The sequence below is a fragment of the Drosophila santomea genome, chromosome X (genome assembly GCF_016746245.2).
Source record: "Drosophila santomea strain STO CAGO 1482 chromosome X, Prin_Dsan_1.1, whole genome shotgun sequence".
In the NCBI taxonomy this organism is placed as follows: domain Eukaryota; kingdom Metazoa; phylum Arthropoda; class Insecta; order Diptera; family Drosophilidae; genus Drosophila; species Drosophila santomea.
This window is the reverse complement of record NC_053021.2, coordinates 22,368,074-22,510,749: the sequence shown is the minus strand read 5'-3', so window position 1 is coordinate 22,510,749 and position 142,676 is coordinate 22,368,074. Positions and strand designations below refer to the sequence as shown.

Below are 142,676 nucleotides of genomic sequence, written 5' to 3'. Positions count from 1 at the left end.
GTAGACTAATCTCATATTCGTAATACTGTAAGCCGAAGTAGTCAGTGGTAGCAGTTGCGATGCCCATAGTGCAAACCGCTGTTCTCGCACGCATTTATCTGTACGGCGCTCATTCCTTGTTCTCTTTGTTATCTACCTACGTTAAGCTTGGGCGCTGCATTTCGGCTGTCTGTCCCGCCAATTGTCACTTCTTCGTTTTTCGGCAAAGACTCAACTTGTGCATTCGATTTAGCTCTTTTTCGGCCCTAGCTGCCGTAAACAATTCGCAAAATAAACAGTATCGGAAAATAAACAAACTTTCTTCGGCTATTTATTCTTCGCAACAGCTATTGAAAAAGCTCAATAGCTAAACATTATTCAAAAATTTATTAAAATCCACCGCTGGATTTGGCAAAAACAAAAATAAATTCAGAGCGCAGAAAAAAAAGCAATAATAACTTTCAAATATGACTTTATATTAATATAATTATCATTAGAGTATATAATGATTCTTCGGTGATTTTGTCCGAACTTCGTGCTTTAAGAAATCGATTTTACAATACACATTTTCCCTATTTTTATTTATTTTCTAAATATTAATTTCTTACAATGTATTATGAAAAATTTATTTATTAAATGTAATTAATTTTTTTAGAAATTCTTTGTTTTAAATTACAGTTGTTATAATAATTTTCTTTGTATATGTTTTAAATATTTACTATGTTTATTTAGTCAAATTACTAGTATAAAAACAAGAGAGAACGCTATAGTCGAATTTCAACAATGACAGGTTTTGGCGGTTTGTGGGCGTTAGAGTGGGCGTGACAAAAAGTTTTTAGCAAATCGATAGAATTTTATAAGACTAATCCAAAAATGAAAAAAATTTTTGAAAAGTGTGGGCGTGACAGTTTTGGGCGGTTTGTGGGCGTTAGAGTGGGCGTGGCAAAAAGTTATTTAATTTCCTTATATTATTGTCGAAATCATATAAATACATAAGTTTCGAACAATACGAGAGGTCGGCAACCACTGCCTACCTATAGTAGTATAGTATTGTATAGCAGTACTATAACCTTTCACGTGTATGGGTTTTCTATATCATACTAATAGAAAATAGAAATATTCCATCATTTTTTCCTTTATATATATGTAATTATATTAAATTTATTCATTTTTCCTTTATTATAATATGATAAATATTTATATATACCTATATGTTTTCCTGTATTCATATAATATATATTTATTTTCATATGTATATAAGGTCATTAATATCCTTTATACTTATACTTATATATTGTCTGTATTCATATGATAAATATTTATTTTCATATGTTTTATATTTAATATAGTATGGGGGTTTCTTTCTAATACTATAAGAATATACGAATATTTCATATATTTTTCCTTTAGTCATAATAAAGTTTTCATTTCTATTATAAGAGAAGGACGCAGTCGCGATCAGTGCAGACGTGCCTGCGGATCGACAGCAAGTTGCCTTATCGTGCTTTAAGTCCCGCAACTTAAAAAAACCGTTACGTAGTGTCGCGAGGTATCGCTACCAACATTAACGCACACTCGAGTGTGCGTATTATTAGCAGACACCGCTTTCTTGAACCGAAGCAGTAGCATTCGACGCAGCAGCAGCCACGTGCTGCGGTTGGTATACCGGCTAACGGTGCCCAGCTACCCCTACGATGATGATGACGACGATGATGATGACGACAACACTGATGACGACAATACTGATGACGAACCTAAACCTGCCGCCAATGAAACCAAAGCAACGGAGAAACCCAAACCAAGGAGTCGTACTCAGCCTTGCGTCTCCAGCTTGTCGCTCAAAACAAAAGACATCGCACGTTTCAGGCAAAAGGCGAGAGAGCTAATAGGGTAGTCGTAAAGGGACTCCATCACACGACAAACCGGGAAGACCTCCGCAGCCAGGGCCATACCGTGAGGGATCTGCATAATCCCCTTGGCAGAAGAAGCAAGGAACCTCTGGGTATCTTCTTTGTCAACCTCGAACCTTCCAGCAACAATACTGAGGTCAACAAAGTCAAGCGGATCTGCAGGTCGGTCGTCACCATTGAGCCACCTCAGAAGTTCAACGACGTGCCACAATGCTTCCGATGCCAAGGATTTGGTCATACTCAGCGATACTGCTTCCTTGAGTACCGCTGCGCACCGTTTGCACAGATGACACAGCTGGTAGCCACCATAATCAACAGCAAGTCATGCAAGTAAACTCCACATTGTAGTCTGGAATGCAAACGGCCTGCAGAGAAACAAGGCCGAGGTTGAACACCATATCAAAACAAGTCAAATTGATATACTCCTCGTCTCAGAAACCCACTTCTCCCCCAGTTCCCACTTCAGCATCAGCGGATACGACCTCATCTAGGCCAATCATCCTTCAGGCAGAGCGCGCGGAGGAGAAGCCATCCTCATAAGAAGCGACATTGAGTATTGTGAACTGCCCGCATCCAACAAGAATGGGCACAATGTCCCGTCATCAGGATCGCCTGCCCGCAGGGTGACGTCAACATTGGAGCGGTCTACTTTCCCCCTAGACACCGGATAACAGCCAGGCATCTCAGTGAGTTCTTCGAGCACCTTGGATCCCGCTTCATAGCAGCTGGAGACTTCAACGCCAAACACTCTTGGTGGGGATCTCGCGCCAACAAACACAAACACAGACACTTTTTGAGAACCTGCAGCGCAACAGCCTGGACTGCCACTCCATTGGAGAACGCACACATTGGCCAAGTGATCCCCTCAAGCCTACTGATCTGCTGGACATTGCCGTGTCGAAAGGAATAGGCCACGCAAAGATCAGCTGCACCACCAATCCTGACCTTCTGTTTGACCACAGCGCAATCAACCTTCTTGTCAGCACGCCTGTTCTGAGGAAAATTCCGCGCAGGAGGCTCACTGGGAAGCACACTGACGCCAACAAATTCGCTTTCTGGATGCTTCCCACCCTAAATCCTGATCCTCCCATCAACTCACCCAGGGACATAGACAAAGCCATCGAAAGCCTGACAAAGGAAATCCACAAGGCTGCAAAGTTTGCAAATCCACCGCCCTCTACGACTGCGAGAACTCCAGAAAGAGACCTTAACCTCTGGTCCCCTGAAATTGCGGCATTTGTGGCTGAAAAGAGACGCCTCAGGAGAACGTGGTTCTCGACACGCAATCCAAGGGACAAGACAGCTCTAAATCGCGCCACCAAAGAGCTAAAGGAGAAGCTTTGCAGCCTTCGCCAGGACTCCTTTCAAAGGTTCCTCGAAGAGCTTTCACCAGGAGACCCACAACATAATCTCTGGAATGTTACTCGTCACATCAGGAGACCAGCGAAAAGGGGAATACCAGTGCGCAAAGTGGATGGCTCATGGTGCAGATCCCCATTTGACTGCTGTACAACAGAAAAGCATGCTGAAACTCTCAGGTATATCGACACTCCAAGTGTCCCTGGCCCGCCAAAAAAAACCTGTTGTGCCTGAGGAGATCATGCAGAGATCGCTGCCCTGAAAAACCGCAAGTCTTCAGGACTGGATTGCATCGACGCAGCAGCGCTGAAAATGACACCTCTCAGTTGCTCTCATATGCAACAAGGGTACTTCCCGAAGGAGTGGAAACGCGCTGAAATAATCGTTCTAAAACCTGGAAAGCCTGAAGCCAATGTAGCCTCCTATCGTCCGATCAGCTTGCTGGCAATCCTCTTCCAAGCTCTCATTTTGCCCTTCTCGAATCCTACATAGAGGATAGAGTCTTCCAAGTAAGGTGTGGAAACACACTAAGCTCGCCTAGGCCGATCAGAGCCGGAGTACCACAAGGCAGCGTGCTGGGACCTATCCTTTACACCCTCTACACCGCAGACCTTCCCATAATTCCCGCCAGGAACCTGACAACCTGCACATATGCCGACGACACTGCATTTCTTGCCTCATCTTCTGATCCCCAAGAAGCCTCAAATACAATCCAAAGGCAACTCGACACGCTACATCCCTGGCTGAAAAGGTGGAATATCGTAGTGAACGCGGAAAAATCGACCCAAACCACATTCTCGCTACGCAGAGGAGAGTGTCCTCCCGTTCTGCTAAACGGAGGCATTATCCCCAACGCACCCACTCCAAAATACCTGGGGCTGACGCTCGATCGCAGGCTCACATGGCGCCCTTACCTCATAAATAAGCGCACTCAAGCAGATTTTCGTCTCAGGCAGCTACAATGGCTCACTGGGAGAAGGTCTAAGCTTCGACCAAACATCAAGCTGCTGGACCTACGGGATACAGCTGTGGGGCACGGCAAGCCACTCAAACCGGCTCAAAATACAGCGGTTCCAAAACAAATGCCTGAGAATCGTCTCCAACGCACACCCCTACCATGAAAACTCGGTCATCCACAAGGAGCAAGGTATTCCGTAAGTCGCTGAAGAAATCTCAAGGCTCAGCGAGAGATATCTGAAGAGGCTCGACGACCACCCCAACCATCTGGCTATCAACCTGCTGGATAACAGCCAAACACTCAGACGACTGAAGAGGAAACATCCACTGGACCTCCCCCAACAATAAAATCTCTTTCATCCCGACCCACTTACATCCTATTGTAATCCCTTAAGTTAATGTCTCCCCTTGAAAATTTAATTATTGTCTATCTGGACAGATTTTAAATGAATAAAATGAACGCAACAACCAAAAAAAAAAAAAAAGAGTGGCTGCATAATGCAATACCAATGTATGGCCGTTACGCATCTTGTTATTTTAATGTCCTTGCTTTTAAGGTGAATTTTCTTGAGTTAAGAAAAATGTTCTTAGTGTATGTTCTTTTTTTAGGATAAGTTGACTTTCATTTAGGTCACAGTTTTATGAAATGTATGTCCATTTCCTCTTGCATTTAGGCGTGATTCCCACTCATGTTAACATATAAAGCAACTTTTAATGTAATTTGAAAGCCCTGAATATTAAAAAATATATTTTATATTATTTCCATAAAAACGATGTATTTTTGTTTTTATATTTTTATTTGATGTATTATTTGTTTTCATATATTTTTATTTGATTAAATTTTATAAATAATTATATATATTACAAAACAATATTTAATCGGTACAGCTGAACGCAAAAATCGGACACTTGTAGAAATGGCTCGCTGCCTGATTTTACAGGCTGCACTTACTGCGAGCTACCGGGCGGAAGCAGTAAGTACCGCGAACTACAAAAGAAACAGATTCCTTCAAGAAGTCTATGCGGAGAAACGCCTTTCAAACTATGGCACAATCGCATTCCAATCGTAAGGCATATGCAGAAATTTGGCCAAATTGCATACTCGCTGAATAAACGATCAAAGAGTAAGTTCAGCCCGAAATCCAAGAAATGTGTTTTCGTTGGATACTGCAGCGATGCCAAAGCTTATAGGCTGTATGATGTGGAAACCAAAACTGTAATTAAAAGCCGAGACGTCGATTTCACAAATCTGTTTGGGCACGATTATAAGTATGAAGATTTCATGGAATTTTTAATCGATGTCGACCTTGAACCAGTATCAGGCGATCAAACGGAAAATGTCGACCCTGATGATAATGAAGGCAATCGACCAGATGATCCCGAGCCAGAGGACTCTGTACCAAATGATACGCACACAGAACCTGAAGTACAGATGAAACGTGGTCGCGGAAGTTCACAGAAGTTATTAACAGGTAAACCAGGAAGGCCCAAACTAACTTACAATCAAATAATTGCAGACCAAATCGACACGTCCAACCAGCAGCAGCTCGAATCCGATCCAGAAGATATATTTTATGAAGCCACCTCACTCGCAATGGAGTCAAAAGAGCCAACTGCAAGCAAAGTTCTTAATGGTACGAACGCCATCGAATGGAAAGAAGCTTTGATAAACGAGTACAAGTCATTGAAAAAGAACAATACTTGGGAGGTTGTCGATCAGAAAAACCATAGGGTTACCGAGACGAAGTGGGTGCTTCGAACAAAATATTTACCCGACGGAGAGATAAATTGCCGAAAAGGCTTTGATTACGACGAGACCTTCTTTCCAGTGTCCAGAATGAGCTCAATAAGAATTTTAATAGCTTTAGCTACGAAAATGGGACTGGATGTGCATCAATTCGATTTCAACAGTGCCTATTTAAATGGAGATATCGAAGAAGAGCTCTACATCAGCGTCCCACCTAAGTAATATTGAAAGCAAAAGAGAAGAAGATATATGGCCCCAAGAAAGTGTGCAAGTTAAGAAAGGCTCTGTATGGCCTAAATCAGAGTGGACGCCAGTGGAACAAAAAGCTTGAATTGAACCTTAAGCCACTTGCGGCCGACCAAGTGTACTTGAAACGTGAACGAAATGGAATCCTAATTGTATCGTTTTATGTAGACGATCTAATAATAGCGACTAATGACACCCAAATGCTATCACAGTGAAAACATAAATTGTCGAACAAGTTCCAGATGAAGGATTTAGGCAAGCTATCTTATTGTTTGGGCATAGAATTTAAACAAAGCGAAGACAAGACAGAGTTCACCATGGCCCAATCAAAGTATATAGAAGACATCATGAAACGTTTCAACATGGAAAACTGCAAGCCTGTAAATACGCCAATCAACACGAGCGAGAAATTGTCAACAGAAATGTGCCCAACCATCGAAAGCGAAACGGAAGAAATCTCCAGTGTGCCATATCAGAGTTTGATAGGAGCCTTAATGTGGTTGGCAGTATCAACGCGCCCCGATATTGCATTTGCAGTGAGCCAATATAATACCAATTTTGGGAAACAACACTGGATCGCTGCAAAAAGGGTATCACGATATTTAAAAGGCACTCAAAACCACTGCTTGCATTATAAACGAAGTGGTCAAGACCCAGTAGGCTACGCAGATGCTGACTGGGCCGCCAACATTGACGATCGCAGATGTTTCACAGGTTTTGCTTTCAAGTTTGCAAGTGCAGCAATATCCTGGGAGAGTCGAAAGCAACGGACGGTTGCATTGTCAAGCACAGAGGCGGAGTACATGGCTCTGTCTGACTCCGCAAAAGAAGCGGTTCATCTTAGAAGCTTCCTCAAAGAAATTTTCGGGCAACTGAAGACGACTGTTATCCAAAACGACAATCAAGGAGCAGGTCAACTTTCTCGCGACCCCGTTCCCCAAACGGACCAAGCATGTTGACATCCGCCACCCTTTCATCCGAGAGCTGGTTGAAGAGGGAACTATATCCGTAAACTACATCCCAACGACCAATATGCCAGCAGACATATTGACGAAAGGAGTTGGGGCCTCAAAGCACAACACCTGTAAGACATCCTTGGGTATACGTATTGGAAATACAATTGGCAGCACATTAATCGGCACGTCACGTATCCTATACTTTAATATATATCGCATAATTGTAATCCCTAAGTATGGTTCCTTATTTCATCTCTATCGCCAACAACGTGTAAAACATCTATGAATTACTTAATCCTTAAATAAAGCTATTTGTTCACACTATAAACTAATGCGTACACTTAATGAGTTCAATTCGGGTGCTTGAATCTAACTGACTCGCTACTGCGAGGGCATCGCCTTTTATTCATTCTTACATAGGTTCTTATCATCTAATTATATAATGCAGCGCTTGTAAGACGCTGGTCTGCGTTGGTCAATGCAGCTGAGATTTATTCTTAAATCTTTTTTTGATGCCTATGATCGCGCTAATCACCTTCTCGTGGTCAGATTCTTTGACACTTCGGCAATAGACCACTGCAATCGTACTTATCTGTAGTTGCCACTTATGCTGTCCCGTGACATGTTTATTGCTCGGCGAGAGATATCTGAAGAGGCTCGACGACCACCCCAACCATCTGGCTATCAACCTGCTGGATAACAGCCAAACACTCAGACGACTGAAGAGGAAACATCCACTGGACCTCCCCCAACAATAAAATCTCTTTCATCCCGACCCACTTACATCCTATTGTAATCCCTTAAGTTAATGTCTCCCCTTGAAAATTTAATTATTGTCTATCTGGACAGACTTTAAATGAATAAAATGAACGCAACAACCAAAAAAAAAGAAAAAGAGTGGCTGCATAATGCAATACCAATGTATGGCCGTTACGCATCTTGTTATTTTAATGTCCTTGCTTTTAAGGTGAATTTTCTTGAGTTAAGAAAAATGTTCTTAGTGTATGTTCTTTTTTTAGGATAAGTTGACTTTCATTTAGGTCACAGTTTTATGAAATGTATGTCCATTTCCTCTTGCATTTAGGCGTGATTCCCACTCATGTTAACATATAAAGCAACTTTTAATGTAATTTGAAAGCCCTGAATATTAAAAAATATATTTTATATTATTTCCATAAAAACGATGTATTTTTGTTTTTATATTTTTATTTGATGTATTATTTGTTTTCATATATTTTTATTTGATTAAATTTATAAATAATTATATATATTACAAAACAATATTTAATCGGTACAGCTGAACGCAAAAATCGGACACTTGTAGAAATGGCTCGCTGCCTGATTTTACAGGCTGCACTTACTGCGAGCTACCGGGCGGAAGCAGTAAGTACCGCGAACTACAAAAGAAACAGATTCCTTCAAGAAGTCTATGCGGAGAAACGCCTTTCAAACTATGGCACAATCGCATTCCAATCGTAAGGCATATGCAGAAATTTGGCCAAATTGCATACTCGCTGAATAAACGATCAAAGAGTAAGTTCAGCCCGAAATCCAAGAAATGTGTTTTCGTTGGATACTGCAGCGATGCCAAAGCTTATAGGCTGTATGATGTGGAAACCAAAACTGTAATTAAAAGCCGAGACGTCGATTTCACAAATCTGTTTGGGCACGATTATAAGTATGAAGATTTCATGGAATTTTTAATCGATGTCGACCTTGAACCAGTATCAGGCGATCAAACGGAAAATGTCGACCCTGATGATAATGAAGGCAATCGACCAGATGATCCCGAGCCAGAGGACTCTGTACCAAATGATACGCACACAGAACCTGAAGTACAGATGAAACGTGGTCGCGGAAGTTCACAGAAGTTATTAACAGGTAAACCAGGAAGGCCCAAACTAACTTACAATCAAATAATTGCAGACCAAATCGACACGTCCAACCAGCAGCAGCTCGAATCCGATCCAGAAGATATATTTTATGAAGCCACCTCACTCGCAATGGAGTCAAAAGAGCCAACTGCAAGCAAAGTTCTTAATGGTACGAACGCCATCGAATGGAAAGAAGCTTTGATAAACGAGTACAAGTCATTGAAAAAGAACAATACTTGGGAGGTTGTCGATCAGAAAAACCATAGGGTTACCGAGACGAAGTGGGTGCTTCGAACAAAATATTTACCCGACGGAGAGATAAATTGCCGAAAAGGCTTTGATTACGACGAGACCTTCTTTCCAGTGTCCAGAATGAGCTCAATAAGAATTTTAATAGCTTTAGCTACGAAAATGGGACTGGATGTGCATCAATTCGATTTCAAAATTGCCTATTTAAATGGAGATATCGAAGAAGAGCTCTACATCAGCGTCCCACCTAAGTAATATTGAAAGCAAAAGAGAAGAAGATATATGGCCCCAAGAAAGTGTGCAAGTTAAGAAAGGCTCTGTATGGCCTAAATCAGAGTGGACGCCAGTGGAACAAAAAGCTTGAATTGAACCTTAAGCCACTTGCGGCCGACCAAGTGTACTTGAAACGTGAACGAAATGGAATCCTAATTGTATCGTTTTATGTAGACGATCTAATAATAGCGACTAATGACACCCAAATGCTATCACAGTGAAAACATAAATTGTCGAACAAGTTCCAGATGAAGGATTTAGGCAAGCTATCTTATTGTTTGGGCATAGAATTTAAACAAAGCGAAGACAAGACAGAGTTCACCATGGCCCAATCAAAGTATATAGAAGACATCATGAAACGTTTCAACATGGAAAACTGCAAGCCTGTAAATACGCCAATCAACACGAGCGAGAAATTGTCAACAGAAATGTGCCCAACCATCGAAAGCGAAACGGAAGAAATCTCCAGTGTGCCATATCAGAGTTTGATAGGAGCCTTAATGTGGTTGGCAGTATCAACGCGCCCCGATATTGCATTTGCAGTGAGCCAATATAATACCAATTTTGGGAAACAACACTGGATCGCTGCAAAAAGGGTATCACGATATTTAAAAGGCACTCAAAACCACTGCTTGCATTATAAACGAAGTGGTCAAGACCCAGTAGGCTACGCAGATGCTGACTGGGCCGCCAACATTGACGATCGCAGATGTTTCACAGGTTTTGCTTTCAAGTTTGCAAGTGCAGCAATATCCTGGGAGAGTCGAAAGCAACGGACGGTTGCATTGTCAAGCACAGAGGCGGAGTACATGGCTCTGTCTGACTCCGCAAAAGAAGCGGTTCATCTTAGAAGCTTCCTCAAAGAAATTTTCGGGCAACTGAAGACGACTGTTATCCAAAACGACAATCAAGGAGCAGGTCAACTTTCTCGCGACCCCGTTCCCCAAACGGACCAAGCATGTTGACATCCGCCACCCTTTCATCCGAGAGCTGGTTGAAGAGGGAACTATATCCGTAAACTACATCCCAACGACCAATATGCCAGCAGACATATTGACGAAAGGAGTTGGGGCCTCAAAGCACAACACCTGTAAGACATCCTTGGGTATACGTATTGGAAATACAATTGGCAGCACATTAATCGGCACGTCACGTATCCTATACTTTAATATATATCGCATAATTGTAATCCCTAAGTATGGTTCCTTATTTCATCTCTATCGCCAACAACGTGTAAAACATCTATGAATTACTTAATCCTTAAATAAAGCTATTTGTTCACACTATAAACTAATGCGTACACTTAATGAGTTCAATTCGGGTGCTTGAATCTAACTGACTCGCTACTGCGAGGGCATCGCCTTTTATTCATTCTTACATAGGTTCTTATCATCTAATTATATAATGCAGCGCTTGTAAGACGCTGGTCTGCGTTGGTCAATGCAGCTGAGATTTATTCTTAAATCTTTTTTTGATGCCTATGATCGCGCTAATCACCTTCTCGTGGTCAGATCTTTTGACACTTCGGCAATAGACCACTGCAATCGTACTTATCTGTAGTTGCCACTTATGCTGTCCCGTGACATGTTTATTGCAGCCCATAAATAGAACATATTTCGAGTTTGTCTACTTATCATGTCTAAGCACATGCTTAGACAAAAGATTTAAATGTAGCTGGAGATAAAAAGTATAAGACCTATTGACAAAAGATATATCCTCCCTTGGCATCAATAACATGGTATAGTCGGTCCTTTACTGTATTCACAAAATTGGGAGGGGAAATCCAAAGAGAAGTGATTTCTAAAATCGTCTCCTCTCTAGTTTTATTTTAACGAAACTGTTCTTTTGCGGTTTTAAAAGAGACCAGATGGTTTCAACAATATTTAAATCTGGACTTTGAGGTGGCCAATTTAAGACGGTCACGCCAACATTCTTTAAAAATTTGGTTATCATTCGGGCTTTGTTTAAGGATTTTGTCCTCCAGCACCCCCAAAAACCTAGGGCTAACCCTGGACCGAGGGCTCATATGGGGCCCTCACCTCAATAAAAGGCGTATCAACACTGGATCATTGTGAAAAAATCCAAACTGCGAGAGAAACTAAAACTGTTCGCCTACAGAACTATTCTCAAGCCGATCTGAACTTACGGAATCCAGCTGTGGGCACTGTAAGCGCTTCGCACTGAATAAAGATCCAGCGCTTCCAAAACAGATGCTTATGAATAGTCTCCAACGCCCATACCTACCATGAGAACTCCATCATCCATGAAGAGCTTGGGATTTCATGGGTGGAAGACGAGATCTATTGTCACAGCGAGAGAACCTTAAGAAGACTAGACAATCACTCCAACCACCTGGCCATCAACCTTCTGGACAACAGCCAATTCCGTAGACGTCTGCTGAGAACGCACCCACTTGACCTCACCCAACATTAAGATATTAATTTAACCCCTACACAAGTACATCCTAGGTACTCCCCTTATGTTAATGTTCAGTTTGTAACCAATTTTTGGCGGTGCTTTTGTTTGGTTGCGCCGAAATTCTGATTTTTATTTATTATTTTTTTCCCCAATTTCTACCGATATTCCCGAAAAAGTTGAACTATCTCGTCCAAACTTCCACGACCTGGTAGTCGGGGAGTTCGTCTATATCATTCTCTCTTGGTTTAAAGGTTTGGAATGTTTAGATATTTATTATATATTAGTTACGTTATTTCTCATTATAAAATTTAAATAAAGCTTTAAAAACAAAATAATAATATTTTAAATTATTATTATGCATACAAATAAAATTAAATTGTGGCTTCGAAATTAGACATGTATGAATACCCCATTCCTATACAAAAATACCATTTTAGTGTTAACCACTTCAGGCATTATTGAATACCTAGCCTTTGGTCACATAGATTTTGTTACTTCTTTTCCTGTGCGAGCTGAGATGTGAGCCTGGTGTTGCTAAAATAAAACATATAACATAAAACTAAAACTACTCCTTATTACAAAAGCAAATAAAACAAGAGAGAACGCTATAGTCGAGTTCCCCGACTATCTGATACCCGTTACTCAGCTAGTGTAAGTGCGAAGGACAGTTTTTGGCGGTTTGTGGGCGTTAGAGTGGGCGTGGCCAAAAGTTTTTTGGCAAATAGATAGAAATTTACAAGACTAATACAAAAATGAAAAAATATCAAAACATTTTTCAAAAGTATGGGCGTGGCAGCTTTGGGCGGTTTGTGGGCGTTAGAGTGGGCGTGGCAAAAAGTTTTTTGACAATTCGATAGAAATGTATAACACCAATACAAAAGTGACAAAATATTAAAAAATTTTCAAAAGTATGGGCGTGGCAGTTTTGGGGGGTTTGTGGGCGTTAGAGTGGGCGTGGCAACATGAATCGACAAACTTGCGCTGCGTCTATGTCCCTGGAGTCTGTATGCCTAATCTCAACTTTCTAGCTTTTGTAGTTCCTGAGATCTCGACGTTCATACGGACAGACAGACGGACAGACGGACGGACATGGCCAAATCGACTCGGCTACTGATCCTGATCAAGAATATATATACTTAATATGGTCGGAAACGCTTCCTTCTGCCTGTTACATACTTTTCAACGAATCTACTCTACGAGTAACGGGTATAAAAATCAACGGTACCAAGCTGAACTTTTAGACGCCTTGCTACCCCGCGAATCGAGACCAGACCGAGCAGGCGTGGTACCGTCGCCACCAGTCGCATCTGCATTTAAGAAACTCGCCCTAAAAAAATACAGCCCTAAAACTAAGCACGGTTTTCTATTAAAAAAAAATTTGCCATAAATTTATGTCAACGCACCCTAAATACAAGGCTACGCGCCATTAACATTTTTTATTTTTTAAATAGAATTCGATTTTCTAAAAATACGGGCGATTTTTTTCGTTGGCGAAATTAAGGGTGAACTGCCATGTATTTGATCACAATACTTTTTTAAATCTACGTGTAATTTGCCTTAAAATTAAAGATATTCGCCCATTAATAAAAGCAAAAAAAAAATGGAAGAGAGAGAACTCTCTCTTGTTCTTGCTTGCGCTTCACTTTATTTTCAAAGAGAATAAACTTTTGGGAATATTTTTGGTGCATTAATTGTTGTGACGACAAGCACATTACAGCATTACAGCTTTTGAAGGAAATGGGAACAAATCCTTTCCTAACCAGTGTTGCCAATTTAGCTATTTTTCCGTCAGTTCTGGCGTTTTTCAATTGCGGGAAAAATTGCAATCTAGCGGCTAGCGGGAATTCTGGCTATTTTATGTCACCGTTGGAAATTGATAAAATGTTAACTCAATTTAATAATATTCATTATAAAATCTGGCCGTGTCCGACCGTCTGTCTGTCCGTCCGTATGAACGCTGAGATCTCAGGAACTACAAAAGCTAGAAAGTTGAGATTAAGCATACAGACTCCAGAGACATAGACGCAGCGCAAGTTTGCTGATTCATGTTGCCACGCCCACCCTAACGCCCACAAACCGCAAACAACTGCCACGCCCACACTTTTAAAAAATGTTTTGATATTTTTCCATTTTCTTATTAGTATTGTAAATTGTTATCGATCTGCAGAAAAACTTTTTGCCACGCCCACTCTAACTCCCACAAACTACCAAAAACTGTCAGTGTTGAAATTTCTTCTTCAGACTTCCACTAGCTGAGTAACGGGTATTAGATTGTCGGGGAACTCGACTATAGCGTTCTCTCTTGTTTATTTTAGTGTCAATACGTAATTCAATGAAATGGGTACAGCTACAATTCTGGAGTAACGTAAAAAGAATGTAAAAACTCGGTTTGTTTTTTTTTGTATTCACACAGTTTCCTTCAACAATAACACAAATAAAAAATATATTTACAGCCTAGGCATTGTATTTTTAAGTAAACCTTATGATTAAATATTGTTTTGTAATATATATAATTATTTATAAAATTTAATCAAATAAAAATATATGAAAACAAATAATACATCAAACAAAAATATAAAAACAAAAATACATCGTTTTTATGGAAATAATATAAAATATATTTTTTAATGCAAGAGGAAATGGACATACATTTCATAAAAATGTGACCTAGTTGAAAGTCAACTTATCCTAAAAAAAAAAAAAGAGTACACTAGAATTAAGAAAGAATCGCCCTATATTGTGGACAAATCATCATACACTAAGAACATTTTTCTTAACTTAAATAACAAGATGCGTAACGGCCATACATTGGTATTGCATTATGCAGCCACTCTTTTTTTTTTTTTTTTGTTGTTGCGTTCATTTTATTCATTTAAAGTCTGTCCAGATAGACAATAATTAAATTTTCAAGGGGAGACATTAACTTAAGGGATTACAATAGGATGTAAGTGGGTCGGGATGAAAGAGATTTTATTGTTGGGGGAGGTCCAGTGGATGTTTCCTCTTCAGTCGTCTGAGTGTTTGGCTGTTATCCAGCAGGTTGATAGCCAGATGGTTGGGGTGGTCGTCGAGCCTCTTCAGATATCTCTGGCTGAGCCTTGAGATTTTGAGCCGGTTTGAGTGGCTTGCCGTGCCCCACAGCTGTATCCCGTAGGTCCAGCAGCTTGATGTTTGGTCGAAGCTTAGACCTTCTCCGAGTGAGCCATTGTCGCTGCCTGAGACGATAATCTGCTTGAGTGCGCTTATTTATGAGGTAAGGGCGCCATGTGACCCTGCGATCGAGCGTCAGCCCCAGGTATTTTGGAGTGGGTGCGTTGGGGATAATGCCTCCTTTTAGCAGAACGGGAGGACACTCTCCTCTGCGTAGCGAGAATGTGGTTTGGGTCGATTTTTCCGCGTTCACTACGATATTCCACCTTTTCAGCCAGAGATGTAGCGTGTCGATTTGCTTTTGGATTGTATTTGAGGCTTCTTGGGGATCATAAGATGAGGCAAGAAATGCAGTGTCGTTGGCATATGTGCAGGTTGTCAGGTTCCTGGCGGGAGTTATGGGAAGGTCTGCGGTGTAGAGGGTGTAAAGGATAGGTCTCAGCACGCTGCCTTGTGGTACTCCGGCTCTGATAGGCCTAGGCGAGCTTAGTGTGTTTCCACACCTTACTTGGAAGACTCTATCCTCTATGTAGGATTCGAGAAGGGCAAAATGAGAGCTTGGAAGGTAGGATTTTATTTTGTAGAGGAGTCAAGGATGCCACACTCTGTCAAATGCCAGCTTTATGTTCAGCATAACCGCGCAGCAGTACTTTTTCTCTTCAAATGACTCCATTATGCGCTCAACTAGTCGGTGGCATTGCTCGGGTGTTCCATGGCAGCGTCTGAAGCCAAACTGGTGGTCAGGGATCAGTACGGCCTCGTCCATTACTGGCAATACTCTGCGCAAAAATACTCTTTCGAGTATTTTGGAGAGGATTGCCAGCAAGCTGATCGGACGATAGGAGGCTAGATTGTCTTCAGGCTTTCCAGGTTTAAGGATCGGCGCGTTTCCACTCCTTCGGGAAGTACCCTTGTTGCATATGAGAGCAACTGAGAGGTGTCATTTTCAGCGCTGCTGCGTCGATGCAATCCAGTCCTGAAGACTTGCTGTTTTTTAGGGCAGCGATCTCTGCATGATCTCCTCAGGCACAACAGGTTTTTTTTGGCGGGCCAGGGACACTTGGAGTGTCGATGTACCTGAGAGTTTCAGCATGCTTTTCTGTTGTACAGCAGTCAAATGGGCAGAAGGCGTTGTGGAGATGCTCAGCAAAGGCCTTTGCTTTCTCAGCATCTGATCTGCACCATGAGCCATCCACTTTGCGCACTGGTATTCCCCTTTTCGCTGGTCTCCTGATGTGACGAGTAACATTCCAGAGATTATGTTGTGGGTCTCCTGGTGAAAGCTCTTCAAGGAACCTTTGAAAGGAGTCCTGGCGAAGGCTGCAAAGCTTCTCCTTTAGCTCTTTGGTGGCGCGATTTAGAGCTGTCTTGTCCCCTGGATTGCGTGTCGAGAACCACGTTCTCCTGAGGCGTCTCTTTTCAGCCACAAATGCCGCAATTTCAGGGGACCAGAGGTTAAGGTCTCTTTCTGGAGTTCTCGCAGTCGTAGAGGGCGGTGGATTTGCAAACTTTGCAGCCTTGTGGATTTCCTTTGTCAGGCTTTCGATGACTTTGTCTATGTCCCTGGGTGAGTTGATGGGAGGATCAGGATTTAGGGTGGGGAGCATCCAGAAAGCGAATTTGTTGGCGTCAGTGTGCTTCCCAGTGAGCCTCCTGCGCGGAATTTTCCTCAGAACAGGCGTGCTGACAAGAAGGTTGATTGCGCTGTGGTCAGACAGAAGATCAGGATTGGTGGTGCAGCTGATCTTTGCGTGGCCTATTCCTTTCGACACGGTAATGTCCAGCAGGTCAGTAGGCTTGAGGGGATCACTTGGCCAATGTGTGCGTTCTCCAATGGAGTGGCAGTCCAGGCTGTTGCGCTGCAGGTTCTCAAAAAGTGTCTGTGTTTGTGTTTGTTGGCGCGAGATCCCCACCAAGAGTGTTTGGCGTTGAAGTCTCCAGCTGCTATGAAGCGGGATCCAAGGTGCTCGAAGAACTCACTGAGATGCCTGGCTGTTATCCGGTGTCTAGGGGGAAAGTAGACCGCTCCAATGTTGACGTCACCCTGCGGGCAGGCGATCCTGATGACGGGACATTGTGCCCATTCTTGTTGGATGCGGGCAGTTCACAATACTCAATGTCGCTTCTTATGAGGATGGCTTCTCCTCCGCGCGCTCTGCCTGAAGGATGATTGGCCTAGATGAGGTCGTATCCGCTGATGCTGAAGTGGGAACTGGGGGAGAAGTGGGTTTCTGAGACGAGGAGTATATCAATTTGACTTGTTTTGATATGGTGTTCAACCTCGGCCTTGTTTCTCTGCAGGCCGTTTGCATTCCAGACTACAATGTGGAGTTTACTTGCATGACTTGCTGTTGATTATGGTGGCTACCAGCTGTGTCATCTGTGCAAACGGTGCGCAGCGGTACTCAAGGAAGCAGTATCGCTGAGTATGACCAAATCCTTGGCATCGGAAGCATTGTGGCACGTCGTTGAACTTCTGAGGTGGCTCAATGGTGACGACCGACCTGCAGATCCGCTTGACTTTGTTGACCTCAGTATTGTTGCTGGAAGGTTCGAGGTTGACAAAGAAGATACCCAGAGGTTTCTTGCTTCTTCTGCCAAGGCGATTATGCAGATCCCTCACGGTATGGCCCTGGCTGCGGAGGTCTTCCCGGTTTGTCGTGTGATGGAGTCCCTTTACGACTACCCTATTAGCTCTCTCGCCTTTTGCCTGAAACGTGCGATGTCTTTTGTTTTGAGCGACAAGCTGGAGACGCAAGGCTGAGTACGACTCCTTTTCCGGCATCATGACGCGAACATCGTTATTCTTCACGGTTTTATATGTGAATTTGTTCCCAGGTCCCACAAGGGTCGTGATCATCTTGACGAGCGCAGAAATGTTTTTGACCTCTGGGATAAAGATCGGGGGAGGTTTGATGGTCTTCGGGGTTGGTTTGGGTTTCTCCGTTGCTTTGGTTTCATTGGCGGTAGGTTTAGGTTCGTCATCAGTATTGTCGTCATCAGTGTTGTCGTCATCATCATCGTCGTCATCATCATCGTCTTCTTCGCTCGAGAGGATGGCAAAAGTGTTGTTTGCCAGCTTCTTGCGACGCAGGGCTTCGCTGGTGCTGGGCGTGGTGTCAAGCTCCTCTCCTTGACTTTTGCTGGCGGTCTTACGCTTTACTTCTCCAGGCTCCGAGCGCTCAGTGCTTGAGTCGCTGCTAGTACTGCTTATACTGCTATTCCTTGATTTGAGTGCCTTCTTGCAGGGCGTTGGTTTGCCGAGCCTGGCGACTCGCGGCGGCTTGCCAATCCATTGTCTTGGAAGGGGACCGATGGAGCGGGGGGAGGGGTAGCTGGGCACCGTTAGCCGGTATACCAACCGCAGCATGTGGCTGCTGCTGCGTCGAATGCTACTGCTTCGGTTCAAGAAAGCGGTGTCTGCTAATAATACGCACACTCGAGTGTGCGTTAATGTTGGTAGCGATACCTCGCGACACTACGTAACGGTTTTTTTAAGTAGCGGGACTTAAAGCACGATAAGGCAACTTGCTGTCGATCCGCAGGCACGTCTGCACTGATCGCGACTGCGTCCTTCTCTTATAATAGAAATGAAAACTTTATTATGACTAAAGGAAAAATATATGAAATATTCGTATATTCTTATAGTATTAGAAAGAAACCACAATAGTATAGGTATATTAAATATAAAACATCTGAAAATAAATATTTACCATATGAATACAGACAATATATAAGTACAGAGTGCTGGGCCGGCGCTGCGGCAGCAACAAGAGTCACGTTGTGCCGGATCAGCAGTCTTCGGCCAAGACGAGGCTTCACGCTGTCCGCTGAGCGAGCAAGCGGGCAATTCTAATTCTGGAGCGGAACTATACAGTCGAGTCTTATAAACCTAAAATTAACTTACAAATAAAAGCCACCTTTATAACGTTCAACACCCACTGTTTTAATAATGTCCTTTAGGTAATGGTAACCCCTAAGATGGTTTACCTTAACTGGCGCCCGAACAGCTGGCAATGCCCGGCTAGGTGGCTATGGCCACATACGTAAAATTAAAACGCGAAATGTGTATAGTAATGGTGAAGTGAAGGAACTTGTGCTGCGTGTGATAGAATTAAAAAAAAATAATAATAATATAAAGCAATTACTCGCGACCGTGAGACGCTGCGTCTACCACGGGGCGTAAAAATGTTGCTTACAAGTAAACAAGTAAAACGAAACAAATGTGCGAAAGAATGTGCAAACGAATTAAACAAAAACAAGAGAGAACGCTATAGTCGAGTTCCCCGACTATCTGATACCCGTTACTCAGCTAGTGGAAAGGAGAAGGAGAGTCTTCAACACTGACAGTTTTTGGCAGTTTGTAGGCGTTAGAGTGGGCGTGGCAGAAAGTTTTTTGGCAAATCGATAGAAATTTACATGACTAATGCAAAAATGAAAAGATATTAAAACACTTTTCAAAAGTGTGGGCGTGGCAGTTTTGGGCGGTTTGTGGGCGTTAGAGTGGGCGTGGCAAAAAGTTTTTTTGCAAATCGATAGAAATTTACAAGACTAAACCAAAAATGAAAAAATATCAAAACATTTTTCAAAAGTGTGGGCGTGGCAGTTTTTGGCGGTTTGTGGGCGTTAGAGTGGGCGTGGCAACATGAATCGACAAACTTGCGCTGCGTCTATGTTTCTGGAGTCTGTATGCTTAATCTCAACTTTCTAGCTTTTGTAGTTCCTGAGATCACAGCGTTCATACGGACGGACAGACAGACGGACAGACGGACATGGTCATATCGACTCGGCTATTGGTCCTGATCAAGAATATATATACTTTATATGGTCGGAGACGCTTCCTTCTGCCTGTTACATACTTTTCAACGAATCTAGTATACCCTTTTACTCTACGAGTGACGGGTATAAAAACAATGAACACAATTAACCCACTGCGACGATGTTTCATATCTAGTGTATGCGCCATATCTAGTATGTGTTGTGTAAAATTAAATAAGTAAAATAAAAACCACTGCAGCAATTCATTTGCGGGTGAACCAAGTAATATGAGCGCCTAGAGCGATAAAGTGGTGTGAGGCAGCTTATTGGATACGTTAAGTGGTGTGGAATGCACCCGAGAAAACTGCCCAATGAGTTGTGTGGCGGCCGCACCTTAGTAAGCGAACAGCCAAAAGGGATTCTGCGGAACCACCGCAGAACCTTCATGCTGTAAGAGTATTCGATAAAACAACATCAACACTAAACAAATAACACAGGGGTGAGTGAAATATTCCATTTCCTTATTTACCACATTGGTTGTGCTGATATCGCATAACAAACAAATTAATATAATATACCAAGACAAAAAAAAACAAAAAAATTTTTATTTTTTTTTATTATTTTGAAAATTGACACTAGCCCCATATTTGCCTTATACTACAAAGCATTTTTTCTTTGCGACTATCTCTTGCTTTTTTTTTTGTGTTGAAGTTCGGTTTTTGCCATGGAAGAAATAAAAGACACTTTGGCGAAACTTAATGACTCACTCAATAGCCTGGTCAACGTAGTGTCCGGCGTTAAAGAGGAGATAAAAAAAGTTAGCGATAGGGTGACTCTGCTAGAAGGGGATACTGCAAACCGAAACCCAGCGAGCAACCAACCAGTGCCTTTGGCCCGCGCTCGCAATGAGTTCGATTTAAGAGACTCTGCAGTTCTCCCAGATTGCGTCAAGGATTTGCAAGTCTTTGAGGGACAGCAAGAATCCTACATTTCTTGGGTAAATAGAGCCCAAGCAACATTGGATGACTACGAATTGGTAAGGCATAAACCAATATATAGGTCCATTATAATGTACATCAGACAGAAGACAAGAGGACAAGCCGATATGGCCTTGGCGGCTTATGGCGTAAAGAACGTTCTGACTTTGCATTATGCAGACAAACGCGACATACGTACTTTGGAACACCAACTCAGCCAGATGACGCAGGGAAATAAATCGTTGGAAAAATGTTCAAAGAATTAGGCAATAATACGACCACCACCTTTTTTGTCCTTCCAAGTTTGCGTTCCTTCGATGGGATCATTGGCGATGATACTCTGAAGGCAGTTAAAGCCCACATTGATAGACGCCACAATTGCTTAATTATATCCCCGGGCGTAAAGATACCACTTTTGGCATGGGAATCTTCCAATGCTCACCCGCTACTGGATGCAGAACACCCGCAAGCGGTGAGCCAAACTCTAAACAACCTGGTCGAAGAATATTCGAGCCTCTTTGAGCCATTGTCCTACAGGGAAACCGTTAATACAAGTGTTAGGGCCGAAATTCGTACGAGAACCGAAGATTCGGTTTACACAAAAAGTTACCCCTACCCGGCCAATATGAGGGCTGAAGTGGAAAAACAGGCCAACGAGCTTCTAGCTGAAGGAATTATAAGACCTTCAAAAAGCCCTTACAATTCGCCAATCTGGGTGGTGCCGAAAAAGCCTAAGCCAAGCGGAGAAAAACAATACCGGATGGTCATTGATTTTAAACGTTTGAATGCTATAACAATTTCAGACACTTACCCAATCCCTGACATAAACTCGACATTGGCCAGCCTTGGTGGGGCCAAATATTTCACGACTCTTGATTTGACATCTGGCTTCCACCAGATACACATGAAAGAGTCTGACACCGCGAAAACAGCTTTCTCTACTTTAAACGGAAAGTACGAGTTCCTGGGGTTGCCTTTTGGTTTGAATGCCCCAGCCATATTTCAGCGTATGATTGACGACGTCCTTCGAGAATACATTGGCAAGATATGCTATGTGTACATCGATGACATAATAGTCTTTAGCAGGGATTACGAAAGCCATTGGTCAAATCTCCGTGCAGTTTTCAACAAGCTCAAAGAAGCTAACCTTCAGGTGAACCTAGAGAAAATACAATTCTTGTCAAAAAAAGTTGAGTTCTTGGGTTACATAATTAGTGAAGAAGGTATTAGGGCAGATGAAAACAAGGTTAAAGCTATTACTAAAATGAAACCTCCCTCTAACCTTAAAGACCTGAAAAGTTTTTTGGGCATGACATCCTATTATAGGAGGTTTATTAAGGATTACGCCAAGATTGTAAAACCATTGACGAACATGACAAGGGACGAGGGGGCAAAGGTCAAAGCAAATCAGTCAAATCGAGTCCCCGTCGAATTCGATGAAGCGACCTTGAGGGCCTTTGACGATTTAAAGAAAATTCTTTCCTCACCAGAAGTCTTAGCTTTCCCGGACTTACACAAACCTTTCCATTTGACAACCGACGCTTCCAATTTTGCAATTGGGGCCGTGCTTTCGCAATAAGACCAAGGGAGGGACCGCCCTATATCGTACATTTCCCGTTCACTGACGCGAACCGAAGAAAATTACGCTACGAATGAAAAAGAAATGCTCGCAATAATATGGGCATTGGACAACCTTCGGTCTTACCTTTACGGTGCGGCTACTATTAGAGTATATACTGACCACCAACCGCTCACGTTTGCACTAGGTAGTAGGAATTTCAACGCCAAGTTGAAGAGGTGGAAAGCAAGGATAGAAGAGTACAATTGTGAGTTAATCTACAAACCAGGGAAGTCAAACGTCGTTGCGGACGCCCTTTCTGGCATTGCACACGTTAATCACTATCTGAACGTTCTCTCTGATAAAACTTCGGTTGCCGGTAGCGACTCGGACTCTATTGCAACAGTGCATAGCGCTTTGGAAGATGTGTCCCACTATATACCGCACGTCGAGGCTCCTATTAATGCCTACAGGAATCAATTAATATTTGAACGAAACCGACTTGAGTATTCGTGCACGTACCCGCATAGCGGATACATACGCCATTTTATTCCTCTTGGAGAACCCGAGTTGCCAGGTTTGGCCACTTCTTTACAGAAGTACTTGAAACCTTCAATAGACAATGGGGTAAAGATTCCCGAATCATACCTTAAAGTCTTCCAACGTATGTGCTTTGAGGATTTTAAATTTTATAAAATCCGAATAACGCAGAGATTAGTGACCGACATATCAGACGCCGAGGAAATTTGCGAGTTAATTGAGAAAGAACATAGGAGAGCGCGTAGAGGGGCATGGGAAATACGCTTTCAAATATTGGAAAACTTTTATTTCCCTAAAATGACTAGTACAATACGCGCCCAGGTGGGTTCTTGTGAATGCTGCAAGACTTTTAAATACGAGCGCCACCCAAATAAACCAAAAATACAACCGACCCGAATACCGAATTACCCATGTGAGATACTCCATGTCGATGTATTCACATTGGAGAATGTTGGCGGAACTCATATTGTCGGTTATTGTTTATTGTTTGTTGTTTATTGTTTGTTGTTTATTGTTGGATTGTGAAGGAGAAAAAAATCTGAAGTCTAGTGTAAGTTAGTTTAGGGCGAAGGCGGGAGCATTATAAAGTTCTCTCTCGCTCTTTGCGAATTCGCCCCGTCTTCGCCAACCTCTGTTAAGCTAGGCCTAAGAACACATATGTTAAATAGAGATGGAGTCGAAAATTGAAGTCAATTGAATTCACACGCATTTTTTTTCGTTCTCGTCGTTGCGAAATTAAAACCTAATTATTCTTGCCACCAAAGTTAGAGCAATCTTTTTAATAAACTAATTAAATTCTTCATGGCGCCCCGGGTGGACAAGGTAATTAGTTAAACAAAAGGCAACATTTAATTAAAGTGACAGTGACACATATATAATATATAATAAAAGTGCAAGATAAAAAATTGTTCTTTGTTTTTTTTGTGAGTGCAAATAAATAAAAATATTGTTGCCCGCGACGCGCTAGTGTGTTTAAACAATAAATATTTCTTAAACATATTCCGTGTCGGTCGCGAAATACCCTGCTTCCGGAATTGCCGCCACCACCGAGGGAACTTTTAAGGAAAGTGGCCGCTAAAATTAGCATTCGGAAATCACAGGTATTTGTGCAAAAAATTGAAAGCTAGAGTTATAGACAAATTTAATGTTTATTGTTTTGTGCTGGAATATTGCACCTCGCTTTCAGTTCTTGGCACATATGTACGTATCAATATAGTAGATCTAGATTGCATGCAAATTATTCAATTTATTGGTTGATAAAATAAATACACATACATATTGAACTGCTTTGGACGCAACATTTATCTATTATTTCCCCTTTCGTTCGTTGAAACTCGCATTAATAGTTGGGAAGTTAATACAAGCTTGCGCACTAATACACAGACAGCCTTATATACTAGCAGCTGCAGCGGTGAACTTTTCGTTTTCGCTTCGCTTTTGCACCGCTACCTGCGTTGTTGTTGTTTGGCCCTTTTTCGTTGGCGCGCTTAGATTAGCGGACCGTCAAGTGACAGGGTAATTCTGCGGGTATACCCTTTTCGGCGTCATTTCGTACCCACTATTAATTGATACTGCGTGACTTGATTTTCAATTTAAATAATTTGTTTTCGTTGTTCTCATCAGAAAAATATTTAATATACATTTCGAACAATAAATTAATAATTTATGAAATTAAAAATAACCTATTTTTTTGGTTTAATAAATTTCTAATTATTGATTCGAAGGTTATTAAATTATATTGTCGGTCTGATTGGAGATAATTTGTTTCGGCCATTTATTTAGCTAATTCGGAAATACAATTTAATTAATTTAATTTAATTAATTTAAATATTTAATTTAAAATGAGCCTAGAAACCAAAAATAAATCTGTTCTGGAAGAGCTGAAAAGCAAGCTCCAAAGTCGGGTCAGAACAATTCGCCGATTAAATGAGCGACTAGAAACGGGATCGATTCCGCTATTAGAGGAAGAATTGAAATGTCGACTAGAAAACTTCTATGCTTCAATTAGTAAGGCAAATCAATTACAAGAACAGATAGAAGACATAGATTGTAGCGATGAATTTGGCTACGAGTTGGAAGAGCTTTGTAAAGTGACCAAGGCAAAAATAATGTCCCTATTGTCTGCCTTGAAGGTAGCAAGCGTCAGCGAAGCTCCGGGATCAGCTGCTGTAGCTCCAACTCGTGCGCGACTTCCGAATTTGGCATTGCCAAAATTCAGTAGAGATTATTCGGAGTTCAAAAATTTCATCAGCCTTTTCGAAACTTTGGTTCATAAATGAAATGGAGTGGGCGGAGTTGTTGTCCAAGATAATTTGGCTTCTGACGTCGTTGTTGTTGCTGTTGCGGCTGCTGCTGATAATTTCCTCCAGAAATGAAAATGTCACGGGATCGACTTCAATTTCGCACTTTATTACAACACTTGTAAATTAAGACTAACTTAAACCTAACATTGGGAATACCGCGGGACCGCGGAGTGGTGAATACCTTGCGGGAAGGAGGGAGAGCGAGAGGAGAGAAGGAGAGCGCGATCAGCGGTGCTTGCGAGCCGTGGAGGAGCTTTGAGTACAAGCATTGGCCGCTTACACTGCCGCTCAACTGTTTGCGCCCTTCTGGCGTGAACAATAAAGACGCCAGCATTCCAGTTATCGAAAAATTTAACCATTTAATTTCATGTCTCTCTGGTGAAGCTTTAGGAACAGTTAAAGCTTACCAAGTCACCGAGAGCAATTACGAAAAGGCACTAGCCAGTTTAAAAAAGGTTTACGATAACGAATGCCTCATCTTTATGAATAATATATCAACATTGTTTAGTTTGCCTAAAATATCGCATCAGTCCGCTTCCTCCTTGAGAAACCTTATCGATACTGTTTCTTCGATTTATGGTTCTCTGTTATCGATATTGAATAGAGTCGACCCAGGGACCAAACAAAAAGGGGAGGAACAGCTCGATTATGAGACTTTGCCGCTTTGGGCCGATTTTGAAAAAATGTTAAATCGCCGATATCAGCATTTATCAGCTGAAGAATCGACAAAGCCGAAGCAAGATAAAATTGTGTCGAGCAAGCCACATAATCGTAGCTCATTCTCGTGTTCCTTCTCCAACAGCAAGCGTCAGCAAACTTGTAGCTATTGCAATGCAGCAGATCATTTGCTACAGAATTGTAGCCCGTTTGGGCGTCTCTCTGTAATGCAAAGGTTCGAGTTTGTTAAGTCTGCCTCCTTATGTATCAATTGTCTGCGAAAATGCCATATTCTGCTTCATAGATATACAGTGCCTGAGATTTGTAGAGAGGAGTCGTGTATCAACTTACTAGGTATTGGCGAGTCCAATTCTCAAGTCAAAAAAAAGGTACACACAGTGGTGAAGTCGCGAATAAATGGTAGTGAGTTCTCGTTCGATTTCTGGATCTTAAAGTCGATCTCCGGTTACCATCCTGATCAGTCGGTGAACGTCAGTGATTGGAAGATCCCGAAGAACCTACCATTAGCAGACCCATATTTCTACAAGTCACAAAAAATTGATATGTTGATAGGAGCAGAATCATTTTTCGAATTGCTAGCTGTTGGTCAAATTAGACAAGGTCCTGACTATCCAACTCTACAAAAGACCCTTGGGTTGTTTCGGGCAGATACTACTCAGGTATTGCCATCAGGTCGGTTTGAAGTTAGGCTGCCGTTTAATTCTGATCCAAATGGATTAGGCAACTCCTTCGAGGTTGCAAAACGGCGGTTTTTGTCGCTTGAGCGAAGGTTGTCTCGAGATCCTAACTTGAAGACCATGTACTTGGAATTCATGGAAGAATATCTCGCCCTAGGTCATATGTCGCCTACAGACAACTAAATCCCTTCCACTCCACAATATGTCATTCCCCATCAATGCGTGTTAAGGCCCCAGAGTACGTCAACAAAGTTGCACGTCGTGTTCGATGCGTCCTGCAAAACATCTTCTCAGGTGGCCTTAAACGACATCCTGATGGTGGGGCCGACAATTCAAGAAGAGTTGTACTCCACTCTACTCCGCTTCCGATGTAAAAAAGATGTATCGCCAAGTAATGGTTAATGAAGCGGAAGAATATCTCGCCCTAGGTCATATGTCGCCTACAGATAACAAAATCCCTTCCACTCCACATTATGTCATTCCCCATCAATGCGTGTTAAGGCCCCATCCTATGTTAAGGCGTGTTTAAGGCTATTCGGTGTTTAAAGAGGTTGAGTGAATCTGCTAAATGTTCATTCCCTAGAGCTGCCGACGTAATTGGATCCGATTTTTACGTCGATGACATGTTAACTGGTGCTGCATGCGTAGAGGAGCTAAAGACAATTAAGTCTGAAGTGTCTCAGGTTCTTCAAACAACAAGTTTTGAATTGACAAAGTGGTTTTCAAACTCACCTGAGGTCACTGCATCTGAGAGCACAGTTAAGTCGATACCTATCTCGGATTCAGAGTCAACTAAGGCGTTAGGAATATCGCGGTTGCCTAGCGAAGATGCCTTCAAGTTCAAAATTGACACTTCTGTCATGGGTCTCCGAGCGACAAAACGGAACATACTATCGGTGACATCGAAGCTTTTTGACCCCCTCGGCTTGTTAAGTCCCATTGTGATTAAAGGAAAGATCCTATTGCAGGAACTCTGGCTTAATAAGTTAGATTGGGATGAGTCAATTCCGATACATTTGGAAACAGCTTGGGATATGCTAAAAAGCACTCTGTCTCAACTGGATGAGATATCGATTCCTCGGTTCGTGCATACCGACCCATTGTCACCGGTACAGCTACATGCCTTTGCCGACGCCTCCAAGAGAGCTTATGGAGCTTGCGTCCATATTCGTAGCAAAACTGCCGAAGGTTTTAAATTATCGTTGTTGACTTCAAAGTCAAAAGTAGCGCCGCTCAAGACCAAAACGCTCCCAAGGCTTGAGTTATGTGCCGCTCACCTTCTCGCAGATCTCTGCCATAGAATCAAACCCTTATTAAAAGTCCCTATCGAACGAATTGTATACTGGTCGGACTCTGAAGTTACTCTTCACTGGATTCGATCTCATCCATCTTCGTTGTCGACATTCGTTTCGAACAGGGTAGCGGAGATTCAAGAATGGTCAGGAGAAGCTACATGGCGGCATGTTCCCACAAAGCAGAACCCAGCAGATATCGTTTCGAGAGGTTGTGACGTCGACGAGATAGGGCAGTCGATCTGGTTCACTGGCCCACCATTTCTGAAGGACGAAGAAGAAAACTGGCCCAAAAATGGGCATTTCGAGCCGGATGAGGAGGTCTTGCGTCAGGAAGCTAGGAAGACTGTGGTCGGGCTGACCGCTGCTGTGCAAACTTCCGATTTGCTGGATGTCATCGAGGGGTTTTCGTCACACCTCAAACTGCTTAGAGTGTTTGCTTATATGTTCCGCTTTATAAGAAAATGCAAAGACAAGAGTATAGTTTTCGAAGAAACTCTGTCACCGACTGAATATAATGAAGCGTTTCATAAGATTATCGAAATAGTACAAAAGCACGAGTATCAAGTAGAAATTGAAAAGGTTCGTAAAGGCTCCAAGGTCGGCCCAAGTCTTCAGCGATTGAACCCATTCATCCATGAGGATACAGGCACTTGGTGCAACTTTTCGTTGTTGCGAGTTGGGGGGCGACTAGCTAACGCTCCTATATCATATTATGCCAAGTTTCCCTTGCTGTTGACGAAACGCTCGCAGTTTGTGCAGAGCTACGTCCGGCATTTGCACCATTCCAATTTTCATGTCGGCCCTCGAGCACTTGTGAGCATCCTACGACAGCGTATTTGGACCGTAAACGCTCAGGAACTCTGCAGTCAGACAGTTCGATCATGTGTGCGCTGCTTCAAATGCAAGCCTCGACTGATGACACAAATTATGGGAAATCTACCCGCAGATAGACTCCGTGCTCTCCGCCCATTTGCGATATGTGGCGTTCATTTTTGTGGCCCTGTCTATACGACATTAAAAATTCGAGGAAGGCCCCCGTATAAGTCCTACGTTGCCTTACTTGTTTGTTTTGCGTCCAAGGCGGTTCACTTAGAGATTGTCTCAGATCTAAGTACTGATTCTTTTCTATTGGCTTTTCAAAGATTCATTGGTCGACGAGGATGTCCGCAGACGGTGCATTGCGACAACGAGACGAACTTCGTCGGAGCGAGTCGCCACTTCCTGGCTCTTCGCGATCGGATCGAGGAGCAGGCGGACGCAATTCGCGAGTTCGCATCAAAAAGCGGATGCGAATTTCCGTTCACACCCCCTCGGGCTCCGCACATGGGCGGACTATGGGAGGCAGGTGTGAAAACTGCAAAGCACCTACTCCTACAAGCGGTGGGCAGCGCACTTCTCAACGCCGAAGAGCTGGCAACAGTCCTCGTCGGGATCGAGGCCACGATGAACTCGCGGCCCCTCGGAGCGCTCAGCCAGGACCCAAGCGACGGAGAGGCGCTAACTCCCGGGCACCTGCTGACAGGCGGGCCGCTCATCGCAGCACCAGCACTCCGGACCCCGGACCAGGCGGGTCTCAGTTGCTTGCGGCGATGGCGGCTTGTCTCGTCAGTCAGGCAAACGTTCTGGCGGCGATGGTCCCGGGAATATGTCCTGGGCCTTCAGGTTCGGGGCAAGTGGCACAAGGAGAAGGCCAACGTCGAGGAGGGCCAACTCGTCGTCGTGGCAGAGGACAACCTGCTGCCTCAACAGTGGCTCCTGGGAAGGATCGTCGCGACGCACGCAGGAGAGGACGGCAAGGTCAGGGTCGTCGACCTTAGGAGGAGTGATGGGGCCATCAAGCTGGCGCCGCTGCCGATTTGTTGAAGCCGTGGAGGCGTTCAACGGGGCCGGTGTTGGCGAAACTCATATTGTCGGTTATTGTTTATTGTTTGTTGTTTATTGTTGGATTGTGAAGGAGAAAAAAATCTGAAGTCTAGTGTAAGTTAGTTTAGGGCGAAGGCGGGAGCATTATAAAGTTCTCTCTCGCTCTTTGCGAATTCGCCCCGTCTTCGCCAACCTCTGTTAAGCTAGGCCTAAGAACACATATGTTAAATAGAGATGGAGTCGAAAATTGAATTCCATACGAGCACACGCATTTTTTTTTCGTTGTCGTCGTTGCGAAATTAAAACCTAATTATTCTTGCCACCAAAGTTAGAGCAATCTTTTTAATAAACTAATTAAATTATTCAGAGAAAAAGGTATACCTAAGCTGCATTGATAAATTCAGCAAATTTGCCAAGCTTTTCCTTTTAGAATCCAAATCCGCAATACATCTGCTGGAGAAATTGCTTGAAGCCCTTCACTACTTCACGGTCCCCAAAATTTTCGTTTCCGATAATGAAAGGGGTTTCCTCTGTCCAACGGTGCTTAATTACTTGCGGACACTACAGATCGAATTGTACTACACTCCTATTCAGAGGAGTGAAGTCAATGGAAAGATTGAGAGATTTCATTCTACTTTTCTGGAGATCTATAGGTGTCTCAAGCAAGAGTACCCCACTTTCAAAGGAATTGAAGTGGTTCCTATAGCCGTAGACAGATACAACAACTCTGTCCATTCGGTGACCAATAGGAAGCCAGTAGACATTTTTTTCGACCGCACTTCAAGAATAAATTACCAAGATTTAGCCGGGTTTAAGCAGCAAGTTATGGAGGATGTGAGGGGAATGATTGAGCACAAACAAATCATGACCAACAAAGCCCACAATCGGGCCGGGAAAATCCCGCTCGAATATAAGGAGGAGGGCAACATTTTTGTAGCAAATAAGCAGATTAAGACTAAGGAAAAGCCGAGGTTAAAATGCGAGGAAGTGCAAGAGAACAATAACGTAATAGTAAGAACCAGGTCGGGAAAAATTTTCCATAAGTCCGACCTGAGAAATTAATAAATAATAATAAAAAAAAACGAAAAAAATTAAATAAATAAATGAAAATAAAAACAAAAAAATATATTCCTTTACATTATTATCAGAATATGCACAACCGTGGTGACGGGAAGATGGGGTGTTTCACCCACAGAATCACACAAATCAAATAATAAATAATAAAAAACAACACACAAGATACACTTAGACTAAGAATTAATGAATTAAAATAATCATTACAAATTGTCTTTTCTGTAAGTTTAATTTCTGCATATGCAGTAAGCCCCGCACATGTTTATAAATACGAGGGGCCGGTGATTCCTTTGCAATACGGCGAAGTATGGAGAATCAACGGCGTCTTCAAACTAGCCCACCTCGTTGACCTCGCAAAGATGAACAGATTGGCCGAGGAAATTGCACGAGAAACGGTTGCTTTGGCGGATAGAAAAGCTGAAGCTCTGGTTGACTACTACCTCAATACAGCCAATGAGGGAATCAACAGGCTTTCCGGACGAACGGGACGCAAACCTCGCTCACTAGATTGGCTGGGGTCGGCTTGGAAGTGGATAGCCGGATCCCCTGACGCTGCTGACTGAAACGCCGTTTTGGCCGCGCAGGAGATGGCATCGAAGAACAACGACCAGCAATTAAGGATAAACACACGTCTGTTTGACGCGACACATGAGTCCATCGAACAACTGAACAACGTCATCGCAAGAGTGAATGCGGTGGACAGCGATTTGTACACCACTACGACAGTGCTACACAAATCCATTATCTTAGCTAATCAAGTTTCCGAAGTTGACAGAGCTTGCCAGTTGGCTATAACTGGCATCGTCAATTCAAATCTGCTGGACCATGGCGAGATTGAGGCCATACTGATGGAAGTGGACAATTTGCCGTATAGAAATGCGATCGAGGCCATCGAATTCTCTCGGCCAACCATCATAACCAATGGAACGAGGCTTCACGCTGTCCGCTGAGCGAGCAAGCGGGCAATTCTAATTCTGGAGCGGAACTATACAGTCGAGTCTTATAAACCTAAAATTAACTTACAAATAAAAGCCACCTTTATAACGTTCAACACCCACTGTTTTAATTATGTCCTTAAATAAATAAAAAAATGATGGAATATTTATATTTTCTATTAGTATGATATAGAAAACCCATACACGTGAAAGGTTATAGTACTGCTATACTATACTATACTACTATAGGTATGCAGTGGTTGCCGACCTCTCGTATTGTTCGAAACTTATGTATTTATATGATTTCGACAATAATATAAGGAAATTAAATAACTTTTTGCCACGCCCACTCTAACGCCCACAAACCGCCAAAACCTGTTATTGTTGAAATTTCTCTTTCGACAGATAGTCGGGGAACTCGACTATAGCGTTCTCTCTTGTTATACCCGTTACTCGTAGAGTAAAAGGGTATACTAGATTCGTTGAAAAGTATGTAACAGGCAGAAGGAAGCGTTTCCGACCATATAAAGTATATATATTCTTGATCAGGATCAATAGCCGAGTCGATTTGGCCATGTCCGTCCGTCCGTCCGTCTGTCCGTCTGTCTGTCCGTATGAACGTCGAGATCTCAGGAACTACAAAAGCTAGAAAGTTGAGATTGAGCATACAGACTCCAGGGACATAGACGCAGCGCAAGTTTGTCGAATCATGCTGCCACGCCCACTCTAACGCCCACAAACCGCCCAAGACTGCCACCCCCACACTTTTGAAAAATGTTTTGATATTTTTTCATTTTTGTATTGGTGTTGTAAATTTCTATCGATTTGTCAAAAAACTTTTTGCCACGCCCACTTTAAGGCCCACAAACAGACCAAGGCTGCCACGCCCACACTTTTGAAAAATGTTTTTATTTTTTTTTCATTTTTGTATTAGTCTTGTAAATTTCTATCGACTTGCCAAAAAGCTTTTTGCCACGCCAACTCTAACGCCCACAAACCGCCAAAAACTGTCAGTGTTGAAGACCTCCTTCGCACTTTCACTAGCTGAGTAACGGGTATCAGATAGTCGAGGAACTCGACTATAGCGTTCTCTCTTGTTTTTATACTAGTAATTTGACTAAATAAACATAGTAAATATTTAAAACATATACAAAGAAAATTATTATAACAACTGTAATTTAAAACAAAGAATTTTTAAAAAAGTAAATTACATTTAATAAATAAATTTTTCATAATACATTGTAAGAAATTAATATTTAGAAAATAAATAAAAATATGGAAAATGTGTATTGTAAAATCGATTGGTGGGCTTTATAGTGGGCGTGGCAACAAGTTTTTTGGCAAATCGATAGAAATTTACAAGACTAATACAAAAATGAAAAAATTTCAGAACATTTTTTTTGCGGTTTGTGGGCTTCATAGTGGGCGTGGCAACAAGTTTTTTGGCAAATCGATAGAAATTTACAAGACCAATACAAAAATAAAAAAATTTCAGAACATTTTTCAAAAGTGTGGGCGTGGCAGCTTTGGGCGGTTTGTGGGCGTTAGAGTGGGCGTGGCCAAAAGTTTTTTGGCAAATCGATAGAAATTAACAAGACTAATACAAAAATGAAAAAATATCAAAACATTTTTCAAAAGTGTGGGCGTGGCAGTTTTTGCCACACCCACTCTAACGCCCACAAACCGCCCAAAGCTGCTACGCTCACACTTTTGAAAATTTTTTTGATATTTTTTCATTTTTGTATTGGTCTTGTAAATTTCTATCGATTAGCCAAAAAACTTTCTGCCACGCCCACTATAACGCCTACAAACCGCCAAAAACTGTGTTTAAGACTCTCCTTCTCCCTTCCACTAGCTGAGTAACGGGTATCAGATAGTCGGGGAACTCGACTATAGCCTTCTCTCTTGTTTTGTATAAATTCAAACTATGTGGGATCTCTTCTAAGCAAAATGTTATCGATATTGTGTAAATTCGAATGAATATCGGCAATTTTTGGCAAAGAAGAAAAAATACAAAGTGTAATGTGCACACATATTGAATAAGCACTGTATCAAATCACAACATTGGGAACAATCACATTGTAGCACTTTTGCAACAATGTGCAATCTGACCACACAAGAATGCTATTCAGACCAGAAGTGCAGAGTCGGCATAATTAGCATGCGCGACTGCTCGATCTTTATGTGCACATGACTCTCTTAGACAGCGGCGCTCTCGCTGCCAAAGTTAAGTACATAAGAGCAAAGCAACGTCTCTGCCGACGGCCTCTCTGCCGGCGCAGACGGATTGCATTTGGCTAGCTTAGACTCTTCAAGACCAAGTAAAAGCAGTCGTCAAAGAGTCTTCAACATGTCTTAATTGAATCTTAATCAGTCTTAACAGAAGTTACAAATATATTGGATATCCAACTGAATCTATCTTTCAATAAAAGTTATATTAAAAACATATAAATGCATTACTATTATTACATGGCGACCGTGACATGGTCACTTAAGCCTGTAAAACAACAATAAAAAGAAATATATAAAAGTTAAAATGCGTGACCATTGAAAAAAAAAAATTGTGACATTAAATGCTATCAAAGTGTTAAATACACGGCAAATAGTGTTTGAAGTGTTGAAGTGTTTGAAAATAAAAATACAAACACAAACTTGTGCGATGACCATACCAGAAGAAATATAATACTCTGCTCCTATCGAGCAAAGGGACGCACCTACTCTACAAGAGGCACTAGAGGTGTGTCCAAACTATGGACCACGCCCACTCACAATAGCTGAGTATAGGGCAAGAAGACAGCCAAAACCGAAAATAAAGAAGAATAGAAGCGGCAAAAGGATCAAGCTTCATAAACAAAGGAGGTTAATAAAGGACCTTATAAAGACGGAAACTACAGAGGAAGAAAAAACCAACCAAACCAAAAATCTGGAAGCGATTGAAGCCAAATTGTGCAGTGGTGCTCAATAACGCAGTTGAGGCTGTATTTAATACCAATGCCCCAATCTGCCTTAATATTAAAAATAAATACCTCAAGCCGATGCGTGAAAACGCTGCTTGAAAAATACTAATCTCTGTTAGGCTTTTACTAAAAACATGTATACGGTATTGAATTATATAGAGCAAAACATTGTAAACCGTACACATGCCCTCTAACTAACTTTTTCTTGGACAGGAATACGTGTAGGAGAAATAATAGCAATATACAATTTTTAATCAAAATTTAATAAAAAAAAAAATAATCGTTCAATTAACAACTATGGGCTGGTTCGGATCTGACGATAGTCAGACCAAAGACAACACGGCTAATGTCGTGAACAACGTCAAAATAGTAGATCACACAGAAGATATTCAAGCACTGTGGGTTTTACTCCTCATTTTGACAATTACCAGTGTGGCCCAGTTCCTTCTGACGTTGCCAGTGTTGGGGAGTACCTAGATACTTGTACCTAGGTACATATCTAGGTACCATTTTGTGGTTTTTTTTACCTTACGCTACCTTTTACCTTACCTAGGTACAAATTTTGTATACATAGAGAAGTAGGTAAGCTAGGTAAAAAGGTACTGAAATATTTGTTTTTGCTTTATTTATTACTAAATAGACTTTTTGATAATTTTCCTTTGAACAAAATAATCAAACTCCACAATAATAAAAATAAGCTGATTCCACCATAGGAAATTATTTATGTTTTTATTCTAATTGCACCATTTTCCACGTAAATGCTGTTCGGTTATTATTAGCTTGAGTCAAACTCATATTTGATCCTACCTTATCAATTTGTGAAAGAACCCAGAACTGTCCATAAGAGACGAAAATGTCCGTAAAAGAAAGCTCAAATAAAAAAAAAACTACCTTTTGTTTTAAATGGCCAATTTTTTAAGCCAGATGTCAAATGTGTATAAAGCGATTAAATTCGACGAAAATTCGACTGGAAATTTACACAAACATCTTAAGGCAAGTATAATATAATATAATTATATTATATGTTCATATGTGTGTATTTCTGTGCAAGTTAAAAGTGAAGTAAAGTAAATGAAAATAAGTATAAGTTCTGTGCTTCGGGATATAAAAGTTCGTTTATACTTTTGAAATTAAAGAACATTTTGTTGACAAAATCAAATTTTGTAATGTGTTAAAAGGGTATTTTCTCGGAAAATATTTTATGGGCGAAATGTGTATTTATACATATGTACCTACATACGCACATGGAAAAAAATGATTTTGTAAATAAAAGCGCATTTAATTTAGAAAATATAAAAATTGTGCTTTGATGTGTCGACGTTTTCTTATACCAAATCAAATCGACACATTTTATTTGATACATACATACATATGTATCACGGAAAACTAAAAACAATCCTAGAGGCAGGAACATTTAAGACAATGGACGAAGCTATAAGTAAATACATCCATTGCAGCACTGAGATGACAGGAAGTGCAAGTTCCGTTTTGTTTTACAAGAGAGGACAAGGAAGTTACAACAGAGGTAACTACCGAGGACAAGGAAATGGTCGAGGTGGTAATAATAGAAATAATTATAACCACAACACCGGCCAATACAACAACTATAATAATTATAACAATAGCAATGGCAGAGGACGAGGAGGATATAGAGGAAATAACTACCAGAACAGAGGCGGTGGTAACTATAACAACCAAAACCGCAATTTCTCAAGTTATAGCCAAAATGGTAATGTCAGACAAGGCACGTCGGAAAACCAGCAGGCTCCCTTAGGACATAAAGAACAGTAACACAAAAGGTTCATACCATCAATCTTAATCTAAATATTTTCATTAAAGTACAAAATGAACACACAGATAAGATACATTTCTATTAGACACAGGCGCCGATATATCAGTCATTAAAGAAAATTCAGATGAACTTGATCATAATCTTGATCATAATAATATAACACAAATTACAGGAATTGGAAAGGGTTCAATAAAATCAATAGGTTTAACACTTCTCGAGATGAGAACCGGTAACTATATAGTACCGCACAATTCATGTTGTGGACGACAATTTTCCGATTTCTGGTGACGGAATAGTTGGAATCGACTTCATAAAAACATTCAATTGCCAATTAGATTTTACTACAGAAAGTGATTTTTTTAAACAAGCAATACAAATACCAATTTTTCATAATATCGATAACACTGAGATAACCATACCATCTCGTTGTGAGGCTATCAGGCAAATTACCGTAAGTTCGGTGGATAACCAAATTCTAATACCCAATCAGGAAATAGAAGATGGTGTATTTGTTGGAAATTCGATATCACATTCAAAAAACACGTACATCCGAATACTAAACACAACTAACAGCAATAAAATTTTAAACGTAAGCAAAATCAATTTTGAACCATTAACTAACTACAAAATAGCAGACCTAAACGACTCCATAAGAGCCGAATCAATGTTAAGCAGATTAAAGAAAAGCTTTCCATCTGCACATAAGAAAATGTTGACTGAACTGTGTTCACAATATACTGATATTTTTGGATTGGAGACAAAGCCAATCACTACAAATAATTTTTACAAACAAAAGATAAGATTGAGAGATGATAAACAAAGCTATATTAAGAACTATAGAACACCCCATTCACAACAAGCCGAAATATCGAGACAGGTAACTAAATTAATAGAAGACAAGATAGCTGTATCTGAATATATTATTGCTAGTCCCAAAGAAATCCTTACCGGATTCAAAAGAAAAAAAATTGCGTTTAGTGATAGACTATCGCCAAAGAATAGATGACATACTTGATCAATTAGGCCGAGCAAAATATTTCTCGTGCCTGGATCTTATGTCGGGATTCCGTCAAATAGAGTTAGAAGACGATTCTCGAAATATAACATCCTTTTCTACGAGCAGTGACTCTTATCGCTTCACGCGACTACCATACGGATTAAAAATAGCTCCAAATTCCTTTCAACGAATGATGACAATGGCATTTACAGGTCTGGTACCATCTCAAGCATTTCTGTACATGGATGACTTAATTGTCATTGGCTGTTCTAAAAAACACATGACCAAGAATCTTACAAATGTTTTTGAACTTTGCAGGAAAAACAACCTCAAACTGCATCCAAATAAGTGCTAATTTTTCATGAGTGATATATTGCCTGACGATACTAAATATGATGCTATACAGAGATATCCAGTTCCTACTGACGCAGACAGTGCCAGAAGATTCGTAGCATTTTGTAACTATTATAGACGTTTTATACAAAATTTGGCAGATTATTCCCGTCACATAACAAGATTATGAAAGAAAAATGTAAAGTTCGAATGGACAGCTGATTGTCAGCATGCCTTCGAACACCTTAGAAAAGAACTAATGAATCCAACTTTGCTGAAATACCCCGACTTCAGCAAAGAGTTCTGTATCATAACTGATGCTAGCAAAGAAGCATGCGGAGCGGTATTGACCCAGAACTATAATGGTATTCATTTGCCAGTAGCTATATACTACATATAGCTGCCAGTAGCTATATATATGGTAGACACTTCACCGTCAAAACAGATCACAGACCGTTAACATACTTGTTCTCGATGATTAATCCAAGTTCAAAACTGACCAGAATGAGGCTTGATTTAGAAGAATATGAATTTACTGTGGAATATCTTAAGGGAAAAGACAATTATGTAGCAGATGCGTTATCCAGAATAACCATCGACCAACTAAAAAATATATCCAAACAAGTACTTAAAGTCACTACAAGAAATCAAAGTAGACAGGAATTCTGGGCAGGAAAAGGAAATAAAAACAAGACTATCTGATCCCCGTTACTCAGCTAGTGGAAGTGCGGGAAAGAGTTTTCAACGCTTACAGTTTTTGGCGGTTTGTGGGCGTTAGATTGGGCGTGGCAAAAAGTTTTTTTGCAAATCGATAGAAATTTACAAGACTAATACAAAAATGGAAAAATATTAAAACATTTTTCAAAAGTGTGGGCGTGGCAGCTTTGGGCGGTTTTGTGGGCGTTACAGTGGGCGTGGCAAAAAGTTTTTTGGCAATCGATAGAAATTTACAAGACCAATACAAAAATGAAAAAATATTAAAACATTTTTCAAAAGTGTGGGCGTGGCAGTTTTGGGCGGTTTGTGGGCTGCTTCTATGTCTTGGGAGTCTGTATGCTTAATCTCAACTTTCCAGCTTTTGTAATTCCTGAGATCTCGACGTTCATACGGACAGACAGACGGACGGACAGACGGACATGGCCAGATCGACTCCTGATCAAGAATATATATACTTTATATAGTCGGAAACGCTTCCTTCTGCCTGTTACATACTTTTCCACGAATCTAGTATACCCTTTTACTCTACGAGTAACGGGTATAATGATAAAGTAGAATTGCCTAAGCAAACTACTCAAGAAGCTTCTAAGCCCAAAGTATACGTAGTCATTAATAATGACGAAGTACGCAAAGTAGTGACATTGCATGTAAATAAAATGATATGTTTTTTTAAACATGGAAAAAAAATTACTGCAAGATACAATGTTGAAGATTTGTATATTAATGGAACTCTCGACTTAGGTCAATTTTTCCACAGGCTTGAAAAGCAGGCCGGTATGCAAGTTAATTACTTTGCGGTTAGCAAGGTAAAAAAATAATAAAATAAATTGGAGTTCAGTTAAGAACGACTTTATTTGTATAAATCCAATTTGCAACTAAATTACCCTAAGCTGTCCCTAGCAAGCTGTGAGTCTTTGACTGTGAGAATAGAATAGCAATTCTAGCAATAGCAATTCTATTCAAAAAAGCAGTTCAGTAAGTATCGAGACGGCTATTAGTTTGCACAACCAGAGATACTGAAGTTAGTTTATTTATTCTTCCTTCTAACTGTTTGTTAATAATGACCTGTTGGTTATTATTGTCAATAAGTTTATCTAAGTTCTGCTCTATCATAACCAGGTCATCATGATCTGGGCTACCCGCTATGTACTTCCATCCTGACCCTAGCCAATTTAAGGACCTAGTTTTTCGAGTTTTGGGAAAGGCTGTGATTGTTCGGAATATGTGAGTAGTTGTGTTTATCTCATGGTGAAGGGTAGCGTATAATGGACTGCGTTTAAGGCTATTTTCCGTATGTTCATGTAAAATATCTAAAGCGGTTTGGATTTGGTCGAGGTTAATGAGGTGTATTAGTTTAGTTGTTGAGGTTTGTAGTTTTCCGATCCCCTTGTTCATTGTCAGTATCATCTGTGCGTTCGTATAGTTTGTAAGGTTCATCGTTCCACTGACATCGTTCGTAATCCATAGTAATATTCTGAAAAATTTTAGATTTTGATATGGCTTTTATGTACCGTTTTTCCCGATTCTGTTGTTACTGTAGTGTGCTTGTTTTCCTTAACTATTTCTTTCCTATATCTTGGGGAAAGCTTTGAACCTAATCTAGTGTTTATTTTTACGAATATTTCTTCTCCTGGCTGATAGTTTAGTATTTCGTTTTTTTTCTTATTGTGGTTTGTTCGGTCAATTTCCTGTTTATTTTTAAGTCTTTCAATATTGTCTTGTCTGGCTGTCTCGTATTGGTCCGGGTCTGTTGTTACTCTCCTACCGAAGAATACTTCTAATGGTCGTTTCTTTGTAACCGAATGAAAACTGTAATTGTACTCGTAAATTGCCCTTTCTAAAAGTTCTTTAAAATTTCTCTCAGTGCCCTCTTTCTTGAGGCATCTCATTATCTCTGAGAGTGTTGAATGGAATCGTTCTCTCTGACCGTTAACGGTACTTTTGTATGGTGGGGCAGTATAGACTTCTATCTGTAGCTGCTCCAACATGAATTTAATTGATTGGGAATTGAAAGCTTTTTCGTTGTCCATAACGATATGTTTTGGGACTCCGAAATAAAATATAATGTCACGCAAAGGCGTTCTAATATCTTCTATTGCTTTTGAATTTATAATTCGTGCTTGCGCTAATTTAGAAAACTTATCTATTGCAGTGAGTACTAAGTGTCGTTCTGTAGAATAAATGTCAATGTGCAATATGTGACCGGGATATTCTGGAATACGAGTTTCTTGAATTTCCGGATTTGGGGGGTGTCTGTCATATTTAGCTTCTTTGCAAAGTTTACATTGCTTAACTAAATGTATAATTTTTTGTTTCATTCTTGGAAAATAATAGGTTTCTGCTAGTTGCTTTTGATTTTCTAGAGCGTTTCGATGTGCTCTCCTATGTATTTGAAGAATTCTTTCTTCCTGTTCAGTTTCGTCTGTCAAGTCTTCTACCCTGAATTGGGTGAATCGAGTTTTGATTCCTTTAAAGTGACTTCTGTAGGTTGTTTGTATTTTTCCCATAATGTCTTCAGTCGTGTAAATGCCGTTTATTACGGAAGGGTTGAGGTGTTTTTTTAGGTCTGTTATTATATCGTCCGTGGTGTATTCGAGTCTGTATATTTCATGTCTATGGAAAGTAGGAAATGGGATGGTGAACTTGTAGTCATATTTATTTGATTTATAAAAGAATATTTGATTTTTGAAAACATTTATTGGGGCTTCGACGCTAGGGATTAGGTCATGGCTAGAACTTTCGGCGCTATGTTGTGTAGAGGCAACAGAGTTAATCTGCTCTAAAGGTATTCTTGAGAGCGCGTCTGCAACAACATTTTCTTTTCCTGGTTTATAAAATATTTCATAATCATATTCCTCCAAATAAGCTTTCCATCTCTTGATTCTGGCGTTTCCATTCCAGCTACTCAGAGAATGTGTTAAAGGTTGATGATCTGTAAAGATCTTAACCTTTGCTTTACCGTATAGGTAATTTTTGAGGGCCTTGAGTGCCCAAATTATGGCTAACATTTCTTTTTCGTTCGCCGCGTAGTTCTCTTCGGCTTTGGAAAGTGTTCTAGAAAGAAATGATATAGGGTGGTTATCTTGCGATAGAACTGCGCCGATCGCGAAATTTGAAGCATCAGTAGTTAAATCGAACTCCTTATTGAAATCTGGGTAACGGAGAATTATTTCTTTTGACACTAAGTTACTTTTAAGCTTCTTGAAAGATTCTAGAGCTTCTTTGTCTAATGAAATTATTTTTTTGGATGACATTCTTTTGGACACGTGTCCATCTTCCCCTCTTAAAAGTGAAGTTAGGGGTTTTGCTAATTTGGCATAATTTTGTATAAATCTTCTATAATAGCCGGAAAGGCCTAGGAAGGATCTTAGATCCCTCAAAGTTTTAGGGCAGTGATAATTTGCTATCGCTGCCACTTTACTCGGGTTTGTTTCTATTCCCCTATCGGAGACAACAAATCCAAGGAATTCGACTTTGTTTTTCATGAACTCACATTTGTCTAGCTGACATTTCATGTTGGCGTTCTGTAAAGTTTGAAAAATTTTAGCCAAGTTCTCAATATGCGTATCATCATCTTTGCTAAATATGATGATATCGTCTATGTAAATAAAACATATTTTTCCAATATGTTCACGAAGTATGTCATCTAATGCACGTTGGAAAATTGAGGGCGCATTCTTAAGACCAAAGGAGTCGTGTAAACTCATATTTTCCGTTGTTTACGGAGAAGGCGGTCTTTTCTATGTCACTATTTTTTAACGAGATTTGATGGAAACCACTTTTCAGATCTAAAACGGAGAATAATTTATCTCAGGAATAGGGTATTTATCTGCTATGGTTATTTTATTGAGTTTGCGATAATCAATAACCATGCGATATTTTTTTCGCCTGAAGCGTCTGCCTTTTTGGGTACAATCCACACTGGTGAATTGTACGGAGACCTAGAAGGTCGAATTATACCATCTTCTAAAAGTTCTTTTATCTGTTTGTTTACTTCATCTTTCAGTGTCATTGGATACTGATAGAATTTTGAGTAAATAGGATTATCGGACGAGGTTCGGATCGTTGCCTTTACGTTAGTTGTGTAGGTCAGTTTTTGGTTTGGGTCTGCGAACAAGTCTGGAAACGACTTGAGTAGTTCGCTTAGCTTGGTTTTTTGTTTGTCGGACAAGTGGGATGTTCTCGGAATAATTGTGTTGACTGCTTCGAATGTTTTTTTTTTATGGGGATCGAGAGACCGTTCTTTAATATCATAATATTTTTGCTGATTTTTATTACTGCCCCTAATTCTTTTAAACTATCATTGCCCAAAATGGCATCGAAAGATTTTAATGTGGGCAACAGAAAAAATTTTACTTCAACATCCTGAATACTAAAAAGGTTTGCTACCTTATGATGCGTAATTACTGTGCTGCCGCCTACGAGACAGCATTGAAAGGTGATTTATTCTGTATAGGGTTATTGACGAATTTAGTTTGGATATAATTTCGGTTTGAACCGGTGTCTATAAGTATTCTAATAAATTTGCCATTCCTCATCTTGCATAAAAAGTATGGAAAAGAGGAATTTTTTATTCTAAAAAATTTAACCCAGCGTTGTCGTAGTAGTCGTAAGTGTTATTGTCAGCATCCGCTTCATCTATCTGATCTATTTAGTCGTCCAAGTTGTCGTCAAGGTAGTTGTGGTCCTCGTACTCTGCCATAGCTTGTTCGTAGTCGGTCGTGGTTAATGGAGTCTCCGTGGAACGCGTTTCGTTTTCTTCTGTTGTAGTCTGTATGTTAAAGTTCCTTTGACGCTTCATCCCATCTGGTATTGGGCCAGGTGGTCTTTTACCTAGTTCAAAGCGAGGTCTGTTCATGTAGTTCACCATTCTTGTCTGTACACTGGGATCCACATCCATAGGTTCTGGACGAGGCAGTGGTTTTGAGGCCTGTGGCCTAGGTGGCGCTGACTGCTGTGGCGGGAATTGCCTATTCTGAAAAGGTCGAGGTGCAGCTACTGGCTGTGCAAGCTGGTAAGTGAAGTTTTGTCGTGGTAAAGCGGTCGGTAGTTGCTGTCCGAATTGATAATATCGAGTTCGGGGGGGGTGGAATTGGTGGTTGTCTATTGATAAATAAATTACTGCGAGGAGCAGGTGAAGGCTTTGAAGACTGATTCCTAAACTGTCTTGTCTGTCCTATGTTTGCTGCATGTTTTGCCCTGAAGTTCTGATTTTCTAACTTGAGGCAAAGGTGTAATGCCGAGGGTAAGTCTACTGTTTCTTTAATTCCCAATAGACGAGGCAAATCGCCTTGTAATCCTCGTACGAAGGTGTCTAGAGCCTTATCTCTGTACATTTTCGTCATTAACAGTTCTGCTTCTCTCCCTAATCCCATACAACCGATCTTGTTTAGGATTAGGGATAGGTGTTTATAAACCATTTGATGGAACTCTTCCACAGATTGGTTGGCACCCTGTATAAGCATAGTCATTTGGTATTCTAATGTGTTAATGTCGCGCTTGTCGAAATCGCTAACCAGTTCAGAGGAGTATTGTAAGATTCTAATGCCGTATCGGCGGGTCCTACAATTTTATTACGTATGGTATGTAAAATACCATAGTATTTCGGGGTACCCTGGAAAGCACTGTATGTGTTGGAAAGTATGTATGTGTGCAAAAGTCACATAGCTTACATATACTCCTGCATAGCAGAGAGTAGGATAGAGAGAAGATGAATTGCTTATTGTAGCTTATCTTCATTCTGTCTTTTGTAGCTTTGTGGTATGTGGCTTTGTGTGTGTACTCATGATCTACGCGTCGTCAGTCGATTTATGAAAGCGAGCGTGTGCAGTTCTTACAATAAAGTGACACAGAAAATAAAACATCAAAGTGCCTGTTTATTTCATGCTGGTCTGACAATATTTAAATATATAATTGAATTCCACAATAATATTAGCCAATTACCATAGGTTATGGGCCCAGACACAAAATAGCATTGAAATAATTAAGTCTTTGATTGTTAATAACAAGCTACAATAAAAAGTGAAGAATAATACATGTGTATATATATGTACATACATATATGCATTGAATTGCTAATATATGCATATACATATTTAATATAATTACATACATATAGTTGTATGGCAGTTTAATATGTGCGCGTCTTAAACGTTTATAATAATTTCACAATTTCGTCGCATACACATAAGCGTTTTTTTTTTTCGCGCGAAAAACCGCGACGCTGTAGCTGGTGTCGGTACCAAATTTTTTTTTCTCTTCTTTCTCTCTTCTTATTCTTGCAGTCACCGCATTTCTAAGAAGACAAACGAATACAAGTTGTGTGTATTGAGTAAAAAGGAAGAATGGATAAAGGAAAGAGAAATATTAAACCTTTTGATGGGGAAAAATATTCAATTTGGAAGTATAGAGTGAGAGTGCTTTTAGAAGAAAATGATTTATTGAGTGTAATAGATGACGAACAAAATATAGTGAATGATGATATTAAAAAGGCACAAAGACAAGCAAAAAGCATAATTGTTGAATATCTGAGTGACTCGTTTTTGTTTCATGCAAATAATGCATGTACACCTAAGGAGATTTTTGCTAAATTAGACGAAATCTATGAAAGAAAAAGTTTAGCTTCACAACTCTCATTAAGAAAACAACTATTGGGGTTAAAGTTAAAGGGTGATACTTCGCTACAAAATCATTTCTATTTGTTTGATAATTTAATAACTGAGCTCATTGCGTCAGGTGCAAAAATAGATGAAATGGACAAAATTTCACACTTACTTCTAACTCTTCCAACATGCTACGATGGGGTCGTAACTGCAATAGAGACACTATCTGAAGCAAATCTGACTTTAGCATTTGTTAAAAATCGACTACTTGACCAAGAGACAAAACTAAAAAATACAAGCAAGGACACAAGCGCAAAAGTTCTTCAAGCGATAGGCAATAACCAAGTTAAAGAAAATAAATATAAAAACAAAGGAATGCACAAAAAACAATTGAAGAATAAATTTAAATCGAAGCCGAAATGTTTTCATTGTGGAAAACCAGGACATTTAAAGAGAGATTGTTTCTTATTGAAACGGCAGGCAGGAAATCTAAATGTTGGTAGTAATATTAGTGGACAAGAGAAGCAAGCTCAAATTGCAACAACCAATTCTCAACGAGGCTTTGCATTCATGATTAGAAAGGAAAACATAAATAAAAATATGGGGCTGATTGAATTCATCCTGGACTCCGGTGCATCAGATCATCTCATCAATGATATGTCGTTGTTTTCTGAACATGAAAACTTGCAAAATCATATTGCCATCGAAATTGCAAAGCGTGGAGAGTACATACATGCAACTGCAAAAGGAGTGGTTAACCTTACCAGTAGTGGAAGGAAAATAACGCTGAAGAATGTGCTGTACTGTAAAGAAATTCCACATAATCTATTATCAGTGAAGAAGATGCAAGATGCTGGAATGACGGTTGAGTTTAACCCGGATGGCATCAGAGTAACTAAAGATGGTAATCTAGCGTTTGATGGAACATGTGAGTACAATGTACCAATAATAAGATTTAACATGAATAGTAGAGTATACACATCAAAAGTTAGAAATAGTGCTGAGTATCGCTTGTGGCATGAAAGATTGGGTCATATAAGTGCAGGCAAATTCTTAGAGATAAAACAAAATGAACTATTTGAAGATATAAATATATTAAAAGACATAGAGCTAAATCAAGATCTATGTGAGGCTTGTATAAACGGCAAGCAATCTAGATTAAAATTTAATAAATTTAAAAACAAAGAAAATATCCAGAGACCTTTGTTTGTAGTCCATTCCGATGTCTGTGGGCCAATCACACCCTCTACTATTGATAATAAAAACTATTACGTTGTTTTTATTGATGAATACACACATTACTGTGTGACATATATAATTAAATATAAATCAGATGTTTTCTCTGTATATAAAGATTTTATCGCCAAGAGTGAGGCTCATTTCAATTTAAAATTAGTAAACCTTTATATAGATAACGGTAGGGAGTATCTTTCAAATGAAATGCGTGATTTCTGTGTTGAAAAAGGCATAAGCTATCATTTAACGATTCCTCATACTCCACAATTGAATGGTGTGTCAGAGCGGATGATTAGAACAATCACAGAAAAGGCTCGATCAATGATTAATAGCTCTAAGCTTAATAAATGTTTTTGGGGTGAAGCTGTTTTAACAGCAACATACTTAATTAACAGGTCCCCAAGTAGAGCGTTGAAAGAAAAGAAGACACCATATGAAATGTGGCATAATAAAAAGCCAATCTTAAAATATCTTAGGATATTTGGTTCAACAGTATATGCACTTAATAAAATGCATAAAAGAAAATTTGATGACAAGTCAATTAAAACAATACTTGTCGGTTATGAACCAAATGGGTACAAATTGTGGAATGAGAAATCGAGACAATTTATGACAGCTAGGGATGTTGTGGTGGATGAAATAAACATGTTAAAGTCTAAGTTGGTACATGAAGAAGACTCGGAGGTTCAACTTGAAAGTGTTGATGATTCTTTAAATGAAGAAAATGAAGAGTCAGATTTTCCAATGGTGGAAAATGATGAATCTGTTGATTCAAGGATGAATGTACAACATAGTGAAAATTCCACATGTCTAAAGAATGCCGATCCAGTTATAGAAACTGGTGATGAAATAAAAGATAACAAATGTGAGCAAGAAATCAGACGCAGTGAAAGAAATAAAGGTAAACCTAAACTATCGTATAGATTTTTAGAAAAATGTCTAATGAATACTCAAGTCTGTTTAAATGATATTCCCAGTACAATTGACGAAATTGAATTTCGTGATGACAGATCTTTTTGGGAAAAAGCCATACAAGATGAACTTGATTCACATTCAGAAAATAAAACATGGAGTTTGGTGCAGAAGCCTAATAATAAAAACATAGTAGATTGTAAATGGGTTTTTAGTATTAAACAAGATGAGTTTGGAAACTTAGTAAAGTATAAAGCAAGGCTAGTAGCACGAGGCTTTACACAAGAATATATGACTGATTATGATGAGACATTTGCACCAGTTGCACGAATTACCAGTTTTCGATTTTTGTTGGCCCTTTCAAACCAATACAATTTACAAGTCCATCATATGGATGTGAAAACAGCATTCTTAAATGGAACACTAAAAGATGAAATCTACATGAAGGTTCCAAAAGGGTTGCCATACTGCGATGAGAATGCAGTATGCAAGCTTAATAAAGCTATTTATGGCCTTAAACAAGCCGCAAGATGCTGGTTTGAAGTTTTTGAAAATGTGCTTAAAGATGTTGGATTTGAAAATCTAAAAGTTGATCGCTGTATCTATATTTTAGATAAAGGAAATTTCTTAGATAATATCTATATTTTATTATATGTGGACGATGTAATAATTGCCACTAGTAAATCCGAAACAATGTCTAAATTCAAATCATACCTTCTAAATAAATTTAAAATGACTGACTTAAAAGAAGTTCGATATTTTATCGGAATTAAAATTGATAGAAATAAAAGTCAGATATGTCTCAGTCAATCTGCATATATAAAGAATGTGTTAAGAAAGTTTAATATGGAAGACTGCAATGCAGTTAGTACACCTCTCCCAAGCAAACTAAACTATGAGGCTCTACAATCTGAAGAATCATATGAGGCACCATGTAGAAACTTGATTGGTTGTTTGATGTACATCATGTTATGTACTCGCCCAGACTTAAGTACATCAATAAGTATTCTAAGTCGATATACGAACAACAATAATAAGGAATTATGGCTATGTCTTAAAAGAGTTTTAAGGTATTTAAAAGGAACTGTTGATTTGAGATTGAAGTTTGAGAAAAATGTACAGTTTAGTAATATTCTTATTGGATATGTTGATTCTGATTGGGCAGGAAATGAGACAGACAGAAGAAGTACTACTGGTTATTTATTTAAAATGTTTGAAAGTTGTTTAATTTCATGGAGCACAATGAAACAAAAATCTGTTGCAGCTTCATCCACCGAAGCAGAGTACATGGCCTTATTTGAAGGTGTTAGAGAAGCCTTATGGCTGAAGTCTTTATTGGTTGAAATTAAGCTAGAATTAAATAGTCCAATAGATATCTATGAAGATAATCAAGGTTGTATTAGTATTGCAAATAACCCAACTTGCCACAAGAGAACTAAGCACATAGACATTAAATATCATTTTACAAGAGAACAAGTTGAAAGTAAACTTATTTGTATTAAGTATATTTCTACAGATTTACAACTTGCTGATATACTTACTAAGCCGTTACCATCTGCAAGATTCATTACATTGAGAAGTGGACTTGGACTCTCAGAATGAATTAAAACATAATATTCTTGGATTAAACTACAGAGGAACCAGACTGAACTGGGGCTCGTGAAATAAAGTAACATTTAATTTAATTTAATAAATAAAACTGTTTATTTTATAATTTTGAATTTCTTACAAAGACGAAATAATGTTAATTTTTAGTTAAAATTGTTTGCAAAACTGAATTAATGTAAATAATATGTTCGATTGATCTGATTGGGTTTTACTGGGTTTCCCCAACTCCTCGCAGCGAATGCTGGATCAAAATTATTCCCCAGAAGGACATGCACAGTCTTGTTAGTAATAAAAGTACAGCAATGTAACTTTTGAGGTGGCGTGTTGGAAAGTATGTATGTGTGCAAAAGTCACATAGCTTACATATACTCCTGCATAGCAGAGAGTAGGATAGAGAGAAGATGAATTGCTTATTGTAGCTTATCTTCATTCTGTCTTTTGTAGCTTTGTGGTATGTGGCTTTGTGTGTGTACTCATGATCTACGCGTCGTCAGTCGATTTATGAAAGCGAGCGTGTGCAGTTCTTACAATAAAGTGACACAGAAAATAAAACATCAAAGTGCCTGTTTATTTCATGCTGGTCTGACAATATTTAAATATATAATTGAATTCCACAATAATATTAGCCAATTACCATAGTATGCTTCTAAGATACGGTCTACTCCTTTCTTCCAAGAACTAAATTCGGACGGATCACCTGAAAAGTCCCGGATAGATTTAACTATATCCGGTACTCGGTCTAAATCGCCTAAGTTCCCTGCATGCTCTGGGGCAATTACCTGGTCTGTTACGTTTGCGTATTCTTCAGAAGAATTGAGGCGTCTCAAGAAACTTGGTAATTGTTGTGCTAGGATTTCGCTAATTGTGGCTGCTAATGCAGCTCTGTCTACATTTTCGACCATGATTCTATTGTGTTCTAATTCTTCCTGTTGTCTGACGCGTTGTCTAGTCGCTTCGGCACTAAGTATCGAGGGTCTTATCAGGTTGTTCGCGTTAGCCATAAAACAATAAGTAAAACCGAACTAAGAATGGGTCGAGTTTTAAAAAAGATCAAGGGAGCAAATGATGGAGCTTATCTCTAATTATGTTTGGATTGGGTTAGTAAGACCTTGTGTTTTTACTTGAAAATAATATGTTTTTGTGTCTTGAAAATAATATGTTTTTGTATTTTTTTTTTATTAAATTAATTAATTAATTATTAATTAATTATTAAATTAAAATTTTATAACCAGTGGCTGGTTTTTCCTTGTATAGGGTGTTTTTTTTTAGAGGTATAGAACTTTAAATTGCAATAAAACAACGATGGATTATTCGATTGACATGAATTTTATTGACATGAAAGATAATCTTGTGGCATTACATTTTAAATATGATTTCTGGCATATGACCGCCACGGCTGGCTCGGATGTAGTCCAATCTGGACGTCCAATTTGCAATGACTTTTTCCAACATTTGGCCGTATATCGGCAATAACACGGCGAATGTTGTCTTCCAAATGGTTTAGCGTTTGTGGCTTATCCGCATAGACCAATGACTTTACATAGCCCCACAAAAAGTAGTCTAGCGGTGTTAAATCACAAGATCTTGGAGGCTTATGAAAAATCGGGAACAACAGCAATCTCGTTTTGGGCCCATTCGACGAATCTACGCCTTGCTTGATGATCGTTTGGTTTCAATTCTTGCACGAGTTGGATTTTGTAAGCACGCATGACGAATTGCCAAACCAAACTGAGAATAAATCACTTGACAGCTGTTAAATCGGTCGCCATCTTGAACAGTAATGCCAACTTAAAGTTCTATACCTCTAAAAAAAACACCCGTTACTTTAGAGGGTCCCTTGGGAATCGTAAAGTTGGAATTTGTTATATCACTTTTGTGATCTTTTTGTTTGTTTTATCGTTTTACGGTTTTTCATTGATCACTTAAATTTATATGTTTCTTTGTTCAATTTGTTTGTTAGTTTTGAGTTTTTTTTTTAAATTTGGTTGGTTTCATCCTTTTTATCTAATGAAGACTACTTGGGATCCAGCGATGCGTACAGGGTTGAGGGGTGGTCTTTGGCCCTGCCTTCAGTCCTTGGAGTCCACCGATGGGCAAATGAACAAGTTAAGTTCGATATGCCAGAGTGAATTTGAACGAACGAAAGATGTTAATTTTCCGTGAGTTGCGCGTTCTTGTCACTCGCGATTAGGCCGGTTGCCGCAAATGTTATTGCGAGCCGCGAACTTACAAAACGTTTTGTTGTATCGTACGCGCACCGGTCCCTGTTCGGGAGCCAGTTAATTACTTTGCGGTTAGCAAGGTAAAAAAATAATAAAATAAATTGGAGTTCAGTTAAGAACGACTTTATTTGTATAAATCCAATTTGCAACTAAATTACCCTAAGCTGTCCCTAGCAAGCTGTGAGTCTTTGGCTGTGAGCTGCGCTGCCCTTGGTGGCAGAGGATTGGCGTCGGCTCCGTAGCTTTCCAATAGGCCACGACATCGGCTGATGTTTTGCTGGTCAAATCAGTGCAGTCTTCTTGGAATCACTTGCATTGGTGGGAGCGGAAGTTGTTACCAATCAGATTCTTCGAACTCTACTTGGCAGCTCGGCGTGTGCAGGAAATTATCGAATTCTGCTTGGCAGCTCGGCGTGTGCAGGAAATTATGCAGACGCTGAGCTTGCAGATTGAAGCTTGCTTATTGGGGTTCATTGTTCTGGATTTAAACATTTTTGTTGTTAACTTGCAAGAAAGTAAATGGTCGCTATCAAGTTGGACTGCTCTGGCGAGACTAAAATGTAATTCTCCCAGAAAGCTATTCAAACGCACTTAAACGACTCGAATGTCTTCGACAAAAAATTAACAAGAATCCAGAGCTATTCGATCAAATTCAAGGCCAAATTGACAACCTAGTCGACAAAAACTACGCATTCGAACTGGAAACCAAAGATATAGCAGAGGACATAAACCGTGTGTGGTACCTCCCTATATTCATCGCTCGAAACCCAAAACAAGCCAAATAAAATAAGATTGGTTTGGGATGCAGCTGCAAAGAGTCACGGCAAATCCCTTAATGACTTTATGCTGAACGGACCCGATTTCTTAAACCCGCTAACCGAGGTTCTTATGGCATTCAGAGTAGGTCGTATAGGCGTGTGCGCGGATATCGCTGAGATGTTTCATCAAATAACTATCCAGCAAAGCGACATGCATGTTCAACGATTTCTGTGGCTTAGCAAGGGCAACAAAACTCCCCGCACATTCGTCATGCGGGCAATGACATTTGGAATTTGCTGCGCGCCTTGTATTGCTCACTATGTGCGGGAGCTTTCGAGTCAATTACAAAGGCTCATTATGTGGACGACCTTATAGACAGCTACACCGACGACTCTGAGGCGATCGCAGTAACATCAAAAGTCCGAGACATTCATGCTGAGGGAGGATTCACTATAAGAAATTGGATCTCGAACTCTACCGCTATCCTCAAACATTTTGGAGATTGGCAAATAGCCGAACAACATCCCAAAGAACGGTGGCCCGGAGGAAGGTTCTTGGTATGTATTGGGAACCCTCAAACGACGTTTTTAAGTATACTTTTAGATTCGCGAGACTTAAAAGAGACGTCCTAAATGGAGAATCCATACCAACAAACCGAGAAGCCCTACAAGTATTAATGTCGATTTTTGATCCCTTGGGCCTGTTATCCTGCTACACGATCGGCCTTAAAATGCTTCTGCAAAAAGTATGGCGAGCAGGCATAGACTGGGACGAAGAACTGCCCGACGCCCTGCTCACGTCATGGCAACAATGGAAAACGGTCCTGCTTCAAGCTACCGAACTGGAATTTCCTCGCTTCTACTCCACTTTGCTGCCGAATGCCGACCAGATTGATCTACACACGTTTGTAGACGCGAGCGAGTACGCCTACGCAGCAGTCACATATCTTCGTATCAAGCGAGGAGCAGACGTCGACACAGTACTGGTAGCAGCCAAATGTAAGGTCGCCCCACTAAAACCAGTCTCAATACCACGCATGGAACTACTGGCCGCTGTAATTGGAGTGGGCCTCGCCAAAAAGGCCATGAATGTTAGAAGGCTCAACATCAATTCAAGTACATACTGGACAGACTCTAAGACCGTTCTACAGTGGCTTGATATGGACCCACGGAAATTTCAAGCCTTCGTTATGCATAGAGTTGGGGAGATAATCGATAACACAAGTCGAAACCAATGGCGATGGATTCCCACAAAGCAAAACGTTGCGGACTCAGCTACCAAATTCATCAAAACACCTGACGCTAATCGCTGGTTAAAAGGCCCTCACTTCCTAGTCAAGCCAGAAAGCGAATGGCCACTACAAGACATTGTTCTCGATAACAGCGAGCCGTGTGAACTACATAAGCATATCTTTGTTGTAAACAAACTAAAGTATTTTGATTTTGCAGTAGAGTACTTCTCTGATTGGAGACGCCTATACAGAGCTGTGGCAACATTCGTGCTATACATTGAAAGAATACGTGCCAAATGTCTAGGAAATCAACTACCGACAACGTTAGATCCGGAAATCATAAATAGAGCAAAATCGTGGCTATATAAACAGGCGCAATCCAGGGTGTATTCAGCTGAAATAACCGCTCTAAAAAATAATTCAGCCATTGACAAGTCAAGCTCGTTGATTGCCCTGAACGTTTACCTGGACGAAGACGGCGTACTACGCATTCAGGGAAGAAACGATAACATAAATCCTGACAACGCCATCGTTCTGTCAAAGAACTCCCAAATCGCATTTTTAATTACAAAATATTACCATGAAAAATCACATCACATGATGCACGAGTCAACGATAAATCGTATTCGAAACGACTTCTACGTACTGTAGTAGGCTGACCCTCTGGGCACACTCATATATCGATACTTACACTACACGATAACCTATGTTAAACCTATGTTAAGATAATGTTAAGCTGATGTAATGAACATGAAGAGTCAATCGGTTGCTGCGAGTCGAATAAAGAAGAAGGATAGAAAGAAATAAAACTGTCGCGTGTGTAATCTTTACCGCCTTCCACAAATTCAGAAGTGGTCGAACCTACGAAATGAATCAGGCCGATCTCAACAAACTTTCCGTCACCCAATTAAAAAGGTGGCTTTCGGCGTTGGGTTTACCAACCCAAGGTATTAAATCGGAGTTAATGGCTCGCCTAGGGCAAGTACCGCTTGTACAGCGAGGAAATATGCCAGAAGAAGATCAGCCCGGCACCTCCGGCACCGGACCGCAAAGCATCATCGATCCTGAAAATGAAACAAATTCGTCACAGGAAGGCGTTTCCGAGAATGTTCCAGAACAAAATGAACTTCTCGGAATTATCACACAGCTACGAACAGCGCTTATTACGCAGGAAAATGCGTTGCATCAAGCAGAGACGCGTAGCGCATTGCAACAACAACAGCTAGAGCTTCTTAGCGCCGCCATACATACACAACAGCAGAACGAGACACGCGCCGGCACACATACAAAACAGCAAGAGACGCGCGCCGCCACACACATACAACAGCAAGAGGAGACGCGTGCCGTCACACACACACAGTTACAACAAAAGCAGACAGTTTCCAACATGTACGATTTGCGCCCTACCAGCCTAATTGGAAATGGATTGGGTGGCAACCCTGATGGCAACCAGGGAGAGAGGCCATTTACCAGGGCTGGATCAACAGTTTCACTTTCTCATGCCAAAGAAGCTGCCATCGATTTCGAAGGGAACATTTGCGCACGCAACTGGGTGGAGCACCTCAAAAATATAGGACTGATCTACAATCTAACAGATGACTGCCTACGAATGCTGTTTGTTACCAAACTTAAAGGTAACGCACAGCGTTGGCTACACGCCAACCCAACTCGGATGCTAGAAACTTTCGAAAGGCTGTGTGAGCAGCTGATCGTAGCATTTGGAGAAGCAGCGTCGAAATCAGAGCTGCGCCGAAGATTTGAACAGCGAAAATGGCAAAGGAACGAGCGTTTCACCATGTACTTCGAGGAAAAGAAAATGATGTCCCAAACCGTCAACATGGACATGGAAGAACTGCTCGAGCATCTCATTGAGGGGATCCCATCGGCGAGCTTACGCGATCAAGCTCGCATCCAAAGATTCGCCAATCCGGAGCAAATGCTGCTAGCATTTACCAATGTACGCCTCCCGCAACAAGCTGGGAGCTACGTACCAAAGAAGTCAACATCGGAGGCGGTGGTCAACAACCTGCGTTGCAGGAACTGCAACTCCAAGGGCCATTTCGCCAAAGACTGCCGCAAACCAGCAAGGGCACCTGGATCTTGCTTCGCTTGTGGAGAAATGGGCCATTTTGTGGGAGAATGTCGTCTAAGAAAAAGCAACATCAACAGCAACACTAACAACTATGTAAGAAGGTTAAAAATTTTCTTTGTTTGTTTCACTAATTTACCCATTATTGCAGAGTGTCTCATAGATTCAGGGAGCGCGATATCATTCATTAAAGAATCCAAAATTCCAGTTGAAGTAGCTTTGAAAGCAGTTAACCAAGTGTATCATGGAATAAACAAGAGCCAGCTTAAAATATTTGGAAAAACTTTATGTTTCGTATTAAAAGAAAAAATAAAAATTCAATTCGAAATGGTTGTCGTCGCTAATGAATCAATGAGATACGATGTAGTCCTGGGAAGGGATTTTATGAATCAATATGGTTTGAACATCAATCTAGACACCCTTGGCGTTAATGAAGGTATCAATAATATGATTAAAATATTTGGGGAAAATGATCAACAACTGGCAACTGCCGTAGTAGCCAATTGCGATGTCAGCGAAACTGTTAGGGAAAATGAAACTCTTGAGGAAAAACTGTTAGGAAATAAAACTGTTACGGAAAATGAGATTGTTAAGGAAAAACTGTTAGGAAATAAAACTGTTACGGAAAATGAGATCGTTAAGGAAAAACTGTTAGGAAACGCAACGGAAAATGAAACTGTTAGAGAAAAACTGTTAGAAGTTGAAACTTTTGTGGAAAAATCTTTAGAAACAGAAATGGCTACGGAAATATTTTTAGAAAATGAAACTGTTACGCAAAATTTTTTAGAAAATGAAACTTTTAGGAAAAAATTTTTGAAAAATGCAACTGAAGAGGAAAAATCATTAGAAAATGGAAATTTTAAAGAAAAATCGTTAGAAAATGAAAATTTTAAGGAAAAATCGTTAGGAAATGCATCTTTTAAGGAAAAATTTTTAAAAAATGAAACGTTTACGGAAAAATGTGTAGAAAATGAAACTCCTAAGAGAAAATTGTTAGAGAATGAAACTTTTAGGAAAAAAATGTCAGAGGATACAACTGGTGAGATACAACGAAGTGAAAGAATAGAAATTTTAGGAGACAACTTTGAAACTGAAATGCTGAACATCAATGTTGTTGATGATCAATTTTTAGACTATAACTGCGGGTGTGATGTAAGTTATGAAACGAAATGCAAATTTGTTAAAATGTTCGAAGAATCTTACGTCAATGCGAAGAGACCAGATAGGCCATTTACCAGATGCGAAATGAAAATTAGTTTAGAAAAATCCAAACCATTCAGTTGCTCGCCTAGGCGACTTTCATTTAGTGAAAAGGAGCAGCTACAAAAATTATTAGACGAATATTTAGACAAAGGCATAATAAGAAACAGTGATTCAGAATATGCTTCCCCCATTGTGCTAGTGAAGAAAAAGACGGGAGACTTGCGTTTATGTATAGACTATAGAAAATTGAACAAAATTTTAATAAAAGACAATTATCCGTTACCTTTGATAGATGATCTTCTAGACAAGTTAGTGAATAAAAGTGTGTTTTCAAAGCTCGATTTAAAGAATGGATATTTTCACGTATTCGTTGACAATAATTCAATTAAATACACATCGTTCGTGACTCCGTTAGGACAATTTGAATTTTTAAGGATGCCTATGGGCATCAAGAACGCATCAGCAGTATTCCAACGCTTTGTAAACAAAATTTTTGCTGATTTGATACGCGAAAACAAAGTTATCGTATACATGGATGACATAATGATAGCCAGTGCAAACATGGAAGAACATTTAAGAACATTAAAGGATGTGTTCATAAGACTAGTCAATAACAAATTAGAACTTCGTATGGACAAATGCGAGTTTATGCAATCTAGTATAAAGTACCTAGGATTTCTTATCACTAAAGAAGGGATCAGAGCAGATGACAAGGGTATCGAGGCAATTACAAACTTTCCAATTCCTGGAAAAGTACACAACGTTCAAAGTTTTCTAGGATTATGTTCTTATTTTAGAAGGTTTATAAAAGATTTCTCTACGTTAGCAAAACCACTTTACGACATTTTAAGAAAAGACAAGGAATTTGTTTTTGAACAAAGAGAGCTAGACTGTTTCTTGAACCTTAAGAAAAAACTGATAGAAGCACCCGTTTTAGCTATTTATGATCATAAAGATGAGGTTGAATTGCATTGCGATGCCAGTGCTATGGGTTTTGGAGCGGTTTTAATGCAAAGGAAAGAAGACGGAAAACTCCATCCCGTATTCTATTTTTCAAAGCGAAGTTCAGAGACTGAAGCGAAGTATCACAGCTTTGAGCTGGAAACTTTGGCTATTATATACTCGTTGCGTAGATTTCGAATCTATTTACAAGGGAGACATTTCAAAATACTAACTGATTGCAATTCCTTAACGCTTACATTAAACAGAGTCGAGCTAAATCCTAGAATCGCCCGATGGGCACTCGAACTTCAAAATTATGATTACGAACTGATTCATAGATCCGGGACAAAAATGCAACACGTAGATGCTCTGAGCAGATGCAACATTTTAATTGTAGAAACCACTAGTTTTGAAGACAATTTATTAATCTGCCAATCAAAAGATTTAAAAATACAGAAAATAAAGGAAGATTTAGAAAAAAATCAGCATAAACTGTTTGAAATGAGAAATGGAGTAGTGTACAGAAAAACAAATGACGATCGTTTATTATTCTTTGTCCCAGAGGAAATGGAAAATCACGTTTTGCATAAATATCATAATGAACTTGGTCACATTGGTAGAGATAAAATGATAGATGCGATTTCGAGGACTTATTGGTTCACAAACATCAAGGAAAAATGTAAAGATCACATTGAGAATTGCCTAAAGTGTGTAGCATTTTCTCCAAACACTGGGAAGTCAGAAGGTTTCCTACACAGCATTCCTAAAGGAGATAAACCATTTGAATTATTGCACATAGACCATTACGGACCAGTAGCGGCAGGAAGAGCGAATAAGCACATATTTTTAGTAGTAGACGGTTTCACGAAGTTCGTTAGATTATATACAACAAAGACAACTAGTACCAAAGAAGTTCTAAAAGCTTTATCCGATTATTTTAGGGCATATAGCAAACCAAGATGTATAGTCTCAGATAGAGGTAGTTGTTTCACATCAAACGAATTCGCACAATTTTTAACAGAATCAAACATTAAACATCTAAAAATTGCAACAGGTTCTCCGCAAGCAAACGGACAAGTGGAACGCATAAACAGGACAATTGGGCCAATGATAGCAAAGTTAACTGAGCCTGGAAATGGTATTCATTGGGATAATGTAATCGAACAAGTAGAATATGCGATCAATAACACTGTACACAGAAGTATTAAACAGGTTCCTAGTAAAATGCTCTTTGGTGTAGAGCAGAAAGGTCAAATTATTGATGAATTTAGGGAGAGATTAGAAGAAATTAACGACACAGTTCAGGTGGAAAACTTAGAGGAAATCAGAAAAAGGGCTAGGGATAATCAAAATCGAACACAGGCATATAACGAAACATATTATGATAAAACAAAGAAAAAGCCAAAGGATTATAGGAAAGGCGACTACGTAATGGTGAAAAATTTTGACAGTACTGCGGGAGTTGCTAGGAAGTTGATCCCAAAGAACAAAGGCCCTTACGTAATTGATAAAATACTTCGTAACGACAGGTTCTTGCTAAAAGATGTTGAAGGTTTTCAAGTTTCTCGAAATCCTTACAAGGGTGTATGGAGTGCTCAAAACATAAGACCTTGGATAGGAAAACGAACAAATTCTTAAAGGAAATATACACTAAAATACCGTAATTCGTTAAATTTGCCATAAAAAATAAACAAATTGTTACAACATAAATGTTTAGTTCTAAGAAACCAGGATCAGGGGATCCTTATCGTCAGGATGGCCGAATTGTAGTAGGCTGACCCTCTGGGCACACTCATATATCGATACTTACACTACACGATAACCTATGTTAAACCTATGTTAAGATAATGTTAAGCTGATGTAATGAACATGAAGAGTCAATCGGTTGCTGCGAGTCGAATAAAGAAGAAGGATAGAAAGAAATAAAACTGTCGCGTGTGTAATCTTTACCGCCTTCCACAGTACCTCGTCTACGAGTGCTGTATAAAACAGTTCGAAAGGCTTGTCAACCGTGCAAAATTGCCACCGCCAGCCCCGAAGTACCTCAAATGGCTCCATTACCAGTCGCCCGACTAGCCTGCTTCGAGAGGCCCTTTACATACACGGGAGTCGACTACTTCGGTCCCATACTGGTCAACGTTGGCAGACACAAGGAAAAACGGTGGGGAGTCCTCTTTACCTGCCTGACGCTGAGAGCCGTACACATAGAAGTAGCCCACAAACTCGATGTAAGCTCATGCATTATGTGTCTGCGGAAATTTATGACACGTCGCGGGACTCCAAAAGAAATCTTTTCTGACAATGGCACAAACTTTAAAGCCACGGAGAAAATGGTGAAAGAAGAACTTCAAAAGATCGACTTTGATGAAATCACCATAAAATATGAAGCAATTAAGTGGCACTTCAACCCGCCTGCAGCACCTCATATGGGAGGCGCATGGGAACGACTAGTCCGATCGGTCAAAACTGTTTTGAAAACAATCTGCCCAACAAACAACTTCAACGACGAAACTCTTCAAACCGCCCTTATGGAAGCGGAAAGTATCATCAATTCCAGACCACTAACCTTTGTCTCTTTAGATTCAGCCGACGACGAAGCACTCACCCCGAATCATTTACTTCTGGGATCGACGAACGGCTATAAGCGTATGGCAGATGGCAATACCGATCTAAGGCTGCGTTGGCAACAAACTCAGTTATTCGCAGACAAATGTTACCGCCGTAATTTAAATTCAACCGCCAACTAGGCGAAAAAGACGTAACCCTGAAAACTTTGGTAGAAGTGTTACCCATGATCTGCGGTTATTGGATAGGGCAACACTTGTACGACACTTGAGGAAACACTGGCGAAGGAGAAGAAACAAAGTTTTTTAAAGCTGTTCGCTTGCATAAAATAAATTAAATAAAAATAGAGTGACTGCTACAAAAGGTTGTTTCTTATTGCTCTCCCTAGGCCCAAATCAATTAGTGCCTCAACATTTACAATTTAATAGTCTCAAGCTATTAGAGGAATCTGCAAAGCGCAAGAAAGCAGCTGGTGGTAGGCTGCCTAAGGGGAATGCCCCGCAACCTCCGGCAAGTGATCAACAGGACTCCACAGCTGATCAGTTGACGATCGCAGTAAATCCTTAAATGTTGCTTAGATCGGCAGCTAAAAAAGATTTGGAGCAATCCGATCAATCCGTTGTGGAGGGAGCCCAGCCTGGGATTGCTACAGATTCTGTTTTGGCCGCACTGGTTTCTTAACCGGTGATTCCACCTGTCCCGAATAGTTTACCAAAAGGAATATTGAGTCCAAACTACCGCCACAAGTTGGCACTTTAGAAATACAACCTTCAGTGCCAAATCCCCTCTCGGTATTTCCACTAAAGAAACAAATGTTCGCTGTATGCGTACAAGAGGAGAGCTGCTGGCTCTAGAGCTCTCCGCTCTCTGGCTTTTGAACAAAATTTCGAGAGAGCCTGGAGACAGCACAAAAAAATTGTGTCCAAAAAAATCGCATGGCGTTACGCATCTTGTTATTCTAATTTTAGTGGTTGGTTGTCGCTGGTTGAAGGCAAATGGTTCCTTCATATACATAAATCAAACCGAAAGAATCAGTGAGAGTCCTAATCAGTACTCTTGTATAAACAAATATGTTTGACTAGTTGCAGCTCTCTGGTAAGCGATCGCCTTGAGAGCCCAGCACCTGTTCACCCTAGTCTGGGAACGGTGACGATTCCCTTAGCCCACAGACCACCTTCTCGCCACCAATCACGTGTGTCCGCCGCAGCAGTACCTGGCGAGCGATTACTTTCACCACCGGAAATCGAATTAAAGTGTTAAAGCGTGTCAAACAAAGATCAAGGAAAGTATTGTTGCTGGTGATCACGTTTAATATAAATTTGGTGGGACGAATACACGAAATATAATTATTTCTATGGGTGCTTGAACCTTTTAAAATAACCATTCAGATTTTGCAATGAAATGTGCAATCATATATAGGCAAATTTATATATAAAATGTATGCTATTTAACTGCTTTAATAATATTAGTTTTTTTTAACTAACTTTAAATTTTTTAATTTCATATGTCAGTGCTCAATTACGCAATTAGATAATTATGTAGTATAGTGTGCATAGTGTGTATAGTGTGCATTTGCCTATTTAGAATTTACAAAATGTTTACACATAATATAAATTTATAATTTATAGTCACTACACTACATACACACATACATCAAAACTGCCACGCCCACACTTTTGAAAAATGTTTTGATATTTTTTCATTTTTGTATTGGTTTTGTACATTTCTATCGATTTGCAAAAAAAACTTTTTGCCACGCCCACTCTAACGCCCACAAACCGCCCAAAGCTGCCACGCCCACACTTTTGAAAAATGTTTTGATATTTTTTCATTTTTGTATTAGTCTTGTAAATTTCTATCAATTTGCCAAAAAACCGCCAAAACCGCCAAAAACTGTCAGAGTGGAAGACACTCCTTCGCACTTCCACTTGCTGAGTAACGGGTATCAGATAGTCGGGGAACTCGACTATAGCGTTCTCTCTTGTTTTTCCATTATTATTGTACCGCAGACAGAAATGTAAAATTTAAAATGAAATATTATCTAATATATGTATAAATTGAGAATATACATTTTATTAAATTTAATGTTGGGCAATATTTTGTGATCAAAATCATTTAAAATTTAATGATTTGATTTAATGAAAGATGATGAAACATTTTAGTGGTGATGTCCAATGAGTATGAGCTTAGTTATTATGAAATGTTAAAGTGAATAATGGCATTGTAGTTCAATATTAGCAGTGTTTAGCAGTTGATTAGTGTTGGATACCGTGAGCGTGAGTTTGATAATGTTTGCAGGCTGTCTTCTTCTACAGGGTGCGGCAGCATAATTTCCTTTTTTCAGAACTCAATGAAAACTATTGTAGGCGTCGGAAAATATGTATTTATTTTTATAATGTAGGTACATGTCTAAAGTTTTTATTTATATTTTTTTCGAAGATGAAATATGACGTTAGGTGACGTCCCCCATTCTGCATACATTGCGTAAACCGATTTCTGACGTTTGTCGTAACTCTTGAGGTGTTATGTTGGCAATTTCTTCTTGGATGTTTTCAAATCTTGGAGGGTTTTTGAACGGTTAACATAAACACAGTATTTCAAAAAACCCCATAGAAAAAAAATCACAAGGGGACAGATCGGGAGAGCGTGCCGGCCATTCCAAATCGCCTCTAATTGAGATTAGGCGCTCTGGAGAGGCGCCATCAATGCTCTTGAAGTGTGTGCTGTTGCACCGTCTTGCTGGAAGCAAGGTCGAAGGACTCCAGTTCTTCGTTTTGTCGCATTTGCAGTTTGCCTAAATGTATTGTGACCCATGTAACAATTGATTTGCGGTCTGGGACGGAAGCCTAGCCCCGTTGGGCGCGATTCTGAAATGCACGCTGTGTTGTAATTACCGAACTTCCGCTTGAAAAGTAGGCCTCAACGGCAAAGGCATGCTCCTTACTATTCCAACGCATGATAGCGACTGAACCGTGTCGGGACACTTGAACGGGACCACTAGCGCTCCGCTATGACATCAACTAACTGAATGGCTCGCATTTTAAAATAAGAAGTATTAAAATGTAAAATTGAAAATTTTTTAGAATTAAAAGTAAGATTGTTGATAATACACATATTTTTAAGTTTTTTATATTAAGTTCTAAAATATCCCTAGCTTTTTTAAACTGTTTGTCATAACACACTCAAAATCAATCACTCAATCAATACTGAAAGAGTAAACTGCTTTTGCACTGGTAGAACGAATATCTATAGTTCATATATAGGGTGTTTTTTTTAGAGGTATAGAACTTTAAATTGCAATAAAACAACGATGGATTATTCGATTGACATGAATTTTATTGACATGAAAGATAATCTTGTGGCATTACATTTTAAATATGATTTCTGGCATATGACCGCCACGGCTGGCTCGGATGTAGTCCAATCTGGACGTCCAATTTGCAATGACTTTTTCCAACATATTTGGCTATATCGGCAATAACACGGCGAATGTTGTCTTCCAAATGGTTTAGCGTTTGTGGCTTATCCGCATAGACCAATGACTTTACATAGCCCCACAAAAAGTAGTCTAGCGGTGTTAAATCACAAGATCTTGGAGGCTTATGAAAAATCGGGAACAACAGCAATCTCGTTTTGGGCCCATTCGACGAATCTACGCCTTGCTTGATGATCGTTTGGTTTCAATTCTTGCACGAGTTGGATTTTGTAAGCACGCATGACGAATTGCCAAACCAAACTGAGAATAAATCACTTGACAGCTGTTAAATCGGTCGCCATCTTGAACAGTAATGCCAACTTAAAGTTCTATACCTCTAAAAAAAACACCCGTTACAAGTTAGCACAGGCGGTTCTCACGGAGAGAAACTGCCGAATTGCACGCCACCATATCCGGTGGCTTGCACGCGCATTGGAAGAACTGCTGATCGCGCATTCCAAAGGCAATTGCCCGGAGACGGTCGAAGAACTCGCGGAGCAAATGACTGACACCGGATATCGGAATGCTGACCTGGCGCTTCGGAGACTGCGCTGCAGCGAGGCAGAGGCCTCAAGCTGGGAAACGGGTTGCTCTTTAAATTAGTCTAATTTTGTACTCCGGGGTTTAACAGTCTCGACAATCCGATTTAAACCTTCGCCCTATAGGGAGAGCGGATAATAAAGTTATTAAAATATTAAACTACCAACCAAGTGATTTGTTAACTTACATACTTACAAGAAAAGCACTTAAACAACCATTTCTATATTATTACTTAATTATGGGGGCGATATGTAGACAGTATGATGCGCGTCACAAGAAGTATTTTTGAAATCGATCAAAATTTACGTTACTAATAAAATAAGTGTAAAAATATCTAAACATTTTTTAAAAAATTTGGGCGTGGTAGTTGTGGGCGGTTTGGGGGCGTTAGAGCGGGCGTGGCCAGATGGGTCAACAAACTTGCGCTATGATTGAACCTGATTGCGCCTGAACCTTAGTAAAAGGGTATACTAGATTCGTTGAAAAGTATATAACAAGCAAAGAGAAGCGTTTCCGACCATATAAAGTATACATATATGTACATAGTTCCGCGGGGAGATACATACATATGTCGTTTTTAGTTTAACGGATCGTTTTGATCGTTTTGAAAGCGACATAACTCCGTCAATATGAAAAGGTACGAAGATATGTCGCCCATAGTTCGCCGAAGATATGTCTATTCAAAAACAAATATACAAATAATATACATACATAATATAATATACAATTTACAAATATACAAACAAATGTACAAATATATTTATGTGAATACGTACCCTTCAGTACCAAAATTCCTCGCCCGTATTTTTCCTCGCGAGAGTTCGAAAAAACAAAAACAAATCTCACAGGCCTCTTCTAGCTAAGTTTCAAACACCGAAGTCATGCCGAATTTTGTCGTGGCTTTGCTGCTGCCTATGTTCGAAGTTCATATTTGTTGTTTTTTTTTCGAAGTAGTTCAGAACAGTGACCGAAAATGAGAGTGAGAGATGGGAGGAGACAAAACCAGAGGAAAGAAAAAAACGCTATGTATAGAGTCTATACAATAGACTTCTGAATACCGTTCTAATAATTGGTGGGATATTTTTTTATATTTTTATGTGTATATTTAATATTTATTTGTTAATTTAATGATTTTAAATTTTGATAGAAATTAAACTGTCGCTATAGGCAACGCCAATGCGTCCGTGCTTAATTATTTGCCTGTGTAATTAAAATTACACGGGATCATTACGGTCGAATATACCCTGGCAAGCACCTGTCAGAATTTTCGGTTTCGTTTTCCGTCACCCTTTTTCTTTTGCATTGCATTCAATTGTGAAACGTGAAAAGTGGTGTTTGGAAAATTTTCAACGTGAAATACATATATAAAACCGGTAAGTAGTGTTTCGCATTGGTAAATTAGCAAAGCTATTTGCATTCCAAACTACATGATATTAGTATATATTATTTAAAAATTTTTCTTTATAGATAGCATAAGCACATTAGAAGGCCAGACCAGCAGCCACCGGAGAAGGCCTTGCCCCACTGGCCGCACTTGCATGTGTTAAAAAGAACGCAAACAAAAGTAGGAAAAAATTAACGGAATAAAAAATAAAAACAAAAATGGAATTTACCAATTAAATACATTTTTTTCGTTTTTTGGTAGATTTTTCTGGATTTACAGGAAAAGACCTTGCTTATTTTTGGTGTTTGAAACTTTGCTAGAAAAAGCATGTAAGATTTGTTTTTGTTTTTCGAACTCTGGCGAGGAAAAATACGGGCAAGGAATTTTGGTACTGAAGGGATCATTAAATAATTTTTTGGTGTCGTTGTTGCAGCTTCTCTGACACTTCTTTTGTATTTCACTCACAGCTTCGATTTTCTGCATTTCCTCGCCCTGCGGACCATGAAAATTCACCACCTTCTCTGCCTTTAATTATACTCGATCCATATCTGCTCTTAAATATACGCGAGCTTTGCAGTCTTTGACGCGGCACACAAATGCAGTTTTACCTAACTTTAACTGTTATAATATAAATTTGTTGGTCTATTGGTGTGAACAAAAATATAGAGCATCCCGCTCGGGTTCCCTCTTAAAATTTAAATCTAATGTTTTCGTAGTTAATATTTTTTTTTTCACTTTTAACAAACGACGACCACATTTTTTGCAAACCCGAAATCAAATGGTTGCAGTTGCAAAGTAAAAACGAAGATCAGTAGCGACGTACTCCAAAGTAAAATGGACGTTTACACGGAAAAAAAAGAAGAATGCAATTTTTTCTAATTTTTATTTCAGGTTACAAGAAAATCGACTACGAAAACATCAAATAACGCTTTAATGATGAGCTTAAGCAGGCTGCCCAAAATCACAATTATTGATAAATTATTATATATTAGTTATGTATGTAAACCAAATCAATTTTTTTAAGTGAACGAAACAGTTGAAAAAAGAGGTTCATAGAAAAACGCGCACCTATGGCGCGTGTCTATGTTTTTCTCATCATTATGTACATTGTAATAGCCCTTCAGTACCAAAATTCCTCGCCCGTATTTTTCCTCGCGAGAGTTCGAAAAAACAAAAACAAATCTCACAGGCCTTTTTTAGCAAAGTTTCAAACACCGAAGTCATGCCGAATTTTGTCATGGCTTTGCTGCTGCCTATGTTCGAAGTTCATATTTGTTTTTTTTTTTCGAAGTAGTTAGGAGCAGTGACCGAAAATGAGAGATGGACAGCTAGAAGAGCGCTTGGTAGGATTGGGTACGTCGCAGCAGTGAAATAAAACAAACCAGCTTTATCCGAGAAAAACGTTAGGGCTCGGCTAAAATTTACAAAGGAACACAAGAACTAGACAATAGAAGACCGGAAACGCGTTATTTGGTCGGAAGAAACTAAGTTTAATCGTTTTCAATCGGATGGAAAGCAATACTGTTGGCGGAGACCTGGTGACACGCTTCAACGGCATCATGTGAAGCAAACTGTGAAACATGGAGGCGACAATATAATGGCTGGGGGTGTTTCACGTATTCGCACTTTGGACCGTTGCACAAAATTGACAGGATTATGCGTTAGGAACACTATTTGAGCATTTTGCAAACCCATCTTCCCAATTTTCTTGACAAGTGTGCCTACCCAGAGCAGTAAATCACTTTTCAGCAAGATGGGGATCCCAAGCACACTGCGAAAATTGTTAGAGAATGGCTCGGAAACCAAAATTTTAAGATGATGGAGTGGCCAGTGCAAAGTCCCGACCTTATTCCGATTGAAAACCTATGGTCAATCGTAAAGAGGCGGCTCAGACAGTATCAGTCAGCCCCATCCAACTTGGACAATCTTTGGGGGCGTGTTGAACAAGAATGGAATAATATTCCAAAAAGAAATTTTCGAAAAATTAGTTGAAAGTATGCCAAAATGTATGAAAAATGTCATAGAATATAAGGGTCTTGGACAAAATATGAATAATGAATTTATTTTGTATTTTTTCTCAAATGGTGCAAAACTGAGAACATGCCGCTGGTTTTTGTTTTTGAAATTTTACTTTTTCATTTCTTCTTTTTATATTTAGCTATTTACGCCTAATTGTAAGAAATAAACAAGGTGTTCAATAAAAAAAAAATTTTTGTCATTTACATTATTCGTTTAATATTTATGTGAGCTAAAAATGAAAACGTTGCTCGTGGAATCACTTTTGCTCCCCACTGTACATATATATATGAATTGCAGTAACAAAACACTTAGAGTACACCCATATACAAAAGTAAATCGACTTTGAACAGTTTGTTAGGTATTCATTATATATTTTTGTTTTCGATTGGTGTTGCTCTTGATTCTGTGGTTTGTTGCTCTTGATTGATTGATACATATGTAGGCCATCAGTATCGCATCTCATGACATAAATATATGTACATATATATATAATGATTATATAAATAATATATAATGTACATATATGTATGTAACTGCCCCTATTTAAACGATTTCTACGTCCAAGCACATACATATATCTCAGAAATCTCTCCTTAGCAAATTTCAACGGAAATCTCGGTGAACCAGAAGCCATATTAACATAAAGAATAAAAAAAAAACGGCTTTAACACATTTTGAACCAATTTACTCTGAAACAAAACCGCCAACGGTCTGGATTTTTTGGTTGGATTTAAAACCGACCCGAAAATCTCAAAAGATTTTTGGGTCTCCTCTGTATATAAATGATTGCATGAACACTTAGAGCGTAAAGACAACGGGAGGTTAACATAACCTCGCTTAAACATTTACATTTCATTTACAAGACAATCTAAACCTACATTACATATAAGTATATAATTCATGTAAGTATAAGTATATAATTATGTATTCATGTCATATATATTTGTATTTTATATATAATTATATACAATATATATAAATATTACATTTGTAGAGTAGTAATATATATATATAACATATACGCCATTTCTATATTTCAATTGCCTGCCACAGGATTGACACAGTGCTAAATTTAATTTTAAAGTCAGAATTCTTTTAGGTTCATTACAAAAAAACCTTTTAAATACAAGCTTTAACCATTACCAAGCCCATAACTTTATTGAGACTTAGAAAAAGCAGAGCAATTATGCAAGATGAAAAAGTTAAAATTATGTGGCACAAACCTTGCCAATTCCACATATTTTTGCGGCTTCTAGAACAATGTACGTTTTGTGTGGCAAGCAAGCGAATTTCTTGAACTTAAGTCAACATTTTCGAACAGGCTTTCTTACAGTTCCTAACATTATAACGGGGAATTTTTAAGCTGGGGTTGTTTATTCAATAACTTAAAAGCGCTGTGGCAATATCTCGCTTTTGATGCCTCTCAGCGCGTGCTTTTTTTTCCGATGCGTGGAGAGGTTGCATGACTGCTTGAAGGAGGCACTGCAAAGTTCGCAATTGAACCGGCGCTCCTTGCTGTGAACTACCCGATGCAGCTCCATCCTAGACTTATATTTAAACTTCAAACCACAAGTCTCGTAGTCGCAAACGTACCAGCGTTCTCCGTCATCTGAAGAGACAGCACTCCCGGCGCTGGCCGTCGTGCTGTTAGAGTCCTTGGGCAGCTGTTCCTGACTGGCAGCCAGCATAGCGGCGGCCATAGCCGTCGAGGGAGCGATAGACATATTTAGTTGCTGTTGCTGCTGTAGCACATTGGGTGGCGTGGTGCTGACCGTATTGGAGGTGCTGGTACTGGCGCTGACGCTTACAAACCCGGACGAGGGCGGCGGAGGCGGTACAGGTGGCGGCACTAGCTGTGGCAGATGGTAAATGGTCCCGCCAGCTGCTGCAGCAGCCTGCATTTCTGGGGTTAGTGTCAGACTGCTGGGCTCTATTTTGATGTCGATGGCACTGTTGCTTCGGGAAGTTCCCTCGCCAGTGGATACCACAGTTGCGGCAGCTGCAGCGGCAGCCACTGCATTGGCATGGAGTTCCGCCAGCTCTTTGGCTACATCCCGCTGCTGTTGGAGCTGCTGGTGGGCCTGCTGTTGCTGTTGAACCTGGTGTTGCTGATGCGCGTGCTGCTGCTGAGACTGCTGTTGTTGTTGTTGCTGCGCTTGCTGTTGCTGTACTTGCTGATGCACCTGCTGTTGAACTTGAACCTGCTGCTCGTGCAGCTCCACCTCCCGCTGCTCCTCGTCAGAGTACTTGGTGGAGCAGGTGTAAAGGGCCAGTGGTACACTGACCGCCGTGGCGCCTTGCTGGGAGCTGCTTCCTGGCGTTGCTGCTGCCGCCGCAGCCTCCACATCCGTTAAGCAGTAGCTGGATGTACGACTGTGCTCCTGTGCAAAGAGACCGATGATTACAAGCCCTCCGACAAGAAAACCACATAACGCTTAAAGCTTACCTTGGCCACCCCGTGCAAGAAATTGTGCTCATCTTGTATGTGCTTCCAGAACTGATCCTGCGTCTGCAGCTCCTCTTGGCACGTGTGACAAACAATCCAGAAGCTATCCCCTGACAAACAGAACTCGCCCAGCTTGGTGTAGATCTTATTGTTTTTGCTGAGAATGCGCGGAAAACCCATTGTGTTTGACTAGCTCCTTGTGCTTGTGTTTGTTTATGTTTATGTTTTTATGTTTTTTTTTTGTTTTTTTTTTAGCTATCGGCCGGATAGGCACTATCGATAGTGTCGATTAATCATCGCAATTTTTCGTTGTCGAACTTGAATGCAGCTATCGCCTTGGTGGTGTATACCAGCTATATAGACTTTTGTAAAATTCTAGTATTGCGCGTTAAATTAAAGTGTATGTTGTAGCATTAGAAGAAACCATACCATAAGCAGCTAGAAAAAGTATTTGTTAAATATTTAGATTTTGTGAAGAAATAAAAGTTACAACAACTATTACTTAAATGCATGCATATAATATCAGCGTACTGCACTTCATTATATCGCTACGCTACCTCTTGCAATTGGTGTCCATTAAAAGAAAAATTAATTACAAATTATATTCAAAGAAGATGGAACATGTGTACATAAGAAACTTTTGTAAAAACTTTAAAAATATTGGTTTTCTCAATAGAACACTCAAAAACTACAATGATTAGTAGCAACAAAATTCTTTTCACACACAGATTTTACTAACGCGAGTTTTTTTTCGATATTCGTTAACTTTTGTATGGAAACTGTAAGCCGTCAAACATTTTAAATAAACCCAGTCGAGTACCCCAACTAATTTTTATACCAGTTACACGTAGAGTAAAAGGGTATACTTTTTACCGAAAGTATTTAACAGGTAGAAGAAAGTGTTTCCGACCCTATAATGTATATATATTCTTGAATAGCAAAACTAGAAGAGTCGTTCTGGCCTTGTCCGTATAAACTGCATATGTACATATAAAAGCTAGAAATATGACATCTAGCGCAAGCTTCTTTCAAAACTCCCACTTTTTGAGTAAGATGTACACAACATTTTTAAGGTCCTGGCGTTGATCATTGATTAAATGTGCTATGATTACGATATAATCGATATTTTTTGAATTTGCCGTTAAGTACATACATATATAAATAACTAAGACTGCGAATTAAAAACAATGGTATTGAATACTTGTTAATGACAAATCGGAGTAACTTACTTAAAACTTTTGAAAATAAAACCTCCTACACTGTGCACAACGCCTGCACGCATATGTACATGCATATTTGCATATCTATGTGCCTATGTACATACATACGTCCATGGAATCGAGACTATGATGGTTGTGGACTACCGAAGAACGGCTCGAAAGAGATGCCAGTGTATGTACATATGTATGTTGTGCGATATGTAACTGTTATTTACATATATGCGCCATGCTCAAGCCAGTTTGTTGCCCCTGCTCTTGCCATTGCTTCCCCTATGCGTCTTCGGCTTCGTTTTGCTCTCCGCCTTCCCCAGCCTCTTCTGTTGGCGTTTCCATTTTCACAACCTGAACCCGCGACGCCGATTCCGTTCCGACTCGAGTCGACTGAGTCCAATTCGCGCTGCACAGCCGCAGTCGCTGCTTCAGTCACTCGGGGATTACACCTTGCGCTGCGTTTGCGGATGTACGCTTTTTAATTTCGGGCGGCTTAAAAAGTGTAAGCACCCTTGACGGTGACTGCGCCAGGTTTTCACAGGTGAGCATCCGAGCAACGTGTTGTGGGGTTTATTTTTTGGCCTACCTACTCCGCGGACGGAATCACTTACTACTCAGTATCCAACTTGAAGCCGCTGCTTGCGTGGAAAATGAGTAGCTGCACGTCACGATATATGGGTGTATTTATTTATGTACGTAGGTGTGTACGGTATATTTACACCTTTTATTTTATCAATCAGTGCGCATACGTAAGAAGTATTATTGGATTAACTATCCATTGAAGAAAAAGTTAATGCAAATCGCTGTTTTCAAGTATTGTTTTGCTTTCAGATTCGTCCGATCCTCAAAGTAAAACCTCTTTCATTAAATCCTAATATATAAACATTGGAAAATATTTATATAACCATATAACCAGGCAGAAAGTATACAAACATATGTATGTGTACATACATATATACTTCATGGAATTCTTATTAGAATTTATTTAGACGTGGCAGGGAGAATAACCCGATTTTATTTAAAATGTTGGGTAAGCCACATTCCACAAAGTATTCACAATGTCGCTATTTTTACAAATGTAGCGCCTTTTCCTAACTTTTATTTTATTCAATCTAAAACATTTTGTTAATCATAAGTCATAACTTCTGACCGAAATAGTCGACTGTAACGTTCCTTAATTTATTTTAGTGTTTTTTTTTAGTTCGGCGTCTTTCTGGATATATGTATTTGCTTAGCCGAAGAACATTTTGGCCGAGTTTAAAAAAAAGTTAGCCATCCATTTCAAATCAAAGATCTTAGAATTACTGACGAAATTCAAATTTGCACAGAATCGTATTACTTTCCAAAATATGATTTTTCGGTCACATTATTGATTTGGAGGAAAATATAAATGTTACAATAAAAATAAAACTTTAACGGAGGTACAAATTTAATTTGTTTCAAATACCATTCCAAACTACATCGATCTGATTTTCTCCAAACTTAGACCGGCCTCAACCTAACTACTAATTAAAAGGTTACCCACCAATAACATTATCCTTTCCTCATCTGGTTATACCCGTTACTCGTGAAGTAAAGGGGTATACTAGATTCGTTGAAAAGTATATAACAGGCAGAAGGAAGAGTTTCCGACCATATGAAGTATATACATATATTCTTGATCAGGATGATCAGGACATGCCCGTCTGACCGTCCGTCTGTCTGTCCGTATGAACATCGAGATCTCAAGAACTATAAAAGCTAGAAAGTTGAGATTAAGCGTACAGACTCCAGAGACATAGACGTTGACCCATGTTGCCACGCCCACTCAAAAGCCCACAAACCGCCCAAAACTGCCCCGCCAACACTTTAAATTTTTTTTTTTTTTTTTACACATTTTTGTTAGTCTTGTAAATTTCACTCTAACGCCCATCAACCGCCAAAAACTGTCACTGTTGTAATTTCTCCTTTGCACTTCCACTACCTGAGTAACGGGTATCAGATAAGCGTTCTCTCTTGTTTTAGATTGCACTCACCACCAAATTGGAATTCATGAGATGCGACAGCAGTGTGGCAGCGTTTACACCTGGAATTGCGCCGGGGAGCTCTATGGCATTGAATGCTCTCTGTGCGAGGAGCGGCCATTATGCGCGTTCTCCGAATTCCCGGAGCACATGGACGTGTGGCACTCCGACTGGCAGGCTTCTGAAGTTGAGGACCATGACAATACTTCAACTGAAGCCATTCCTGAGGATGAGCTCATGCAGGAGGTGCTAGCTGAGCAGCGTTCTAATGGCGAGGATAATGAACTTAAGCAACAACTTGTGCAGCAATTAAATGCCGTTGAGGAGGCGGCGTATTTGCGTAATCCCAGAGAACTATTGGTAGTTACGGAAGGACCCGGAGAACCTGTCAAAAATGTTTTTAACAGACCAAAAAAATTTGAACCATTTATTCAAACACCCATAAAGGTTGCAGAGATCAGAAAAGAACTTAACGAGCGGCCATCAGTTCCAGATTCTACAATGCAGGTATAGGGGCTTCACAAAATATTATGGGAATGTAAAAACAGTGACGATGGAACCTTAATCACTTAAAAGTTCTGGTATCACCTTTGTGACTGATTGTGAATGATTTTACTTTAGCCTAAATCATCCAAAAAGTCGAAGAATCAATGTTTCTTTCATATATACATACATGCATATATCAGTTTGCTTAACGCCTTAAAAATTTAGGACACTAATCTGACGTATTGGGACATACAGACAAACAGAAAACGTTTTAATTTTAAAAGACCTTCACAATGTAGTTTGAGAATGTTTGTTTAAGAATTTAAATTAATAAGGTGTCATTTCATTTAATTATTAGTTTTCATTAACGCCTTGGCATGCAATCGCTTTAGTTTTGGCTACCTTTGATGTTTCTATTATTATCCTCAATCTTGAATATTTTTTGCTGTGCATGAAGTGGTCGCATTCACACACTCTTTCCTGTAGTGCTTCGTCACTACGTGGACTACTAGCGCAGTCATAAAATTAACTTTTATGAGAACTCGATAATTAAACTGATGATCACAACTTATCGCAACTCCTTCCCCAGGAGGTATCACACGTTGTAGAGGGCCAACGCCTCACTACCCACCATGTACACCGCCTGATCGATTTGTACCGCTCGGAGCCTCGTCTGTGGAACCAGACGCATGAGCAATTCCACAACATGGAGCTCTGCCGCGACTCCTGGCGTCGGATAACGAATGCCTGGAGTGCTTATTGCGGCCGAAGCTTCAGCGTGACGGACGTTCGGATCCGCGTCTCGACGCTGTGTCAAAGATTTCTAAAGCAAAGAGAGCGTTTGGAGGCGGACGGTGAATTAGAAGATGTCGCCAAGTTTGCGCATTTTGACCAATTGAGCTTTCTGTGCGAGCAACAATCTTTATTGAAACGGCAACGTCACTATGCCCGAGAGAATAGCCGTCTGCTGGAGTTCTACGAGCACTATCCGGTCCTATGGCACAATGCACACAAGCGGGTCCGATGTGCGAAGACCGTACGTCAGCGGCATGACGCTCTTCTGGGTCTCCAGATGGCATTGCGACTTTCGGGAATTTGCCTGTCGCCCGTGGTTATCCAGCGACGGTTGCAATCGCTGCGAAAGCGATATCGGCTGGAAAAGATAAGCTATCTGCAAAGTGTGGTGGAGGGAAAGCAGGATGAGTTTGTATCGGAATTCGAGCACTACGCAGAAATGGAGTTCCTGCACAAGCACATCGACCCTTATGTGTGTGCTGTGTGTGGAAAAATTTTTGAGAACCTGGTAGGTCACCAGACCCATGTCCAGAGCAGCTGTGAGGTGATAAAAATGGTTAAAGCTAAGGAACCCCTTATGGACACTCAGTTAATGGAAAATTCTTTTGGGAATAGGTTGTGTACCATAGGTGTTAAATATCGCCGTGTGCCAAGCCTGGCGGAGGCCTGTGCGGCTGCACATTTGGAAGATTCAAACGATCTAGATACCTCTATAAACATCATTGATAATGATCTAGCAGAGGAGAGACTTCCACTTCGTTTGACTATTCCAGAAGCTCAAGACCTAATTCGCCTGTATCGATCTCATGTGTGTCTCTGGGATCCGAATCACCTGGACTACCACTCCCGCAAACAGCGTAGACTGGCCTGGCAAACCATAACGGAGAAGCTGAAGTCTAAGGCCGGGCAGCGCCTCTCCTGGCAAACGTTACACCGCAAAATCACTGATTTCACCAAGTACTACCGCAAAGAGAGACAAAGGAAATTCAAGGAAAAGGACATTAATTCAAATTGGAATCTGTTTGATGAGTTTCACTTCCTGGATGATGTACTGCCCATCAGCAGCGAGATTCAGAAGAACGGGAAACAACGGGATAGCAACCTGAAGATCATCACCGTTTATCAGGGCTATGCGCAGCTCTGGTGCACAGATCACCCGGATTATACAAAGCGTCGGCAGCGTCAGAGGCACCTGGAATCCTTGTGCACTAGACTGCAGGAGGAGTGCAATCTGCAGATGACGTTGGAGCGTTTAAAGAGTCGGCTCATAGAATTTCGCTGCCAGTATCGCCACTGCAAGGAGGCCCGAATGGCAGCCGAGAACAAATCGGAACCGTGGACCCCTAACTATGAATTCTATGAACCGCTGCGTTTCCTGGAGCTGCATGTTGCGCCCTTTCAGTGTCCCAGGTGTCCAGATTCCTTCAAACGACGAACGGATTACCTACAGCACGAGCGGAAAGTCCATGGCGATTCTGAAAAGTCCTTGGACGGCGATTTTTACTACTTGCGGCGACGTAAAAACAGGAAACTAAACGAGGAGGATGATCTGCAGCAGGATCAGAACCTGGCCCATATATGCCATATTTGTGGACTAAAGTTTTCGCAAAGGAACAGCCTATTAGCGCATCTCCGTCGACATTTGGGCCAAAGAACCCACGTTTGTACTGACTGCCCTAAGAAGTTTTTTAGCTCGACGGCTTTGCGGGTCCATCAGAGGAGTCACACCAAGGAACTGCCCTACGTGTGTGAGCATTGCGCCCGAGGATTCGTGAATGCCAGCAAGTTAAATCAGCATGTCAAGCGACACAGAAACCAGCGGGACTTTTCATGCCATAGATGCGACAAGGCGTTTTATACCGCCCACGAGAGGGACCGTCACTTGCGTGCTCATCTAAATATTCGGGACAAGGTGTGTCCATACTGTTCACGGGCATTTGTTGTGGGCAGTGCCTACTACGCCCATCTAAACCTCCATCGCTCCGAGAAGCGCTACGCATGCGAAGCCTGCGGCAAGAGGTTCGCCCAATATTCTGGACTATACAAACACCGTAGGCGATGCCTACCAGCTGAAGTTATGGAGGAGTGACTCTTATGTCTACATTCTCCCTTAACATTTGCAAGAAGTTCATTAATTTATCTTTATCATGTATTTTACCATTTATGTATTTGTTATGTTTCTAGCATTAAGAATATGTTTAAGTATACAGATGTTTTATTGTTTATTGTACTTAAATTTTTCTGTACCCAAATTAATATGTATTATCCAAAAATGCACTTCGTCTTGTCCTAGTTATTTACAACAAATGTAAATTTGAAATCTCTAAATGGACCCAAAGGTTAGTGCAAATTCTAATGCTATCCGTTGGAACCCTAAATATCTAAAACCGGTGATGCCAAAGTATTTGTGGTTTATTTTAGTTGTATTTGTTATAAGTGCATTAATTGAAAGAAATAAGTGTAAGTCTGTCTGTTCAACGATCCTTAATTGGACTTGGCAAAACGCTTTAGCTGCCGCAAGCGATATATATCGTGGGTGGGCGGCACAGCGGTCTGCAACTCGTCGTCACTGTCATCGCCCCCAGGCAGCAGTCGTCGCCGCCGCGGAGGAATTGCCGTAACACTGTGCTGCACTCCCGTATACGTACTTGTGTCCACGATCCAGTGAACCGACTTGGCCAGATCGAAGATCTTAGGCGACAATTCGTTGTCTCCATTCGGTTGGGGTGCAGCTAAAATGCGGGATAATTGTTTAAAGTTAGTAAAATAGATTTTAAAAAAGGATCACATACAGTCCGGAAGATTGAGGCGCATGAAGATGTCAAAGAGTAGCTCTACGCTGACGAAGGGTCCGCGGAAGGAGTTCGGTGGAGGCAGGGTAGCGCACAAGGCGGCCAGAGCTGGCGGTTGCGGAAATACACCGCCTGCAAGTGGATGGGCACCAGGATGAGCGCACGGACGCGCCTTGAATGGAATCATCTGGGAAAAATCCGGACGTGGCAACGGCGGCGCAGCCTCGCTATCTGTGTCGACTTCTCCGGCGCTTTGGCTTTGAACTCCACCACCCACCTTGTTCAGTATAATTCCCACATTCTGCAAAAAGGAAAGTTTTCAAATTAAGAAAAGTAAGCTATGACAAACATTTTGTGAAGAATGTGCCAACAAAAAGGAAAGGAATACTGCACAAAGAGATTGATAGTTAAAAGCTATGAGTTCATATATAAAGAAAAAACTATAAAAAACATTGTACAAAATTCGATTTTATATTTATAGAAAAATAAAGTAATTAAGCGAACAAATCTTACTTAAAACGTTTTTAAAAGCAATTTGTGATAAATCAAGTGTTTTAAAAAAAATCAATGTATTGACTATCTCTTTCTTGTTCGCACTTATAGAATTAAATGATCTTGCTCCTTCTTTTTCGATGAGAAAATTTTTCTATATATAAATAAATCAATTTCACGGTTACGCACCTCAGCATACCCTATGGACTTCAGCTCGGTGCTGGTGCATGGGTATAGGTCCAGAAATTTGTAGCGATCAACCAGCTGGGCGGTCTCCTTACCCTCATACTCTTTAAGCTTTAAAAAAAATGATTATACGATTTTTCTTAAATAAAGTAGTAGAAGAACGCACGTTCTCGAATACGGCACTACGGCGACGTTCGACCTTAACGATGCTGGAAAGATCCCCAATATTAGACTCGAACTCGAGGAAGCGATTCCAAACCTCAACACTCTTGTGCGGCGACAAACCGCCAGAACTAAGTACCCGTTCGAACAGGACCCGCGTATTATTGTCCTCGTTCAGATGGGACAGGTAGTCAATGTAGCACATTACGTACTCTGGACTGCCACCAAAACGCTTAAGTCCCAGCTCGAAGATGCGGAACGCGATTTCCTTGTCCTTGGAGCAATAGTACTCCATTAGAGCAGCGGCCACAAAAATGTGATAACGCGACCGTACGTCCTCCCGAGCTTTCTTAAAAATGCTACGGGCCGACTTGATCCCCTCAGCACGACGGGCGAACTTCATGTACTGAACATAAACCTGGAGTATTTCATATCTCTGTTATCAAATATTTAATCAAACATATTTATTATTTTTGTTCCTACCAATGTGGGATCAATGTCTGGCAACTGTAACAGCTTGTTGTACATGGAGTGCACCTTCTCGTACTTTAGCCGTCCTTCTTCAAAGTCCGCATAGGCAAAATATAGCAACGCATTCCGGTTTAACACGCCGTTTATAGACCTCTCCAGTATATTAGCGCACTCGTCCGCAAAAATCTTAGCCGCCTGGACGTCCTGCAAAGTTTTTAATTATGAATTAAACATTTAAATACACAAAATTCGACTTAGTTATGAAAAGTAAAACGCATGCGGCCTGGCCAGGGGCAACGGAGCAAGCCAAGGAAAGGCATCTGTGTTGTGCCACTGCGTGCTCCTTTACTCGAGGGGCGACACTTCTCAGCAAACAAGAGACTATATTTGGTTCGTTTTTTGATTTTGACTTTTGCCCACCACCAAGCAAATGCCAAAACCCACTCTATTTGATTCACTATAGGAACGCAGAGAATAGGTGAAATGTTTTCAACTCTGGTACGCACGCCTTTCTCGGTGAGCACGCGAGCACTGGTGTCCAGAAATTGGGAGGCCTGGTGCCACACTGCCGGATGGTGGGTGAGCACCAGCAAACATTGTTCCGTGGCGAACATGACGCGACGGGTGACTAAGGCCGTGTCTTCAGTGCGCAACGGATTCGACTTCTCGTACGTGATAAAGCGCTTCCACAGCTCCACTTGCTTCACCTCCTCCTTTGTGAGCGTGGGTGGGACGGCTGGCAGGTTGCGATTAAGACCCTTTGTGTGGTATTCCAACTCTTTGGCAACACGGCGGGCGTTCATGTAATCCCTGGTTCAAAATCGGACTTTAGAAAGAACATCTGGCAAACACTGCTAATAACACTTACTTTGATCGCTCCAGACTCATTTTCTCCGATATTATAGGGTTTATGTTTTGCTCGAAGGCGATATAATCTTTCCACAACTGCTCGATGCCCACGATGGGTGTGACTACCGCCTTTTGATAGACGCGGCGTACGGCTGTGATCTTCTGGTTCTCAGCATAGTTGCCCACTGCTTCAACGCCACGCAGAAAGTATATGTAATCCTGCCAAATGCTGAACGAGTGTAGATCCATACCGATTTTCTCCAGTGCAAAATCATAAGCCTGGGCCATTTTTTCTCTAAAAACAGAGTTAAGTGCAATATGTTTTAAAAATAAAATGAGAAATACATTCAGGTATAAGCTTTTCATTGGGGGTGTTAGTTTCAACTGTAACACCAGATTGATAAGATCGCTAAAAGTAATGTAGTGGGGCTATATCTGCTTTAGATCCTTAAAAGTAATGGAGTACGGAAATATCTCATTCACTGCGTTGCAAACGTTTGGAGAAAATTATAATAGCCGCTAAGATTTTTAAATTATATGAATGATTTAAATGTGGTAGAACAGTTACTTGTGAGTGCTGAGACCCGACTTGGTTTCCTTTACGTAGGTAAGATAGAGCTTCCAGAGGTCTATGTTCAAAATCTTGACTAGGCAGCGCTGAAAAAGTTTCTCCACGCGTTCGTAGTACCGGCTGCGCATCTCCATCTCAATGTACAGTTTCCAGTAACGAGCGGTCGTCGGGAACACATTAACTAGCGACTCGTAAAGGCTGCGCACTTCGTGGATTGGCCGTGTTTGAGCCTCGCGGATCATGACGCTCCAGGACTCGATGTCAAAGGGCCGCAACTCCACCACTTGCTGAGCCCGCACCAGGCGCTCCATACCCCATTCCTTGTGGATTGATGAATAAAAATATGTTGTTACTATCCACAAAAAGTCCATGCTTTGCTTACTATGTCGATTTTGATAAGGTCCCTAGCCGACGACATTGCTTTAGCTTCCGGCCGTTGCTAATAGGCGTTGTATTTCCCAAACAATTTGCCTCCACTCTTTCGCCCTTTTTGCTTGTGTCCTGCTTGCGCTGCTCCTTGGCTCAGAAATGCCCCTTTTTTCCGGTGGATTTCTTGCTGGTGGATTCGCTACGCAATCGCCTAAAGACCCGCTTGGAGACCGCTTACTTATTTAGAAGTATTATTTATTTTAGAAGTTGCAATGCGGCTTCGATATCGACGATTAATTGAATGACACTGCGATATGTCATCGCCAAATCACTTTGCGGGCCTGACCAAAACAATCGCAAGACTTGCTGAGATTTGTATGTTGAACGCTTAGATCAGTGGTCACTAATTAAAGCAAAAATATCGAAAATGATTTTCAAATAACTAAAATTAACTAAATCAATAAATAATATATATAAACAGAAGAATATATATATAATAGCTTGTTCCCACCTAAACATTCTTCTGCACGTAAACACGTATACACTGATAAAATAAATGTTGTTAACAGAGAGAAATATATGTGATATTTTAAACAATTTAACAAGCTCTAGGCTGCTGTACAGTTCAAGCCCAATATAATATTTAATCAAAAAGCTCGGCTACGACACACTTTAAATAGGCAAGCTAAACGGTACTTATTTTTTGCCTAATAGGTAATATGGCATTACAAAAAAAAAGCTAAGCCTGATATGATATTTGAGTTTTGACCTAAGAAAAACGTAAAAGTACGTGTCAGCTGACTAATAACAGCTGAATAATAACCGTTGCACATATATACGTATATGAGCGAGTCGGGGAATGCCCAGAATATCAACCAGAAATCCTCTAGACACATCATCCCCATTACTAGACACTTAAGCCACACCTACATATGTAAATATATATCACAGAAAAAAACAACTCCATTGAACATTTTTCAGAGAATTACACAGACATTTTTGCAAATTTTCGATTGTTGAGGCGCACGATGTTTGGTACAAAATGAGTAAATTTACTTGTGGCAAAATGTATTACCGGAAGCGGGCTATAACATAGGCCATACATAAAATAACTAATGAAGTCCTTAATTTTTCGTTGGCAATCGGGAACTTTGATGACTGTGGCCTATCGCCGGTACATTTCCAACAGCAAGTATAGACTCGATATATACTGGTATTATTTAAAAACGACAATTGAGCATGATTTAGGGGACGTTGAGTGATCATGGCATCTATTTTGTGACAATAAAGAGGCGAGCGAGTGCACGCGCCATGACGCGGTGATGATTTCTAAGCCCTGATTTTGAAATTTTCGAAGTTCAAATGCATTTTTGGAATAATTAATTTTCGTCTTTCTCGATGATCAGCTGTTTTTGTTTTGGTTCAGTCTTTTTTTAAGTTTATTTGTCAGCACTACAACAATTTAACATATTAAGGAATACCCAGAATAGATTGGTATATAAATGGGTGTATTTAAAGTTTCAGTATACGGTCACATTGGCGGAGTGTCAAAAAAAGTTTTAAAACAAACGTTAAACAATCAAGCGTGGCAATCAAACGAAACTAAACGCATTTATTATCCGAGATATATTTCGAGGAAAATTCGGAATTAGTATTAGTATATATCATTTAAATCGATTGATTTAATTGCCCAGGTAGTAGAGATCTTAGAACCTGTGAAAAACGAAGTTGTCAACACACATACACATGTGCGTGTTTCTGGAGAGCGACACAATCACAGACGCAGGACCCACCAGCTGTTGTTGGGTGGTTTAGCGGTACATTTGGAGTAAGCATTCGTAATCAATACGTTCGTTTTTGCTAGATTTCTTTTTTGGCATTCTAGATAATACATTATTCACTGCAAATATTAAAAGTTACAGGTGCTTTAGCCGGTTAATGCTTAGTTTTTTGTCCTCCTTCTTGTTTGTCCCTGACGGCAAGCTAGTGAAAAATAATAGCGTACGTGCGCCACTCTCCCTTTCCCAATACCTTTGTGTGTGTGATAAGGCGCAATAAGTGTGTCACACTGCACTATGGGAAATTTGACCACTTTTTCTGGCCAAAACCCATTTTCTGAAAGTCGGAGTATTACAATAATATTTAGTGTACGCATTCATAATTGACCAATCTTTAGTGCTGCATACCAGAAATTTTAATAGATGGCGCCACAACAAAGAAATCAGCTGTTAAAAACAGCTGTTGCGCGTACACAAAACAACAATCTGCAACGTTAAGTTTTTCTGCCGTTACGAAAGTTCTAATATCTTTGGAACCAAAGCGTTAATTTCCATTCTGTAAAAAGTATTTTAATCAGTGGGTCTTCTATTAGGCGTTTGCAACATTCAATAAAAAAAAAACTAGTGTTGTCCCAGTAATTTAGTAAAAATATTAGTTGCTTTAGAAAAGTATTTTTTTCTATAATGTCTAACTTTAAATAGAGATTTAAAGTGATTGCAGCAGATTGCATCAATGAAATAAACCTCATGTTGTAGCTTATTTTATTCTTGTTCAGATTATTGTAATTTAAAAAACCACTTTTACCGATTTTGGAAGAAATTATAGATTTTAGGACTTAACCCTACTTTTCCAAATTCAGAGTAATCTCATGCTAAACGGGAGTTAAACAAGGCGGTTGCTGAATTGTTTTGTTATTTTAATTAGTACTATTGTTGTTAAATTCTGTAAAATAATTTAGTATATAAACACTATCACGAAATCAGTGGTTTTTTCTGAGATTAAGAAAGGCATACAAAATTAGAGAAAGCCTTTACGAAAATTAATAATATAAATATAAGGGACTGTGCCACGCCCCCAGTTTTTGGGGTAAGTTTAGATATGGTCTAGTGAAAATTAATGCAAAAAAAAGGTATTAAATATCTTTCTTCGTTCTGTAGTTATTAATTACAAAAAATAGAAAGGGCGGAGCCACGCCCACAATTTTTGGTATCATTAAAGATATGGACTAGTGTAAACCCATACCAAAAACACTAATTGAATATCTCTCCCCGTTCTGGAGTTATTAATTTAGGCCAGAAAAAGTGGTCAAATTTCCCATAGTGCACTGACGCCGTTTTGTGTTTCAAAGTAGAACAAACACTGTGTGTGTGTATCCCTTTCACATCCGCACATACACCTTACCAAGGCACTATCTGTGCATGGCTTAAGACTCATTTCAGTGGCATTCGTCTGTCTTCTCCGTTTTCAAATTCTTCTGTCCCCGCTACATTGCATACTTTTGAGCGACGCACACTGTCGCACTATGGAAGATTTGCTTACTTTTTCTGACCGTCATCGGACAAGAATGAGAAGAAGACTAAAACGCCACCACCCTCAAGACCTGATTAACCGGGACTTGACATAAACATGCTACATGTGAATCCGCTCAATTCTTTATTATTATTCTATATTACTATTCCATTTCCTATAAAAACTACCCAATGTAATCTTTGTAAATTAACTTAGAAATTAAAAAATTTGTTTAATGTAAATACTCAGATTAGATTAAGTTGTCCAATAAGGGTAATAGTACGCTAGTCCAAATAAACAATTTCGTTAAAAAAAAAAAACTTTTTCTGACCAAAACCCTTTTTCTGTCAGTCGGAAGATTAACAAATTTTTGCATAACAGAAATTCAAATAGATGCCGCCACAACAAAAAAAATCAGCTGGTACATAGAACATTATCTGCAACGTTTAGTTTTTTCTCCCTTACTAAAGTTGTAATATCATAAAAACTAAAGCGTTAATTCCATTTCTGTAAAAGACTTTTTAATCAGTGTGGTTTGTATTAAGTGTTTGTCACTATCATGAGCAAAAAAAAACTCGTTTTGTACCCGTAATTTACTTAAAATGTACCAAAAGCATTTTTTTTATGATGACTTATTTTATAAAAGTGATTTAAATGAGCCCAACAAAATTTTCTTTATATTGTAGCCTATTTTATTCATACTTGCTTAGATAATTGTTTAATTACAATTACACTTTTTTTCGATTTTAGGAGATCTTATAATTTTTAAGACGTAAAGTCCTAAAACCCAAAGTAATATTGTGCCTGAATTTTTAAAATTTTCATATTATTGTTTTTTTTTTGTAAAATAATTTAATATACATATGTATATGTTGTTATGATTTGGCTATATTTTTTTTTCACCGATTTTAGGATGTGGCAATAGTCGAGTGACGATAGTCGAGTAAGTCGACTATAATGTTCTCGTTTGCTTTTATAACATTTAATCTAATGGAAATATACAACAGAACAAAACAAAGATAATTTAACTAGAAATTTATCAATAATTATAGAAATAAATATGCTTTATTTAAAAATATCATTTTATTTGTTAAAACTTCTGTCCGTCTTCATTTTTGTATTAGTCTTGTAAATTTCTTGTAATTTTCCATGCCAAAAAACGCCCACTCTAACGCCTACAAACCACCAAAAACTGTCAGTGTGGAAGACTCTCCTTCGTACTTCCACTGAGTAACGGGTTTCAGATGGTCGGGGAACTCGACTATAGCGTGCTCTCTTGTTTTTTTTTTAATTTTGTTGGGCTTTGGTTTTAATTTGATCAAAATCGGACGGCTATATCATTTCGAACAGTCGGAAAATTATAAGCTAATTAATGGTTAAGAATTTTAGCATTGTCTGCACCAATAATTATTAATTATATATATAATCGATTATTACTCAAAAAGCCAATAGCTGAATGTATACACTACCTGAACATTAAGGAATACCTTTCGAACAATTTTTAAATAGGTAGGTGACAGTGACTTTAGACTACCAGATACCCATTGCCAGCTAATCCTCCTTTAAAAATCGTATCACGCAGTTCGAAAGAGTGTATAATTATTTCTGATCAGAAAATCATATCAGATGTTTAATTATTCGGCATAAAGATACAAAAAATCTGGGCCAGTAACGAAAAACTTCGAAGGCAGTGTGCTATACTATAATTAATAATAATCGTCTGCAAAAGGAAGCAGCTAGTATCTGCTGCTTACGTACTATACCTGTTGCCTACTCCGAACTCCACTTTGTATACCCGTTACTCGTAGAGTAAAAGGGTATACTCGATTCGTTGAAAAGTATGTAACAGGCAGAAGGAAGCGTTTCCGACCATATAAAGTATATATTCTTGATCAGGATCAATGGCCGAGTCGATTTGGCCATGTCCGTCTGTCCGTCCGTCTGTCCGTCTGTCTGTCCGTATGAACGTCGAGATCTCAGGAACTACAAAAGCAAGGAAGAGATTAGGAATACAGACTCCAGGGACATAGACGCAGCGCAAGTTTGTCGAATCATGCTGCCACGCCCACTCTAACGCCCACAAACCGCCCAAAGCTGCCACGCCCACACTTTTGAAAATTGTTGAAAAAATTTGTCATTTTTGTATTGGTCTTGTAAATTTCTATCGATTTGTCAAATAACTTTTTGCCACGCCCACTCTAACGCCCACAAACCGCCCAAAGCTGCCACGCCCACACTTTTGAAAAATGTTTTGATATTTTTTCATTTTTATATTGGTCTTTTAAATTTCTATCGATTTGCCAAAAAACTTTTTGCCACGCCCACTCTAACGCCCACAAACCGCCCAAGGCTGCCACGCCCACACTTTTGAAAAATGTTTTGATATTTTTTCATTTTTAGTATTAGTCTTGTAAATTTCTATCAATTTGCCAAAAAAAATTTTGCCACGCCCACTCTAACGCCCACAAACCGGCAAAAACTGTCAGTGTTGAAGACTCTCCTTCGCACTTTCACTATCTGTGTAACGGGTATCAAAGAGTCGGGGAACTCGACTATAGCGTTCTCTCTTGTTTTATTCTACGAGCGACGGGAATTATATGTGCTGCACATCAATTCAATATTTACGGGGAGTCACTATTGGAGCTGTCGATTAGTTGTGAGTTTTTGTTCGTAGATTGTGTAATCCTAGACCTATCCCACAATTCTACTAACGGTTTTTGACATTGTTCGTTATGTCGTATTTCATTGTTGTTATCGTGAGTCGAGATATGCAAATTGGCTTGGTAAAAGGGGGTTGGTGTATGCAAAAGATGTTCCAGTTACAATGGTTGACGACATGAACGCTACTAAGCGGGTTTGGATTGTTGGGTGTGAAAGTGAAAGGGGGCAACGAATGTGCAAGGGGGTATGGTTGGTTGTGTTTATCGGGATCCTTTCAATGAAATTTGTGCTACTCCGAATTGTCGTGTACAGATTAATACTGAATTGGCAGTCAGATAAAAAATATTTTCTTGATTATCGTTTTCTCAGTGGGGGAACTATACTTAACTATTAATTTGGATTACTGAAGAATTCGTTATTATTAATTACATTATAAAAATAAATTTTTTTTATTAAGAATCAAACACAAGATGTACAATTTATTGTGTTCCGAAATTGTTTTATTTTATATAAATATTTAAGTGGCTTTTTAATTTTGGAGGGTATAAGCAGTTTCCGCTCAGAAACCCAACAATTCAGCCTTCCGTTACTTTTTCAACTTCAATGCGATGTCAAACAAACGAAAACAAATCGAGACCTGACGTGATAACGAATAACCGCAAACGGCTGTTGCCAACTGAATTTGTATTGTTCGGCTGTTCAATAAATGTACATAATTTGAAGGACCCATTGGTGAGCAATTTAGATGCGCTATGCCTTGTTCATCATATCCCAAAACAATAAGCGACGAGTAGGAGTTATCAATGTCAACCCACGTAGTTCACATTGTTGGCTTCGACGAGCAAGTTGGCTTGAAGCGGGTTAAGCGGTCTATTATCCCGTCTGTCGTCTTGATGCCGTCAAATTTTACAAAGGCCTAAGGCATGTGCTCCTCTGTCAGCCTGGTTGTAGAGGGCGTTGCGCTGGGCAGTGGAAGCCAGTTTTTTCCCCGGATGACCATGAAAAGAGAGTACAATACAAAGTGCTTTTGGCCGGATCGCTTTTGTCACGAAGTAGCCAACCACTATAGGGATTACAAGTTAAAGCACCATTTGCAGCAGCAGCTTGGATCTGGATGTGTATCCCGAAATTTAGAACATCGGCGACGAAAGAGGATACACTCGGTGAAAAAATCTCGGGTACCCGCCTTATTAGCGTCAGGATATGCGCAGTTTCGCGATGTGTTGCCAACTCATGTGCACTACTTTCCCAGGTTTGCTGTTGTTTTAATTGTGCGTGGATAAAGCATACTGACAATTTACCCATATATAAGGCCTTCAAGGAGGGACCTGTTAACCAGGTGCTGCCATAAATATGTCACAAATACGACACATCTTTACAGCTCAAGTTAACGTGGCTATGGCCTCCTCATGTTTGATGACTGAAATGCAGCTGCTGCAGGTAGTTGGCTTTCGGTGTCAACACTCTTAAACATACATTTTTATACCCGTTACTCGTAGAGTAAAAGGGTATACTAGATTCGTTGAAAAGTATGTAACATGCAGAAGGAAGCGTTTCCGACCATATAAAGTATATATATTCTTGATCAGGATCAATAGCCGAGTCGATTTGGCCATGTCCGTCTGTCCGTCCGTCTGTCCGTCTGTCTGTCCGTATGAACGTCGAGATCTCAGGAACTACAAAAGCTAGAAAGTTGAGATTAGGCATACAGACTCCAGGGACATAGACGCAGCGCAAGTTTGTCTAATCATGCTGCCACGCCCACTCTAACGCCCACAAACCGCCTAAAGCTGCCACGCCCACACTTTTAAAAAATGTTTTGATATTTTTTCAGTTTTGTATTGGTCTTGTAAATTTCTATCGATTTGCAAAAAAACTTTTTGCCACGCCCACTCTAACACCCAAAAACCGACCAAAGCTGCCACGCCCACACTTTTAAAAAATGTTTTGATATTTTTTCATTTTTGTATTAGTCTTTTGTGTCAACCTTGTTTTAGCTGTCGAGAGATCTACTCCACTGGAGATACGCACTCCCTAAAAATTGTTTAGAACTTCAGCAATTTTAGAACAAATCTAAAAAGTTTCAGAAATATTCTTAAATAGAATATTAAGCAATATAAATAAGCACACATCGTAAAATACAAACAAAAATCCTGAATTTATATACTCTATAGAGTCGAAGACAATTCCTTCCACCAGTTACGTACCTTTTAAAGAATTTTGAAAACCTTTTTACTCTGCGAGTAAGGAGTTTAACAACTTTAATATGTAAAAGACCTGACATAAACTTTTGTGACGAAAAAGGATTTTTATTAAACTAAGAAAGTATTACATATAAAATCGTATTTATTAGGCAAGCTTTATCAAAATATTTATGTGCCCTCTTATGCGTGTATCTAATAGTGAAGAAAATCGCTCTTGATAACCTCGTCAGGATAGCCAGCAGCGTCGGACTCGAGATAAACTTAGCAAAAACAAAAGCTATGCGATTCAGCCACTCCAACCAAGGAAACATCACCATACATGGGAACCCAATCGAGTTCGTCAACAGGGTCCCATACCTTGGCACCATAATATTCAACAATGGAGGAGTGGATGATGATGTCTCGAGTCGTCTTGGCAAAACCCTAGAAGAATAAGTCCCCTAGAAGAATAAGAAGAAATTAAAAAAAAAACAAGAGAGAACGCTATAGTCGAGTTCCCCGACTATCTGATACCCGTTACACAGATAGTGAAAGTGCGAAAGAGAGTCTTCAACACTGACAGTTTTTGCCGGTTTGTGGGCGTTAGAGTGGGCGTGGCAAAAAGTGTTTTGGCAAATCGATAGAAATTTACAAGACTAATACAAAAATGAAAAAATATCAAAACATTTTTCAAAAGTGTGGGCGTGGCAGCTTTGGGCGGTTTGTGGGCGTTAGAGTGGGCGTGGCAAAAAGTTTTTTGACAATTCGATAGAAATGTATAACACCAATACAAAAGTGACAAAATATTAAAAAATTTTCAAAAGTATGGGCGTGGCAGTTTTGGGGGGTTTGTGGGCGTTAGAGTGGGCGTGGCAACATGAATCGACAAACTTGCGCTGCGTCTATGTCCCTGGAGTCTGTATGCCTAATCTCAACTTTCTAGCTTTTGTAGTTCCTGAGATCTCGACGTTCATACGGACAGACAGACGGACAGACGGACGGACAGACGGACATGGCCAAATCGACTCGGCTACTGATCCTGATCAAGAATATATATACTTAATATGGTCGGAAACGCTTCCTTCTGCCTGTTACATACTTTTCAACGAATCTAGTATACCCTTTTACTCTACGAGTAACGGGTATAAAAATTTTGTTTTTGTTTGATTGGAGATATGAAATGCAAATTCCTAAGACTTTGTTAACTATACATACGTATATACATACATAAAACCTCAGCTATAGGTAATAGTTATACCCGTTACTCGTAGAGTAAAAGGGTATACTAGATTCGTTGAAAAGTATGTAACAGGCAGAAGGAAGCGTTTCCGACCATATTAAGTATATATATTCTTGATCAGGATCAGTAGCCGAGTCGATTTGGCCATGTCCGTCTGTCCGTCCGTCTGTCCGTCTGTCTATCGATTTGCCAAAAAACGTTTTGCCACGCCCACTCTAACGCCCACAAACCGCCCGAAGCTGCCACGCCCACACTTTTGAAAAATGTTTAGATATTTTTTCATTTTTGTATTAGTCTTATAAATTTCTATTGATTTGCCAAAAACACTTTTTGCCACGCCCACTCTAAAGCCCACAAACCGCCCAAAGCTGCCACGCCCACACTTTTGAAAAATGTTTAGATATTTTTTCATTTTTGTATTAGTCTTCTAAATTTCTATCGATTTGCCAAAAAACTTTTTGCCACGCCCACTCTAACGCCCACAAACCGCCAAAAACTGTCAGTGTTGAAGACCTCCTTCGCACTTTCACTAGCTGAGTAACGGGTATCAGATAGTCGGGGAACTCGACTATAGCGTTCTCTCTTGTTTGGGTTTAAGTTACAACAAACCAGCCTGTCGTACGTGTTTGCCATGCCGTTGTAATTAATGTTTTGTATGTTTTGTATTTGTATTCTATTTCCCGCTCATGTATATGTACAAATATACCCCACTGACTAATTGGTGCTTCCACTAATTACAGATCCGACGATACTACGTATGCGTCGCGCAGCCGACGGTCAGTGTGCTCTGGTAAGTTTTCGGACGAAACCTACAACGACGCCGTGCGTCGGATAAGAAGTGCTCAAAGCTGCGAGCAGCTACGTCACCTGGTCCACCGGATTCCATGGGGAAGGAACAGCAAAATCGGCACCAGTGATGAGGTGCCGGTGGCCTCAGCGCACGGAAGCCAAACCAGCGACTGTGGCCGTCTCAATTATAAGATAAATATTAATAACCGTTGCGCGGAAAGCCCACAACAGAAACTACCAGTGAATTTCTACGGTTATTTGCAACTGGGCAGCAGCTATTACGAACGGGGGTTGCAGGCTAACATAAAGTACCTGCAATCGATTGGCCAGCGACAGCGTAATACAATAAGGCCGGCGACGGGTTTACTCTTCGACGAAGTGCAGCGTGACGAGAGTCCGGTTCAAAAGTTGGCCAGTCGACTGGTGACGTTGCTCAAGGCCAAGAAAAAAGCGGACGACCCCGGCATTTGGGTGAACATAAGAACAGTGAAGCGAAAGGATCTAGCAGAAGAGCAATGCTCGGATGACAATTTGGACTTCAACTCAGAGCTGGAATCGAACACAGCTGAGCAGCTTACTAGCATGTGTGATTATTATAAGTTCGATTGTACAACTTCAGAATTAGATAAACCAACTATAGAACACACATTAAAAACCACACAGACTGCAGCAAAAAGCGAAGCTGCTGTCCAAGTCGCACTTACATCCGCCGACCAACGACGTCTCTATGAGATCATCGACAATCTAAGCTACCTGAGTATTGGGGAGAACAATTGTCGCAGGAAGCAACTGATACTGACCCTGCCCCAGATTACGCTCACTGACTGCACCGCTCAACAGGTGGCTCTACAAGCCAGACCACCGAACCTTGATCTGAAAGCGACATAGAATCAATATATATAAATACAATCGACAATTAAATCGAATGAAATCGCATTAAATCGAATAGAACAAAAAACGATAGCGAAACCGACAACCGAACCGAACAGATTCCAAAGCGCGCGCACCTCAGCGGAAATCGTTTATATGGTTAGTAAAAAATAAAAAAAAAAAAAAAAAACAAATAGGAAAATAGCGAAGCTCGCACTCTCGAACAATGGTTGTTGTTGTTGTCGCTGCCGACGTCGTTGAAAGCAACAGTAGCATTAGCGGGGTCGACAACAGCACTGGTACCGCTGTGTCTCCATCATTTGTTGGTGCTACACAAGACACGGTGGTTAATAACAATTATACTGATAGGGACAACACAACAACAAGAGCTGGACAGACGGCGCTAGATGACAGTGTTTCTTGTCTGCCGCATTCAAGGGATACTCAAAAGAACCTAATTCATAAGACGTTAAAAATCAACCCAAGTGCGGGCGACATTAATAACATCACAAACAACAACATGACGGATGCGGCCAAAGGAACAACAACAACGGAATCGTCGGGGTCAATAGAGGCCATTCCCACCAAAAGTGCCGTCAGCCAGCGAAACGTGGATATCAAGATAGGAAGGACCACTAACATGGAGGCGGCCACCCAACAGTTAACCAAGAAGGTGCTCAAACTAGATCTTGGCGGCAAGAACCTCGACGAATACTCACTTAAATCGCCCAAGTCACCGATAGCTGGTTAGTATACCCAATTTAAGTATAACAGGAATTGGGTATAACAGTGTGATCATTCTTTGATATTTTATTTTCTTAAATTCTTAAAAATAAAAAATATTTGGGATTGTTTAATAAAACTTGTTCGTTTATTTGTTTTTTACAATTATTTGGTATATTGGTATACTAGATTTGTCATATTTAACATGTAGATCTACATGTATTGTTCTACCCAAATTGATCTGACCATGTCCGTCTGTCCATTCGTATGATCAGCTTCAAAAACAACAACAACTTGAATAAAAATAATGAACTCAAATCAAGAATTAAGTAAGACCTAAAAGTATATACAAAGCTTTTATAATATAAACTGAACAAAAATGAATATAAAAATAGTTACTTACCGTTAAAACAGATAATTTTACTGATCCGCTACTTAGGACCATGCGGACCATTAAAAATTGAATTTTTTCAAGGTCAATCACAATGTTTGTGTGCAATCTCGGAACTTTGTCACTATCTGCTTGGATATCTCCATCGGTCTCGCATTCCATAAGCTCAATAAAGGGTATCTCCTAGTTTAATCAAACAATTTTTTATGGTTTTTCCATTACTATTTCATTATTATTGTAATCCACCTAGTTACTAAGCGAACCAAGAGTGTGCAAATGGGACTATTTTATATATATTTTATATACAAACTTTTATTTATAATATATTTTACGTTTAATAGCAACAAAGACAGCCATTCAGGTTACTGAACCCTATTTGTGCAACAAAGTTAGTATCGGCGTATAAAAAGGTTTTTTAGGGTCATTATGCAAAATCAACTCATTCGGCACGCTTTAATATAAAATTTCCACGTGGGCTAAGCTAATATTTTGATGAAACGTGTGAGATCTATAAACTTAAGGTAGCAAATACAAATAATTGGTCATCACAATATTTGTATACAATTTTTTGTTTTTTAAAGTTGCGATCGTTACTGGTGTTTTACCTTGCTAGTAGTAGTAGTAGTAGTGGTATTTTTATCCGATTTATACCTTTAAAACAATTATTAAACTAAGTTGCCAAACAACCTATAAACATACATATATCCGATGGACATGACTAAATTGTTTATTTTTTTGATCAAGCTCATAAGTAATAAATAAAGAAAAATAAAATATAAATTTTGGTAAATATTTGAATATGTTTTTTTTTAAGATTACTGATAATAATTATGCTTGAAACAAAAAAGTTGAAATTATAAATGTCTTTGCTTGGTTTAAAAAAAAATTCGTTGAAACGTACGAATCTTAATGTTTCAATACGAAATTGTGTGTTCTTCAATCAATACTTTAATAATTTTACATCTGTTACATTATATTTTTATTAAATTACAAGTTAGTTATACATACAATTTCCTTGAAAATTCGCCTCTCTAAAAGGTACCTTATCAGAAAGGCTATTGCTTTTGCCCTCTTTTTTGTTTATTCAATCACCCATTTCCCTGTACATACGTCAAATGCTTGCGCCAGTAATCTTACTTCCAGAATATTTCTATATGTGGAAATCTTCTTATCGCATTTATTCATTATTTCTGTTTACGGTTTATGGCTCGCTCTTTTATTTATATATATATATATTTTTTTTTTGTGTGTTCCAGCACGGTTGCCGCATCAAACGTCGATAACGTCATCGGTGGATGTAGAAGACAGGAAGACATTACGAGAGGCCTTATACCAGGGTATATTTCATCGGCACCGCCGTACTATTTTTGCCGTGGGCAGTTTTCTGCGTATGCTGCGCAGCCGTAACTCACAATACAATACAATACGCAGCTCTTCGGAAGGCGAGGACATCGATGAGGTTAGATAAGACCTAAATATGAACCCTATGTATGATCCCACGCCCATTCCGAACATCTCCATCAGCAGCCGAAGCATCATCCGCAGGAGTTGGAACAGTCGCTAGAGAACCTCCAGCCGCCTGGCCAAGAAGTAACGACCATATACGCAACATCGTCATCTGGACAACAGGGACAATCGGATTCGCTTTAGATGTCCCAGTTGCTTGAGTTGAAGTTTCGATTTAATTATTAGCTCATTCGACATCCGCGTATGAATCACTGCTTATTAACAAATATTTTTAAACATCGTGCAACAATGAGACTAACCACCCGTTGTGCTAGCATGTAGTGAGCCATATTAGTTCCGTATTTAGTATTATTGTTGACGGACTGAGGCCAGACTTCATCATCTTCAGGACACAGAGATGAAAACAAACCTTTTTGAGACTTTGCAGCTTATCTCGTTCATTATTTTACCAGATTTTTATATTTCACGTTCTACTTTTAATTTACTTCAAACCAACTTAATTGTATTGAGTTTGCATTGCTTCAGAGCCCAGCACTACACTTCAGCTACAAACAATTATAAGTTACGAACATTCCATTCGTCTGCTTTAAAAGAAATTCTATAATTAATTTGAAATGTACACTTATAACATTAATTTTTTTATGATACACATGTAATTATCCATTTGTAATACTTTGTCTTTTACATTTTTAACTGATAAAGTGAAATAAGTACATTTCTTAGCATTTGGTAAATATTAATAGAAATTATTTTTGTTCATCTCAACTACACTCGTTACTCTTAGAATAAAAGGTTATAATAGATTCAGAGCTAGGGTGCTGGAACCTAACAAGAAAAATCTGGAAATCACGCTCACATCTACATGTCTACATGTTTCTTTAAATACAAATTTAAAATTATTTTATTTTTTAACACCAATCAATATGATAATCTTTTAAAAAATTACTGTTTGAAGAGCATAGCAAGAACTTAATTACTCGTAGATAACTACACATGTCGATAGGTCTCCCGGCACTATCTACATCTTTATATCTTCAGCCACACCTATCACACCCGTTACTCATATTGTAAATGGGAAATGGGGAATTATAATTATAAAACGTATGTAACAGCACTTTTACATACGCTTCGGCTTGCCGAAGCTAGATTTCCTTGACTTTATAAGATGTTGATTCAAATGAACCAAATCTTGGTTATTAATACTGTAAAATGGTGAGGCGCAAAGTGCCAATCAATATGATAATCTTTTAAAAAATTACTGTTTGAAGAGCATAGCAAGAACTTAATTACTCGTAGATAACTACACATGTCGATAGGTCTCCCGGCACTATCTACATCTTTATATCTTCAGCCACACCTATCACACCCGTTACTCATATTGTAAATGGGAAATGGGGAATTATAATTATAAATCGTATGTAACAGCACTTTTACATACGCTTCGGCTTGCCGAAGCTAGATTTCCTTGACTTTATAAGATGTTGATTCAATTGAACCAAATCTTGGTTATTAATACAGTAAAATGGTGAGGCGCAAAGTGCTGGGCAGCGAAAAAGTCATAAGATAGTCGACTATCCTAGCATGTAATTATGTATAATGTTTTTTTGTTTGTTTTGATTTTTCATCGCAATGGGAACAAAACTTATAAAGCCGCATTAGAAAAAATGTTTTTAAACAATGAGCATAATGCTGTACTGCGTAAAGACATAATATATATTTAGCTACTATATACGATTTACCCATACATATACTACATATGTATATTGATATATTTGAATGAACGTGTCCTACTTATAGAACATACATGATAGTTATTGTCTTCATTAACATATGAAATGCAATTTATTTTCAGTTGCTATTCCACACACACACACAAATCTATTAAATTATGTTAAACATATATTTTAGAGCTTTTTCATGATCACGGTACCTTACATATATAGCTAAATCTATTTATTAGGTAGTGGTTTAAGATGTTTTTTTGTACAGGACAAAGATTCATAATCAATTCGTGACACAAAAGGCAACAGATATTCGCTAAGCCATACCGCCGTTCTGTAGTTTCTCCCCGATTTTATGTCGATTGAATGAACAATAAAAGCTTAACAATTGCTAGTTACTGTTGAGTTTTGTTTAATTAATCACCTCCTTTTGATCTCTCGCTTTACAGTACATTAAGAGGCGCGGTTCGAAGCTTATGCGATTTCCGCACCTTTTCGACCATTAATGCGGACTAATACTACAACTGTTATCAATGCTGTTGCATGTTGTTAGCCGAATCCAGGCCAAAGTATGGTAAGATTAAAGGCTGGCGGAGTCCAGGAATAAGGCAAGGATAAAGGTGCTCCCCAATTTCCACCCAGTGTTGCCAGAAAATCCTGGTAAAACGTGGTAATAATAAAATTATACAATTAGTTAGTAAAAGAAATCTAGAAACATGGCGACTAACAAAGTGACAGTTATAAACACTTTGTACATTTTATACCAAGTCATTTCCATTCCGTTACTCCTAGAGTAAAATGTTATAATATATTCAAGAAAGCGTTTCCGATCCTTTAAGCCATATAACAACATTATCACAAACACTTGGACGTTGATCTTGCCATGATCGTTTGTTTGTTTGGTCGCCAGTTCGTTCGTATGATCGTCGAGATCTTGGAGACAATGGGAAGGTATAGTCCTAGTTTCCACACACTTTTTTTTAGTATAACAACTGGTATATCCTATTCGAGGCGTGTATAATTTGAGACTTTTTATTATTTGACATATAAGTATTCATTGAAATTTTAAAAGTTTGTAATTGTTCGGAGTATCAGACTTATTATTGACATACAAGACATACAAGAAATCCAAATAAATCGTCCTAAAGACCACTTCTGCGTTACTTCTAAATTAAGTTCTAAAGTAATTCACAGGAATTACTTTGATTACTCACCTGTGATGGAGCAGCGGCCACCACGTAAGAGTTCTCGTCGACGGCCTTTTGGATCATGGCCTTTAAGTCAGCCACTTCTCGAAGCTTCTGCGGGGTGACCACCACTTTGTCCTGTGATATGGGTGACAAAGGTGGAGCCATCAATTGCTTCGGCGTCACTATTTGACGGCGCCACTTTATAACAGGTGTTGCAAACGCCGAGACGTAGAGCCACATAATTGCCAACTGCCATCGCATCGTGTTACCGATCAAATGAAAGCTGAAACTTTTGAGATCTAGCTCGCCGGAAAATCATCGATGTCAGCACTTTCCGCCTGACCTTATCGAAACAAGACAGTTATATGTGAGAATTTATTATTGTGTTGGCAGTGAACACTCAGCCGTGTTCTGTAGAAGATTTTTTACATAACTTTCGCTGAAGGTTTGGGGTAAAAAACGCGATACATTAAGTTAGGTTTGCTGTAAACTTAATAAATGAACATGTTAAGCCATAATGACATATGTCTTCTAGGGATTCGCCACTCCCCCAGGCGCATCCTGCGGCTCATCCTTGATATGCACATCATCGTCCTCCTGGTCCTCTTTACTGTTTTCGTGGAGCAAAACATATTCGCGGGAACTGAATCCGAATTTAATGACGTCCTTCTCCATTAGCTCGTAGTACTTCCGGGCATCAATCTTCTTGTTGTTAAGAAACGTTCCGTTGGCTGAATCCAGATCGATAAGGTACAATCGCACGCGTTTCCCGTGACTACCATCTTCCCGTTCGAAGGGCACCAGACGATATTGAAGGGCGGCGTGTTGTTTAGAGCAACTAGGATGATCCACTGCTAGATCGACCACTTTTCGATCGCGTCCAACCAGAAAGCAACTCTGCCGATGAATGTGCAGCGTGGGCAATGCTGTTTCGCCCTTGAACGGATACAATCTCCAACGACGTTTAGGCTTGCGCGCCTCCGGAGGCTCCGAGTATTTAACAACCACACCGTTTAACTTATTGGTGTCCTCTGTTAGCGCACCACTTAATCCGAAGTTGGGCTTTTCCTTGTCCACCGGCACGTCATTTTCGGCCGGCACTTTTTCATCGACTTCCTTTCCCCAATCATAGTGATCATCCTCATTCTTGTTGCGATTGTCGTGACGCTGATTTCGCTGGCGTCTCTGGCCAATATCTCGCCCGCCGTGGTGGCCCCGAACTCGTGGACTTTGACTATGGCTGGAAAAGAGGGAATTTATTGTCATTCAGAGGTTGGACAAACATTATTGCTACACTGCCTTAAAATTAAACTAAAATTAAATTTGTTGTATTAAGAATTGCATTATATCGTACTAATTGCACTAAACTAGCAGTGATGAAAAACAAACTCATTGCCTTTTAGATTAAGTACAACGAAGCAGTTTCTATTGCAAGATATAAAATCATTTAAATGTTCATTAGTAGTTAAATTAAAGAAAAGGTTTGTATTTTTGACAGACTTAATGGGAATTAAGGTAAAATCCGTTTATGTAAAATGGTTAAACTTTGATACTGATGCAAAAATATAGTACAGTAAGATTTTCTAGCAAGATATGGAATGAATTTTAACTTATTAGGTCTTAGTACAGAATATTAAGAGAAACCTACCGAACTGGCCGCCTTTCTGGAGACCTCCGCTGGCGATCACGCTCCCGATTTTTGCGCTCGCTGCTTTTTGAACGATGCCGCTGAGCAGGCGATCGCTGCCAGCGCTCCTTGCTGGACTGCATGTTATATTCCCGCTCACGGTTTCGCTCAACCTCCCTATCCCGCTCCCGCTCGCTTCGGTCCCTTGAGCGACTCCAGCTTTTCCGGCGCTGCCTGATACTGTTGCGATGGGAGCTGCTGCGTTCCGGACTGTCCCACTTAGAGCGCTGTTCATGTACGTCCTCCGTCGGCTTTGCTAACTGTTTGGGACGTTTCTCCTGCGGATCAGGGGAGTCCCTCGGCCGCCTACCGGACCGCAGCTGCTTCTTATTAGGCGACAGGATGCTGTGACTCAATTTTTTGCTTTCTTTGGAGGAATCTGATGAACTGGAGGAGTCGCGGGCCGCCCTTTGCTTGGTTTTCTTCACTTTGAGTAAGTTGCGTTCGCCCATTTTACTGTCCGCCTCGTCACAGAGGCGTTCGCGCTCCTTGTTGCGTCGCTTGCTCATTTCAGATATCGATGGAAAAACAAATCAAAAATTAAAAAATGGCTCTTTTCTGATACAGTCAGCTGTTACAACGAGTATGACCAAAGGAAAAAATACCAAGACACTTTATGGAGTTTTCTACCGAGTTGGCAGTTACACACATACATATATCGATTACTCAGAAAAACGTTTACGCTTGAAAAACGTATTCTGATAAAAATAACGATTACCGGGTGTTTCTGTGTACATAAGGGCACCTTTTCCGTTTAAGCAAGTTTCTAGGGTTTTCGATATCTCTTTCTAGCCCACGTACTTGCACTTCTTAGCGAAGAAACCGCATAAACTGTTTAAAAGTTGTGTCTGTTAGCTAGTCGCAACTGGTCACACAGCCAAAAAGCTGTGCGAAAATCGAGAAATTCTTAAAACCCGGAGGACATGCAGTGGTAATTGCGGTGTAATCCTCCTGACCGCCATGCTGTTGTGCTGTGCGGATTGTAGCGGCGTTTGTCATTAGCAGCAGCTGTTGCAGTTGCTTTACGCACAAGAGCGCGAAAAGGATAGTCACCATGACACCCTTTGATGACTTTGTCTATCTGATCAATCATGTGCTGCTGGGCGAGGAGCCGGTAAGTGGGCTATACATGCGGCCAATCCCATTCAGTACTCACCAGACATGGACTTTCGGCCTTCTGTAGACCATCGAAGACTTCATACTGCTGGTGGGCACCCTGGTGGCGTTTATAGCCTTTATCCTTTGGTGCTGCTTCCCCATACAACCAAAGGTATGTTCATTAGGCAATACGAAAGTGACGTTTTCCAGATTTTTACTTCTCCAGCAGGAGCGTGGCCCCCATCGCCAATTCACCTGCAAGATTATTCAGAATCCCATTAAGGCCTTCGACGCCTCAACCAGCACTGACGACGCACCCATTCCGGGAGGTGGCTCCGGAATCGGCAGCTCCATGTCGAACATGCAGTACAATAGCAGCAGTGGCAGCGGAAGTTATAGCAAGAATGGCACTGTTGCCATGCACAATTACTACGTTAAGAACGGCCACCATTGCTGCACCTAATAATGGTCATCGGCATGCCTAGCTATTGTACATGTCCTGCGCTGGACAGGGTGTTATGTTTTATACACGCCGCCTTTAGTTACCATTTACTGAGCGCAGCCATCCGTATGCAGAGGCATATCGATTGAGCTTTGTGCCAAATGGTTGTCAGGTTGTTAGGAGGCAGCTAAAAGCTGCCAGTTCGCATTTGCAGCATATTTGAATTTCTGAATTGTAATTGCTCAGACTGATTTGTTTATGGAACGTAAAAGGAGGAGAATAAGAAAGAAATGGTGGTTCAGGTGGCAAGTCAAGGCCGCGCACGCAGCCTCCTGGAAAAGCCCCTGGAAGTTTCAAAAACTTCCTTGGTATCTATATATGTTGGTATAACAGATGTAGTATGCGTGTTGTGTAAAAAAAAGGGTGTATAAACCAATTAATTCTAAGTATTTATTGGTGTAAACCATTCGATTAGTCCCAGAGAAACTCCAAGACACTTGCCAACCTAATGCGTGCAAACAAAAACAAAGCCCTTTATTGAACTTATTTCTATTTAGTGATAATGGAGAAATAAAGCCTCTCCTCATATATATACATATGTATTTTTATATCTTTAAGATAAATAGTGTACACACCTAGATACACACCAATTAATTAGTATAGGTATCGTTCCATGAATTTTGCATATTTGATGTGTATTAAGGTATAATTGATCTCATTCAATGATATTATTTGTGATGTAACAACTTGAAGCTAATTCAAATTATTCTCCAATGCGAATGTTTTGTAAATCCCCTGGATGAAACTAAAACCTAACTCCAAACCGCCACCCAATTATCTCTGTTTTATTATACCCGTTACTCGTAGAGTAAAAGGGTATACTAGATTCGTTGAAAAGTATGTAACAGGCAGAAGGAAGCGTTTCCGATCATATAAAGTATATATATTCTGGATCAGGATCAATAGCCGAGTCGATTTGGCCATGTCCGTCTGTGCGTCCGTCTGACCAAAGACATTATAATAATAAGATGCGTAACGGCCATACATTGGTTTTGCACTATGCAGCCACTTTTTTGGTGACGACCAAAATTGCTCTCTTTTCGCTCGCCTAAAATCGTAAGCGTTAAAATCTAAAAATAGAATTGTCTTGCTTGTATGAGTAAAAACAATAAATGTCTTTGTCTAATGTCTTTGGTCTGACCGTCTGTCTGTCCGTATGAACGTCGAGATCTCAGGAACTACAAAAGCTAGAAAGTTGAGATTAAGCATACAGACTCCATTGACATAGACGCAGCGCAATTTTGTCGAATCATGCTGCCACGCCCACTCTAACGCCCACAAACCGCACAAAACTGCCACGCCCACACTTTTGAAAAATGTTTAAATATTTTTTCCTTTCTGTATTAGTCTTGTAAATTTCTATCGATTTGTTAAAAAACTTTTTGCCACGCCCACTCTAACGCCCACAAACCGCCCAAAGCTGCCACGCCCACACTTTTGAAAAATGTTTAGATATTTTTTCATTTTTGTATTGGTCTTGTAAATTTCTATCGACTTGCAAGAAAACTTTTTGCCACGCCCACTCTAACGCCCACAAACCGCCAAAAACTGTCAGTGTTGAAGACCTCCTTCGCACTTTCACTAGCTGAGTAACGGGTATCAGATAGTCGGGGAACTCGACTATAGCATTCTCTCTTGTTTTTATTCTGGCTTCAGAATTAAATCAAATGGCCCCTAGAAAGTCTCGGTAAAAGTTTGAACGATAATTAAATAAGAAAGGAAGATTCGGTAAAAATGTTCTTAGAGTATATTTATAAATTAATAACAGTGATATCAAGGATAATAGATAGAGTTAACAAGTACTTCCTACAGCGCGGAATATCAACAGAATGTTGTGTGTGGTGTAACGATTTTTTTTTCAGCGTGCTTGCGGCCCTGGGCATAAAGGGTGAATATCATGGGCTCTTCCAAATAAGCGCGTAATATGCTCTTAACTGCTAGTATCTCTTTTGTGCTTTGGTAACGGTTCAAACATTTGTAGGACGTACTACGGCTATGGGATGTATTCAGAGTCATATATACAACACGAAATAAATAGAAATAACTGATGGAAACATCGTCGTCTAAACTTAAGACAGTCTTACGCAATTAAATCGTAAAGTAGGCCAAGAAATACAGGGTGTAGTATACACTCTGATTCCTGGTTGAGTATTAAAATGATAATTACAAAGTACAGCCAAGTCTAAAAAATTCGCGTACTTATCATTTAAAATATTCAAACTTTTTCAGATAGAATAGTATTTCCTAAACGTAATTACACGCAAATTCAGGCCTGTAAATAGGTTTTTGTGATGCTGATAAGCTCTTGGTGCCAGCACCAAAAGAATTATGCAAGGGTGATTTTCTCCGCATCTCTGGTTTTCCACGTCTAATTTTGTCCATCACTAGCTGCTGCAATCTCTGGGAAAGAAGACATTCATCTCGATGAGAATCTGTAGAACAATAAATACTCCGTAGACCGTGAAGAGGGCTACGCCCACTCGCTTCGTAAGCCGATATCCACTGAAACTGAGGATTATGAACAGCGCCACAGTGGATATGATTAAGATTAGGATGTTATATTCGATGCCCTGGGTGCCAACCTGCTGCGGCTCCCCAGTTCCGTAGTGTATGCAGTTTTTGATGAACCAAGGCACTCCAAGGGACAGCAAGATGGCCAAGGAATTGGCACCCAACGAATTAGAAACTCCAATGCCATTTTCCCCTATAAATTGCAGAACGTATTACAATTAGTTATAAATAACAGTTTTAATAGCGTTTTTATGAATAGGAATATCAGGTAGAAGGAAGTGTTTCCCATAAGTCAATTTGGTCTTGATTTAAATTTTATAACACTATTTTACTTTTCTCTTTTAAAGTAAATTCTTATTTTATTCAAAATTACAGTTGTTTGGTTAATGTGTAGCGACTAGCCCTGCGCTAGCCCCACGCTACATATTACAAGGACCGGTAGAGCTAAATCTAGTTAAGCAGCAATAATTGTCCAAATATACTATATTCATACTTCATATTCATATTCATATACTTAATTTATATTACTTGAGTATAAATCAATTGAAACAGCACTTACCATTCCTAAGGGAAATAAGACTGGAGACGGCTTCCGGCATGGTAGAGCCAGCAGCCAGAAAGGTCAGACCCATCACAATGGTGGGCACATGGATGGCCACACCAAAGGCAGTCAGCATCCAGACAATTAGGTAGGCGTTTCCGCCAATGCAAAGGATACACATGATAAATGATAATGGGTACAACCGGCGGTACTTCATTGGGTGCGGGATCAGCAGGGATAGCGTGAACTTAATGGGAAAGACGAAGATCCACCAGAATTGCATCCAACCGGAGGCGTCACGCGGGTAAGCGTATATGCTCTCGGGCATACCGTCAGCGTCGTCGTCCTCGTCGCTCACTGGAATCGATAAATTGTTTATAGGGTCGGTAACGTTTTTATACCCGTTACTCGTAGAGTAAAAGCAAAGACATTATAATAATTATAAGACTCTCCTTCGTACTTCCAATAGCTGAGTAACGGGTATCAGATAGTCGGGGAACTCGACTATAGCTTTCTCTCTTGTTTCTTTCTGTAACATGATTTCAACAAATCTATTTTATGGGAATAATCGTAGCTTACGGTGCTTGGGGTGTGTGAGGTTGGCGGTGGAAGACATGGACGAGGTGTTTTCGGGAAGATTGACCACAAAGAGGCCATCGCCGGACAGAGGATCCTTTTTTAACGGCAACTGCGCCTTGGCACTGTTCTCTGGGGGCTCCGTTAGATCTTAAATACATAATTAAAAGAATTTATAGTTATTACTAAAAGAGTTGGCTACAAATATCCCTAGCCCAACATACCATATCGCGTGGAGAAGCAGCAGTTCATACGATCCTCGATAAACACCCGGATGGCGGGCATGAACTTGTTGTTGTTGAACGTGATAAGGTAGTAAAGCACGAGAAATCCCATCATGATACAGGACTCCGTAAAACTAATGCTTCCGCCCCAGGCCAGGACCAGCAGGATAATCGTGTTGAAGATATAAATAAAGCAGTCGCGAGCTATGGGCCACCAGTCTAGTTGCACCGGCTAAAATAAAATATAAAATTTGTCACGAGCGTCTTGGCATTATGAAATCAACATAGCCGCCCCTACTGTCAAAAATCAACTGCAAATATGCTAGGTGTAATTCACTTTAATCAACCTAATAATCCACCTCGCTGTGGATTAATGTATTACACAAATTTTATAATACAATACCAATAAAGCGCTTTTGGACATTGAAATTATACGAAAATGCGAGTAAACGTCTCTCACCCCTGACAAGTTCATTGGAAAACGTAAAATCTGGAATACCCGGTTACTCAACGAGCTGTGGGCATGAAACCGAATCATATAAGCACTCCACAAGAATTTGTAAACAGTCTCCAGGCCACATTTTAAGCGGGACAACATTACCTTGTTTAGATAGCTTACATTTGTGTTGGAAAGTAGTAAATAAGGTGCCCCTTACCTTATCAATGGCCAGCGCAGCTAGCCCGGCCACTCCCAGCGTGTTGAACATCAGCGAACCGATAATCGTTCCCAGACCCATATCTGACTCCAGAATCAACGTGCTAATCGTGTTCGTGAAGAACTCGGGCATGGAGGTAGCCGTGGCCATGAAGGTGGCCGCCGCCACGTCCTTCGAAAGGTGCAAGTCCTCGCAGATGCACTCCACCGTCGGCAGGAAGTAGTCGTTGCAGATGATGGCCAGCAAGAAAAAGAAGTAAACCGCAGCGAAGACGTGCAGCACCACCCATCCTTGGCGGAGTTGATCCACTATAGATTGAAGGAATAATATTGGAGTAATCATGTGTAATCGATCCCAGCCCTAGTAAAAGGTTTCACGTCGGGCAATTCGCTGCTTATTTACTTTATTTTCGCTTTCAAAGATACGGTTCAGCGAATTCTCAACGCTGTCCAAGCAATAAATTTCGTGCATATCCCCCTTAAAAATTGTAATAATCCTAAAATAATTCGAAATGAGCATTCGAGCCCACAATTTTAAACAAACAAATCGGTGCATTTTGTCACATTTTGTGTCAATGTGATGCACAAGTGATATCAGATGTATTATCATCGGCAATAGTATTTGTATTCGGAATTAATCAAGTATTTGACAAATATAGTAGTATGTATGTACATTTTATATTATGTCTTTCTAGTGAGAAAAGATACTTTAAATTGAAAGCATCGTTATAAGTACATATTTGCCAACGATTCCGCAACTGAGATAGCCCAAAAACCAGAATATTAAAAATGTAATGTTTTTACAAAATATACAAACAAAAATTGACACATATGTACGTACATAGGTAACGTCAAACATCGTATCTCTTAAAAATACGGTCAGGAATAGAAACCAAATCTGACTTTTAAAAAATAAAAGCCTTTAAAGAAATGTAAGAAAATTAAAATTAATGTACAAGAAACGTTTCGAAAGTTAAATCTAGGGGCTTTTCAAAAGGAAACGCTACAAATAGCTGATAAACCGAAATATTTAATTTTTGTCCACGCACAAGTGGCATCCGCACACTTCACAGATTTAATCAAATACACATGGCAACAGGTAGTGGATTAGATACGGATACTCAATCGATCTCCGTCATTTCTTAAATGTAGCCTATCAAACAGTTTTGTGTTCGGTGTGGGACATCGTAAAGCAGCGAAATCTTATCGTGGTTCACATTAAAATCTAGAACCGTTCGCTAGAGATATCGCCATCTGAATGTAAGTGCTTTAGATTACTATTGCTGACGATAAAAGAGCGTTCCCCAAGTGCTGTCCTGTGTCCGGCTGTCCGTAACTCCAGAGGGTACTATATATGATGACGCCTCCACAAACAGACTATGCCGCATACCTGATTTATTGGCTATTAAATCGGCCCTTATCGCCGCAGCTGATATCACTGAAGCAGGAAAGACATTGAAAAAAAGATACCGGACAGGGCGGGTAGCGGGCAACGGACATCGTCCACGGACAAGTTCAAGTTCAGTCCAAAATCTATTTATGGCGCATACATTTTTCGCGCATTTTGGTTACGGTTACGGTTATCTGTGCGTGTGACGGAACTAAACTCACCAGTAAACAGGTCGGCGAACTCGTCCATCGGAGATCCTTCATTCTCGCCAGGACATGTGGCTCGTGGCAGGATGTCCAGCAGAAGCTGCTCATCAAAATAGCGCAGGGAGACCTCAAAAAAACTGCTTGCGTTGCCAGTTGCTGCTGGAAAAAGCAAACCAAAAAACAGGCAATCAAACTAGTATTCATCAGGGACTTGAGATGCATATCTCTGTGGCCTGACTTTTTCCAGTTTGATGGGAAATTCGTCCGATGATAAGATTACGGAGAAATCAATTGAAAGCCACACTATTACATCAAAATCTATACAAAATCACTATACAATCAAAATCACATGTTGTGATATAATTCTAGAATAAGGCCTTTTACCAGGTTATCAAGATTAAGATTAAGATTTTTAACAATATGTTTAAAAAGTAAATAAATTGATATTTTAAGCGGTTGTTTATGATTGCCCAGTGCTTTCTTATTTCTCGTTATAGCCAAATATATATTTTTAAGGATTTTTCTTTGACGACTTTATCTATTCTTTTTCTTTTCATAACAACGAAACTGAAAGAAAATGGCGAAAAATAATTTTTATTAAAATGTCACTTACAATATTTATTAATGTCCATATCTCTATATATTTTTTAAAATGTTCCAGATCATCTGTACATAAATAGCACTTAGTACCACTTGATAAACCAAATTTTAGAAGTCTAAAAAACCATAAAAATATCAAAAATCCCACTAAAAACAAGATTTTAAAGTTTCTTTGCGTAGAAAGCGTGATTCTCCTTACCTGTAAGAAATCTTGTTTTCAAAAAGAGACCTAGTGATTTTGATTTCCACTTTGGCTTGTAGCCCATGAGCCCAACCAACCACTCGTTTCATTCATACAAATGTAAGGACTGGTTCACAATTCGAATGTGATTATACCCGTTACTCGTAGAGTAAAAGGGTATACTAGATTCGTTGAAAAGTATGTAACAGGCAGAAGGAAGCGTTTCCGACCATATAAAGTATATATATTCTTGATCAGGATCAATAGCCGAGTCGATTTGGCCATGTCCGTCTGTCCGTCCGTCTGTCCGTCTGTCCGTCTGTCCGTCTGTCCGTCTGTCCGTCCGTCTGTCCGTCTGTCTGTCCGTATGAACGTCGAGATCTCAGGAACTACAAAAGCTAGAAAGTTGAGATTAAGCATACAGACTCCAGGGACATAGACGCAGCGCAAGTTTGTCGAATCATGCTGCCACGCCCACTCTAACGCCCACAAACCGCCCAAAACTGCCACGCCCACACTTTTGAAAAATGTTTTGATATTTTTTCATTTTTGTATTGGTGTTGTAAATTTCTATCGATTTGTCAAAAAAAATTTTGCCACGCCCACTCTAACGCCCACAAACCGCCCAAAGCTGCCACGCCCACACTTTTGAAAAATGTTTTGATATTTTTTCATTTTTGTATTGGTGTTGTAAATTTCTATCGATTTGTCAAAAAAAATTTTGCCACGCCCACTATAACGCCTACAAATCGCCAAAAATTGTGTTTAAGACTCTCCTTCTCCCTTCCTTTAGCTGAGTAACGGGTATCAGATAGTCGGGGAACTCGACTATAGCGTTCTCTCTTGTTTTAATTTGTAGTGTTAGATTTTTTATATCTGAATGAATAATCATCATTATACCCGTTACTCGTAGAGTAAAAGGGTATACTATATTCGTTGAAAAGTATTTAACAGGCATAAGGAAGCGTTTCCGACCATATAAAGTATATATGTATATTCTTAATCAGGATCAATAGCCGAGTCGATCTGGCCATGTTCGTCTGTCCGTCCGTCCGTATGAACGTCGAGATCTCAGGAACTACAAAAGGTAGAACTACAAAATATTAAGCATACAGACTCCAGAGACATAGAAGCAGCGCAAGTTTGCCACGCCCACTCTAACGCCCACAAACCGCCCAAAACTGCCACGCCCACACTTTTGAAAAAGGTTTTGATATTTTTTCATTTTTGTATTGGTCTTGTAAATTTCTATCGATATGCTAAAAAACTTTTTTCCACGCCCACTCCAACGCCCACAAACCACCAAAAACTGTCAGTGTTGAAGACTCTCCTTCGCACTTCCACTAGCTGAGTAACGGGCATCAGATAGTCGGAAACTATTGTGAAACTATTATGCAGCTATTCTTAGAACGTTACTAATCTACTGCATACAGTTTGGATGGTTTATATTAGCTTTAAAATCAGTCATTGCGTTTTCCGACTATTATGATTCCATTATAATATCTGCAGTTCACACGAAACGCCCAAGAAAAATAAAAACGTTCCGTTCATACTCGTGGTCAGATAATCAATTATATAGACGTGGGGGCAAGTGGGGTGAATGCCGTCAATACTAATGAATGCGCCTCATGCTTGATTGATATTGTTTTTACAACACTGTTATTAGTTGCTTGACATTCGCAATTTTCTTTGACTTTCAAGAATTGCATTGAGGCCCAAAATAAGTACGACAGTCATGGTCATTCGCTGATGATTTGTTTATGTTTGTCTGGCTTTCAGTGATTGTTTTATGATTCCCGGACGGGGGTTTCATTATCTTGAGGAAGGGCGAGTTCTTCGTCTGGGTCTAGAGTCTTATCAGCTATACACCCCCCAGCCAGTATATGAATTACCAATGCCAGCCATTATTTTATGTTTCGTTTTCACTTGATTTTGTTTTTATTTTTATTTTTATTATTAATTATTATTATTTTTATATATATTATTATTTTATATTATTATTTTTATTATTATTCCCGAGCCGATTTGTTGACCCTATTTTTTAAATGAACTCGATGCTCCAGCCACGCTCTGTGGGTTTTCATCACCATGCCATTGTATGGGAGTTCTCGTTGTATTTTTTTTTGCGTGCCAAGAATCGAGGCACCTGCACCGCAGTAACATCGACGATTGCACGGCAGCAACATTGCGCGACAAGAGCAATAATTGTTAAATTGTTTTCCACCTGCAGTCCCCAGGTCGAAAATGAAAACGTCGAAGACAATCGCGGCGAGAAAACAAAGGAAAATATCTCGAAGCAAACATCAGGCGTCTTAACATACTCCCTGCATTCAAGCCAATTGGTCAAATTCACAACCACAACCAAGGGCACTCATGTCGCGTCCCGTAGAGAAGAAAAGTCTTGGCCGACTGAAAAGCTGACTGGTATTGCATCTGGAATGCACTAGTTACTGGTCACTAGTCACTATCCGTAGTCGCAGTCACAGAACGTGTCTACAGTATCACAGCCCAAAACCCGAACCCGAGAAAACCCGAACTCAGCAGACAAACAAGTTTATTGAACTTGTTCGCAGGTGCTGTCAGCTTGAAGCGCACTCGGAAAAATTGGGAAAACTACTGGAAGGGCAGAAAGAAAAAGAGTAGGCGCTACTCTCCACAGGGCTAAACTTATTTTTAATTAGTAATAATACACGTATCGCAGCACTTGTGGGGTAGACCACACAGTATAATAACTGTTTTATAATAATCTATTTTTTCCCATACAACATTTTAACATTTTCTTGTTAATTCCCCGAGCAGAACACTCAAGGTTTCCCTAAAAGCGTTCTAGTCGGGTAAGGGCATTGTGAAAGCATTGGAAAAAAGTTTTTTTAAGTGCTGCGCTAAGCTTATGAGATGTACAGGAAAACGCAAACTCTAGTCAAGTCGAAGGCCCACTTAAAGTCTAGTTTTATTCCTGAGTGTCAGGCCGACTTGCGGAAATCGGGGAAATTTGTGCACTGGGAGCCGAAAGCCCTCGTTAAGGGCTAAAGTGGCGGCACCTGTGGGAATCCCCAGAGTTCCAGGCCCGCCCAACTGCTCGCTAGTTGTGGAACACCACACTGCCAAGGCCTTCTGCCTGTTTTGTAATCAAAAATCGGCAGTGTTTCTTGGTTTTGAAACACCACCAGTGCATTCAAATGTAAATGCAATAATTGGAAACAAAGCCAATGCAAATGGAATCAATGCGAAAAGTGCTGGCTAATTGTTGGGTAAACACGATTTATTGGTTCGCTGCCAGTTGTCTGTCCGATGGTAATGGTATAGTGATTATTCGCCATCACTGGACAACAAAACTGAGTAATGATAAAAGTGTCGAATGAACTTTGAAAGCTTTTTAAATGTCTACTACTACTGCTACTTACCCGAAAATATCTTCTGTTTTATGTGGGACACATGAGTAGCAAGCGAATGGCCATGACATGAAAAGGGAACATGGTAACAGAATGCATGAATATGGCGGATCATGAAGAAATTACCCAAAATATCCAAAATGAAATATTTACTAATCATAAATTTATTATTCCCCAAGGCAACCGTTTTTAAAGGAAATTCATTACATCCGTGCAATAATCGTAAATGTACATATGTATGTGCATGGATTTTTGTGGAGTTTGAATCTCATTTCTTTCACATTTCTTTCATATGTGTAAGCACATTCTTGTCCTCCGGGATCTCAAAAGTGGAAACATTGAGGGGCTTGTTGTATGGTCAATGTTGTATGGTGTTGTCCCGCCTTGACGGACGAGTTGTTTATTTGTTTGCGGCAGCAAAACAATGCAAAACAATAACGAGCAGCACCCCAAATAAGTGAATAAAAATAAATTGATAGTAATGCTAAAAACGTAGGCTTAAGATTGGCAAACAAGGAAAAGGGGGGCTGTTGTAAACGACTATAATTGCTGGCAGTTCCCAAATTTGACCGGTGGTTTTATTCCAACCAACGCCAGGTCAGAACCACAAATTCCTTCTCATCGTTCCAGCGAAAATCGTTATTTGGAATTACCAAACACCTAGTGAGCATATTAATCGCCTCGCATATAGCATTGAATGTGGGCAGCTCTGGCCAGTGGGTTTTGGGATTTGATTTGCGTTTCCGTCGAATATGGGAATCACCTGAAACGGCCCTGCTATCGGTTACCGATTTGAAGAGCCGCCTCCCAGCACAGATCTTTATTATAGCCGATTACGGCGATGATGGTGCTCACATTAATATCAAGATCATGAATCGACACATTTGTCAGCGTGAAGTTAATGGTGTATATTATTATTCGAATGTTTTTCAACGGTCTGATTTATAGTACGCATTCAAACGATCCAAATAGTTAGACAATAGCTTATATTTAAAAAAAAAATGAATTTTACTTTTTAAAAGCTTAATCAACCCTTTGGTATTCAAGAGTTCTGAAAGGAAATTGAGTAACAATAATAATGGACTCGATACAAACTAAATAGCCAGGCCACGAACTGCTTTTAATAGCATCGTGTCGTATACGTAACTAATGCGAATCTCAGTCTTATTTAGCGTTGAGCTCATTAAGCTATCAACTGAATCGCATGCTTAGTTCCCGGGCGTAAATCACGGGTAACCACATTATGTTATTCCGGATCCTCCGATAAGGGAGTAAAGCACTAGAACAAACTACCACTCATGGATGGCGCATCTTCGAACAAAAAACACGAAACCACAAATGTATGTAAGTGGTTAGAATGGATCCATTTGCGGACATTGGATAAGTGCTACTTGATTGATCAATCGATCATCGATCCATATGTTCAGCAAATGGAACGAACGGAATCGCTTTGGGGCGACAGGAAGTCTAGATAAGCTAGTGGCTAATGATTAGACAAAGGTCTAAAGCATTTGAACTAGTGGAGAGCCGGAAAAGCCGGCAAATATTTGGTAAATATTTCCTTTTTAAAAGTAAACAATTTAGGGGCCATATTTACCCAGCGCCTAAGCTGCCAAAATAATCGGAATGTAACCGACTCACTAAAATCATGATTGCTAAAGTGAGTTAACTTTTTTTAAACAGTGTAAACTTTAATATTGCGCAATGTAAGATAAAAAGACTGTGTCGACAAACAAAGTTGAAATGTTATAATCTTACGTTTATTCCAAAAATAAATTATTTTAATTTACAGCAAATCATTGAAATCGGCTATTTCGTATGATATAATAGGTAATAGTAAAACGACAGGAGGGCCTTAAGTAATTTTGTACTACAAAAATACAAGATGCATAAGGCATGCTTATATTAAATTATTTACTTTTTTTATGAACATGCCCTTTAATTTTGTATCTCACCTTTGGCTTGAGTAACCGTCAAAAGGCTTCCCCATAATGGAACGAAAAGGCACAGCAACATGACAGCCGTTTTGACCATCTCGGATTATTTAACTTTTTTCTATTAAAAAAGAAAACAAATAACAGCTGAACGAAAAAAAAAACAAAAAACAAAATAATACACGTGCTGCTGGCACTTAAATCGACTTTGAAAATTAATTTAACCGCGCCGAAATGGGAAAACAGAACCACAATGTGTCTGCGCAGCGGAGCGCTCGGACTCGATTCTGTGGCGAAAATTCGAACTTTCGGTGTGTTTGGTTTTCGAATTTTCGGACTTCCGTTCCCGGTATTTTGCTTGAGTCGCTGCTACTCGCTGGCAAACTCCAGCAAACCGTTTGGCTAGAATAGTATCGCACAACTAATAAAAAGCGGTTCGTTCGCGCCCGTCTTAATAATAAACAGCGACGTCGACGTCGACGGCGGCGTTGGCAGAGGCAGCAGCAGCGTCAGCAGAGGCAGCAGCGTGCCTTCGAATCGACGGTTTTATGAAGATATCTATATCTCTATGGTACATACGCCTAGTCAAGTCAAGTAAGTCGAAAGTCGGTGCCCCTCGCCTGTTTTATGGCCAGTTTTCATTCCTTCTCCTCTGCGGCCCCTCCGCGTTTAACGCCCGTTGTACCATATTTAAACCCCTTTCTTTGGCATGATTCATATTCGTTATTCATTTGCCTATCAGTCGTGAAGTACCCCTGATAAGGGAGATCTCGAGTGTAGAGTAAGTGGGTAATCCCCCCAAGTTTGTTTCGGTCCGGAATGCCCTTTACTCTCACTCACTTATTGAAATCTATAATCTATCTATGTCTGTCTATCAAGTACATATATTGTTAGATGGTTTTTCTGATTATTACAAATTGAGTTTTAAAACTCGCCTCTAGTATTTAAATATGCGCCTTTGTAAAAAGATTAGATACCGGGTGCTCAACTAAGGTGAGAGACTTTTTTTTAGATTGCACACGAGCGCCACCTGGCAACTGTTTAGTTCAACAGTCATGATTTCTGAGGCCATTGATCATGATCATCATACTCCTAATATGCATTTATTCTCGAAGTTCATGCGGATATTGTATATAATTTATAGGTTTGGAAACGCTTTCTTTTACCCCTTATATACTTTCCAACGAATCTAGTATACCCTTTTACTCCTCTAGCAAGAGATTGAGTTCGAATTGGTATATATTGTATTGGTAGTATTGTGTTCCCAAATCAAAAGCCAAACACACCCAAACCCAAACTTGGTTGTACAGTGTTATGTTGAAGTAAATGCCAATACAGAAAGTTCTAAGTGAAGTGAGGCCCCCAAAACCGATGTATGTAGGTATATAGTCGTTAATAAACCAGTAACAGTTCTGATAAGACGGCAAAACAACAATTGGTTTGACATTTTATCAGTCGATTGCCAGTAGTCACTTAACGATCCCAAATACATGTACAAAATCTGGTTGAGTATCAGTTTTTAGAGAATTGTTCAAATCTTTTAATAACAGAATATTCAATTAAGGTTTTCTTCTCCCTTGTTTTCCTTAATAAATAATTAATATTGTTATACAAAAAACTAAAACAGGTCAACTAGACATAATTAATAAATATTTCAGATGAAAGCCTTAGCTAAACACTGTAAATACCTAATTATACCATTAGCTTTAATGAAATGTACATATATATATAAGGGATAAAGCACAAATAAATAAATAAATAAATAAATAACAGAATATCAGTCATCTGAAGAGCTTAAAATATAAGCTTTAAAAACGTACCAACATACCTATTATACATACGTATATAATCTAATATAATATAAACTAAGAGGAAAATCATTTTTAGTTGACAGTTAAAAATTTAAAATATTGTTTGTGATTAACAAAAATATAAATAAATTCTTTGAACACTTTAACAAAAAGTGTGAACCAATTAAGTATTACAAAGCCATTAACTAAAACAAATAAATCAAACTGAACCATTAATAAATTACCCAACTTCAACTGTTTAGGCATTTAAAAAACCGCAACTTGTAGTTTGCTTATTTTTAACAAAACTCATAGGTTTTTTTTTCCATGTAAGCCAATAATTCTTAATTTTCTTCCCATTTTTTCGAAACTTAATAAACGTACGAGTATGTGTATCATACTTAAAATGAAATCTTTCTCTCGCTTCTTTAATATTTATTATTGAAAAATTAGCTAAATATATGAATATTTGGATTTTGAAGTTCTAGTGAAATACCAGCGAAGATAGCGGCATAGCCCAGTTCCTCGATTATCTAACACCCCTTACTAAGCTAACAAAAAAAGTGATCAAAATGTTAAAATCCACTAAAATGTTTCAATGTTTTGATGATCACCACCGTTTGTTCTTAAGTTTTTTTACCGCAAATCAAAACCAAAGATTACGTGGCAAAGTTTTGTGAGGAATTGTGCATGGTAGAGCGTAACGTTTATAGTTTGACTAGATATACAGTTTAATTTTACACAACAAGGTAAGCAAAAAATATTTTAAATAAGTACGGCCGTGCCCAGGAATATACAATATACAGACTTCATAGGTCCGGAAACGCTTCCATGTGCAATGTGTTACATTTCAACGGATTTTCCGTTGTTTTCCGAGTAACTGGTTATTATCCTGCAGGATATTATAATTCAAGTCAACAGCTTGCAACGCAGTAAAGAACACGTTTGCTATTAGATAAAAATATGTAGTTCTGACCAGGTCAGGCACCTATACGAAAATTTGGGAAGTAATATAACTTTATGATCAAAGGCAACAAGGATAAATGTTGTTTTGATTTTGTTCCCGAGTGCGGCCTGATCCGTTTCGACTTATGTAGATATATATCCTACCGCCAATAGAAAGAAGACTTTTGGGAATGCTTACCTCAGATTCAGATAGCTTAAAAACTGAGGTATAATTTTCGTAGAAGCTGACAGGCTGACATTATTAATACATGTATATGGTCGTAAACAACTTTTTTTTACTATGTTGCAAACTTCAGACTAAAATCAATATACCCGCTGGAGGGGTACAAAGATCACAGCTTCATGGGATTTTTCACATTTTAACTTGTTCGCTAGGTGGCACCCAAACACTTACTGCTTTCATTTTTCTTGTTTTGCTTTGCCTACATTAAAATACCTTGAAATAAACACTTCCTTCTTAAATCGCTCTTCAATGTCATTCGATATGTGTTTTATATATGTATGACGTCATTTCAAAATGACAAATGTTTTGAAGTAGATTTATTTATTTATTCCCTGCATTTGTTTTCATAGATTATTTCATCCGAATAGATTGTAAATATAAAATTAAGAACTAATATTTATAGACATTTTTCTTTATCATCGACGATAACCAGCACGTTAAATCAATACGCTTTTGAATCTGATTTCAATTCAGATTTTGGCTCTCTTTCCGGGAATTTTTATTTCTGGGGGATTTCGTTGGTGTTCATGACGTTCAAAATGTATTTAAACGTCATGAATCTCAGCGAAACAATGGCGTAGGAACTGACAGAGGCTCTAAGAATATATGTTGTGTTGTCATTTATCAGTACATTGATAAATCAATCAAAAGGCGATAAGACAGCTCGGGCAGCTGCTCAACTCCAAAGCAGCAATATTCGAATATTTTAGACAATATAATGCTAACAGACATTTGACCATTTGTTTAGATAAGATTTGTTCATACAAAATATTGGTTTATACAATGCACATCGAGATACAATACCTTTTTGGCAAAACCGCAACAAATTTTAAGATACTTTTAATGTTAAACATTATGTTCTAATTTATAATTGTCCCTTCTCAACCAAAAATGTAATTGACATTATTATTATTATTTATTATTATTATTATTTACATTTTATACCTTTTTGGCAAAACCGCAACAAATTTTAAGATACTTTTAATGTTAAACATTATGTTCTAATTTATAATTATCCCTTCTCAATCAAAAATGTAATTGACATTATTATTATTATTATTATTTACATTTTATTCACTCCAAAGTCGAATGTTTTTGCAATGTGCTTATTGCAATAAGTTGTATTAAGTTGGCCAATAAAAATTCCTTAATGTGAGAAACACATAAAAAGCAAATATTTTTTTTTTAAGAAAATGCTTTGGTGGACATTAAAATTAAATACAAATACATATATGCGATAAGTAAAGAACAGTTCATTTATTCGCTAATGGCTCTTAAAAAAAGTACTAAGCTACATAAACATAACCTATGTAATTGAGATTTAACGTAATGTTAGCTTAGTCCCTATGTTTGTTTTTGTCTGTCGTTGGGTTCTTCGTATTAGAGTTCCTAATCCATCTTGTGTTCTTAAACAGTTAAAGCTGAACAGCTTTTGTGTGGGCGTATGAGTGGACGGGGCAACGTTCTGAAAATAACTTCCACAGCGTGAGCATCACGTGAATCTGCATTTTAAATGTAATTTTTCTAGCTTTCATAGTTCCCGAGATTACAACGTCCCTAATAAAAAATAAGAGAGAACGCTATAGTCGAGTTTCCCGACTATCTGATACCCGTTACTCAGCTAGTGGAAGGGAGAAGGAGAGTCTTAAACACAGTTTTTGGCGGTTTGCAGGCGTTATAGTGGGCGTGGCAGAAAGTTTTTTGGCAAATCGATAGAAATTTACAAGACCAATATAAAAATGAAAAAATATCAAAACATTTTTCAAAAGTGTGGGCGTAGCAGCTTTGGGCGGTTTGTGGGCGTTAGAGAGGGCGTGTCAACATGAATCGACAAACTTGCGCTGCGTCTATGTCTCTGGAGTCTGTACGCTTAATCTCAATATTCTAGCTTTTGTAGTTCCTGAGATCACAGCGTTCATACGGACGGACAGACAGACGGACGGACAGATGGACATGGCCAGATCGACTCAGCTATTGATCCTGATCAAGAATGTATATACTTTATATGGTCGGAAACGCTTCCTTCTGCCTGTTACATACTTTTCAACGAATCTAGTATACCCTTTTACTCTACGAGTAATGGGTATAACAAGGGAGAACGCTATAGTCGAGTTCCCCGACTATCTGATACCCGTTTCTCAGCTAGTGGAAATGCTAAGGAGAGTCTTCAACACTGACAGTTTTTGGCGGCTTGTGGGCGTTAGTGTGGGCGTGACAAAACATTTACAAGACTAATTCAAAAATGAAACAAGAACGCTATAGTCGAGTTTTCCGACTATCTGATACCCGTTACTCAGCTAGTGGAAATGCGAAGGAGAGTCTTCAACACGGACAGTTTTTGGCGGTTTGTGGGCGTAAAAGTGGGCGTGGCAAAAAATAATAAAAAATGAAAAAGTATCAAAACATTTTTCAAAAGTGTGGGCGTGGCAGTTTTTGGCGGTTTGTATCCGTTAGAGTGGGCGTGGGTACAAATGTGAAATGATCAAATGTGCACAACGAAATGTATTTTAAACACAAATACATGCACCTATTAATTTTTTTTAACGACTGGCCAGCCGGATCGGTTACACAATGCTCATAATCTAAACGTGTTTTTAAAACTCCAACTTCCCATTCTTAACCTGCAACATGAATTCAAAAGGTCATAGGGAAGTTTATTTATTTCAATATATGTATTAAGCAAAGGCGACGAAGAGCTGGGGAATAATAATTTTTCTATGCGCCATTATCTGCAGAATAAATAGCTTTTCAAGCAGTCTCAAGTGGGCAAAGAAATTAAAAAGCCTTTATCTGTAAAACAAATTATACTACAGCAAATTCTGAAAAAATTACCGATGAGAACGTGAAATTGAAGTTTCTCTAAACGTTTGATGTTATAACATGGCTAATTGACGTCATGTGCAGATTGACTAGCGATCGCCGGAAACAGATTTGACACCTGTCCTCTGATCAATTAGCTCAACGCAATTTGTTACTAACATTTGTAGGTATATGTAGCAAAGGACAATTAAGAGCAGCTAATAGGTAAAGGATAAAATACCTTTTAAATGTTTATAGGAGTTACTCCTACGGCATTGGTGCATACCATGTTCTTTAAAATGTTTGTGACGGGTAGACGCGTTTCCGACCCTATAAATATCTTCATGGGCAAGATTACTTGGCGAGGCGTATTTCCATTTCAACGCCAAGATTTTGGAAACGAATAAAGCTAGAAACTTAAGGTTTAAATTAGCGAATTGCGCTGCCTGAACATAAAACATCCTTCTACTGATCTCTCCAGCATCAAGAGGCACCAGTTATCTTACGTCTTCGGTTCGAGACTCTTATTGTATGGCGACTCTTATTATATTACACGTCTGCAAGTTACGAATGGTGGCAAATAATACGGATAGGGAAGCCAAAGTCAAACCCAAAAATCGTTGATTTTCGTTGCTCCTCCTAGGCCGCTTGGTATCGCCCATGCCGTCTTCAGTCTGTCATTCATACATACAAATGTAAATGTGGTCTCTAGTTTGTATTTTATCAACGTTAGCTACCAATCTGAATTGCTATACCCTGTGCTATCTGTTAGCTCACAGACCATCAATTTCTAGTCAGCCAACACAATCTGGGAAGGCAATGTTGTCCACCCCATAGCACTGAAGGAGTATTGATATCATGATTTGTTTTTGAGAGAACGAATGTGGTTGTCTTTCGGTTAAGCACACAGATTCCAGAGACTTCGACGCAGAGCAAGTTTTTTTCAGATGATTGGCACGTCCAATTAATAATTTCTTTCGAAAGTTCAAACGAATTTTAAAATTTCTCCATCACACTTCCAGCTGAATAACGATTATCTGATATTGATAACAGACAGAAGTTTTCATCGCAGTAAGGAAACATTTGCGACCATATAAAGTACATATTCTTTTTCAGTATTAACAGAAGAGTCGATCAATCCGTGTCCTTCTGTTTTTGGGTCTTTTTCTACGCAACTGGGCTCTTAGTTTTAAAGCTTTATGCATAAACGGAAAAAACGTTCTTCGTTCGAATTTGGTGTGCACTAGTTTTTCGACAATATAGAATTTCGGATTTAATTTGATAAACAGCGGAAGGCTATACAAGTATTACATATGTATGTACATAACTGTCATAGAAACAGTCGGGAAATGACTTAGCTAGTCATTAATAAAAAAGAAGAAATAAATTCGGTATACGCCAGTATCGGTATACGCCAGTCTTTTAACTAGATTAATTTTAAATTAATTAAAATAAGATGACTATATCATATAGCTAGATATAATTTAAATTTTAAAAGCTCTTGAAAGTTGTTCAGAAAAAATGGAACTTATTAAGCAGTAGAAACAAATTGAGATCAACCAACTCTATTTCAGCAATGAATTTTTTTCCAACCGAGCCATTTGAATAAAGCAAAACATCTTGATATAAAATTCGGCACTACGAGACCCACTCGTAGAGCACTCCTTACCACACCAACTATCAATTTATACCAATTTATACGTGAAGGCAAATATTATACGATTGCAAGAACAAGTTTAATTTACAAAAGCCAAAGTATACCACACGGGGACACACTCTTACGATACCCCACCTGGTCTCATAATGCAGTAGGTCATAAATAGGTTCCACTGTAGCATGCATGACATAATACAAATGTATGAGATCCACTGTAAAGCAGTGAACACAACATTGTCACCCCTTTCTGTCATGTACATTCAGCATACAAGATCGAGATTGTTATGGCCCGTTCGAAGAGAGGACTAAGAGTGCAAGAGTTTCGAGGCGTCATTCGGTAGCTTGTTCTGAAAGTGGACAGTTCAAATAAAGTTACATGAAAGCAAATGTTTGTTCTAGTCCTTTAAACTAATAAAGAAAAAAATTATGAAAAAGAAGAAAAATCAACAACAATATTCAATAATGTATTAAACTCAGCGCAATTAGCCACAGTAAAAAGCTAAGTAAAAATAAGCCATGGGATTTTAAACCCAAAGCAAAAGATACGCAACTAACCAAATACCGAAAACAACAACAAGAGAAATCTTTATAAAAGAATTTCAAGAAAATTACCCCTTTCTACACAGAAATAAAAAAATAATAGTTTAATAATTCAAAAGTTACGGCATATAACGACTAAACGTTCCAAATTAAAACCTTTAAACTGATCAACTTATGTAAGTTCCAGCTGGTTCCAAAACATAAAAACGGACGTCAAAGTTCTCAAAAATTACGCGAATCGAACCAACCAAATTCATAAGACTACGTATTGAGTAACCAAATTGACCCATGCCAACAGAAACCCAAGGTCCAACCAACGTCGAACCAATGCCAATACTGCAACAACACAGATAGATCAATTGAATCGTTCTTAAACAAATGCACTATGCACTAGATTTTATGACATGAAATAGCCGTTCTAGTGTTCCTTAACAAAGCCAATATAAACAAGAGAGAACGCTATAGTCGAGTTCCCCGACTATCTGATACCCGTTACTCAGCTGGTGGAAGTGCGAAGGAGAGTCTTAAACACTGACAGTTTTTGGCAATTTGTGGGCGTTAGAGTGGGCGTGGCAAAAAGTTTTTTGGCAAATCGATAGAAATTTAAAAGACCAATATAAAAATGAAAAAATATCAAAACATTTTTCAAAAGTGTGGGCGTGGCAGCTTTGGGCGGTTTGTGGGCGTTAGAGTGGGCGTGGCAACATGAATCGACAAACTGGCGCTGCTTCTATGTCTTGGGAGTCTGTATGCTTAATCTCAACTTTCTAGCTTTTGTAGTTCCTGAGATCTCGACGTTCATACGGACAAACAGACGGACAGACGGACGGACAGACGGACATGGCCAGATCGACTCGGCTATTGATCCTGATCAAGAATATATATACTTTATATGGTCGGAAACGCTTCCTTCTGCCTGTTACATACTTTTCAACGAATCTAGTATACCCTTTTACTCTACGAGTAACGGGTATAAATATGATCTTAATATAAATTATATTAATTTACGTAATATTGAATACATATTGAATTCCAGAAATACTTAGTAGCCCACATTTCTAGACAATTAAATAGTTAATAACTAGTCAATAAGCACGCTGTTAGAATAAGTATACAATTTACATCCATCCGAAAGCCACTGCAAATATTGCTGATACCCATCCTGCAGTTTAGTTTTATTTATTTATTTAAAGCTATCTTAAAGTATAAAACTATAAGGTAACTAAGAATTAGAAGCATTATCAGTTAAGGCCTTCCGCTCGTCTGGGGTGACAATACAGAGTGAGAGAGAAATATAATTGTATATTTTATGAATTAGGTTGGAGTTTAGCAAAAGGTTATAATTTTGTTGATGTTATCTTTCGTTGGGTTAGCAGGTGCGGTTATTGGCTTGATTGATTGGAAGGAAACTGTTCTATGAAGGATAAGGGAAGGACAGTTAACGTCTAATTGATGATGGTTGCAAAGAGGGCATATGTTGGGGAGGGATCTGTTCATATAATGGGCGTTGGTAAGGTTGGTGAGTCGAAGCCTGAGCGCCTGTTCATAAGGATTTGAGTTTTCCTGTTGTGTGATGTGTTGTTGTAGGAGGAGTTTGGTGTCGTAGCTTGAAGGTGAGCTAGTACCAGGGAGAAATATTGTTATGCAGTTCTGTTTGCTTGGAGCTTACGTATTTTTTGATGTGCCGAGAAATGTCGCCACAGTTGGAATTGGGTGTGTAGTCAAGGGGGTATTAGTGGGCTCTTTAGCTGCTTTGTCGGCCTATTCGTTGCCTAATATGTCGATGTGACTGGGGATTCATATAAGTTTAATTTTTGGGAAGTGGTTAGAGACAAGGTTTCTTATGGTTGATGGATAGTGTGAGTTGTTGTTGGTATTGTTGAGGGATTTTAGGGCGGACAGGGAATCGGAGCAGATGGCATGTTTGCCTGGATTTATATAGGGTGTTTTTTTTAGAGGTATAGAACTTTAAATTGCAATAAAACAACGATGGATTATTCGATTGACATGAATTTTATTGACATGAAAGATAATCTTGTGGCATTACATTTTAAATATGATTTCTGGCATATGACCGCCACGGCTGGCTCGGATGTAGTCCAATCTGGACGTCCAATTTGCAATGACTTTTTCCAACATTTGGCCGTATATCGGCAATAACACGGCGAATGTTGTCTTCCAAATGGTTTAGCGTTTGTGGCTTATCCGCATAGACCAATGACTTTACATAGCCCCACAAAAAGTAGTCTAGCGGTGTTAAATCACAAGATCTTGGAGGCTTATGAAAAATCGGGAACAACAGCAATCTCGTTTTGGGCCCATTCGACGAATCTACGCCTTGCTTGATGATCGTTTGGTTTCAATTCTTGCACGAGTTGGATTTTGTAAGCACGCATGACGAATTGCCAAACCAAACTGAGAATAAATCACTTGACAGCTGTTAAATCGGTCGCCATCTTGAACAGTAATGCCAACTTAAAGTTCTATACCTCTAAAAAAAACACCCTATAGTGCAATACTAAATGGTTCGTTTATGGCTATTATTTCGCTAGAAAGGACTGTGGAGTAAGGGGTTGGGAGGTCAGATTTGATTTTGTTGGTTTCGCTTGTTACGCTATAGCTTATTGTTGTTGTGGCGGGTGAGCTGGATTTATTGTATTTTGATAGAGATGTGTTGGTAGCTTTATGTATAAGTGCGGAGTTTCATTTTTTACTTGGGGTGGTTTTAATTGGTTTAAAGGCGACATTGAGCATATGACATGTGTGTATTATTCGATCAATAGTGCTGGGGTATATAAATTTTTTATTGGATGTTTTAACGAGATTTTTAAGGGGAGTGTCGTAGGAATGTAGGAATTTGCTGGAAAGTTGTTAGGAAAGTTCTTGCTGGAAAGGGTTAGTTGTGGGGGTTTTTGTTTTCTTGTGCTCAATTATCAAGTGGAAATCAAAAACGTTACTTTTGCAGAGTTGGCTTTTTGGGTTTAAAGTGTGAGATTTTCGCAGTTCCCAGTTTGCATTTTTAAGGTTGAAGACCTAGGGAACATTGAAATAAGGATTGGAAAGTGGTCGCTAACATTAAGGTCGTCGATCACTTCCCATTTACATAGTTTGGGGGGCTAGTTCGGCAGAGACAAGCGAAAGGTCTATATGTATGAACGTGTTGTGAGTTGAGTAGTGGATTTTTCGTTTAGGAAAATATAATCTGAAACGTCTATAAATTTGGCGATGGTGTTCCCTTTAGAGTGGCTCTGGGGGAACCCCAGTAAGGATACCAGCTGTTAAATTCGCCAGGGACTAGGGTGGGTAAATTATTTCGGGAAAGGACGTTTTGGAGGTTGTTAAGGCGGAATTGATGCCTGGGTGAGATGTAGGAAGAAATAATGGTGAAGTTAATTTTTGAATTGATCGAAATACCGATCGCTTCGAAGTCAGAGTTTAGTTGGTGTTGTGTGTGGGAGATGGATTTGTGCGGAGTTGTTTTAGTGTTACGAGTACTAAGGATTTTAAAGGCAGTTTTGTTGTCACATTTGTTTGTGATTTTGATTGCTATCCATTCCTGTTGTGTTTTGAATTCTGGGCAACTTCTGTCTATGGAGTTGTGGGGGTGTGTGGTTTGATCTTCGCTACAGTTTGTACAGGGAGAACGTGAGAGTTGAATGTCAATATAACAAGGCCCGTTTCGTTGAGATTGCCGTTTACTTTTTTCAAAATCTGTTTTAAATCAGATACTTGTTCATGTACAAGTTCTCTTAGGATTATACTTTCGTCTATTCCTCGCAGATCATTTGAGTAGATTACCCCTTATGTTGAGTCAAGAGAGTTGTGCAGACCTACGGTAACGTTGATGTTGGGAGTAAAAGCTTTTAGCTGCATAAGTCTTTTAGCTTGAAGGTTGTTTTCGGTTTTAATTGGGAGATTTCTTAGGTTTTTGTATTCGACTTCTCTGCAGGCAAAATCAATTTGTTTCTTTATTAAAAATGGAGAAACGTTAGAAAGGTCGAGAACTGGGTCGGATCTGAATCAGAGAACTGCTGGAAGCCACCGGCACCCTAAGTGCACCAGCTAAACACCGGGAGTCTCCGCACCCGGGTGTTTGGAGACACCCTATTTTTAACAATGACAAACACACGGGTGTTTTGCCCCCAGGGTGTTTTTTTGTACTTGCACATAAACACCCGGGTGTCTGCTGTGGGAAGAAGTTTAGGGTGAGTGACGCGCAAGCAGTGATCGGCCGCAGGTACTTTTCTGCATGCATAGAAATTGTATGGCTGGAAGCGAGACGGTTCAAAAAATGAAGGGTGAATGGAAACAAACACCCATGAAAAAGGTCGTGCACATGTTTTTGCGTTTTGACGTATGTACATACATATGTATCTAATGTCTTAACAAAAAACAAACTTATGTATTATTAAAGAATATTTAATATATATTATTAAATAGTATTTATACTTGTTTTTTTTTATCATTTTAAAAAGAAAAATTTGTAAAAATAAGACAGGATGGCTAGTTTTCCGAATGGTGGAGTGTTTTTATTGGTCGCTAAATGAGATTCGCTTCTACAAACTTTACGTGCGCTTCCATACGCGTGCCTTTTTAATCTCTTCTTCTTAGTCTTCTGTCGATCTCGATCATCATTCTAGTTCGCTATCGATTACACTATATGGTTTGGCTTAAACTAATCCTTGACAACAACCCACTCATTACATTCGGCCTCTCCTGACGATCACGGCGTCCTCGCGTGATTATTAATTTGTGTCGTCTTCATCTGGCTCATCGGGGGGGATTTCGCACCAGCGTTTCATCTTGTCTGATGAATACCCTGACTTATAATGTCTCTGCTTTCGTTGGGCATGTGGCAGATCTTCAACAAGATATCGGTCGTTGGGCAGCACTTTCGATACAATAAATGGATCTTTGTATCGCGGCTCTAGTTTGCGCGACGTGCCTGTGCTAAACGGCTCGTTCTCAACCAAAATAATGTCTCCAGGGCGTCGTATCTCTTCTTGGCAACTGCTCTGTGGTCGTTGACAGTGTTCGCAGCGTCAGCTCGGAGCTTCTCTAATTCGGCATCCGTCATCATGCCTTGGTCTTGATTCTGGATCACACTCGTCAGCGTGTTTTTAAGGACATCTCGGGGCTCATAACCGTATAGAAGCTGGAATGGGGAAAATTTAGTAGTGCTCTTTACCATGGTATTAATGCTTCACTGGATTGATCGAAGCATTTCGTCCCAACGTTTCTCGTTTTCATTTGAAGGCAAAAGCATTGACATAATAATTCGATTTGTCCTTTCTGCATGACCGTTGGCTCTTGGTGTTCTCACAGCGTTGAGTATATGCTTTACATTGTTCAACTTGCAATATTTTTCGGTACCTCGATCGGTAACAATTTTATCTGACATTCCAACGTAGCTGGTGACTTCTTGTAGGGCATCTAGGACGTGTTTTGTTGCTGTACTTTTTACTGCTCTAACTATGGTGAACTTGGTGAAAGCGTCGACAAGGACTAAAATATGTTCATTTCGCTTTGAACTTTTCGGAAACGGTCCCAGGTGATCCATGTGAACGGTGGAAAATGGAATCGGCTTGATGTCATCGTAGTGGTACTGACCCTCCTGGCGTCCACCTGGTATTTTATACATTGCGCAGCCGACACAGGACTTGATATAGCTTTTTACAAAATTAAACCAAAACAGATTCAATATCCGACTGATGGTTTTATCTGTCCTCATGTGTCCGGCTTTGTCGTGGCATTCGTGGAGGATATGGAATCTCAACTGCTTCGGCACAACCCAAAGCATCTTGCCGTCATGTTTGCGAAACAGGCGATCTTTCTCGATTACATACTCGTCATTTTCAGATTTCTTCTCGGCTTTCATATCAGCAACTATTTTCTGGTCAGTCAGCTTCATCTATGATTGTTTTTGAGATCTTCAGGGATGCTGTCTCCATCTCATGCGATTCTTCAACTGTCGCTCTACTTAACGCGTCAACGTGGCACATCTGAGTTCCTGCTCTATGAATAATATCGATGTCAAACTCTTGTATTCGCAACCACTATCTTGCAATTCGCGGTATGAGCTCTCGTTTTTCCATGGATGTTTTTAAAGCGTTGCAATCAGTTATATCATTAATTTCTCAAAAGCATCGTCTTGTGGCTGCTCCCATTTGAACTTTTGGTCTTTGCGTAAAAGGATTCGCGATGGCTCCGATATTTATGCATATCCAGGTACGAATTTCCGGAAGTATCCAGTGAGACCCAAAAACTGTGGCACCTCGGTGATATTGTTTGGCTTTTCGAAGTCTGCAATGTCATTAGTTTTGACTTCTCCGGGGCTGATTCCATCAGGGTGTATTTGATGACCTAAAAATGTGATTGACTGCTTATACATTGTATAATATACAACTCACACTTGCCTAGATTCAACGTCAATCCGCAGTCTCGCAATACTTGTAAAACTCTCTCTAGTTTTTCGTACATCTCATCAAAAGTTTGGCTGCCAATGAGGATATCGTCCATGTAATGAATCATGTCGCCTTTCTTCACTCGTTTCTGTAACTCTGCCATGAGTCTGTTGAATGCAGCAGGTGCGCTCTTTAGCCCAAAAGGAAGACGTTTAAACTCAAATAGTCCATCCGTTGTGATGAATGCAGTGAACTTCCTACTCTCTGGTTCCATTTCGATCTGATAGTATCCGCTATTCAGGTCTAGTGACGAAAAATATGCGAAACGCTTCGTTTCCTGCAACCTTTCCTCAACATTCGGTACGGGGAAATTTTTCTTTCTGTTCAGCTTCTTAAGGCGGCGGTAATCGATGCAAAGTCGATCACTACCGTTCGGCTTCTTGATGAGCACAAACGGGCTGGCGTACTCTGACGTTGATAGAGTAATAATATCTCGCTCTAATAGTTCGTCGACCATCTGGGCGACAACTTCCTTCTTCGGCTCGGAGACTCGGTATGCCGCTTGAGAGACTACTTGGCCACCCTCAACATCAATTTTTGCCTGGACGACGTTTGTTTTGTCTATGCCTTCTGAAAATGAACAAGAAAGTTTTTAAAAATATTCTCCGTTGAACGTGTTACCGGCTGATAAACTGCTCTCTTGAGTTCAATCTCGGCTGGCTCGAATTTCCACAACAATTCAGCGAATGTGATGACATCTTGTCCCAACAACAAGTCCTCCTGCAACATATTGTCTTCGGCGATGTAAAATTTGGCTGTCACCATTTTTCCAGCAATTTCGATATCTAATACCAAAGCGTCGGTAAGGAAACATGAACCTCCACATATGCCCACAATTTTCATGAAGCGCTCCTGTCGATCTGCGCCGATCTCGTCCGCAATGGATTTGCGAATAATACTGGCTTGGCTTCCAGTATCAATGAAAGCGTTATAGCCTTTCTCGTTGATGTAGATTAAACGAGTGAACAGCTTGTCCTGATTGGATGCGCCCAAACGCATCACCTGTGCGGCTTGGCAAATCACATCGGTGGCATGAAACTTATTGCATTTTGAGCAACGCGTCTTTCTCCTCTCCTTTGGGCATGAATTAGCAAAATGTAAGACATCTCCGCAATTGAAGCATGCTCTAGCTTTCTTTGGGCTTTGGTTGCTTCACCTCATTTTCCAGCTTTACCTCAAAAGAACTGGATTTGGGTAAGAACTCCTTATTTAGATTGGGCCTCCCTCGATTTATAAAGTATGCCTCGGTAGCGTCGCGAAACTCCTTCATCGATGAAAAATGGCTGCAATACTGTTTTGCAACTCTTTGTGCTGTAGACCCGCTCTCACATATCGGATGACTGCTGCTTCACTAAGCTTAAATCGAACTCCAAGTGCTGACATACGGAAACAATACTCCTTTACGGTTTCCTTCGATCGTCTGGTTGCATTTGCCATGTTGAAGTGAATTTCTGCCTCTTCGGGCTCTGATCCGAATTCTTCTCGGATTGCCGCTGCAAAACTGTTCCATGTTGTGTGTAATATCTGCGAAGAATCGAGCCACATTTTGGCGGGACCCTTCAGCTTTGTGTAAATGGCCAGAAGTAAAAATTTTTCATTCCAATGATACGCATCTACCACTTTGTTGACACGATCGATGAATTGATTGACTGAGATCGAATTGTCATCTCCGGGGTCATAATCTGGTAAGGTCTTTGCGATTTCCTTTACCGACGCATATTATTGACAAACTGCGCCATCATGTTTGTCACCGTCGTCATCTGCTGTTGTAGTTGAGAAATCGCAGCCGCCTGTGCTGCGAATGCTTCCTCTTGTTGGCTCATATTTCCAACTGCATGTGCCAAATCCACTTCTTCCGAAGTTTCGTGGTCCACTGGTCTTAGCAGATACTGCAACTGGTCTGTCTTGAGTTCCGCTATCTTGAACATCTTCTCGGAAAATTGATCGCTTCTCTCCTATTTACGCCGAACCACAATTAACCACGAGCACGTGATCGGTATTTCACCACGATTCTCGTGAATTTCACCTTCTGTGAATTTTACCAGACGCTACACATACACACAAGCTTTTTGCATGTATACCTCCAAGTTCACACAGATTCCTGGGCACTCCGCTTTGAATCCATCATCCACTTAGAAAAGGATGCCTTATCCGTAATTTGTAATCTAGTGTCCTCTAGACCTTTGGGAACACCTGTCCCATTACAAACTTCCCACGCCGACGATTCTTCTGCTGCCTCTGCTTTTCCGTGTCTCACACTGTTACTGCCTCTTACACACTACCAACTCAAGTTAGCCCACTTCTGAACTGTAAAAATAAGACAGGATGGCTAGTTTTCCGAATGGTGGAGTGTTTTTATTGGATTAGAAGGGTAAGAGTCGCTAAATGAGATTCGCTTCTACAAACTTTACGTGCGCTTCCTTACGCGTGCCTTTTTAATCTCTTCTTCTTATATCAAAATATCAATATATCAATATTTTTTTCTAAAAATGATATATTTATATCGTGATATTTTGTTTGCCCAAATATCGGTATTGCGATATTTTTTTGATATTTTCCCTTTCGCTCACTTTGATTTCGACGCGATACCAACTACACGAGTACGTGATAAAATAAATATCAAATCAAATTACATAGAAATAAAAAACGGGACTGCAAAATGCAAATTGTTCGAAAGAATAATAAAAACCTGTGGAAACACTTCAAACATGTCATCGCACCTTAAAAATAAACATAACCATGTTTTCGTAAAATGTGCGAAAAAGAAGGTATGTTATATGGTGTATGTATGTGTGCGTATGTTCAAATTTCAGAAGCTCAAAATTTCACTGAGAATTTATTATTATCTGTATTATATCCGTATTATTATTATTATGATCTGTATTAGAAATCCATAAATTTAAGTTATGATATATTAAGATTAAATGAAAATATGAAATTAAATATGAAAATTAAGTTAATAAGACACTTTTATATTTTCATTGTGGGGAAATAAAATTTTATTTGAAAAAAAATATCAAAAATATCATATATATCGATATTTTTTTGTGATATTTTAAATATTATCATCATTTTGTTTTGATAAAAAATATATCATCGATACGATCTCGATCATCATTCTACTTCGCTATCGATTACACTATAGGGTTTTGCTTAAACTAATCCTTGACAACAACCCGCTCGTTACAAATTATTCATTTACAAAGTTAAATATGGTAATTAAATATTAAAAATTTTAACAAAGAACATAAAATAAGATATAAAAAAGAAATGTCTATTTCGTGTTGGTTAAATTTCTGTAAAAATAATGCATAAATCAACAGATTTTGGGCATAATCTATTTCGTTTTTCAGTAATTATGTTACCACAGGCAGTCGAGTGTCTAACAGACACCCGGGTGCTTGCCGAAAAGGTGTTTGCCGAAACACCCGGGTGTTTTGCCAGACCCTTTGTTATGAGTGGCGAGTGTGATCGGCACCCGCGACGTAGGGTTCCGCATTGATTATGTACCCGCGATGACCGGTGTGAGTGGCACCCGCACTCAAAATTGTTGAGTGTGATCAGGGTGGCAAAAAATGCCACTCTTGCAGTTCTCTGATCTGAATATAATCATGTATTTGGGTCAGGGAGAATTTAGAAGAACGGTGTTATTGGTGGTGGGATTTTGTGGGCCTCGATCGGGCAGATCACCCATCATGATGTTGCTGCTTTTATGTCTCGTAGGTTATTTCTCGGTTGTTCAATTCACTGGCGCTGGTTGAAACGGTAGATATTGCGAATTGTTGTTGGTTGGTGTAAGTTGCTTAAGGAGCTTTAGATTTGCTTGGCAAAACTAAGACACGACTGATCTCAAGAGTAGGATTCTTTAGTTTTACAAAATAAGCATAAAGCGTACAATGAATAAAATTTTAGTTTACAAAAACCCGCTATTTTCGCGGAACCAATTCTCTTAGTTAAAGGCTTATATTATGTGTTGTTGAATAGGTATTTAGAAATTCTATGCAAGTTTTCTTAACATCATTTTGCTAGATTCTCTATATATTTAAAATTATCAAAGTATTTATATTCTTTTGCTTGTTTTGTTTTTAATTTGCAACTGTATATCACTTTAGATTTCCCATTTTATATACATATGTACGTTATTATTCAATATTAATATATACATAGATACTGATACTTAATTGATGCGAAGTACTTCTGATGGGAAAGTAATTATCCTTTAAAAACGTGCAATATCAAACAGAAACGACTATGCAAGACAATATCTTTTAGACGACAAAGGATTTAAGATTTAAATAAGTAATGTTTAATTTCTAAAGTTTACTTAGCTGCAACGGAAGATACTTTGATTAGCTTTTTCAATTCCAAATCTGGCAGAAAACTGTCCGGAATGCGCCAACCGCCTTGTGACTTCTCCCATTGCTACGTTTAAATGGATTGAATTGAAACCACTCAGTTCCAACACAGTTGTTACCCTTTTCCGACAAAATCTAAGGCGCCTGCACATGTTATAAAATTTTGCTGGAAGATGGCTGGGTATCAAAAAAGATGGAGTGTTAATCTTACCATCTTTACCATCACATTTCAAATATTTATTTTAATTGAGGATCAATCAAAAAGGAAAAATATTAAAAAAATCCACTTGGATCCTCAATGTCGCACGTGTTTTCCTTGTTCAGTAGTATCTCCAGTGTACATGCGATAATCAGAAAAAGCAAATAGGAGATTACGCAAATACATCCGACGATCTTGCCCATCACAAACTTGGTTGCCAGAAGACCCAAATAAAGGATTGAGGCAGTTAACACTAGCATGGCCGTGGTGAATGTAAGGGCCGTGGAGTCGATCACAACCTTCTGCTGGTAAATACAAATATTTAGCAGCCAGGGTAGACCGAGACACACGAAAATGTCGAATGTGTTCGAGCCAATGGCATTGCAGATGGCCATTGACCCGTATCCTGAAAAAAAGCCGTTGATTAGATCAGTTGAATTATTCAAAATAAGCTGTAGTTAGTAATGCATTGGTTAGTTGTATTACACTCAGGGAAAAATTAACGCTTTTCGATATCAAATCAAGAACGAACCGCATCGAAAGTACGGTAAACTCGAATTTTTTTGATTCAAGGACAAACATTTTAATTCAAGAACGAATAATTTGAGACCGAAATTATGAATTTGAGAACGAACGTTCTGGATCCAAGTACAATAAATGTACTGCTTTAAGTATGGGAAATACTTAAAATAAATATTAACAAGAGAGAACGCTATAGTCGAGTTCCCCGACTATCTGATACCCGTTACTCAGCTAGTGGAAGGGAGAAGGAGAGTCTTAAACACAATTTTTGGCGGTTTGTAGGCGTTATAGTGGGCGTGGCAAAAAGTTCTTTGGCAAGTCGATAGAAATTTACAAGACCAATATAAAAATGAAAAAATATCAAAATATTTTTCAAAAGTGTGGGCGTAGCAGCTTTGGGCGGTTTGAGGGCGTTACAGTGGGCGTGGCAAAAAGTTTTTTGGTAAATCGATAGAAAATTACAAGACTAATACAAAAATGAAAAAATTTCAAAACATTTTTCAAAAGTGTGGGCGTGGCAGTTTTGGGCGGTTTGTGGGCGTTAGAGTGGGCGTGGCAACCTGAATCGACAAACTTGCGCTGCGTCTATGTCTCTGGAGTCTGTATGCTTAATCTCAACTTTCTAGCTTTTGTAGTTCCTGAGATCTCGACGTTCATACGGACAGACGGACAGACGGACAGACGGACAGACAGACGGACGGACAGACGGACATGGCCAGATCGACTCGGCTACTGATCCTGATCAAGAATATATATACTTTATATGGTCGGAAACGCTTCCTTCTGCCTGTTACATACTTTTCAACGAATCTAGTATACCCTTTTACTCTACGAGTAACGGGTATAAAAATACTTGACCCAAACTCGTCAAATTTTAATATGTGCATTATAAATTCACGGTTTAAATTGTACAAATTTAAAACTGAAGTATGAGTATTTTTATTTTCAGAGCAAACACTTTTGTTTTAAGAACGAATCATATTTATTGTTTATTTACACGGCTTTAATAGTTTTGTTATTCTTATTTTATATATAGTAAATGTATACATAAAAACTTCCATAATTTTTTTCTTAAAAATTAAATTGTTACACTTTTCTTAAAGTTCTTACAGCTAAACATATTTAACGAAACGCGGTGTCAAGCAAAATAACAAATAGAGTCCTGGGTATCTATCAAAAACGAAGAAAGCCAAATATATTAATAAGTAAATAGAAATTTTGTTATTAGTTATATTACCTTCATTTATTGCCGGCTGTGCTTCGGTAAGCTGTTGCCTGCTGAGATGGTTTTTAATCTTCCTATCGTAAAAAGGAAACACTGCGCTTCAGGTCGTCCTATTTAAAAACCAATGCATGCTCATTCTCTGGGCGTATTTCCCAGAAGTCAATTTTTAACTGTAAATATTACACATTAATTTATAGATTTATTTCTTTTAGAAGTAACATTTGGCAACACAAAAGTTTTATACACATACATGCATACGCATATACATATGCGTGCATGCAAACACGTGCATAGGCCACCGACTTTTTATGTATGTATATTACATACTTTATTTAAAGATTTCTACTTACCCTGCACACCGTGCCCATTTTCACATTATTCTTCAATTATTTCACTTAATTCACTTTGTACTTGTTACTCCAGGAACTTTTTGACACTAAATGAGCGCCGTGTTGCAATCGATTATCGAAAAAACATATGTTTCTTCAACAACACAGAAATGTATGTAATCGATATAAACAAGTGTAAGAAGTCGAATGGCTGGAGATTTTTCGATCGCATAAATTTTAGTTTAAACTTCTTATATTTTTGTGTATATTCTTTTAAAATTGGCCGCATAAAATGATCAAGGAATATACATAAATGAGAAAAGATAAACCTTTGTTTTCCATGAGTATCAATAATATCGCTTTTGAAATGTGTAATTCGAGTACAACTAGTACTTATTCCAAGAACGGTTGTCTTAAAAATTTTAAGTACGACACAGTACATTTTTAAGAACGTTCGTTCTCAAATTATTCGTTCTTCAGTTTTCTGAGTGTACGTGGACTGCTAGACAAACTATTTTTTTTACTCTCACATTCTTCCCATATAACAAAAAGTAAGGAGTTCGGACTCATTTAGAAAATATAGTAACGAGCACGTATGTACATTATGTTTTTAAAAGTATGTCTGCCGCCCACATGCAATCGTGTAAATGACATTTCATTTATTTTCTAGATAAATAAATTCTTTAAATTGCCATGTAAAAAATGTGTAATATTTAGGAAAATGTATGCTTATTTTTCCATGTTAATAAAGTTTGTCAAACGTATGTAAAATAAATTTCCGAATGTTATTACGGGAGGTACTCACCCTTCTTTGACACGATATAAGAGGATGCTACTTCTGGAACACTAGTGCCGGCGGCCAGTACAGTAAGCCCCATGATCGCGTCCGGAATGTTGAGGTTGTACCCCAAAATTGTGAGGAACCAGGCCAGCAAATAGGATATCATGCTGATCCACAGAACGGCAAAACACATGGACAGGAAGAAGATCGATCTAGCACTGGGAATAGTGCAGGCAAGCATCCATTCTGCCGGATATTTGATGACCCACCAGGTCCACTGGCAGAAATTGGATTTCGGCTGCGGTTTCGCGCACACGCGGTCACGAAATCCTTTCAGCGGCTCTTCTTCGCGGGTCATCGGATCTTCGTCCAACACCTCCGACTCCGCGTGTTCATCTAGGAAAGATTTATCTCATTAGTTGTGGGATTAGATATTACAGACTCGATATTAATTTTGTCTAAAATTGTGTATGACCAATAACCTCAACAAAACTATGCATTGCTTCGTGGATCAGATCTGGTCACATACAAATTCCATGACTCTAGGACTTCGAAAAATAGGAGCTCAGAGTTGCCTATGCATTTGAAAGTTTAAGTGTTATAAAAATATTGTTATACCCGTTACTCGTAGAGTAATAGGGTATACTAGATTCGTTGAAAAGTATGTAACAGGCAGAAGGAAGCGTTTCCGACCATATAAAGTATATATATTCTTGATCAGGATCAATAGCCGAGTCGATCTGGCCATGTCCGTCTGTCCGTCCGTCTGTCCGTCTGTCTGTCCGTATGAACGTCGAGATCTCAGGAACTACAAAAGCTAGAAAGTTGAGATTAAGCATATAGACTCCCAAGACATAGAAGCAGCGCAAGTTTGTCGATTCATGTTGCCACGCCCACTCTAACGCCCACAAACCGCCCAAAACTGCCACGCCCACACTTTTGAAAAATGTTTTAATATTTTTTAATTTTTGTATTGGTCTTCCAAATTTCTATCGATTTGCCAAAAAACTTTTTGCCACGCCCACTCTAACGCCCACAAACCGCCCAAAGCTGACAAGCCCACACTTTTGAAAAATGTTTTGATATTTTTTCATTTTTATATTGGTCTTTTAAATTTCTATCGATTTGCCAAAAAACTTTTTGCCACGCCCACTCTAACGCCCACAAACCGCCCAAAGCTGCCACGCCCACACTTTTGAAAAATGTTTTGATATTTTTTCATTTTTGTATTAGGCTTGTAAATTTCTATCGATTTGCAAGAAAACTTTTTGCCACGCCCACCCTAACGCCCACAAATTGCCATAAACTGTCAGTGTTTAAGACTCTCCTTCGCACTTCCACCAGCTGAGTAACGGGTATCAGATAGTCGGGGAACTCGACTATAGCGTTCTCTCTTGTTTTTAAATCAACTGACAAAGAATCTTTTTGTTATTGGTGATTATTTGATTATTTCAAATATGAGGTCCCTTGATTTAGGGACCATTTTCGGATTAACAGAATTCGGTAAGTACCGCAAATGCGCAGCGCATCGTTATCAAAAAAATTGGTCCAATCAATGCAAAAATTTGGGAGTTTATAGCAAACCTTAAGTCAACTATATGGTGTTATTACAAAAAAAAAAGAATAAATTATATAAATCATCGTTGAAGAAACCCTCTTCTTACGGCGAAAAAAATTTTGGATCCTATGGTCAAAGAGCAATTGAATGACATAGGCAAAGTATAGTAGTAAAAGGACAAAAGCCTCGTACCACATAACCAACGAATCCCATAACACACTTGTGAGCGAACCGATGGCTACGAGGTACCAGGCTGTGTCTCTGGTTACCGGCCACCAATCCAGTTTGGTCTGGAAAATATGCAAAAACAAAAAGATGTGTGAGGGAGAGCTCCTGCTCAATTTGTGAATAGTACGCACCGGTTGAGAGAAAATGCCGCAAACGCCTGCAATTGCCAGGACATTAAACACGGAGGATCCCACGATAGTGCCCAGTCCGATGTCGCCGTTGGTGACGAAGGTTCCCACAAAGTTTACAAACAGTTCTGGTGCCGAGGTGGAAGCCGCTAGAAAAGTGGCTCCCGCCACATCGTAGGACATTCGCAGGGCTAATTTAAGACAAAAAGTACACCAACATTAAAGAGTGCAACGCAAAAATAACTTTAAATTCTAGAACACATGATAACGCATCAAATTGAGCCACAAAAATTTGTGTTCTGAGCCTAAGAACCTAATGAAAACAACTAAATTATGAGCTTCAGCAGTTTTTTTGGAAAAAATTTATGTTTCTTTTTTTAATGTATAGTGTATGTATCTTTTAAAAAACAAAATATACATTTTTAATGTTTATATTTAAGTTTTTTTTTTCATTTGAAGTCGCAATTGGTCACAATATGATAACTAATCTCCCTAAAAAAAGGACGTATTACTACGAGGCAATCGAATCCGCAGTCTTCTGCGCCAAGAACAAAGACTGTACAATTGAATGTGATTAGCAAAAAAATCGAATCCACTCAGCTAGTAGAAGTGCGAAGGAGAGTCTTAAAGTTTTTGGCGGTTTGTAGGCGTTAGAGTGGGCGTGGCAGAAAGTTTTTTGACAAATCGATTGAAATTTACAAGACCAATACAAAAATGAAAAAATATCAAAACATTTTTCAAAAGTGTGGGCGTAAAAGGGTATACTATATTCGTTGAAAAGTATGTAACAGGCAGAAGGAAGCGTTTTCGACCATATAAAGTATATATATTCTGGATCAGGATCAATAGCCGAGTCGATCTGGCCATGTCTGTCTGTCCGTCCGTCTGTCCGTCTGTCTGTCCGTATGAACGTCGAGATCTCAGGAACTACAAAAGCTAGAAAGTTGAGATTAAACATACAGACTCAAGAGACATAGAAGCAGCGCAAGTTTGTCGATTCATGTTGCCACGCCCACTCTAACGCCCACAAACCGCCCAAAACTGCCACGCCCACACTTTTAAGAAATGTTTTGATATTTTTTCATTTTTGTATTGGTCTTATATATTTCTATCGATTCGCCAAAAAACTTTTTGCCACGCCCACAAACCGCCCAAAGCTGCCACGCCCACACTTTTAAAAAATGTTTTGATATTTTTCCATTTTTGTATTGGTCTTGTAAATTTCTATCGATTTGCAAAAAAAAATTTTGCCACGCCCACTCTAACGCCCACAAATCGCCAAAAACTGTTGAAGACTCTCCTTCGCACTTCCACTAGCTGAGTAACGGGTATCAGATAGTCGAGGAATTCGACTATAGCGTTCTCTCTTGTTTAAATTAGTAGCAGGAATTGGGATTTCCAACAATTCGACCAAAATTTCAACATCATCGGGTTTTTTCAGAGCAGTTCTCACGTTCTTTTCTTTAAGAATTATTTCTTTCTTTGTAATTAAAAGTCTGTGTTACTTGAGTTAATGAATTTAACGTGTATCTGAAATTACGCAATCTATGAAATTAAATCTTACTGTAGCAAAGGCGTTCCATGGCTGGCACAAGATAATCGTCACAGACAATCGCGAGGATGACAAAAAGGTACATGCTGACTAAGAAGGACACAACGATTGCTATCCAACTTTTTTGTCGCAAAAGGTTTGGGAAATCCACGATGGTCGGCAAAGTGCAATTAATGGCATCGATATCATCGCTAATAACATGTCTATATGCAAATGGGTAATACCCCCATTCTGAAATACCAAAAATAACAAAATAGATAAGTTCGTTACTTACCAAGGCAGGCATACATACATATGTATGAAGCAGAGACAGTATCATTTATACAAGAAAAGTCCGAGTTAATTATACCCGTTACTCGTAGAGTAAAAGGGTATACTAGATTTGTTGAAAAATATGTAACAGGCAGAAGGAAGCGTTTCCGACCATATAAAGTATATATATTCTTGATCAGGATCAATAGCCGAGTCGATCTGGCCATGTCCGTCCGTCTGCCTGTCCGTCCGTATGAACGCTGAGATCTCAGAAACTACTAAAGCTAGAAGGTTGAGATTAAGCACACAGACTCCAGAGACATAGACGCAGCGCAAGTTTGTCGATTCATGTTGCCACGCCCACTCTAACGCCCACAAACCGCCCAAAGCTGCCACGCTTACACTTTTGAAAAATGTTTTAATATTTTTGTATTAGTCTTGTAAGCTCAAACAATTAAAAATTTCATGTAGTTTGATTTACTAATCAAAGCTACGCCTGATATTAAAATGCTTCGATTGTTTTCCTTCATAGGTGAATGTGACAAATGTTTTGCTGAACTACCATGTAGCGCACAGTGGGTCAGAGTTGCGTTTGGAACTATTTCTATCTATTTGCCAAAAAACTTTTGGTCACGCCCACTCTAAAGCCCACAAACCGCCAAAAACTGTCTGTCACTCTCCTTCGCACTTACCCTAGCTGAGTAACGGGTTTCAGATAGTCGGGGAACTCGACTATAGCTTTCTCTCTTGTTTTTGAGTGGTCTAGTGACTTGTGCTTACCATTACTGTTGTGTTTAAATTCAGAGGACCGCCAGTCGAAGAACATTATCCCTTAGTGCTTTATTCCGAACTAATAGAACTATTTTAAAATTTAACATTTAAATTATCAAGATACATATATGATTTGTAGATAAGAACTCAAACAACTAAAAATTTCATGTATTTTGATTTACTAATCAAAGCTACGCCTGATATTAAAATGCTTCGATTGTTATCCTTCATAGGTGAATGTGACAAATGTTTTGCTGAACTACCAAGTAGCGCACAGTGGGTCAGAGTTGCGTTTGCAACTTTATATCTTTACAGAGTCAGTTGGAGTCGACTTTTTGACGGTCAGAAAACGCCTCGAAGAAATAGGAATAATGTAGACAACTCCAGAAGTGTTTGGCACGGGTCTTCATCGAGAAACGTTCAAATAATAAAGTAACATTCCCCGCAAAAACCATTTTTCAGGCACAAACTTCGACATGTTTGATACTGCACAACAATAGCTATGAACACAATAAGGAAATGTCACTGGTATAGATGTCTATGTCAGTAACTTCCAGCGGAGTATTTACTTTGTGTGTCTAACTATGAATAGTTGGCTAGCGTAAAACGCTACGAATTAATTCCAACATCTAGTATATAAATAATACTGGGTCAATCGGAAATGGATATTTACATATACAATAATCAACGTTTTTAAAATATATAATATACAATATATTAATTTTTTTAAGCGGAGTTTCATTGGTTAGGTTCATTTTAGTTTCATCCCTATTGTGACAATGATTTTACAAATACCATATGTGTATAAAACTAAAGTTTTTTTTTAACCTTTTTGATTGCAAAGCGTTTACTTTCAGTGTCATAGAAGATACTTTTCGATAGAATTCTTATGCGTATAGTTGTCATTTTCCGATAGTTTTGTTTTGATTACGTGCTCTTATATTCCGCCGTCTTATGAATTCCCAGAATAATTTCCCATTTTAAATCATTTCTCCGCTATCCAATTCGTCTTAAATGAGCTGTCCCATAGGGATCAATTCGAAGTTCTCGCTGGCACTACGTGGTAACCCTTCAACGATGCTTGGAAAAGTCTTTATGTGTAATCTTATTCGTGGTGAAGTTGACAGCCCCGACATGATTAGTCGGCTTACATCTCTATTACAAACTGATTCACTTAAAATTACGTACTACTTATTTTAAATCAATGTAGATCTAACTATGAGTTGTTGCATGACCCCTACAAAGTATTATGTTCTGACTATAATAGACTTTATCCTATTATCTCAAATTCTGACTCTCGACCGCTTTTGATAAGATTATTAATAACTTATTTAACGCATATACCTCGTTTCTTTACTTTTTCTTATATCGCGTCTATCAAATTGCGAATCAAGAGTATCCCTTTTACTCGGGAATATTACCAAAAAGAATTCCATAGTGAAGATGTCCTGATTGGCTTCCAAAATATTTTTAGCTAAACTTTAAAAATATGTGGCTGCATTACTGTATATTTCATAATTTGAGTTTGAGTTTCTAAGAATAGAAATAACTGAAATATGTTATGCACTTGGCTGAATTTGAGCTAAACCTTTTTTTAAATATATATATGTATATATATCAATTACGTTTGTTGATAAATAATTGCTTAAAAGCTTTTCTTAATTTTACCTCGAACGATATCCGTATAAATTTTGTTAAAAGGTAAAAGTATTTCTTTAAAACATGTGAACGGAATATATTCAGCTTACCAGTCCAATCCTTTAAAATTATGATAATTGAGATGGTGTTGCTTAAGAGTCTCATTATCCAATCCCTTTATTTTTATACCCGTTACTCGTAGAGTAAAAATGTTGTAAGTTCCTTTCGATTTGTAAAAAGTTTGTTTGCCACGCCCACTCTAACGCCCACAAATGGCCCAAAGCTGCCACACCCACACTTTTGTAAAATGTTTTGATATTTTTTAATTTTTTTTTGTTAATAATGTAAATTTCTATCGAACGCCCACAATTGTCCGTTTTGAAGAGCCTCCTTTGCACTTTCACTAGCTAAGTAACGGGTATCAGATAGTCGGGGAACTCGACTATAGCATTCTCTCTTGTTTATTATTAAACATTTACTTCTTACTAAACTGAAAAGGAGTTGGCAAGGACTTTCTTCTTTTTTATTCTGACAAGCCTAATACATACTTTTAATTAAGGGGGGGGTAGGGTTTTGAGGGTTCAAAAAAAGTGATTTTTTTTAATTGCATATTATGAAAGTATAGTAACTCAAGATTGTTGTCTGTAAATAGGAAGTCAATCGGAGCAAAACTCACAAAGATATAGCTTTGGAAGTAGGCGGGTCTCGAACGACTACCTGAGTAATCCCTCAGCGGGGAAGACAGCAACAAAAACTTTAAACACGTTTTTCTCAAATCGATGTTTTTTGAGTCGGTGCACTCTGTATCTCAAAATCTATTCAACCGATCGTTCTCAAATTTTTTACAGTATTTCCTTACATAATTTATGAGGTAACGCTGTCGAGATTTTTTCGTTTTTGATTTTAATTTTTTTATTATTAACAACAATAGTCATGAACTTTGGCCAAAAATCGGTATTTTCACTTTCAAGTTTTGTAAAAAGTTCAAAAATTATAATAAATGGAAAAACTCGACAGGGATACCTAGAGGGACATAAAAATTGATGGAAAAACTTTGGGTATTTCATATCAGATTATCCAGTGCTGAGGTATGACGTGCACCGCAAAATGTATTTTTTCTGAGGCGCCTGCGAAGAATTGCTGCCATTCGGTCAATTTTCAATATTTTTCAACCAATATTTCACAGAATATAGTTCAAATACTACTCTTTAATGTACAATAATCAGAAATAAATTTACTTTTACCGTACGCCCAAAAAAAAATCTGTAAAAACCTGTTTTTTTCTCCCTTTAAAACCCTACCCCCCCCTTAAATTTAATAATTAAATTTGAATTTGATTAACAGATATGGATGCAACTGTTAGCATATAAGGAATAAATACAATAAAGCAACATAAATACAATAAATGCAATAAAGTGTAGCTTTAGATTTAGGAAATCAGACAAGCACTACATTTTTGTAATTAATCAGTATGGTAACAAAACTGATTTCGATTGTGAGCCCCGGAGATCTTTATTTAGGTTGGGTATCTTTACAACCTTTTTTTTTGTAATTCCATTTTACGACAAAGTTTTTTATCTTTATCACAATTATATAATTCCTAAGTGTGCATCTTTACAAAGATTTGATATTCAACTATCTGATTTAGAGGGTTCCTATGATAAAGATCTGCAAACACTATTTAATATAAACTATGAACTAAACCAGTATCGTCTTCTAATAAAAAATAATCACTGCTCAAATGACCAATTCGTTCTGAACGGATATAAATAATAGATGGCAAATTGATTTATTTGAAATTATATCATTTAGTACAGAAAATAAATACAAATAATAATAAATAAATATACAACTTTACTGATCGTTATTGATACAGTTAAGACAAATTCTAACCTAAATGTAGGAGAGGCAATGGAAACTGTTTTTAGAAATAGTAAAAGTAGATCTAAGAACATTCAATCGAAATCTAACAAATCGTATGTGGAAAATGTTTATTTTGAAGAGTGGCTATAGATGGATTCTTGACATAGATTCTCTCTTGAAACAGTACATTAGTTTATATCATATAACTATTAATATTAAACCTGTAGATGTTGGTGCTAATAATTAAGAGGTCAATTTAAATCCCAAAACTTTCCCCAAAACATTAAGTTTACGTAGGGGTTTTCATTAGAATAGGTAAATACAAGGGAGCATTTATGAAGAGATATCAACCTAATTAGTTACATAAGTTTTTTAATGTTGTTAACGTTAAGCTTAGAGAACCTTTAAAAAGTAAAAGATAAGAAAATACTTAAAAGGAAAAAGAACAAAGTGGTTGTAAAGTGGAGCGGGTTCGATTCCAGCCTCAACTCATGTATATCTGTTAATGATAATAATGATAATAATGATAATAATGAAATTCAATTCGTTTTTGATTATTATTTACATTTACGTATTTTTGAAAGTAAAGGGGTATACTACATTCGTTGAAAAGTATGTAACAGGC

General features: G+C 39.3%; 12 protein-coding genes and 2 long non-coding RNA genes across 27 annotated transcripts; 7 read left to right on the top strand and 7 right to left on the bottom strand.

Annotated features, from left to right (window-relative positions):
• Positions 1–51,995: 51,995 nt before the first annotated feature.
• Positions 51,996–53,793, top strand: LOC122756549. The gene is made up of 4 exons (XM_044006636.1): positions 51,996–52,052; positions 52,151–52,461; positions 52,515–53,026; positions 53,567–53,793. The coding sequence occupies exons 1-4, from the start codon at positions 51,996–51,998 to the stop codon at positions 53,791–53,793; spliced, it is 1,107 nt and encodes a 368-aa protein (XP_043862571.1).
• Positions 53,381–55,742, top strand: LOC120457081. The gene is made up of 2 exons (XM_039644261.1): positions 53,381–55,327; positions 55,383–55,742. The coding sequence occupies exons 1-2, from the start codon at positions 54,011–54,013 to the stop codon at positions 55,392–55,394; spliced, it is 1,329 nt and encodes a 442-aa protein (XP_039500195.1). The 5' UTR covers positions 53,381–54,010; the 3' UTR covers positions 55,395–55,742.
• Positions 55,743–64,039: 8,297 nt separating this feature from the next.
• LOC120456084 lies at positions 64,040–65,537 on the top strand. The gene is made up of 3 exons (XR_005616805.1): positions 64,040–65,028; positions 65,104–65,329; positions 65,424–65,537. It is a non-coding gene; the product is annotated as an uncharacterized LOC120456084 (long non-coding RNA).
• A 2,490-nt stretch (positions 65,538–68,027) lies between these two features.
• On the bottom strand, positions 68,028–70,098 carry LOC120456744 (AT-rich binding protein). Its single transcript, XM_039643734.2, has 2 exons — positions 69,806–70,098; positions 68,028–69,740 (listed from the first exon to the last, which is right to left on the bottom strand). The coding sequence occupies exons 1-2, from the start codon at positions 69,983–69,985 to the stop codon at positions 68,745–68,747; spliced, it is 1,176 nt and encodes a 391-aa protein (XP_039499668.1). The 5' UTR covers positions 69,986–70,098; the 3' UTR covers positions 68,028–68,744.
• Positions 70,099–71,132: 1,034 nt separating this feature from the next.
• Positions 71,133–76,579, top strand: LOC120455491. Of its 3 annotated transcripts, none has more exons than XM_039641739.2 (3): positions 71,133–71,557; positions 73,021–73,526; positions 74,095–76,579. In XM_039641739.2, the coding sequence occupies exons 2-3, from the start codon at positions 73,053–73,055 to the stop codon at positions 76,387–76,389; spliced, it is 2,769 nt and encodes a 922-aa protein (XP_039497673.1). In that variant the 5' UTR covers positions 71,133–71,557; positions 73,021–73,052; the 3' UTR covers positions 76,390–76,579. The 3 variants fall into 3 exon arrangements, with proteins under 3 accessions (XP_039497673.1, XP_039497674.1, XP_039497672.1); XM_039641740.2 differs by having other exon boundaries at positions 72,998–73,526; XM_039641738.2 differs by lacking the exon at positions 71,133–71,557 and adding an exon at positions 71,932–72,046.
• A 115-nt stretch (positions 76,580–76,694) lies between these two features.
• LOC120455492 (protein suppressor of forked) lies at positions 76,695–80,566 on the bottom strand. The gene is made up of 9 exons (XM_039641741.2): positions 80,206–80,566; positions 79,821–80,143; positions 79,272–79,547; positions 78,910–79,213; positions 78,416–78,607; positions 77,937–78,350; positions 77,774–77,881; positions 77,093–77,393; positions 76,695–77,032 (listed from the first exon to the last, which is right to left on the bottom strand). The coding sequence occupies exons 1-9, from the start codon at positions 80,239–80,241 to the stop codon at positions 76,785–76,787; spliced, it is 2,202 nt and encodes a 733-aa protein (XP_039497675.1). The 5' UTR covers positions 80,242–80,566; the 3' UTR covers positions 76,695–76,784.
• A 6,498-nt stretch (positions 80,567–87,064) lies between these two features.
• LOC120455134 lies at positions 87,065–91,244 on the top strand. Its single transcript, XM_039641032.2, has 2 exons — positions 87,065–87,393; positions 90,305–91,244. The coding sequence occupies exons 1-2, from the start codon at positions 87,065–87,067 to the stop codon at positions 91,239–91,241; spliced, it is 1,266 nt and encodes a 421-aa protein (XP_039496966.1). The 3' UTR covers positions 91,242–91,244.
• Positions 91,245–91,449: 205 nt separating this feature from the next.
• LOC120455135 lies at positions 91,450–96,247 on the top strand. 3 transcript variants are annotated; one of them, XM_039641036.2, is made up of 3 exons: positions 91,450–91,969; positions 93,594–93,796; positions 95,975–96,247. In XM_039641036.2, the coding sequence occupies exons 1-3, from the start codon at positions 91,450–91,452 to the stop codon at positions 96,029–96,031; spliced, it is 780 nt and encodes a 259-aa protein (XP_039496970.1). In that variant the 3' UTR covers positions 96,032–96,247. The 3 variants fall into 3 exon arrangements, with proteins under 3 accessions (XP_039496970.1, XP_039496969.1, XP_039496968.1); XM_039641035.2 differs by lacking the exon at positions 95,975–96,247 and adding an exon at positions 93,865–95,493; XM_039641034.2 differs by lacking the exon at positions 95,975–96,247 and adding an exon at positions 93,862–95,493.
• LOC120455136 lies at positions 91,976–96,977 on the bottom strand. Of its 5 annotated transcripts, none has more exons than XM_039641038.2 (3): positions 96,740–96,977; positions 92,350–92,520; positions 91,976–92,282 (listed from the first exon to the last, which is right to left on the bottom strand). In XM_039641038.2, the coding sequence occupies exons 1-3, from the start codon at positions 96,974–96,976 to the stop codon at positions 92,265–92,267; spliced, it is 426 nt and encodes a 141-aa protein (XP_039496972.1). In that variant the 5' UTR covers position 96,977; the 3' UTR covers positions 91,976–92,264. The 5 variants fall into 5 exon arrangements, 4 of the variants coding, with proteins under 4 accessions (XP_039496972.1, XP_039496971.1, XP_039496973.1 ...); XR_005616716.2 differs by lacking the exons at positions 91,976–92,282; positions 92,350–92,520 and adding exons at positions 95,628–96,182; positions 96,290–96,527; XM_039641037.2 differs by having other exon boundaries at positions 91,976–92,520.
• A 99-nt stretch (positions 96,978–97,076) lies between these two features.
• On the bottom strand, positions 97,077–98,995 carry LOC120455133 (FHA domain-containing protein DDL). The gene is made up of 2 exons (XM_039641031.2): positions 98,364–98,995; positions 97,077–97,955 (listed from the first exon to the last, which is right to left on the bottom strand). The coding sequence occupies exons 1-2, from the start codon at positions 98,909–98,911 to the stop codon at positions 97,247–97,249; spliced, it is 1,257 nt and encodes a 418-aa protein (XP_039496965.1). The 5' UTR covers positions 98,912–98,995; the 3' UTR covers positions 97,077–97,246.
• A 147-nt stretch (positions 98,996–99,142) lies between these two features.
• On the top strand, positions 99,143–100,821 carry LOC120455137. 2 transcript variants are annotated; one of them, XM_039641042.2, is made up of 3 exons: positions 99,143–99,516; positions 99,586–99,672; positions 99,730–100,821. In XM_039641042.2, exons 1-3 carry the CDS (start codon positions 99,457–99,459, stop codon positions 99,961–99,963), a joined length of 381 nt encoding a protein of 126 aa, XP_039496976.1. In that variant the 5' UTR covers positions 99,143–99,456; the 3' UTR covers positions 99,964–100,821. The 2 variants fall into 2 exon arrangements, with proteins under 2 accessions (XP_039496976.1, XP_039496975.1); XM_039641041.2 differs by having other exon boundaries at positions 99,149–99,516; positions 99,727–100,812.
• Positions 100,822–101,726: 905 nt separating this feature from the next.
• LOC120456657 (sodium/potassium/calcium exchanger 4) lies at positions 101,727–112,622 on the bottom strand. Of its 2 annotated transcripts, none has more exons than XM_039643588.2 (7): positions 112,234–112,622; positions 106,121–106,264; positions 104,511–104,818; positions 103,855–104,086; positions 103,634–103,780; positions 103,073–103,411; positions 101,727–102,706 (listed from the first exon to the last, which is right to left on the bottom strand). In XM_039643588.2, the coding sequence occupies exons 1-7, from the start codon at positions 112,310–112,312 to the stop codon at positions 102,387–102,389; spliced, it is 1,569 nt and encodes a 522-aa protein (XP_039499522.1). In that variant the 5' UTR covers positions 112,313–112,622; the 3' UTR covers positions 101,727–102,386. The 2 variants fall into 2 exon arrangements, with proteins under 2 accessions (XP_039499522.1, XP_039499523.1); XM_039643589.2 differs by having other exon boundaries at positions 106,121–106,261.
• Positions 112,623–131,220: 18,598 nt separating this feature from the next.
• LOC120457060 (sodium/potassium/calcium exchanger 4) lies at positions 131,221–138,709 on the bottom strand. 4 transcript variants are annotated; one of them, XM_039644236.1, is made up of 6 exons: positions 138,560–138,709; positions 137,540–137,758; positions 135,979–136,166; positions 135,726–135,909; positions 134,086–134,457; positions 131,221–131,610 (listed from the first exon to the last, which is right to left on the bottom strand). In XM_039644236.1, the coding sequence occupies exons 1-6, from the start codon at positions 138,603–138,605 to the stop codon at positions 131,279–131,281; spliced, it is 1,341 nt and encodes a 446-aa protein (XP_039500170.1). In that variant the 5' UTR covers positions 138,606–138,709; the 3' UTR covers positions 131,221–131,278. The 4 variants fall into 4 exon arrangements, with proteins under 4 accessions (XP_039500170.1, XP_039500171.1, XP_039500172.1 ...); XM_039644237.1 differs by lacking the exon at positions 137,540–137,758 and having other exon boundaries at positions 131,228–131,610; XM_039644238.1 differs by lacking the exons at positions 135,726–135,909; positions 135,979–136,166 and having other exon boundaries at positions 131,228–131,610.
• On the bottom strand, positions 132,839–133,501 carry LOC120457062. The gene is made up of 3 exons (XR_005616906.2): positions 133,302–133,501; positions 132,964–133,121; positions 132,839–132,896 (listed from the first exon to the last, which is right to left on the bottom strand). It is a non-coding gene; the product is annotated as an uncharacterized LOC120457062 (long non-coding RNA).
• Positions 138,710–142,676: the final 3,967 nt, after the last annotated feature.

Coding starts and splice junctions, on each gene's coding strand:
- LOC122756549 (XM_044006636.1), top strand. CDS start 51,996: ATGCTGAACGGACCCGATTTCTTAAACCCGCTAACCGAGGTTCTTATG. Junction 52,462..52,514: donor GAACGGTGGCCCGGAGGAAG/GTTCTTGGTATG, acceptor GTATACTTTTAG/ATTCGCGAGACTTAAAAGAG. Junction 53,027..53,566: donor AAGGCTCAACATCAATTCAA/GTACATACTGGA, acceptor AAAATAATTCAG/CCATTGACAAGTCAAGCTCG.
- LOC120457081 (XM_039644261.1), top strand. CDS start 54,011: ATGAATCAGGCCGATCTCAACAAACTTTCCGTCACCCAATTAAAAAGG.
- LOC120456744 (XM_039643734.2), bottom strand. CDS start 69,985: ATGGGTTTTCCGCGCATTCTCAGCAAAAACAATAAGATCTACACCAAG. Junction 69,741..69,805: donor TCTTGCACGGGGTGGCCAAG/GTAAGCTTTAAG, acceptor CTCTTTGCACAG/GAGCACAGTCGTACATCCAG.
- LOC120455491 (XM_039641738.2), top strand. Junction 73,527..74,094: donor TTCCAGATTCTACAATGCAG/GTATAGGGGCTT, acceptor CTCCTTCCCCAG/GAGGTATCACACGTTGTAGA.
- LOC120455492 (XM_039641741.2), bottom strand. CDS start 80,241: ATGTCGTCGGCTAGGGACCTTATCAAAATCGACATA. Junction 77,394..77,773: donor AGTCCATAGGGTATGCTGAG/GTGCGTAACCGT, acceptor TCCTTTTTGCAG/AATGTGGGAATTATACTGAA. Junction 77,033..77,092: donor GCGCCTCAATCTTCCGGACT/GTATGTGATCCT, acceptor CCCGCATTTTAG/CTGCACCCCAACCGAATGGA.
- LOC120455134 (XM_039641032.2), top strand. CDS start 87,065: ATGTGCTCCTCTGTCAGCCTGGTTGTAGAGGGCGTTGCGCTGGGCAGT. Junction 87,394..90,304: donor CATGTGCACTACTTTCCCAG/GTTTGCTGTTGT, acceptor CACTAATTACAG/ATCCGACGATACTACGTATG.
- LOC120455135 (XM_039641034.2), top strand. CDS start 91,450: ATGGTTGTTGTTGTTGTCGCTGCCGACGTCGTTGAAAGCAACAGTAGC. Junction 91,970..93,593: donor GCCCAAGTCACCGATAGCTG/GTTAGTATACCC, acceptor TGTGTGTTCCAG/CACGGTTGCCGCATCAAACG. Junction 93,797..93,861: donor AAGGCGAGGACATCGATGAG/GTTAGATAAGAC, acceptor CATCTCCATCAG/CAGCCGAAGCATCATCCGCA.
- LOC120455136 (XM_039641037.2), bottom strand. CDS start 96,976: ATGCGATGGCAGTTGGCAATTATGTGGCTCTACGTCTCGGCGTTTGCA. Junction 92,521..96,739: donor TGGCCGCTGCTCCATCACAG/GTGAGTAATCAA, acceptor TGATTAAACTAG/GAGATACCCTTTATTGAGCT.
- LOC120455133 (XM_039641031.2), bottom strand. CDS start 98,911: ATGAGCAAGCGACGCAACAAGGAGCGCGAACGCCTCTGTGACGAGGCG. Junction 97,956..98,363: donor CCAGAAAGGCGGCCAGTTCG/GTAGGTTTCTCT, acceptor CCTCTTTTCCAG/CCATAGTCAAAGTCCACGAG.
- LOC120455137 (XM_039641041.2), top strand. CDS start 99,457: ATGACACCCTTTGATGACTTTGTCTATCTGATCAATCATGTGCTGCTG. Junction 99,517..99,585: donor TGCTGCTGGGCGAGGAGCCG/GTAAGTGGGCTA, acceptor GGCCTTCTGTAG/ACCATCGAAGACTTCATACT. Junction 99,673..99,726: donor GCTTCCCCATACAACCAAAG/GTATGTTCATTA, acceptor TTACTTCTCCAG/CAGGAGCGTGGCCCCCATCG.
- LOC120456657 (XM_039643588.2), bottom strand. CDS start 112,312: ATGGTCAAAACGGCTGTCATGTTGCTGTGCCTTTTCGTTCCATTATGG. Junction 104,819..106,120: donor GTTCGCCGACCTGTTTACTG/GTGAGTTTAGTT, acceptor TTCAATCTATAG/TGGATCAACTCCGCCAAGGA. Junction 102,707..103,072: donor TCTTATTTCCCTTAGGAATG/GTAAGTGCTGTT, acceptor TGCAATTTATAG/GGGAAAATGGCATTGGAGTT.
- LOC120457060 (XM_039644236.1), bottom strand. CDS start 138,605: ATGTTCTTCGACTGGCGGTCCTCTGAATTTAAACACAACAGTAATG. Junction 135,910..135,978: donor GCGGCATTTTCTCTCAACCG/GTGCGTACTATT, acceptor CATATTTTCCAG/ACCAAACTGGATTGGTGGCC. Junction 131,611..134,085: donor TTATATCGTGTCAAAGAAGG/GTGAGTACCTCC, acceptor GCTTTTTTTCAG/GATACGGGTCAATGGCCATC.